This window comes from Oncorhynchus gorbuscha, linkage group LG17, assembly GCF_021184085.1.
Source record: "Oncorhynchus gorbuscha isolate QuinsamMale2020 ecotype Even-year linkage group LG17, OgorEven_v1.0, whole genome shotgun sequence".
Taxonomy (NCBI): Eukaryota; Metazoa; Chordata; class Actinopteri; order Salmoniformes; family Salmonidae; genus Oncorhynchus; species Oncorhynchus gorbuscha.
In genome coordinates, this window is record NC_060189.1 from 42,107,306 (window position 1) to 42,222,266 (window position 114,961).

The following is a 114,961-nucleotide window of genomic DNA, read 5'->3' on the forward strand; positions in this document are numbered from 1 at the left end:
CACGGATCGCTCCAAATCATTCATGTAAAAGGACAATTTTTCTTGCTTTAGTTTCACTTCCACACTCTGATTAAATGTTTTTGCCCTGACTGATGTGCAGACTATTGTAGACTAATTTTGTCCGGTACTTTCCTCCTGTTTAGTATTTATCTGGTAGCTAGTTTAAATGCAAAATTCTTTAAGCAAAACATTAGGAAATATATCTGGCTAAATTCTTTCTACGAGAAACATTGAGAAATATAATGGCCATGCATCTTTTAGTCATTGCACGCCCCAATCACTTCATTGACGCAAAATACCACTGTTGACTGAAAATACTGATTTCTGAAAGCTAATGCGACCCATGGTACTATGTAGATTCATAAACAATACAACTAGCAATCATATTTTGCTCACCCTCCAGCATATTAGAACTAAATTAATAGACAGCGAATATATTTTATGACTAAAACACACACGAAATCAATTGTATAATTGATCATGGTATTCTTAGTAACAGTGGCTGGAATATGAAGGTTTGTGTTTAGGTGCAATTGACGTTCTCCCCTTTCTCAAAGGAACAGTTGCCTGTACTGATCATTCATCACCAGAGGATGTCAGTATAATATAAATCTCTATCCACTTTATTCTGGAGAGTTCTCCATCCCAGGACAAATATGATATAATCTGAAACATCACTGTGTTTTCTCTATCCTGACTGTCCTGTAACGATGTCAATAACCAATCAAGGGAATTAGCGACTGCTTTAATAAGAGGTACAAAATCTGTAACTTGGTGAGTTAACACTAACACTGACTTTCATTTAGTTAAATAGTTGCCCAGACTTTTTGCATTGACCCTTTTTTTGACTCATCACATACGCTGCTGCTACTGTTTATCATCTATCCTGTTGCCTAGTCTTTTTATTCTCAGTTATATATACAGTACCAGTGAAAAGTTTGGAAACGCCTACTTATTCAAGGGTTTTTTATTCAAGGGTTTTATTATTTATATTTACTATGTTCTACATTGTAGAAAAGCCGTGAAGAAATCAAAACTATGAAATAACACATGGAATCATATAGTAACCAAAAAAAGTGTTAAACAAATCAAAATCTATTTTAGATGTTAGATTCTTCAAAGTAGTCAGGGTTTGCCATGATGACAGCTTTGCACATTCTTGGCATTCTCTCAACCAGCTTCATGAGGTAGTCACCTGGAAACCATTTCAATTAACAGGTGTGCCTTGTTAAAAGTTCATTTGTGGTATTTCTTTCCTTCTTAATTAATGTGTTTGAGCCAATCAGCTGTGTTGTGACAAGGTAGGGTTGGTATACAGAAGATAGCCCTATTTGGTAAAAGACCAAGTCCCTTTGGGTGCTGCCATAGAGTTACATTAGAACTGCCCATCCAAGAAGACTCAAGGCCATAGATAAAAGGACATCAAATCACATTATATCTACCGTAGCTTTGATTGGAGTGATCATCGTACTTTCAAAATCTTAGCTAGCAAGCTAGCAGTTATCATCAAGAATCAAGTCAGCAGGTAGCCGGGGCGTTAGAGCGTTGGACTTGTAATTGAAAGGTTGCAAGATCGAATCCCTGAGCTGACAAGGTAAAAATCTGTTGTTCTGCTCCTGAACAAGGCAGTTAACCCACTATTCCTAGGCCATCATTGAAAATAAGAATTTGTTCTTAACTGACCTGCCTAGTTAAATAAAGGTACATTTAAAAAGTCAACGATCTACTGGCAAATCATTGTCATATGAAGAGAAATGATGAAGAGAAATTATAGATAAAACATATCAGTGCTCATCAGCCATTGGACATAAACATTACACAACAAGTTGGAAATTGCAAATTCAACAATGAGTGGTTTGGAAGGAATCAGTGGCTAACAGCAAGTGTTGCAAAGCAATCTGCTATCTGTGGAGTGGGTGTGTGGTCCAAGTCTGGGTTTAAGGGTCTCTTTTCCAAGCTTAAAAGGATAAACATTCAGGCCTCCGGGGTGGCGCAGTGGTCTAAAGCACTGCATCGCAGTGCTAGCTGTGCCACCTCTGGGTTTGAGCCCAGGCTCTGTCGCAGCCGGCCGTAACCGGGAGGTCTATGGGGTGATGCACAATTGCCTGCTTATATGCCCCCTTTATTTATCCTACGGTTCTGACTTGGTATACAGGGAGAATACTGTAAGAATGGCCCATGTCCTAAATTCTGTTGCTGTACATTTCAAAAGTGTTGACCAAATAGTTATGTCCATCCTAGCTCGCTCATTAATGTCTTAATCGAAATGACAGAATTCCTCTTATCCACTCGACGTCACCTTATGCCATAGTTTGTTCATCTCAATTGTCAGTAGAAACCACATTTGTCAGCCATATCAGCTATGTTTTTTTTAAAGAAATAATATCATGTTGTGTTGCTACCATGCTTTGTTGTCATGTGTTGCTGCCTTGCTATGTTGTTGTCTTAGGTCTCTCTTTATTGTAGTGTTGTCTCTCGTCGTGATGTGTGTTTTCTCCTATATTTATTTATTATTATATATTTTTAAATCCCAGCCCATATCCCCGCAAGAGACCTTTTGGTAGGTTGTCATTGTAAATACGAATTTGTTCTTAAGTGACTTGCCTAGTTAATTAAAGATTGATTAAAAAAAAAAAAAAAAATGAGTCTGTTTCGCTGCTAGACAAGGCTCTACTGATAGCCAGGTGTAGCAGTGGTAAGGATTCACTATATGGTGCTGAAAAGAAAGCTCAGCTTTATGTAGGCCCTAACAGTTTGTGGGCACCACAAGACACCATTATAGTACAATTCATGTATTGTTTAGTGTTGTGTTGTGCAGTGGCTTTGCTGGCATGCATCTAAAAAAAAGTTGGCGTTTGCCCAACCAAGATGTATATGCTAAAATCGCCACTGCCATACAGTATGACCTGTGATAGCATGTAAATGGAGTCGGTAAAGTGATGGCTACCACAGACATCATGGTGAGAGTTAAAGCTGAGTATAATGTATTTCAAATCAATCCACACTCATGTCTCAGCTGTGAAACTGTAAATGACAAGTCAATTTTCTAACGTCATGTTAATAACTTCAATATTTAAAACGCAGCCATTATTTTTCACCTCTTAAAAGATATCTACAATCCACATAAAAAGTTGTGAATTCAACACTGCAAATTCAACCCAGACAAAAACTATTGTGCATAAAGGAAATATGAATTTCAGTGTACAAGTATTTACATTATTAGCGGAAACAAATGAATTAATCTACCCATCTTCTTTACCTAAAACCTAAAAGAACATTCACACTTAAAATTAAAAGGGAATAAAATTGTAAAACGCAAATGCACTGTACATGCATACTTACAGTGACTTCAGAAACTATTCATACCCCTTGACTTATTTCACATTTTGGTGTGTTACAGCCTGAAGTCAAAATGGATTAGATAGATTTTTTCACCCATCTACACACAATACCCTATAATGACAAAGTGAGAAAAAAAAACGTTTTTCTTCTTCTTTTTTTTCTAAATGTATTGAAAATTAAATACAGAAACATCTCATTTACATAACTATTCACACCCCTGAGTCAATACATGTTAGAATCGCATTTGGCAGCAACTACAGCTGTGAGTCTTTCTTGGTAAGTCTCTAATTCTTCAAGCTCTGTCACGTTGGTTGTTAATCATTGCAAGACAGCCATTTTAAATCTTACCATAGATTTTCAAAACAATTTAAATTAAAACTGTAAATAAGCCACACAGGAACATTCAATATTGTTTTTCTAAGCAACACCAGGTTATATTTCTCCTCGTGTTTTAGGTTATTATCCTGATGAAAGGGGAATTTATCTCCCAGTGTCTGTTAGAAAGGAGACTGAACCAGGTTTTCCTCTGGATCTTGCCTGTGCTTAGCTTAATTATATTTATTTTTATCCCCCAAAAACTCCCTAGCCAATAACAAGCATACCCATAACATGATGTAGCCACCACCATGCTTGAAAATATGAAGTGGTACTCAGTGATGTGTTGTGTTGGATTTGCCCCAAACATAACGTATTCAGGATATAAAGTACATTTCTTTGCCATATGTTTTGCAGTTTTACTTTATTTCCACATTGCAAACATGATGCATGTTTTGAAATATTTATATTCTATACAAGCTTCCTTCTTTTTACTCTGTCATTTAGGTTAGTATTGTGGAGTAAATACACTATTGTTGATCTATTCACAGTTTTCTCCTATCACACCCATTAAACTCTGTAACTGTTTTAAAGTCACCATTGGCGTCATGCTGAAATCCCTGTGCGGTTTCCTACCACTCCGGCAACTGAGTTAGGAAGGACACCTGTATCTTTGTAGTGACTGGGTGTATTGATACACCATCCAAAGTGTAATTAATAACTTCACCATGATCAAATGGATATTCAATGTCTGATTTTATTTTATTTTAACCCATATACCAATAGGTGCTCTTCTTTGTGAGGCATCGGAAAACGTCTCTGGTCTTTGTGGTTGAATCTGTGTTTGAAATTCACTGCTCGACTGAGGGACCGCACAGATAACTGTATGTGTGGGGTACAGAGATGAGGTAGTCATTCAAAAATCATGTTAAACACTATTATTGCTGACAGAGTCCATGCAACTTATTATGTGACTTGTTAAGCATATTTTTACTCCTGAACATACTTAGGCTTGCCATAACAAAGGGGTTGAATACTTATTGACTCAAGACTCATTTCAGCATTTCATTTTAAATGAATTTGTAAACATTTCTAAAAACATAATTCCTTTTTGACATTATGGGGTATTGAGTGTAGGCCAGTGACACAACATCTAAATGTAATACATTTAGGCTGTAACACAACAAAATGTGGAAAAAGTCAAGGGGTGTGAATACTTTCTGAAGGCACTGCAGGTAAGGATCACTTAAAATAAGTGGAATGTTTGAACTCACAATAGCTCACATGATTGTTTTTATTTCTCCTCACTCACCACCTCAGTCAGTTATCAAAGTTAGGAGGAAAGTGCTTATTTAAATTCATAAAGATTCAGTGGCCAGAATAACAAAAACAAGTTTTTGATTCAAAGCCATAAGTTATAAAGCAATGACACGACATCATAAGGATGTCATACGCTTCGGTCAGTGGGACACACTGTTGCATAAGTGGAGATAATATACAGCATATAAATAGTAGTCAAATATTTTCCATCGTCAATAAGAGAGTACTTTTCTAATATATAAAGACATCTCACAGTATACATAATATTCACTTCTCTATTTGTGCAATAGCATAAAGATAAAAACACAACATTGAGAATCTGCAACATAAAACATTTAAAATGGATACATTTACATTAAACGTAGCGGCACAAATCAGCAATTTCATTCCACAAAGTAAAAGATATGTTTTAGTGCAATATTCATTGATAATAAATAACACTGTGACGTCAGACAATTCTGATTAAAAGTTCCTTAAAAATGATATTCACTTTTCCCTTGCTTAATATGCTCGTTCAAAACATAGGTAGAAAGCAAAGCAAAGAAAAGGCATAGACAGACCTTTGCTGTTCAATCAAAAGCACCAAACTGGACAAGAAGCAAGTCTATGCTAAATTTGGTCAGACTCAATTTTCAAATACTTTCATATTTCAGATACTTCTGTTACTCCCTCTACAATGTTTTCAATAATCAAACCCTTAACTATCATCACTCGATATGAATACAATAACAGCCTATTTTCAAAGTAGTCAAATCAAATGTTATTGGTCACATACACATATTTAGCAGATGTTATTGCGGGTGTAGCGAAATGCTTGTCCACGTATACATGTCCACATATACATGTGTATGCACATACTGTATGTGTTAAGAGTGGGTTATGGAGTATAATCAACATCAATAATTATGTTTGTGTTCAAGTGTATGCAAGCTTAACTAATATATAAGCATTTACTTTAACACCATGTTTTGCACCTGTGTCCACCGCTTCAACTGACTTCTTGCTTGTCCTTCACTATGAGGATTCTGTTGACCTAAATGTTCAAAAACTCTTAATTCATAGAGCGCATGAAGTCTTGTGTTGTTCCTGTATTTCAAGGTTTGTTCTTCGCTCAGATATAGATATAGTCTCTGGGAGGGAGACAGGAGGGGAGGGGCGTGTTAGATGACTGGCCTTTACACTACTAGCATGCAGAAACCTGAACCGACTGAGAGGAGAGCCTCCAACACCCAACCAAAAGGGACTGGATGAAGTCATTTTGTATGTCTGACTGTATGTCTATCTAGAGGAATGAGATTGAGAGGGACTGTGGATGTATTCTGGTGCCAAATCTTCTTGTGCTGTCTTGCCAACTCCTATGTGACCATAGAAGTTGGTAAGACAGCATAAACAGATCTAGGACCAGGCAAGCTGGGGACTGGGCAATGGATGAGAGGCTCAGCTGCTCCTGGAGGAAGCTCCAAGGTACACTATATATACAAAAGTATGTGGACACCCCTTCAAATTAGTGGATTCGGCTATTTCAACCACACCCGTTGTTGACAGGTGTATATAATCGAGCAATCTCCATAGACAAACATTGGCAGTGGAATGGCCTTACTAAAGAGCTCAGTGACTTTCAAAATGGCATCGCCATAGGATGCCATCTTTCCAACAAGTCAGTTCATCACATTTCTGCCCTGCTAGAGCTGCCCCGGTCAACTGTAAGTGCTGTTATTGTGAAGTGGAAATGTCTAGGACCAACAACGGCTCAGCCTCGAAGTGGTAGGCCACACAAGCTCGCAGAACAGGACCGCCGAGTGCTGAAGTGCGTAAAAATCGTCTGACCTCGGTTGCAACACTCACTACCGAGTTCCAAACTGCCTCTGGAAGCAACTTCAGCACGAGAACTGTTCGTCGGGAGCTTCATGAAATGGGTTTCCATGGCCGAGCAGCTGTACACAAGCCTAAGATCACCATGCGCAATGCCAAGCGTCAGCTGAAGCAGTGGAAACACGTTCTCCATAGTGAAGAATCACCCTTTATCATCTTGCAATCCTGAAGGATAAATCTAGGGTTTGTGGATGCCAGGAGAACGCTACCTGTCCCAATGCATAGTGCCAACTGTATTGCATGGTTCAGGAAGGGTCCCTTAGTTCCAGTGAAGGGGAATCTTAACGCTACAGCATACAATGACATTCTAGACGATTCTGTGCTCCCAACATTGTAGAAACAGTTTGGGGAAGGCTCTTTACTGTTTCAGCATGACAATGCACAAAGCGAGGTCCATACAGAAGTGGTTTGTCGAGTTCGGTGTGGAAGAACTTGACTGGCCTGCACAGAGCCCTGACCTCAACCCTATTGAACACCTTTGGGATGAATTGGAACACAGACTGCGAGCCAGGCCTATTCACCCAAAATCAGTGCCCAACCTCACTAATGATCTTGTGGCTGAATGGAAGCAAGTCCAGTGGAGGCTGTTATAGCAGCAGTGGGGGGACCAACTCCATATTAATGCTCATGATTTTGGAATGAGATGTTAGACGAGCAGGTGTCCACATACTTTTGGTCATGTAGCATATGTCCCAAATGGTACCCTATTCCCTATAGAGTGCATTACTTTTGGCCAGAGCCCTATGCAACCCCAGTCTATAGATGCTCCTCGGAAGTGATCCTGAGGGAGGCGATGGCCTTGGTGCAGGTCTGAAGACCCTCTTCCTGCTTAGGGTCCCTGACCGTGAGGACAGAGACAGGATCTTTCTCCTCCTCAGAGTCCCAGGGTGTCTGGTGGGGGGACGGCCTCTCCCTTTCCCACTCCTTCTCCTGCTGCTGGGCTACTGAGTCCTCTGCACCGAGGCCCGCCACACAGACAGATCCCTCCTTATTGCTGTCCTGGTGGAGCTCAGTCTTCTGATGGGACAGGACTGACAGATGGGTCCGGTCAGAGCTGCAGGAGGGCAAAGAGCGCAGTACCTGGATCCCCCCCGATAGGGACCATGGGGAGTAGAGTTCGAGCCTGCTGCTGGGAGTGTAGGGGAAGGTGGCTGAGGACGTTATGATGGGTACAACTGGAGATGTAGGGACCAGGCAGTTTGGGGAGCGTGCTTCTCCTCTGATCCTAAAAACAACAAGTTATAGTGACTACCAGAAGAAAGTTTTCTACAGTTTAATACAGGGACTCCAGGGGTGGGAAAAAAAATAAAGGTTTTATATCAAGAATACTAACAACCCAGCTGACAAAGATGGTTGAAATGAAGTCAGTGCAACTAGTTTTGCATGGACAAGCATACTAGTCAATCTAAACATGTGTGTATAATTTAATGTATACAACTATATTACATACCAAATCTATTTCAATGGATCCTCCCTTGTGGACAAGTTCAGCCTTGGCTTGTCGCTTGGTTTTATCGCCAGACCCTCTGTGTTGCGAGCCCCCTCTACGTGGAGACACAGCCCTCAGCACCACCCTCTGTCTGCCCCGGGCCGATGGCTCCCTCCTCCCAGGCAGGTCCACTCCGCCTGGGGACAGGGGCCTCTCCATGCAGGCCGGGGAGAGGTGCTGGATGGGGGTGAGGTTGGGGGAGCTGGGCCTCAGCTGGGAGGTGTCCCATCGAGGTGAGAATCGACCCCGGGGGGAGAGGTCTCTACGGGGTGATGGGTAGCGGAGCTGGGAGGGGGACGGTTCCCTCAGAGGGGACTCCCAGCCAGTGGACAGCAGACCGGTGAACAGACAACCCTGGTCAGGAGACAGCATGGCCAGGCTACAGTCCTCCTCCACAAGCCTCTCTCTCTCACTCGGCTCCTTGTCCAGGCTGGAGGCCAAGACATGCCTCCGGTCTGGCCCTGTCCTCTTGCCTGAGATGGAGGTATGGGCATGGCACGGTGGAGGCACGATGGAGTTGGTGAGGCAGCTGGGGAGAGAACGGAAGGTACTGAGGGTACAGCCATGGAGATCCGACGACACAACCTGGGTGATGGTGGCAGCGGTGACCGACGGAGAGGCTATGTCACAGGGCTGAGGGCTGGTGCTCCGGGAGCGGATTTTTGGAGTGGAGCCACCGTCGTAATCATCATCGTCATCTTCGTCGATGTCATCTATCTCTTCATCCATGCCATCGGAGTCGTCTGCGTCCGAGAACTGGTGTTTGGCTGAGCTCACGACCCCGGTCTTCGAGTCTTGCTGGATGTCATCTGTATTGTTTGAAAGAACAGGAAAAAATTAAGACAAATATAATATCAAATTCCTTTCTGTCATTAACTCAGTGTTACATATCTGAATAATTCATATTAGGGAGTGAAGTATAGTAATGCTGGTCATTGGTCAATATTTTACCAGATTCCTGTGTCTCTGTATCATCCACTGTGACTGACACACCAAGCTCAAGACACTTCTTCATGTGAGCCTTTGACTTCATGTGCTTGGTCAGATTTCCTGTAGGACAACAAACATTTAAAGATTAATCTTGTTGAGCTTACTACATTCATTACCCTTCAATTGTACATTTTGGAAATAAATGTTCCTATTGTCATCAATCAATCAATCAAATCAATTAAATCATCAGTTGTCACAAAGTGCTTTTATACCGCTTGTTTCATTCATTTCAATGGAATAAAAGGACGGGATACACACCTTTCGTTTTGAAAGCGAAGTTGCAGACCCTGCAAACGTAGGGTCTGACGTCAGTGTGGGTGCGTATGTGTTTCTTTAGCATACTAGGTTTCTTACAGCGGATGCCACACTCCTCACAGATATACTTTCCTCGGCCTCGGCCCCTCACGTACACATAGTCCTCATTGGACTTGAACCTGAGGGAAGGGAAACAATCCTTAAAGTGATGTTCTATAAAAAAGCTAAGTTAAGTGAATACATATATTTAATCTAATTCCAGGTCGCCCTTGGGAAAGGGGTCTTCTGACCTCAATAGGACTACCGGGTTAAATAAATAAAGTTACAAATATTTTGTACCACCAGGCATTACCCCTATATAAAACATTACAAGCTAACATTATAATGAACATTCTATTGCTTATTGATTCATGTGATAGTATCATAACTGACCCTCCGTCAAAGATTTTGATCTGGGTTGGTGTTGGTGTTGGCGCTGCTGTATGTTTCGAGGAGACCTCCATGTCTTTCCAGTCCTCCTTCGCTGCTTTTACCCTGCAGCTGGCATCCTTCACTTTCCTTCCACAGGAGATCACATCCAGCTCTTTGAGCTCCGGTTTGCTCTGTAGCAAAATGAGCCAGATAAATAAACATAAATATGAAGGAAGAATAAAACATTTTTTAAATGTAACCCCATTTTCTCTCCATGAGCTTGTCTCATTGCTGCAATTCCCTCGGGAGAGGCGAAGGTCGAGTAATGCGTCCCCAGAAACCGCCAAACCGTTTGCTTAACCCGGAAGCTGCACCAATGTTTCGGAGGAAACACAGTTCAACTGACAAACAAAGTCAGAGTGATGAGCCAAGTAAAGCCCCTCCGGCCAAACCCTCCCCTAACCCGGACGACGCTGGGCCAAACCCTCCCCTAACCCGGACGACGCTGGGCCAAACCCTCCCCTAACCCTGACGACGCTGGGCCAAACCCTCCCCTAACCCGGACGACGCTGGGCCAAACCCTCCCCTAACCCGGACGACGCTGGGCCAAACCCTCCCCTAACCCGGACGACGCTGGGCCAAACCCTCCCCTAACCCTGACGACGCTGGGCCAAACCCTCCCCTAACCGGGACGACGCTGGGCCAAACCCTCCCCTAACCCGGGCGACGCTGGGCCAAACCCTCCTCTAACCCGGACGACGCTGGGCCAAACCCTCCCCTAACCCGGACGACGCTGGGCCAAACCCTCCCCTAACCCTGACGACTCTGGGCCAAACCCTCCCCTAACCCGGACGACGCTGGGCCAAACCTTCCCCTAACCCGGACGACGCTGGGCCAAACCCTCCCCTAACCCGGACGATGCTGGGCCAATTATGCGCTGCGCTATGGGACTCCCGGTCACGACCGATAATGACACAGGGATCGAACCACAGGCTGTAGTGACGCAGCAACCTTAGACCGCTGCGCCACTCGGGAGGTCAAGAATATACATTCTGTTAACATGCAGTTTAGATATGTTTAGGTAATGGAGTTAGGTAATACAGGATATTAACAATGTAATATGGTTACAATATTATACAATATTAGTTTATGATGTAACTTGAGTCAAGGATGGTAAACATACAATATGGAAATGTAAGGGTGATTTGGACTAAATCAAAAATGAACAATAAAGGTTCTCACCAGCTCAAGCCTCTGCCTCCATAAGAGTGAGGAGGAGACCAGTTTCCCAGTCCCAGGTTGGTACATGGCAGCCATTGTGTACACCCATGTGTTAGTCTTCTGTTTGGAGCAGAGCAGAGCCAGGGTTGCACTGGTGTTGAGGTTAGGAGGGTTGGGGTTATGGGAACTGACACACCACGTAGTGTACACAGAGGACATAGGAGAAGTGTTGTGAGTGCTGTTTGGCTTGGTGTAGTTCAGATAGCACCAACTCACAACTGTCGTTGTGCGAAGACTTGGAAACTGAGATATCAGTTTGGTGTTTTCACCGTCAGAGATGAGGATGCCCTGACCTTTGACTATCTGCACCATAATTTCCATCTGTGCCTTGCTGTCGATGCCAGACTCTTTGAAATCATTTAGGGAAATCAGAGAGGGTGGATATAGGCGTGTTTCGGTTGGGGAGTTGTCCATAGGGGAATCAGGACATTCTGACCCTTGTTGCTGAGGTGAGATGAAGCTTTCACTTGCTCGTTCGTCAAGAGAATGACGTGAGGATGACACAGACAAAGAGGATATAGAAGAAAGGCCTGACAGTGATGCTCCCTGGTTGGTGTCACTTTTAAACTCCGTCTTTAAACTGTATTTGCTCTCTTCGGTCACATTACAGTTCCCTAACTCCACAGCACCCAACTCCTCCACTATCTCACCGTACATTTTCTCCTCTTTGACACGTTTCTGCTGTTTTACGTCCGTGAACAGGTCCAAGCTGCTGGCCGGAGACAACATGCGCTTGTTGGATCCACCACTGGATCCACAGTTGGTGGTGGAGATAGTCCTGGAGGTCAGGGTTAGAGGGATGCCTGTCTTAAACTTAGCTGGTGACAGATCTAGAACTTGAATCTGGGCTGGGTTGTTGGTCAACAGTCCTCGGGGGTGTCCTAATAACACATCCAAATTTGTGGATAAATGTGCAAAGTGAGAAGTGAGAGAGTTTTCGTATGGATCCTCTACAACCTGTGACACAGTGGTGTATGTAATGCTACCGTAAGATGGCACGTGAGCCTGTATTCTAACAGGAACTAAGAGGCCGGCGTGTGGTGGCTGAGGGGCAAACATTGGCAGAGACTGCGAGAGCAGAGAAGTGGTTGAGAGCGACAGGGCATTGCTGAGGTACTGAGGAAGAATATTTAGCGGAAGGACTGGATGTGTAAATTCAGGGTCAACATTCAAGGACGCCTGTCTTACCAAGTTACCCCGTCTGGGTTCTGAGTAACTGGCGCCGAGTTCCGCATGTCTAACTTTGGCCATTGGAGAGAGACTGCCGTAGTCAAATGATACGCTTCGGACCTCTGGGAGCTCTCTGCGCTGAGAGTTGCATGGTGCCTGTTCTGAAGAGGAGCGTCTCATTTCATGTTGTTGACGCTGGCTCAGGACAGAGAGGGAGTGGGCGCTTCCTGGCACAGCTAAGAACTCCAACGCTTTTCCAAACTCATCCTGTCTAGCTGCCAGGGGAGCTGGCTTGGGGATAAACTCTCGCTCTCTCTCTTCTCGGTCAAACGAGAAGCTGGAGCAGTAGGATAGGTTGCTATCCTGACTAGGGCTTCGGGAGAGGCTCGTACAGGCTGACTCGAAGCTAGATTCACCAGAAGAGTGCTCCAAGTCAGCTAAGCGCAGTCTCTTCTTCTTTGGAGGGAGTTTTTCTGGGGGGAACTGAGACAGGGTTTCACTTCTTTGAGGCCACTGGAACTCCTCTACATATCTATCGGGCTCCTTCGCCTTCACCTGTTTCACCTCCGCTGCATTCTCTTTCTCTGGACTGTCAGGTTCTACAGTCACCCTGATCTCTGGGACCTGTATGTTGGACTGACGGACTAGCTTAGGTGTCATTTGATATGATTGATCTAACAATCTACTGTCACTCAATTGGTGTGTAATGACCTCAGTCCCTTTATCTCGGGTTTCGGTTTGCTCCACCACTTCCATTGAGGAAGGCTTTTCCCGTCTCTGGCGGTTGTAAGACTCATCCGAGTGAGACCTGCTCAAGGAGTTTGTGTGTTGAATCACAGAGATGACATTACCTAAAGCTCTCTTCTCTGTGGTGTCTTCCAGCATTTCCATGTCCAGTCTATCACACTGCGCTCTATGCTGTGTATTCACGCCTTGGGCATGCACTTTCACTGAAGGAGTCGTGGTTAGAGCACCTTGAGAGGCTGGCTTTGAATCACAGTCCCTTGTCTCTTCAGCGTGGTCGGAGTCTGTGTGATACTGGCTTGCTATATCCTCCTCCTCCCTGATACAGTTTTCCTTCCGTCGTTTCCTCGTCGCAAATTCCATCTCTACTCCAAGGTTGGAAATATCAGAGATGTTTCCGCAGTGGTCAGGAAGTTCTGTGTGTCCATCGTGTGCAGAGTGTTCAAAGGCAGCCTGTCGCCTGAGTCTCCTAATTCCTCCAGGGGACGCCCTCTCATCAAAGGAGTGGCTGCCTCGCAGGCCTTGTGGCATGTCCAGACACGCAGCTGAGGACGTGGGCATCGAGTTGCTCCGCACCAGCTGCCCAGAATCGGAGAGCTCTAGTTGAGCCTCTTTAATTTCTTCCCTTGTAAATGAATGTGTGTTTATTCTGATCGATTCTATCATTGATTCCTTTTCTTGTGTGAATACGCGGGAAACACCTCGCTCTGAACACTTACGATCACTTATTAAGTCTGTAGTGCAAGTCACAACAGTTATGGCCTGTTTCGGGTTCGGTTTGTAACACTTCCCAAACATAATCTCTTGATAGGACTTGGCGTTTGTGTTGGGAGGACCACCGGTTTGGTGTTCTGCGCTCTCAGAGCGCGAGAAGTAGCCTGAGTCTGTGCTGCCTTTGCTTCCCTGGCTAGGCAAGGAGAGAGATGTGTCAGTGTCACTGCTCCTTTTCTCTGAGAGCCGGAGTGCCAGCCTCTGCTTGATGGCGCTGGATTGAATTGCACGACTGACCTGAGAAACGGCTGGAGATTGAGCACCATTGATCTCTGGGAGCCTGGCTGAACGCTCCTCAGATAATGTTGATGTAACTCCCTGTTTCTGGGCAATGAGATTCAGTACTTTCACAGCAGTGGTGCTATCTGGTTCCTCGACTGAAACAGAGTCCAAGAACGATGAATAGTCATCATCCGTGTCAGAGCTCTGCTCAGCGTCAGAGTATAGCTCTCCTTCTCCTTCTAAAGATCCCCGGTCCTCTATGTTGGCATTGTAAGAACCCAGTTCTGAAATTGGCACTGTCCCAGCTTTGACAGAGTGAGCATGAGATTTTCTGTGTTTGTATAAATTGCTCTTGGTTTTGAAAGAGAAGCCGCAGGGAACGCAGGGGTAGGGTCGCTCCCCAGTATGCGAGCGAATATGCTTTTTAAGTACGCTGGGTTTGGCACATGCCCTCCCACAATAATCACAAACATACTTCCCAGGCCTCTGCTGCTGTTTCTGCTCCAGCTTACTACACACGTCCTTGGATAGCTCCTCTATCCCTGACTGGGAACAGTGTTGAAGAGACGCGGGTAAACTGGGGGCGCTCCTTTGAGGGGAGGGCCCTTCACAGTTGCCATGGGATAGCGGAAGTGCAGAAACCGAGCGATCTGCCGTTTTCTGCCTAGCAAAGGGAACTGCCTGTCTCCCCAGTGGTGGATATGATGTTAATACGTTGTAATGAGGATGACTGCAGGCTTGATCCTGTAATTGGTGTGGTAATTTCCCTAATTGTCTTAGTTTCCCTGAGTCAGGCTTGTCTGTTGAACCACATGTGGTTCTACTCTGGTCCTCCTCAGGTTGTGGGCATTGGTGCCACCCCTCCCCCTCAGAATCAGCCGAAGGGGGCATTTTAGTTTGGGCAGTTGTAGGCTCTGGCGCTGCCCACTCTTTCTGTGTAACTGTCTTTTTCGGACCCTCTTTAGAGCATTTCACCTCCACAGTAGCTTCTAGTGACTCCATGACGATTCCTCTTCAGGGTTGATATCCAACAGACAATAATGTCTGTGATGTAAATGTAGTAATATGTGGAGATAAAGGGTCATCTGAAAGACATCAGAAAGCTGAAATTATTATCAGTGAAATTGCATACCTCAAAACATTACCTCAAGGACACCCAAGCATTATCCCTAGCAAAGACAGAATACAAGATGAATCGGTAGATGCAAAGATGGCTTACTTACAAAAATAACATACTTTATGTTCCTTCCTCAAATAAACTTGGTACATAATGACCAGTGTTCACAGCAGGAAAGAAGAATCTGGCTCTTTACTAGACTTTTTCCAATCCTGTTACCTCATAGTATCTCATATTACACACACACATTGTGCACTACAATCACAATGTGTGTGTGTGTGTGTGTGTGTGTGTGTGTGTGTGTGTGTGTGTGTGTGTGTGTGTGTGTGTGTGTGTGTGTGTGTGTGTGTGTGTGTGTGTGTGTGTGTGTGTGTGTGTGTGTGTGTGTGTGTGTGTGTGTGTGTGTGTGTGTGTGTGTGTGTGCGTGCGTGCGCGTACTGTATTTGTGTGCACTTGGACTCTAAACTCAAAGACATTGGATGTGCGTACTGTATATTATCCTGTCCTATATCTCAGTTCCATACCATGGGGCTATCTGGATCTCGGAGCTATTACTGTGCCTTCATCACAAATGGCAGCCTATCCCTTACATAGTGCACTACTTTTGACCAGGGCCCGTAGAATGAGATGTAATCTTGTCCCATACCTCAGCAAAATGCAATGGGGTTGGATATGTAATCTTGTCCCATACCTCAGCTCTATACCATGGGGCTCCACAATATGCTGCGTCTCAGAGGGAACATCGTTTTCATCTTCTCGGTATCAAAGGCTGTGTGCTCTTTAACGAGGTTATGTAAGATTATCTGGTTCAAACCCACTGAGCTACTCTTAATTAGGACATTCTATGAGTGACGCCCTCTCTTTTTGTTTCTTCCTACTGCTCTCTTTCCTACAACCATCCTAGTATTCTCTCTCTCTCTCTCTCTCTCTCTCTCTCTCTCTCTCTCTCTCTCTCTCTCTCTCTCTCTCTCTCTCTCTCTCTCTCTCTCTCTCTCTCTCTCTCTCTCTCTCTCTCTCTCTCTCCCCCTCTCTCTCTCTCTCTCTCTCTCTCTCTCTCTCTCTCTCTCTCTCTCTCTCTCTCTCTCTCTCCCTCTCTCTCTCGGGGATGATACAAATCCAAGGTGACTCAAGATGCAGAGATAAAACACGCATTAAATCAAAGAGGCTGTGCTTATACTGCAAGTATGTCCAACTAATATTCAAATGGGAAGTGCTTTATCCTCCCACTTGACATATGGCTAAAGACTACAGTAATCAGATAGAGTTTTGCATTCCTCACTTCGACAGACAGACCAAAGAGGAGAATCCAGTATATTCTGTGTACTGTAAAAAGTGGATTTTTGGAACATTCTATGAGAGAAGGTTTCCAGAGGTATCAGGGCAGAGGTGACAACATTGTAAGAAGCATTGAGAGGGAGGGGACAGGGGATCTATCTCTCCTCAAGGTCGTTCTGACCTCATAGCTGGGTATTTTTCCATCCTTCCCAACTAAAGCAATGAGAGGAGGAACTACAAGTGCAGGGTGTCAGGGAGATAAGCCTGCCTCATTGAAACAATGCATACCTCGCTTCTGAATTACACCACAGAGAGAGAGGGAAGGGAACAGACCCTTTAGTATGTACACTTCCCAACCTCTTTTAAGTCTATCTATTCCTCATGTGGGTAAAGCTAACGGTTGTGTCGCACGTTACAGTAATATATCTCATTCATGGTATATCAAAACTGTTCACAGAAAGATGCTACTGTACCACTGCTGTGCATAGCCAAAGAGCTCTATTCTGATTTAATCTGACCACATTTTTTTTGTTACCTTTATTTAACTAGGCAAGTCAGTTAAGAACAAATTCTCATTTACAATGACGGCCTACAACGGCCAAACCCTAACGACACTGGGCCAATTGTGCGCCGCCCTATGGGACTCCCAATCATAGTCGGTTGTGATATAGCCTGGAATCAAACCAGGGTCTGTAGTGACGCCTCTAGCACTGAGATGCAGTGCTTTAGACTGCTCCGCCACTTGGGAGCCCCTGATGAATAGCATTGGCACTTGGATTGGAACCGGTGCTATGGATAGATGACATGAAGATAGAGCTCTTTGGCCACACACACACACACACACACACACACACACACACACACACACACACACACACACACACACACACACACACACACACACACACACACACACACACACACACACACACACACACACACACACACACACACACAAGTGGTGAGTTTGACATTGAAAAACGAAAGCAAATGCAGAAAAGTACTTTATACCTACAGTAAAATATGATGGTGGATCTTTGCTTTTATGGGGCTATTTTGCTTCAACTGGTCTTGGCGCCCTTGTTAAGGTCAACAGCATCATGAACTTTAACAAGTACCAGGACATTTTATTCAAAAACCTGGTGGTCTCTACCAGGAGGCTGACACTTAGCCGCAAGTGGATCCCAGCAAGACATTAACCCCACGTACTAATCAAAATCCACAAAGAAATTGTTCATTGACCACAAAATCAACATTTTGCAATGACCATCTCAGTCTCTGGACTTGAACCACATTGAAAATCTGTGGTTTGAGTTGAATTGGGCAATCCATGCAGACAAAGGATATCAAGGATCTGGAAAGATTCTGTATGGATGAATGGTCTAAGATCCCTTCCAATGTGCTCTCCAATCCCATAACACATTTAGAAAAAGGCTCAGTGTGGTTATCCTTGCAAGTGGTCAGTGCCAGAGTATCTTCTTTGAATTTATTACTCATTAAACAAAATCTCTTTCTCTGAGCAATTGTATTAACATAATATAATTTCCCCATTTTTTTACCATAGAATATAGCTCAGTATTTGTATTATCAGTTTTATACAGCCTTTTTTGCAAATCTTTATCAAGGATGCCAATATTTATGGATCTGACTGTACATGCTGATAAGACATGGATGGTACAGTAGCTGAAGCATGTTGAATGGAGACATTGGGAAGTATACTGTATGTAGGTTATTGAAAACGACTTTATAATACCACTGCATCATATCACGTTCAAGCTATACAGAACATATCCCATAACAGGGATGACAGCCATGTAGGCCAACACTAGCCCCTCATCTATACATTTTATAAGGAAAATACATAGCGCCAGGGACACTGAGGCAGAAAGCCCATGGCATGACAGCCCACAGCATGCAGATTGAACACCAATGCAAGATGAGGCTGTTTTCTACTCAGAATACATGCAGTTAAAGCACAAGATATGTGGTAAGAAAATAGTATCTCCTTAAGCAACAGACAGACAGACATGCAAATATAATCCTCATACAAACCTGACATTCGTATACTCCCTTCTTGTCCCATATCGCCAGTCACATGTGACATGCCTCATTTTGCAAATTCCAGCGGTCCATTCTCCATCCCTGGGTTATAGTAATAACAACAATGATCAGATTTAGCGAGGAGTGAAATCTCAAAAATCTTACGTTTTTGCCGCTGCTGCAGGCTGACTGAGTATTCGTTCAAATATATATTGATGTGAGCTAGTCAACAGAGAAAATACCCAAGCATGACGCGGACAGACCCAGGCACAAAAATAGCAAAGGGGCCCTGTGAGGGATTATACAACAGCCTACGTTTAAAGACATTTTCTCGAACACAGCATTTACACTTTTTTTTAGTGTGGGTCCAAAACAAAGCAGACAGATACACTTTCTCAGTGTGGGGGCAAAACAATGTTTAAACCCTTCATATACCAAAACGCTGCTTTTACCAGCGACCTGAACACAACAGCAACATTTTCTTATCTAGAGGTTCAAAACATAACAGACACTTACATTTCTCAGCGGGTCCAGGAGGGAATAGAATATTCAACTACACTTTCCCGGTGTGGGTCCTTTATACACCAAAAGGGATTCTACCAATGTCTAGGATCCTTGATTACACTAGTCTGATAACCTGGGATGACCCAAATACGCAGAAGACAGACCCAAGTAAAATCAGGGTTCATAGTGAAGTATAGTTAGGGATTTACCCTCCTCATTGGGCCAAAACACAGCAGACACTTACTTCCCCTCTGGGTGATGGGAAACAATTCACTGTGATCACTGACAACTACAAAGATATACAGTACCAGTCAAAAGTTTGAACACACCTACTCATTCAAGGGTTATCTTTATTTGGACTATTTTCTACATTGTAGAATAATAGTGAAGACATCAAAATTATGAAATAACACATATGGAATCATGTAGTCACCCAAAAAAGTGTTAAATCAAAATAGATTTTAGATTCTTCAAAGTAGCCACCTTTTGCCTTGATGACAGCTTTGCACACTCTTGAGATTCTCTCATCCAGCTTCACCTGGAATGCTTTTCCAACCGTCTTGAAGGAGTTCCCACATATGCTGAGCACTTGTTGGCTGCTTTTCCTTCACTCTGCAGTCCAACTCATCCCAAACCATCTCAATTGGGTTGAGGTTGGGTGATTGTGGAGGCCAGGTCATCTGATGCAGCACTCCATCCCTCTCCTTCTTGGTCAAATAGCCCTTACACAGCCTGGAGGTGTGTTGGGTCATTGTCCTGTTGAAAAACAAATGATAGTCCCACTAAGCGCAAACTAGATGGGATGGTGTATCACTGCAGAATGCTGTGGTAGGCATGCTGGACAAGTGTGCCTTGAATTATAAATAAATCACAGTGTCACCAGCAAAGCACCCCCACACCATCACACCTCGTCATCCATGCTTTACGGTGGGAACCACACATGCAGAGATCATCCATTCACCTACTCTGCGTCTCAAAAAGATACGGCGGTTGGAACCAAAAACACAAATTTGGACTCCTCAGACCAAAGGACAGATTTCCACCGGTCTAATGTGCATTGCTCATGTTTCTTGGCCCAAGCAATTCTCTTCTTATTATTGGTGTCCTTTACTAGTGGTTTCTTTGGAGCAATTTGACGATAAAGGCCTGATTCACGCAGTCTTCTCTGAACAGTTAATGTTGAGATGTGTCTCTTACTTGAACTCCGTGAAGCATTTATTTGGGCTGCAATCTGAAGTGCAGTTAACTCAAATGAACTTATCCTCTGTAGCAGAGATATCTCTGGATCTTCCTTTCCTGTGGCAGTCCTCATGAGAGCCAGTTTCATCACAGCGCCTGAGTTTTTGCGACAGCACTTGAAGAAATTTTCAAAGTTCTTGAAATGTTCCGGATTGACTGACCTTCATGTCTTAAAGTATTGATGGACTGTCATTTCTCTTTGCTTATTTGAGCTGTTCTTGCCATAATATGGACTTGGTATTGGACCAAATTTGACCAATCTTCTGTGTACCACCCCTACCTTGTCACAACAACTGATTGGCTCAAACGCATTAAGAAGGAAAGAAATTCCACAAATTCACTTTTAACAAGGCGCACTTGTTAATTGAAATGCTTTCCAGGTGACTACCTCATAAAGCTGGTTGAGATAATTCCAAGAGTGCGGAAAGGGTAGCTACTTTGAAGAATCTCAAATATAAAATATATTTTGAAGTGTTTAACACTTTTTTGGTTACTACATGATTCCATGTGTGTTATTTCATAGTTTTGATGTTTTCACTGTTATGTAGAAAATAGTAAAAATAAAGAAAAACCCTTGAATTAGTAGGTGTGTCCAAACATTTGACTGGTACTGTATATCCTCATCATATATAAGTATGCACTTGTACAGTATAAAGAAGGGGTTGCAATTTGAATGAGATTGAATCACTATAGCCTAACACTACTCTTCCACGGTCTGGTTAGCTCCTATGCCATGCTCTCTCTATCTTCCGAACCTGGTGGTTAAACTGTTTGAATTCAGAAGTGGACCAACGACGGTGAAAATGTCCCAAAGCATAATTTGTTGGCTAGAATTAGGACACCCACCGCAGGAGATCAAACTGTCTTATTATATAGAAGTGCAGCCTACAGCTTGTAAGGTGATGCCAAAGGAACTTTTCCATCCTTGGTTGGGCAATAAAACTCTGTTCTGTTCCCTTACCAATGCTTTGTTCAGTCTGAGCTGGCTGTATACTGTGCAGCCTTTATACTACTGCAGTCACATCTACACCCACAGTCATTTTTAAGCATTCATTGTTTACGAACGTAATTACAATTATTTTTTTAATCTTAAAAAAAAGTTCTAATTTAAACTGAATTTGATCTACACTACATGACCAAAAGTATGTGGACACCTTCTCATTGAACATCTTCGTCCAAAATCATGGACATTAATATGGAGTTGGTCCCCCCTTTGCTGCTATAACAGCCTCCACTCTTCCGGGAAGGCTTTCCACTAGATGTTGGAACATTGCTGTGGGGACTTGCTTCCATTCAGCCACAACAGCATTAGTGAAGTCGGGCACTGATATTGGGCAATTAGGCCTGGCTCGCAGTCGGCGCTCCAATTCATCCAAAAAAAGAGTTTGATGGGGTTGAGGTCAAGGCTCTGTGCAGGCCAGTCAAGTTCTTCCACACCAATCTCGACAAACCATTTCTGTATGGACCTAGCTTTGTGCACAGGGCATTGTCATGCTGAAACAGGAAGTGGCCTTTCCCAAACTGTTGCCTCAAAGTTGGAAGCACAGAATAATCTAGAATACTGTAGCATTAAGATTTCCCTTCACTGGAACTAAGGGGCTTAGCTCGGCCCATGATAAACAGCCACAGACCATTAATCCTCATCCACCAAACTTTACAGTTGGCACTATGCATTGGGGCAGATAGTGTTCTCCTGGAATCTGCCAATCTTCAATACGGCCACTCAACTGCCAATGTTTGTCTATGGAGATTGCATGGTTGTGCGATCGATTTTATACACTTGTCAGCAATAGTTGTGGCTGAAATAGCTGAATCCACTAATTTGAATGGGTGTCCACATACTTTTGTATATATAGTGTATTTGAACTACTGTGCACAAATCATTACATGTAACATAACTATGGATACAATATGTGCATCTCTGTCATTTGTGTGAATCTTGCCCTTTTAATACAATACAATTTACACAACTATGAATAACTGCCATGACTCCCAGGTGTGTAAGAAGACCAGACAAAACCAATGGAAAATAAAACATAGATCAATGATGGCTAGAAGACCGGTGACGTCGATCGCCGAGCACCGCCCGAACAAGGAGAGGCATCGACTTCGGCAGAAGTCGTGACAATCCCCCTCTTCAGTTTCAGTAGGTGTTATTGGGTGAGAACAACTGGATGCTGCTATGAAAAGGAGTCCTTGGTAGGGTTTGCACCATTTATGTACTGTAGTTAAAAACATTTTAGGAGAGGCTTATTGTTAACATAAAACCTACACAGCATAATAAAGGGCTGCTTACTAAACTTATGTAACAGTTATATGAAAATAATATAAATGCCCTTATCGTTATACATAAACTTCACAGTTCTGTCCAGATATTAGGCCTGCGGTGTTTGCATTAAATTCCTCTTTTAAAACATACCCAAAGTTCAACTTACATTTACTCTAAATTAAGTTAATCAAAATGCAACATATCAAGAAGAAAAAGCGCCGATATACAGTATATGGGACTGCTTTACTAAGTGTAGTACTAGTACACATAGGGATAATAATTTATGCTTGAAGCTAAACAAGAGTGCACTGCATTGCAGCTAAATCCATTATGCTACCTGTCTGTATTCAGTATCTGGAGGAGCGACACTAAAATGGCTGATACTGTGCAGTGAAGGTCAAGTTGCCAATCTATAAATATAATGCTCTGTCACAAATGGCACCCTATTCCCTATATGGGTCCTGGTCAAAAGTAGTGCACATTATAGGGAATAGGGTACCAGTTGGGACGCACCCATGGTCTGTCCCCTAGACCTCCCACACACACTGCTTGGCATTCCCAATATCTGTGCTCTGTGCACACACACACACACACGTTTGTTTTACTATCCTTGTTGATTGACATTCAATTGATTCCCATTCAAAATCCTATTTTCCCTAAACCTTAACACCAAATGCCTAACCCTAATTTTAACCCAAACCCTAAGACTAAAAGCCTTTTTCCTTGTGGAGACTGGTAAAATGTCCCAATTACAATCCTTGTGAGGATTTCTGGTTCCCACAAGGATAGTAAAACCAAACACACACACACACACACACACACACACACACACACACACACACACACACACACACACACACACACACACACACACACACACACACACACACACACACACACACACACACACACACACACACACACACCACCCTCTAGTAGTGAGCCAATAAGGATATAAGTCATACAGTGCATTTGTATTCAGACCCTTTGACTTTTTCCACATTTTGTTACGTTACGGCCTTATTCTAAAATTGATTCAATAGTTTCCCCCCCTCATCAATCAAAGCACAATACCCCATATCGACAAAGCAAAAACAGGTTTCTAGAAAATTGTACAAATGTATAAAACAAATAAAAAATATCACATTCACATAAGTATTCAGACCCTTTACTCAGACTCTGCTGAAGCACCTTTGGCAGTGATTACAGCCTCGAGGCTTCTTGGGTATGACGCTACAATCTTGGCACACGTGTATTTGGGGAGTTTCTCCTATTCTTTGCAGATCCTCTCAAGCTCTGTCAGGTTGGATGGGGAGAGTCTCTGCACAGCTATTTTCAGGACTCTCCAGACATGTTCCAAGCACTGGCGAGGCCACTCAAGGACATTCAGAGACTTGTCCCGAAGCCACTCCTGTGCTGTCTTGGCTGTGTGCTTAGGGTCGTTGTCCTGTTGAAAGGTGAACCTTCGACCCAGTCTGGTGTCCTGAGCATTCTGGAGCTGGTTTTCATTAAGGATCTCTCTGTACTTTGCTCCGTTAAACATTCCCTCGATTCTGACAAGTCTCCCAGTTCCTGCAGCTGAAAACCATCTCCACAGCATGATGCTGTCACCACCATGCTTCACCGTAGTGATGGTGCCAGGTTTCCTCCAGACGTGACACTTTGCATTCAGGGTAAAGAGTTCAATCTTGTTTTCATCAGACCAGAGAATCTTGTTTCTCATGGGCTCAGAGTCCTTTAGGTGCCTTTTGGCAAACTCCAAGTAGGCTGTCATGTGCCTTTTACTGAGGAGTGGCTTCTGTCTGGCTAATCTACCATAAAGACCTGATTGGTAGAGTGCTGCAGAGATGGTTGTCCTTCTCGAAGGTTCTCCCATCTTCACAGAGGAACTCTGGAGCTCTGTCAGAGTGACATTTACATTTACATTACATTTAAGTCATTTAGCAGACGCTCTTATCCAGAGCGACTTACAAATTGGTGCATTCACCTTATGACATCCAGTGGAACAGTCACTTTACAATAGTGCATCTAAATCTTAAAGAGGGGGGGGTGAGAAGGATTACTTATCCTATCCTAGGTATTCCTTAAAGAGGTGGGGTTTCAGTTGTCTCCGGAAGGTGGTGATTGACTCCGCTGTCCTGGCGTCGTGAGGGAGTTTGTTCCACCATTGTGGGGCCAGAGCAGCGAACAGTTTTGACTGGGCTGAGCGGGAACTGTACTTCCTCAGTGGTAGGGAGGCGAGCAGGCCAGAGGTGGATGAACGCAGTGCCCTTGTTTGGGTGTAGGGCCTGATCAGAGCCTGGAGGTACTGAGGTGCCGTTCCCCTCACAGCTCCGTAGGCAAGCACCATGGTCTTGTAGCGGATGCGAGCTTCAACTGGAAGCCAGTGGAGAGAGCGGAGGAGCGGGGTGACGTGAGAGAACTTGGGAAGGTTGAACACCAGACGGGCTGCGGCGTTCTGGATGAGTTGTAGGGGTTTAATGGCACAGGCAGGGAGCCCAGCCAACAGCGAGTTGCAGTAATTGAGACGGGAGATGACAAGTTCCTGGATTAGGACCTGCGCCGCTTCCTGTGTGAGGCAGGGTCGTACTCTGCGGATGTTGTAGAGCATGAACCTACAGGAACGGGCCACCGCCTTGATGTTAGTTGAGAACGACAGGGTGTTGTCCAGGATCACGCCAAGGTTCTTAGCGCTCTGGGAGGAGGACACAATGGAGTTGTCAACCGTGATGGCGAGATCATGGAACGGGCAGTCCTTCCCCGGGAGGAAGAGCAGCTCCGTCTTGCCGAGGTTCAGCTTGAGGTGGTGATCCGTCATCCACACTGATATGTCTGCCAGACATGCAGAGATGCGATTCGCCACCTGGTCATCAGAAGGGGGAAAGGAGAAGATTAATTGTGTGTCGTCTGCATAGCAATGATAGGAGAGACCATGTGAGGTTATGACAGAGCCAAGTGACTTGGTGTATAGCGAGAATAGGAGAGGGCCTAGAACAGAGCCCTGGGGGACACCAGTGGTGAGAGCGAGTGGTGAGGAGACAGATTCTCGCCACGCCACCTGGTAGGAGCGACCTGTTAGGTAGGACGCAATCCAAGCGTGGGCCGCGCCGGAGATGCCCAACTCGGAGAGGGTGGAGAGGAGGATCTGATGGTTCACAGTATCGAAGGCAGCCGATAGGTCTAGAAGGATGAGAGCAGAGGAGAGAGAGTTAGCTTTAGCAGTGCGGAGCGCCTCCGTGATACAGAGAAGAGCAGTCTCAGTTGAATGACTAGTCTTGAAACCTGACTGATTTGGATCAAGAAGGTCATTCAGAGAGAGATAGCGGGAGAGCTGGCCAAGGACGGCACGTTCAAGAGTTTTGGAGAGAAAAGAAAGAAGGGATACTGGTCTGTAGTTGTTGACATCGGAGGGATCGAGTGTAGGTTTTTTCAGAAGGGGTGCAACTCTCGCTCTCTTGAAGACGGAAGGGACGTAGCCAGCGGTCAGGGATGAGTTGATGAGCGAGGTGAGGTAAGGGAGAAGGTCTCCGGAAATGGTCTGGAGAAGAGAGGAGGGGATAGGGTCAAGCGGGCAGGTTGTTGGGCGGCCGGCCGTCACAAGACGCGAGATTTCATCTGGAGAGAGAGGGGAGAAAGAGGTCAGAGCACAGGGTAGGGCAGTGTGAGCAGAACCAGCGGTGTCGTTTGACTTAGCAAACGAGGATCGGATGTCGTCGGCCTTCTTTTCAAAATGGTTGATGAAGTCATCTGCAGAGAGGGAGGAGGGGGGAGGGGTAGGAGGATTCAGGAGGGAGGAGAAGGTGGCAAAGAGCTTCCTAGGGTTAGAGGCAGAAACTTGGAATTTAGAGTGGTAGAAAGTGGCTTTAGCAGCAGAGACAGAGGAGGAAAATGTAGAGAGGAGGGAGTGAAAGGATGCCAGGTCCGCAGGGAGGCGAGTTTTCCTCCATTTCCGCTCGGCTGCCCGGAGCCCTGTTCTGTGAGCTCGCAATGAGTCGTCGAGCCACGAAGCGGGAGGGGAGGACCGAGCCGGCCTGGAAGATAGGGGACATAGAGAGTCAAAGGATGCAGAAAGGGAGGAGAGGAGGGTTGAGGAGGCAAAATCAGGAGATAGGTTGGAGAAGGTTTGAGCAGAGGGAAGAGATGATAGGATGGAAGAGGAGAGAGTAGCGGGGGGAGAGAGCGAAGGTTGGGACGGTGCGATACCATCCGAGTAGGGGCAGTGTGGGAGGTGTTGGATGAGAGCGAGAGGGAAAAGGATACAAGGTAGTGGTCGGAGACTTGGAGGGGAGTTGCAATGAGGTTAGTGGAAGAACAGCATCTAAGATGAGGTCGAGCGTATTGCCTGCCTTGTGAGTAGAGGGGGAAGGTGAGAGGGTGAGGTCAAAAGAGGAGAGGAGTGGAAAGAAGGAGGCAGAGAGGAATGAGTCAAAGGTAGACGTGGGGAGGTTAAAGTCGCCCAGAACTGTGAGAGGTGAGCCGTCCTCAGGAAAGGAGCTTATCAAGGCATCAAGCTCATTGATGAACTCTCCGAGGGAACCTGGAGGGCGATAAATGATAAGGATGTTAAGCTTGAAAGGGCTGGAAACTGTGACAGCATGGAATTCAAAGGAGGCGATAGACAGATGGGTAAGGGGAGAAAGAGAGAATGACCACTTGGGAGAGATGAGGATCCCGGTGCCACCACCCCGCTGACCAGAAGCTCTCGGGGTGTGCGAGAACACGTGGGCGAACGAAGAGAGAGCAGTAGGAGTAGCAGTGTTGTCTGTGGTGATCCATGTTTCCGTCAGTGCCAAGAAGTCGAGGGACTGGAGGGAGGCATAGGCTGAGATGAACTCTGCCTTGTTGGCCGCAGATCGGCAGTTCCAGAGGCTACCGGAGACCTGGAACTCCACGTGGGTCGTGCGCGCTGGGACCACCAGATTAGGGTGGCCGCGGCCACGCGGTGTGGAGCGTTTGTATGGTCTGTGCAGAGAGGAGAGAACAGGGATAGACAGACACATAGTTGACAGGCTACAGAAGAGGCTACGCTAATGCAAAGGAGATTGGAATGACAAGTGGACTACACGTCTCGAATGTTCAGAAAGTTAAGCTTACGTAGCAAGAATCTTATTGACTAAAATGATTAAAATGATACAGTACTGCTGAAGTAGGCTAGCTGGCAGTGGCTGCGTTGTTGACTTTGTAGGCTAGCTGGCAGTGGCTGCGTTGTTGACTTTGTAGGCTAGCTGGCAGTGGCTGCGTTGTTGACACTACACTAATCAAGTCGTTCCGTTGAGTGTAATAGTTTCTACAGTGCTGCTATTCGGGGGCTAGCTGGCTAGCTAGCAGTGTTGATTACGTTATGTTGCGTTAAAAGAACGACAATAGCTGGCTAGCTAACCTAGAAAATCGCTCTAGACTACACAATTATCTTTGATACAAAGACGGCTATGTAGCTAGCTAGCAGAGTCTCCTACGTTAAGGACGACAAATAGCTGGCTAGCTAACCTCTGTAAATTAAGATAGTCACTCTAAGACTACACACTCTAAACTACACAATTATCTTGGATACGAAGACAGCAAAGACAGCTATGTAGCTAGCTAACACTACACTAATCAAGTCGTTCAGTTGAGTGTAATAGTTTCTACAGTGCTGCTAATCGGTGGACGTTTGCTAGCTGGCTAGCTGCTGGGCAGAGCAGTGAAGACTACGTTAGGACGACGAAATACGATAATTACGCAATTATCTTTGATACAAAGACGGCTATGTAGCTAGCTAAGAAGAAATTGCTAAGATTAGACAAATCAAACCGTTGTACTATAATGAAATGTAATGAAATGTTATACTACCTGCGGAGCGAAGTGCCGATGCGACCGCTCGCTCCAACCCGGACCTTTGCCTCCCGACCTGACCTTTGCCTCCCGAACCCCTTTGGGAGTTGCAGCAATGAGATGATCGAAACAGGAGGTAAAATAAGTTCTTGGTCACCTCCCTGACCAAGGCCCTTCTCCCCGATTGCTCAGTTTGGCTGGGCGGCCAGCTCTAGGAAGAGTCTTGGTGGTTCCAAACTTCTTCTATTTAAGAATCATGGAGGCCACTGTGTTCTTGGGGACCTTCCATGCTGTAAAAATGTTTTGATACCCTTCCCAGATCTGTGCCTCGACACAATTCTGTCTGTCTCTTCGCTCTCCAAACAATTCCTTCGACCTCATGGCTTGGTTTTTGCTCTGACATGCACTGTCAACTGTGGGACCATATCAAATAAAATTGTATTAGTCACATGGGCTGAATAGAACAGAACAGTGAAATGCTTACTTACAAGCCCCTAACCAACAATGCAGTTAAAAGAAATACGGATAAGAATAAGAGATAAAAGTAACAAGTAAAGAGCAGCAGTGAAATAACAATAGCGAGACTATATACAGGTGGGGTACCGATACAGAGTCAATGTGCAGGGGCACAGGTTATTTGAGGTAGTATGTACATGTAGGTAGAGTTATTAAAGTGACTATGCATAGATGACAACAGAGAGTAGCAGTGGTGTAAAGAGGGGTGTGAGGGGAGGGGCACTGCAAATAGTCTGGGTATCCATTTGACTAAATGTTCATGAGTCTTATGGCTTGGGGGTAGAAGCTGTTTTAGAACCCTCTTGGACCTAGACTTGGCACTCCGGTGCCGCTGGCCATGCGGTAGCAGAGAGAACAGTTTATGACTAGGGTGACTGGAGTATTTGACTATTTTTAGTGCCTTCCTGTGACACTGCCTGGTGTAGAGGTCCTAGATGGCAGGAAGCTTGGCCCCAGTGATGTACTGAGTCGTTCGCACTACCCTCTGTAGTGCCTTGTGGTTGCATGCCGAGCAGTTGCCATACCAGGCATTGATGCAACCAGTCAGGCTCTCGATGGTGCAGCTGTAGAAACTTTTGAGGATCTGAAAACCCGAGTACCCATGCCAAATCTTTGCGGTCTCCTGAGGGGGAATAGGTTTTGTCGTGCCCTCTTCACGACTGTCTTGATGTGCTTGGACCATGTTAGTTTGTTGGTGATGTGGACACCAAGGAACATGAAGCTCTCAACCTGCTCCACTGCAACCCCATCAATGCTTTGTCCTCTTTTTTCTGTAGTCCACAATCATCTGGAACCATGGTGTTTATACTGTTGTGTCATCAGCAAATTTAGTGATGGTGTTGGAGTCGTGCCTGGCCGTGCAGTCATGAGTGAACAAGGAGTTCAGGAGGGGACTGAGCACACACCCCTGAGGGGTCCCGTGGTTGAGGACCAGCGTGGCAGATGTGTTGTTACCTGCCCTTACCACCTAGGGTCGGGCCAGGATCCAGTTGCAGAGGGAGGTGTTTAGTCCCAGGGTCCTTAACTTATTGATGAGCTTTGATGGCACTATGGAGTTGACCGCTGAGCTGTAGTCAATGAATAGCATTCTCACATAGGTATTCCTTTTGTCCAGGTGTGAAAGGGTAGTGTGGAGTGCAATGGAGATTGCATCGTCTGTGGATATGTTGGGGCAGTGTGCAAATTGGAGTGGGTCTAGGGTTTCTGGGATGATGGTGTTGATGTGAGCCATGACCAGCCTTTCAAAGCACTTCATGGCTACAGACGTGAGTGCTACGGGTCGGTAGTCACTTAGGCAGGTTACCTTACTGTTCTTGGGCCCAGGGACTATAATGGTCTGCTTGAAACATGTTGGTATTACACTCAGACAGGGAGAGTTTGAAAATGTCATTGAAGACACTTGCCAGTTGGTCAGCTCATGCTCGCAGTACACGTCCTGGTAATCCATCTGGCCCTGTGGCCTTGTGAATGTTGACCTGTTTAAAAGGTCTTACTCACATCGGCTGCGGATAGCGTGATCAGTCTTTCGAAATTGCTGGTGCGCTCATGCATGTTTCAGTGTTATTTGCCTCGACGAACGTCAGAGCCGGTGTAGTACGATTCGATCTTAGTCCTGTATTGACGCTTTGCCTGTTTGATTGTTCTTTGGAGGGCATAGCAGGATTTCTTATAAGCTTCTGGGTTAGAGTCCCTTATATAGACAGGTGTGTACCTTACGAAATCATGTCCATCCATTGAATTTACCACAAGATGCACCTGAACTCAATTCCGAGTCTAATCGCAAAAGTGTCTGAATAGTTGTGAATAAGGTGTTTTTTTATTTTAATACATTTGCTAAAAAACATTCTAAACCTGTTTTCACTTTGTCATTATGGGGTATTGTGTGTAGATTGAGGAGGGATACTTATTTAATCCATACGCCTTCAATGGGAGAAAAATAATGAAAAGAAAAGAAAAGGAGAAAAGATGTTCCACTGGGATTCCCATGGCAACAAAATGCTCATCTCTGCTAAGGTTCCTCATCTTGTTAACAATTTCTCCTAGCCTGGGAGCCAAGGTGTTTGTGCTCTGTTGCTGGTGTCTGTAGGAGCAGGAAACAGAGCAGTGACAGCCAGGCTCTCAGGCTACTAAATATTCTCCAAGTAAAGGTTCAATGGGTTCTACATGTACAGTTGAAGTCGGAGGTTTACATACACCTTAGCCAAATACATTTAAACTCAGGTTTCTTAATTCCTGACATTTAATCCTCGTAAAAATCCTCGTTTTAGGTCGGTTAGGATCACCACTTATTTTAAGAATGTGAAATGTCAGAATAATAATAGAGAGAATTATTTATTTATTTATTTAAGCTTTTATTTATTTCATCACATTCCCAGTTGGTCAGAAGTTTACATACACCCAATTAGTATTTGGTAGCATTGCCTTTAAATTGTTTAACTTGGGTCAAACGTTTTGGGTAGCCTTCCATAAGCTTCCCACAATAAGTTGGGTGAATTTTGGCCTATTCCTCCTGACAGAGCTAGTGTAACTCAGTCAGGTTTGTAGGCCTCCTTACTTGCACACATTGTTTTCAGTTCTGCTCACAAATGTTCTTTGGGATTGAGGTCAGGGCTTTGTTATGGCCACTCCAATACCTTGACTTTGTTGTCCTTAAGCCATTTTACCACAACTTTGGAAGTATGCTTGAGGTCATTGTCCATTTAGAAAACCCATTTGCGACCAAGCATTAACTTCCTGACTGATGTCTTGAGATTTCGCATCAATATATCCACGTAACTTTCCAACCTCATGATGACATCTATTTTGTGAAGTGCACCAGTCCCTCCTGCAGCAAAGCACCCCCACAACATGATGCTGCCACCCCCGTGCTTCACAGTTGGGATGGTGTTCTTCGGCTTGCAAGCCTCCCTCTTCTTCCTCCAAACATAACGATGGTCATTATGGCCAAACAGTTCTACATTTGTTTCATCCGACCAGAGGACATGTTTCCAAAAAGTATGATCTTTGTCCCCATGTGCAGTGGAAAACCGTAGTCTGGTTTATTTATGGCGGTTTTGGAGCAGTGGCTTCTTCCTTGCTGAGCGGCCTTTCAGGTTATGTCGATATAGGACTCGTTTTACTGTTGATATAGATACTTCTGTTCAGGTTTCCTCCAGCATCTTCAAAAGGTCCTTGTGAACGCACCAAAGTACGTTCATCTCTAGGAGACAGAACACATCTCCTTCCTGAGCGGTATGACGGCTGCGTGGTTCCATGGTGTTTATACTTGCGAACTATTGTTTGTACAGATAAACGTGGTACCTTGAGGCGTTTGGAAATTGCTCCCAAGGATGACTCAGACTTGGAGGTCTACAATGTTTTTTTTTTAGGCCTTGGCTGATTTATTTGGATTTTCCCATGATGTCAAGCACTGAGGCACTGAGTTTGTAGGCCTTGAAATACAGCCACAGGTACACCTCCAATTGACTCAAAAGGAGGTCAATTAGCCTATCAGAAGCTTCTAAAGCCATGACCTCATTTTCTGGAATTTTCCAAGCTTTTTAAAGGAACAGTCAACTTACTGTATGTAAACTTCTGACCCACTGGAATTGTGATACAGTGAAATAATCTGTCTGTAAACAATTGTTGTAAAAATGACTTATGTTATGCACAAAGTAGATGTCCTAACCGACTTGCCAGAACTATAGTTTGTGAACAAGAAATTTGTAGAGTGGTTGAAAAATGAGTTTTAATGACTCCAACCTAAGTATGTAAACTTCTGACTTCAACTGTACCTTTTCATCTGAGAGGGTTCTTTGGAACCTTCTCTGAATTTAAAAAAAAAGTTTCTAAAAAGGATTCTACATAGATCCATAAGGGTTCTTCAACAGAAACAAGCCTTTAATTTTGTTTTAATATGAATGAATACATCTCTTCATGTCCACTTTCAAGATATGGCTTGATCAGAGAAAACCACATGAAATTGCACTGACATTCCAAGATGGCTTGCTTTCCTCCCTTGGCATCCTGGCTGGAATCAAATGTCATTCTCTCCATAAGAGAAAGAACAGATATGACCAGTAATATATAAATTAGCAGTGTGCTTTCTCTTGCGGAACTGTTGTCTCCTAAGGTCTAAGTATCCTATCCTGAGAAATAGACCGATGGAACATGAAAACCCCTTGCTCACCCCCTATTTCACGTCATGGAACTTTTTCGTAACAATTCCGGAAAACCTCCTCTCTCCACAAGGCACAGGCCAAGCGCGTGCATTACAGATAGGAGTAGACAGACAACATTGAGACACGTTGCAATGTTCACACAGATTGGACATATAGGTATCGTTCACACTTGAAGGCTTCGAATTAAGAAATGGTCCTTTTTACTTCTGGAAATTAATTTAAAAAGTAGGCTACAACGACTGACGTTTGAAATTAAGCGCATGTTGACCCCAACAAAAAGACCGCATAGCCTATACCGCAAATCGGAATACAGGACCTGTGTTGGAATCATGTGTGCTTGACTCGTTCTACACTAGTTCTAATCGTATCCTATTCGAAGTTGCGTTTACAGTCGGAGAGAAATGTAGTGGATATTTGCTTCAATTCTCTATAGCTGAACGCGCTGGTCTGTCGAATTGTGACATGCGTCGGTGCGTTAAGACATGTTACCACATGTTGCTTGATAGTGCTGACCGTAGGCAGTAGAGGGGGCTCGCGTACCGCTGTTCGGCCAAGCATTTGACAGACGATAAACGTTGTTCTCTCCCGAAACTTGAAGAGGCTATGCTATGTATCATGATACTGTTTCACAATAACCTGTGGCATTTATGGATACAATTCTGTTGGCCAAAATATTTTATAACAGTTAAAGGTTTATTCAACTCAATTTTATGCATGTAATTTGTAAAGCCGTACAACAATTAAAACGTATCAAATGCATTCAATTCCTAATAAAAAGTACATATGGATTGGCATTAGTTTAAGAAGTTGCTATGATGGTCAGTCACAATCCTGAAAACAATATACAAATTTGATAAAAGCCTTTGAAATTCACATGTTCAATTTCAGTGTATACAGTATCAATCCCTTATAGAAAAAGTGCAAAAATCATTATGAAACACCAATCACAAGAATTATTCAAGTAATTTAAAATCAATTTCATTAGTCTTCTTAATTAACTAAAATTTAAAAAACAGATGAAACAATTGTGTACATTCAGGTTCCATACTGGCCTCTTAAGTTTTAGAATTACCATCAGTTCTCCAAAGAAAGGTCCTCCCCACACACTTAAAAACAAAACTCTGGGGCCATTGTGAACTTTTGGTTACACCATGGTTTAAACAATCGGTCTAAAATGGCCAATTGGCTAGGTTGGGTTGGCCTATGATAAAAGCTAGCAGCTAGCCATTTTAGACCAATGGTTGATACCATGGTCTAAGCAAAGGTTCCCTTCTGTGAAGGAGTGGCACATGATCTGCAAGCTATTTTACTTCCTCACAATTATATAAACTGGGTGTGCTCATTCGAATTGACCGGTGCCCCAGGTGGGTGGAGGTTTCACTTCTGGACCATTGGAATGGTCTAAAATGTGCAAACTCACCAGGCAATGCAAAACAAACGCACCCATAGTTGAGAAGCGAGAAGAAACAGCTAGTCTGCTTAAAACCAGGTCATATTCAATAGGCACAAAACAGAAGAAAAAGGACAAACAAACTATCTGAACTTGTTCAATAAGAAGCACTTGTTTTTGTTTTCATTTTGTTTGCTAATAAACACGACCCTGCATTCTTTCCTATGCGGCACCGGTCAGGCGTAGGGTCCAGGCCCAGTGACATGGCATCTGACTGTAAGACAGTTGAGGCAGAAACACCTTCAGACCACGAGGCTTCACCGGCTCCCAGTACAGTGGCTTGTGACCAAGCAGCACCACCTGTGCAAATAACAGGTGATCAGAGTGGAAATGCAGATTTGGTAGCTTGCTTGTTCTACCAGTCTATCCTGTTTTCCCCAGATGTAAAAAAAAAAAAAAAAAACCTGGTGCATTGATCCCTTTCACCAACTGTCAACCAACACTACCTGGTTGTATATATTTAAATGGAAATTGTCAGTATATCATACATTTTCTTTTTGCAAATGATAATACAATATTTTCAATCTAATTACCCATTCTACATGTGAAAATGTATACAGAAAGTAGCTGTCTGATTCTGTAGCTTACCTGAGTCTTTCCTGTAGAAACAATAGGTTCATTCAGAACAACATATCCGCTTGGAGGCCAGTCCAGGAGAATTGCATAGATGGCCTTGTCCTGTGGTTTAGCAGTGTACCTATTGGAACACAGTCAAAAACAATAATGAGCCATTTATTAGTGAAACGCTGTGCCTTTTTTATAAGAAATGTTCACTGATTTAAACTAGAGGACAAACAAATTTTGGAACATATGGTTCCTTTTGTGGGCTTCATATCGAAAGCCTGTCATGAGAGCGTCTGGTAGGCTTACTGTGACCATAGAACATATAGGCCTATCCTTTCTGCCACACGAATCCGGGAACTAAATGACTAGCTAAGAACTGACCAGACGGCAGGGGTGATGCTGTCATTCTGGGCTCCTGCTGTGGTGTTAATAATGATAAATTATTAGCTTTAGGAATCACACTTTAAATCTTGTTTTTATTACAGATTTGAAATGCCATTCAAACTTTAAAAACAAGCAGACTGGTCAGGAATAGGTTGCTTATTTACAACTTTTTGGTATCATTTATACCAGGGGTGTCAAAGTCAAATGGACGGAGGGCCAAATAAAAAATTTAGCTACAAGCCGAGGGCCGGACTGTTCGAATGTTCATTGAAATTTTTTTAAATGACGCATATAGTCTAGTGAACCTAATTGAACCTACTGAAAACCTAACAAATATATTCCAATATGATCAGATAAATAAAGCAATATTTTCTTATGGCTCTGTCAGTAATCTTTAATTTTCAACAGACACAAAAGACAAATTTCCTTTATATAAAAATCCCCATAACATGAACATTAAATGAAAGAAACCGGTATTCAAGGCACCATCAGTAGCCTATATTTTCTATTTTAGCAAAAGTGGGCTAAATTTACTTCAAAGAAAAAAACAATAATAGCAATTTTCTATCATCCACTCAACTGAAATATTTTTAAAATATAATTGGATTGAAATACAATAAAATAAAGTGCAAAAATCTAATCAAAAACAACACTTTGTTTAAGGAGAAGTAACATGCAGTGAAAACAAATATTAAACTTTAACTTTTAAACTTGAACTGAGTAAAAACTCTAAATATGTGATTGCACAGTAATGTTCACTTGTTTGAGGTTGAGGGTGATACTTGGTGGTGTCCCATCTTTTCCACAAGTTCATCAATGTTCGGGGTAAGGCTCTGAGCTGAGGAAATCCTCAGAATTGAGTGGAGGTGTTCAGCAGTAAGTCGACTTCTGTGTGATGTTTTGTTCAAGTTCATCAAAGAAAACAGTTGTTCACACAGGTATGTGCTGCCAAACATAGACAACGTTTGAGCAGCCTGGATGCGCAGCTGGGGCATTGTGTCGGGGAGGAAACGGGCGAACTCCGCAGCACCCACTGCCGCATATTTTGCCCTCAGTGCATCATTGCATTGGAGGTCAATCAACTCCATTTGGAGGTTTGGTGGTGAGCTTTCCACGTCAACAGCAAATGGGTTACCGAGCAGTTCCAACCTGCTTTTTTGTGCTTCAAAGTCAGCAAATCGGCGTCGAAAGTCAGCGGCAAGCATACCTATTTTATCAGCCAACTGTGCGCTCGGGAACGCACTGGTAGAGAGCTTCTCTTTCATGGTCTGGCAGCTGGGAAAGTGGCTCAAATTTTCTTTCCGCATCTGCGTCTCCCACAGAGTCAGTTTGGTTTTAAATGCCTTCACTGTACTGTACATATCAGAGATGACACGATCCCGACCCTGCAGCTGCAAGTTCATTGCATTCAGATGACTCGTAATGTCACACAGAAAAGCCATTTCACACAGAAACATTTCGTCTCGGAGTTGTGTTGTGTCTTTCCCTTTGCTGTCCAAGAACAGACAAATCTCCTCACGAAGCTCGAAACATCTTTGAAGCACCTTTCCCTGGCTTAGCCATCGCACCTCTGTGTGATAAGGCAAATCACCATGCTCAGTTTCTAACTCCGTCAGAAATGCCTTGAACTGGCGGTGATTCAAACCTTTGGCTCTGATAAAGTTAACTGTGCGCGTGATGATGCTCATTACATGCTCCATTTTCAAGGCTTTACCGCACAACGCTTCCTGGTGTATGATACAATGATAAGCTGTCAGCTCACCTGTCGCGTTTTCCTCTTGCATCTTTTCCCGTATCTCCTCCACCAGTCCGCTCCTGTGTCCACACATCGCAGGTGCTCCGTCGGTTGTCAAACCCACGAGTTTTTCCCAAGGCAGCTCCATCTCATTTACACATCTTGACACCTCTTCATACAAATCATGCCCCGTAGTTGTGCCATGCATAGGACGTAAAGCCAAAAACTCCTCTGTCACGCTTAGGCTGGAGTCCACTCCGCGGATGAAAATTGACAACTGGGCAATGTCAGAAATGTCGGTGCTCTCATCCACAGCCAAGGAATATGCAATGAAATCTTTTCCCTTTTTCACAAGCTGCTCTTTTAGATTGATGGACAACTGGTCTACTCTCTCGGCAATGGTGTTTCTGCTCAGACTCACATTTAAAAAGAGTTGCCTTTTTTCTGGGCAAACTTCGTCACAAACTTTAATCATGCAGTTTTTGATGAAATCCCCCTCCGTAAATGGCCGGGCTGATTTAGCGATCTCTTCTGCCAAAATAAAACTGGCCTTGACAGCAGCCTGGCCTTGTGATTTGGCTTTTTTGAACAGAGCCTGTCGAGATTTGAGGCCTCGTTTTAATTCCTCTGCCTTTTGTAGCCTTTGTTCCATGTCCATATTCTTGTTTTTGTCCGCGTGTTTCGTTTCATAATGTCGTCTCAGATTATACTCTTTCAGTACCGCCACACTTTCTCCACACAGAAGACACACAGGTTTTCCAGCTACCTCCGTGAACAAATACTCCGACTCCCACCTTGTTTGAAACCCCCGGTTCTCAGTGTCCACCTTCCGTTTTGCCATTTTTGATGGGTATCTGAAAGTTAATTTTACTGTGATGCTGACAACTGCTGTGCCAATAAATATTGAAATGAAGCAGCCTACTGCTCGGTGCGTCACCGTTGCATTGTGGGAAATGTAGTATTGGTGCGTGTAAAAGATCTGCGGGCTGCCGGCTTGCTGCGGTCTGCGGGCCGGTTCTAATAACAAATCAAGATCATCCCAGGGGCCGTAAAAAACCTTCTCGCGGGCCGGATGTGGCCCGCGGGCCTTGACTCTGACATATGTGATTTATACCTTTTGCAGGAGTGAGTGATGGGATTTCTTCAACATTCTAAAGCTCCAATTGTTAAAAACTCCCCTTCTTAAGATGTGACTTCCAACATTCCATTCACTGTAAACTGACTTGACACAAATCAGCTACTTTGACCACTCCCCAAAAGCTAGAAAAATAACCATAAAATGTAAGGTAAAACTTGGTAGTTATATTCTCTGCTATTCAAACCTTAAAATTATAACAGAAATATATTATACCAATCAAACAATACAGCTGTTTTAGTAAAGGCGTCAACTACTTTCTCTCAACTTTAAAAGACAACTGAAAATGTGACAACTAAACAGTACGTTGTAAATTGTACGTAGTACGATTAGCACACAGTATGTAGTTTTAGTAAGTAGTAGGCATGACAGATTTCAGACAGTCTTTACTAGTCTGACAGTTTGTGAAGGAAGTCATTGCGGTCAAATTGCCACTCCATTTAGGGCAACAATGGCCATTTCCAATTTGTCAAACTTGATTAAAAAAAACTTGTCAGGATTTTAGAACCCACCAACAGTAACGGTCACTAATATTACACTCAATCTACATACAGTAGACTGAGAAACCAAGATGGCAGCATGTCAGGCTTTGTCTGTGGTAGTGTTTGTAGTCCAGTGTTCGTAAGTCAAATTGACCATTTTATCGTGACGTGACCTAACCCAAAATGTAATTTTTGGAATGTATTGCTGTGCAGCAACACTGAATAAGGCATTTGATGAACTACACAGTGCATTTACTATTGTCCAGGCTCAGTTCTGTCAGCTGAAGTCGCTTTTAAACTCTGATTTAAAAAAGAAAAGTGAATGGTTTTCAGGAAATTTAAGATGAAACCTCAGATTCTTCCATGTATGGTCACCAGGCAGGGCAAGCACATACTAACTTACCTGGGTTTCTTGTTACATGACTGTCACCTTTAGGTCGTGTGAAAAAGCTCAATCTCAAGTTGGGTTTTTATTTCCGAAATAAGTCGTGTCATTACGTATGCTGGACACTGTACCATGGGGCGCTGAGGCTTGTTACAAACGCCAAAGCTCTCACCCATCACGGCACCCTCTCTATTCGGGAGTGGGCTGGCCTTCCTTACCACTTCTGAGACGAAGTGATTGTCTGATAATCATCGCCTACGCTCACAGGACTGTATCTCTTTGACGACAGAGCTGGGTAAAAAAAAAAGCATTCCAGTACTCTAAAAACAATTACACTCTTCTATGATATATACATCGATCAAGTGTTTAAACTCCACCAACAAAACTAGATCATCACATTTTAAAATGTTCTGGAGAGAATTCCAGGACCACGGTGCAAAGTAACTAAAACTATTTCTACCATGACCTGTTCTAATTTTTGGTACTGTTAGAAGCAAATCAGAATGGGACCGTAATTGATATTTATTTACTGACCTGACTAAAAAGGAACAGAGATAAAATGGCATTTGACCCAATTTGGCCTTATAAAATCAGTGTATACCAGTGTTTAAGCCTACGCAAGGTCAATGACGACCAGCCAACAGCGCTGTAGAGATCACAATGTGTTAGACGTTTCTGATTTGTAAAGAACCTGAGGGCTGCATGATACACTGAATCAAGTGCTCTCAGGGTAGTGGCTGGGGCCTGCATATATATAACTTCACTAAAATCTAAAACCGACAGTAATGTACATCGTACCAGCTCCTTCCTGGCCTCAAAATAAAAACAAGCCTTATGCCGGTAATAAAATCCTATTTTCAGCTTCAGCTTCCTTATCAAGTTCTCTACATGCAGTGAAGCTCAGCTTATCATCATCAACCCACACACCCAAATATTTCTACACTTTAAAAACTTGCTCTATAGTATGTCCAGCCAATGTAGCAATGACGTGATTTATAACATGCCTGGCATTTGAAAATACCATGCATTTTGTTTACCCAAATTTAGAATCAGCTTTAAATCATACAGATTCTATTGTATGATGTTAAATGCTCTTTGAGCATTTTCAAAAGCTAAAGATAAACTACTACCACTTGAATAAAGAACAGTATCATCTGTATAAAAATGAACATCCAGTGTTTCAATAAGATCCCCAATCTTGTTGATATACAAAATGAACAACAGTGGGCCCAAAATAGAACCTTGCGGAACACCTGAGCACACCTCTATGGACTCAGATTTACATCCATACGCCATTACACATTGTGTATGATTTGGTAGGTAATTCATAAACCAATCTAGAGCATGACCAGTAATTCCACAACATTTTAACCTTTGCACTAACACAGCATGGTCCACGGAGTCAAAAGCCTTCGACAAATCAATAAAAACAAACACACAATGTAACTTCTTATCAAGTGCACAGTGGATGTCATTTAAAACCTTCAATGTTGCTGAAACAGTGCTGTGGCCAGACCTAAAACCCGATTGCATTCCATTTAAGATGTTGTTTTCTTGGAAGTAGGTCTTTAGCTGCCTACTAACTAAGGACTCCAGTAGCTTTGACAGTACAGACAGTTTTGATATGGGTTGATAGTTGTCAAGTAGCGAGGGATCTCCACCTTTCGGGAGAGGCAGTACAAAAGCAGATTTCAATAACTGGGGGATTTCCTTAACATCAAGCATAAGGTGATAATACATGTTAAGGGGGAGCAATGATGTCTGCGGCTAGGTGTAGGAGGCGGGGTTCTAGTTCATCAGGGCCAGGGGATTTTTATTAATTAATTTCTTTCAGGGCTTTACACACTTTTGAAACAGAGAAGGATGAAAATGATAACCTGGTGAAGGAGTACACAGGGGTGTCAGGTAAATCTATAGGGGGCTCAATTATACCTTTGAACTTTTCAAATAAAAAGCCTGCATCTAAAAAATGCTGGTTCAAGGCTTTCAGAATGGAGGTTCTCTCAGTTTCAATCTGTGTGTCGACCAACAATTGTTTAGGAAGCTGTGGATCTTCTCTGCACTCCAAACCTTTCACTACTTGCCAAAATTTGGATGGATTATTTACATTTTGTGAGGTAGATTTCAGGTAGTGGTCTGCTTTCAATTTACGGATCATAGCCACACCCATATTTCGAAGACGTTTAAAAGCCATCCAATCATCTGCCAAACCAGGTACTCTTGCTTTAGCCCACATAGCATTCCGTTCCCTTGTGATTTTTGTAAGTTCCTTAGTAAACCAAGGGTTCTCTCTGCCCTTAATCCTGAATTTTTTTTAAAGGGGCATGCCTATTGCGTACATCCTGGAATGCGTTGTGGAAGTAAGAAAAGGCTAGTTCAACATCAGGGATTAATTCCATTCTATTCCATTCGATGCTAAATATATCATGTAAAAAACCTTGAATATTAAACCGCTTCCAGTTTCTTTTCGTAATAACACGTGATATTACAGACATTAAAAAATTACTAAAATAGCCTCTAACAATTTAAACTTCTAAACTTCTTCCACAAACATAAAACTACTTCTGGACAGTTGAAGAAAGTCAAAACATTTTCTTCATGAAAAAAAAATTTAAAAAATTCTAGTTGCTATTATCATGAACTTACCAGATGCCAGGTATGATGCTGTCGTTCTGGGCCCTCCATGCGGTGGTGTTGTAGATGGCCTCTCCATTGACTCCCAGCCACTGACCCATCTGCCTTAGACGCTCTTCAAAGATGGGGGCGATGCGTCCGTCATGTGTAGGTCCGACGTTCAGCAGCAGATTCCCTCCACAGGACACGGTCTCCACCAATGTCTGAATCACGCAAGACACAAGTATGCAGTCATAAAGCCTTTATGACAGCTATATGAAATATTATAACATCTTCCATAGGCAGGAATGCAGCCGACCCTGCACTGCTCCCAGCAACATTTTGTTGCGTAGTTTAGTTGTGTGGGGCTGGAAAAGTCACCAAATTTCAGTCTCCCCTATAACAAAATACATTTCTACTAGTTTCATACATATATTAGTCTAGGAGAGAAGAATGAAGCTGTCGAGTTGAGCATTTAGGTTAACCAAAACAACAGTGGTGAAGTGTTATACAAGAAACATACAGGACCAGCAGCATTTCAAAAACAAGTCAAAAGACTTTAGACTGAGTGCACTTTACAGTTAAATTATGCTGTTTATGAGTCATACTTAATCATATGCAAACAGGATTATGACCAATTCAGCTACAAAAAGTTTATGGTAGTGGAAGACGTTTTATTGGGTAGTAAGAGAGCTTAAGGGTCTGAATCTCCAGTTTACCATAAAATAAAGTGCTTTTTCAGAACCATTTAAAACTGACCGCCACAAGCTGCTCGATAGTGAAGTAGTCTTTAAGCTGGGCATTTCTCCTGTAACCCCAGGAACCTTTGTCTATCGAAAAGCAGTTCTCCCATTTGTGTTTGAGCAGGTGTCCGGGCTGGTAGCGATCATCGCAGGTGTAGTAGCCTCCATGGGTACAGATGCTGCCGTAGCCCCAACGATCATTGGTCACCACGGTCTCTCGCACTGGGCTTTGGGTGGGGGGCACATTACATGAAATCATGACGCATGTGATGTTTATACAGTTGGCGCATACATCATACTCCATAGCATTAACTGACACATTAAATAGACCTATAAACTTCAAAAAGACATTGGTGTAGATTTTTATACATATACGGCCAGTTTCCCTGGACACTACTGTCATGATTTGTAGTTACACTGTAATAACATGTAACTGGTGTTAAATGCAGTCTGTAATTACAGGAGTGAGTAATTAAAGTTTCCGATCCCAATGCACCATATTTCAGCCTACGTAAAAAACGTGATAATTGTAAGCCAATTGAAAACCGACCACCACATTTACAACTCTGCAATTACGATCTGGAGTCTGATGCCCAGGCCCCAATCGCAAAAAACGGGTTCACAACAAACAAATAAAAATGTATATAATTTAGTGGTGCAATTGACAATGGGGTCAATTACTTTAACCATCAATTAACCATTTTTAGACACATTAATAAAGAGCTAAGGTTCAAATTGCGAGATAGTCATTCGTGCTTGCCAAATTGTAAGCCTGGCTGAATAATGGTTTATAAATGCATTTAAAAATGGTCATAAGACAAAGTTTTATTCCATCATGTAACCTTTCAATGGGATGCGTTGGTGCAATTTATTTAGGTCAAAAACACAGGAGAGAGAGAATTTCCCATGCAATTTGTTTTTCTTTTTTGGAAACATTGATTGTGCTAGACGATATAACATTGGTAGTTAGCTACCGAGGTAAAGACAGATTCAGTTTGGATATTCGCCTGTAGTTTTCCTTACGTCCACCAACAGCAGTTAGGGACCGTCAACATAGTGACAAATCAAATGTCAATAGCTCGAACCTTCACTCCTAAAAAAAAGAAAACATTTAAAAAAAAACTGGTTCTAGGAAACCTGATGGCATAAACATTGCACACTTTTTTGCTGTCGATATACATCTCACACTATTTTAAATTATTTATTGAAATGTTTACATTTCAATATCTCCTTGGTCATGTGACCTACTGACCTCAAACTACTTTCATAATGTCCACGGATTGGTGGAGACGGGCGCCACGAGGCATCCAGTGAGGTAACGCAACTGATCCCGGAGAAGCTGGCGGGAGCCCCGGGAGAGTTATTTTTTTTTCAGCCCGAGAGAGGGGCCCAAGCCATGGAAAGCGTTGCGGTTTCGGCGGCGTCGCCGGGGAGGTCTCCTCTACGCTCACTAGACTTAAGGCTGAGACTAAACCCATTGGCCCCGCAGTGACAGGGCATTGCATGGATCGGTCTCATGCCCTACGAAGTGGGGAGAGGCATCTCCAGCTTGTCTGGGGAGGGAGGCCTACATCTGATGTGGGTAGTACCATCCACACCCATTTATTTGCTGCGGAACCATAAAACAGACGGAAGAAGCCTAGGTTCCCACTGGGCACGGATCACTGAATGTCAACTTGATGAAATTTAACGGTGCGTACCCACCTGCCGCGGTCGCACTCAAATCACCCGTGACCCCCTCATGTCAAAGTGAGGAAAGGGGATGATTATTCTCTGTTGCTTCTTCCGGCACCCGGTCGATGGTGCCGCTAGATACTGCATTGGGTATTTGGTTCTCAAGCCTATAAGTACTGCACTGGCACTTGATATCGATTGGGTGTAAACACACAGTTAAAGTCTGCTGAAGGTTAGTAGCGGCAACTGATGTCCAGTTTGTAAGACAGAAAAGCCTCTGATAACAACGGGCGTGACTCAAATGGATGTCGATTTGATGATATCTGACCGTAGCATGCTACCCTTCGTGGTCGCACTCAAACCACCTTCGGCGTGGCTGTGACCCCTTCATGTCAAAGTGAGGAAATTCGATGAAGCTGGGGTAAACTGCGGGAGATAATTAAGAGTCTCGAGGCATCCAAATTCATTGTCATCTAATTAGTGACGAGCATGAATGGCTGAATGAGATTCCCACTGTCCCTACCTACCATCTGTCAGGTTGGGTCTGAGTGCTCCCCCCAAGGCGGGGGGCACTCAGTGTCCGAGCAGGGGCGGCCAGACTCAGGGGCTGGCGGCAGCATTCAGGCTGTGGAGGTTGGGGACTTTCTGAGTGGATAAAAGCAGACAGGTCACCAGGTGCACAGAGCTCGTTTCAGGTTACCAGGTGCACAAGGAGGCCTCCATCAAGGCGGCGGGCACTCCCGAGTCCGAGCAGGGGCGGCCAGACTCGGGGGCTGAGGGCAGCACCCATGCCATGGAGGTTGGAGTTGGGACTTAAGACTGTGAGCAGAAAAAAGGTAGGCGGGTCACCAGGAGCACAGAGCCTGTTTCAAAATACCATGTTTACAGAGCCTGTTTCGGGTTACCGGGTGCACGTGGATCCTGACAGCGGGACTATAGACACTTTAGTAATTCCAGGGAGTAAGGTATACTCTAAGGCCAATGGAGACGGGTGTTGACCGGGTAGGGAGACTAGGTGTGGAGGCCTGGAATTCCAGGGAGTAAGCTATACAAGCTCAGGCCCAGGGAGAGGGCAAGGGAGCGGGCAGGGAGTGTAGCTAGCCATCTAGGCTACTCACCATACTATAGGCTACAGGTTTGAGTCACCATTAGAAGTTATTTTTATGTTATTGAGTAGGTACACACTCACCTTTGTTTGATCTAATTATTAATCAAACAATAAAATTCCTTATTATTTTGTAAGAAGTGTCAATTATTTTTACATGTTGCAATTAAGTTGACTAAAGTTGAAGCTCATCTTTTGTTTCTGGGTATTGTAATGAAACGGCAGGGAGCAGTTCTCGAACTCTCGACCTTCTAGCCCGAGGTCCGGTGCGCTATCGACTGTCCCGCAAAAGCATGCTCATGCAGCAGAGTCGATTTCCGCGCTTATAGACCTAGGGTCGTTCTTTTAATTTGGTAATGAGTAATTATATAGAAATTGCCCATAGATAACTATAAAAAGTTAAACTTCACTTTAAATAGCTAAATTCTGGTAAGAACTAACGAAAACCTTGTACTTATGCAGTACTTGTGTTTATTTTTTGGCGCTTCCAGAAGCCTTCAAATAAGGACCAGGTTGTCAGGATGGGTAATGTACTATATAAGTACACATTAATGACAAGTAAGTATCCCTCAATATACACTTCCTTTTAAGAAGCTAAATCCTGTGTAACACCTAGTAATTACATTGTACTTATGCAGATATTACATGTACTCTGTGGTGTACTTGTGGATCACTTGGATGGCAAGGAGGTACACGTTGTTATAATGGGTAACGTACACATTTTTTATTATTAGAATCTGGGATGACACCCATATGGTAGGCCCCAGTTAGTAAAGTTGACCTATTTCTGATCTGTTACTGTAAACTCAACCACATTAAACCAGATGGTACACTTTTGGGGGGCAACTCCTAGCAACAACATCTTGAAGAGTGCCCATTCACAGGTAGCTAATTAGAGCCCATTGAGCCTTCAACCTTTGTAATCTCAGACACACAGTACATCCGTCCACAAGAGATTACAACCTTGTGACAGTTATTACTGAATCTGATGCAACAATGAAGAAATTAAACACTAAATTGAAGAATTTAGTGGAAACTTGTCCATTTGTAACAAGCATTACAGACTGCAAATACATGTTAATACAGTGTAACTGTGAGTTATTACAATTAACTACAATACTTGTTACAGTGTAATTACACTAATAAGGACCCCTTAAAATTAAGAGTTACCGAAATTTGCCTCAACTGGAAGTGTGCAGATTTTTTCTGCTTTCTCCAGTTTTGCAATTAGCCTCTAGCACCTTCACTAATATGTTTTGGGAGTGTGGTAGATTCTGTCTATCATCTCTATGACTGTACCTCTCGTTGTATAGCCAAGCCAGGAATCCGGTGCTGTTCCAGTATTTATCAGGAGCATCCCCATCTCCATCGGACCACAGCAGCTCCGGCTTGTACTTGTTGATGATCTCATAGAGCTCGGGCAGCGTCTTAGTTGTGGGGAAGAGGTTGGTAGTGTACAGGTTGGCAGCGTCCTGCTCGTAAAGCGGGTTAAACCACTCAAACAGAGAGTGGTACAGTCCCAGACGCAGGTCGCTGTTGGCTCGGAGTGCTCCAGCCATTTCTCCGACAAGATCACGTTTTGGACCCACGTCCACTGCGTTCCAGTTCCAGGAGTTCTCCGAACCCCACAGAGTGAAGCCTGCAGATAGAACAATAACAATAAACCACAAATACATTTTTATAGGCCTAATCTAGTGGAATCATATGTATTACTTTATTAAAATTGCTACAGCCACACACACACACACACACACACACACACACACACACACACACACACACACACACACACACACACACACACACACACCTTCATGGTGTTTCGTGGTGAGGACAATATATTTTGCCCCGGATGAGGCAAAGATGTCAGTCCATTCTTTGGGATCAAAGAACTCAGCTGTAAACTGTGGTGCAAAGTCTTGATACTTGAAGTCTGGAGGATAGTTCTTCTGCATGAAGTCAACATAGGACTTTATCTTCTGCTTCTGCCAAAACCACCTGGAATAAACATCCATACAAATGATAAAACTTTTTTTTTAAATATGGGCTTGGGGAGTGAGGTACAGTTGATCAAATCATTTTCTTCCGTAGCTTATCTAATTTATTGAATTGACCACAGCAGGAAATGTAGATTGTGCATTTAAAGTAGGACTAGTGAGGAAGAAACAGCTTATTACTTTCTGTATTGTACAAACGTATAGGCTAACCAGCTTACCAGAACCACTCGCTACCAAAGCTTGGTACAGAAAACACTCCCCAGTGAATGAATATTCCGAACTTGGCCTGGTCATACCACTCTGGCAAAGGTCGGGAGTCGATGGATTCCCAGGTAGGCTCATATTTACAACTGCATACAGTAATCATCAGGAGAAGTGCGACAGAAACGAGGGCTAACTTTGAAGAAGACATAACTCCTACGAATTCAGGTAACCGAAAGCTGCGTTCAGTTGAGTTTTGCATCTAAAATAGCTTACCGATATCACATGATGCTTCCGCAAATTAATCACATGAGAAAAACAGGAACACCTTTGCTAAAAAACTATAGACTCCGCTCATTGGACGCTGATTGGATAATGTAAACGGTGACGAACCAGGAAGTGGAATCCACAATATTTCGCTAACGTGACAATTTGGGGAGAGTTTTGCAGAGCATGTTTCTATGAAAAGTATAGGCTATTTAGTCTAAATTTCTCCAACTTTAAATAAATTAAGTTATCCATGAAGGGCTTTATTGACTGCCACTGTCACATCTCTGCAAGAGATTTCGACAATGTAGGACTTTTACGTAACGCATATTTTATTGAAGCTTTACCAATTGTTGGTTCTGTATTAACGTTAGATGTGACAGTATGTCTATTTGTCTAATGCTTTAATCAATTTATTGTATTTTATTTCAGGACATAGAAGATGTGATTGAGAATTCTAAAAAGGTAACTGTAGCTTGTTCAGTTGTTGTTGTTAATGTCGTAGTCCCGGGGAGGTCCCCTAGTCATTGGCGTGTCCTAATAGTATACATTTTACCACTACCCGGCCTCTGCCAAGTACCCTGCCCTGAACTTTAGTACTTTTACTAGCTGGCTACCACCCGGTCCTCGACTCTGCACCTTAGAGACTGCTGCACTATGTACATAGTCATTGAACACTGGTCACTTTAATAATGTTTACGTCACTGTTTTACCCACTTCATATGTATATACAGTATTCTAGTCAAGGCTAATTCTATATAACTACTGCTGTACACATCTTTTCTATTCATATACTGTCCATAATGTCAATACACACTATGAACATTTTTTTTAATGTGTGTATTGTTAGGTGTTACTGCACTGTTGGAGCTAGGAACATAAGCATTTCGCTACACCTGCAAAATATGTTTACGTGACCAATAAAATTTAATTCTGTTTCAGGCTGGGCTTTTAGCCCTACTAGCAGTAGCAGAAAATGTTGGAGAGTTTGAAAAGATTATACAGCTGTCACAGAGGTTCCCAGGCTTTATTTTCCCTTGTTTAGGTGTCCATCCTATACAGGGGACAGCTCCTGAGCCACAGAGAGGAGCCGTACTCCAGGTATGTGCCCCAAACAAAGATCATAATCTTCATCGCCACCATCATCCTCATAATGCATGTCTACTACGGCACTGTTTGTTAAATGGTCATATTTTCTCTATGCAGGATTTAGATGCTGCTTTGCCCCTGATAGAGAAATATAAAGACCATCTTGTTGCTATTGGGGAGGTAAGTAGTCTTTGTATTGATTTTGTGTGCAAATTGATACAGATCCACACTAGTCTCGTCCAGCAGGCAAAACTCTACATACACTGCCTTTCAAAAGTATTCTTACCCTTTTGATTTCTTCACATTTTATCATGTTACAAAGTGGGATTAAAATACTTTTAATTGTCATTTTTTTTGTCAACAATCTACTAAAAATACTCTAATGTCACAGTGGAAGAAAATGTATATTTGTTTAAAATTAGAGCATGGCGCTTGTAACGCCAGGGTAGTGGGTTCGATTCCCGGGACCACCCATACGTAGAATGTATGCACACATGACTGTAAGTCGCTTTGGATAAAAGCGTCTGCTAAATGGCATATATTATTATATTATTATATTATTAAAAGATGAATCAAATTTACATAACTAAACTGCTTGACATCGGCTAAGACTGGAGAGTTTTTCAGGGTGAAAAGAAACAGGATGGAGCTAGACAGGCAAAATCCTAGAAGAGAACATACTTCAGTCTGCTTTACACCAGACACTGGAACAGTAATTCGCCATTCAGCAGGACAATAACCTACAACACAAGGCTAAATCTACACTGGAGTGACTCACAGCTGTAATCGCTGTATTGAAGAAATCCAAGGGGTATGAATACCTTTGCAATGCACTGTATGTGGGAATAAGCCTGGGCTGGGGTTAGACTAACTAAGTGGTTGGTTGATGATCTTACATCACTGCCTTCAGTCATCATTGCCTTCACTTACAGGTAGGCTTGGATTTCACCCCCAGATTTGTCAGTGGTGACGCAGACAAAGACAGTCAAAGACAGGTGCTTATTCGGCAGGCAGAGATTGCAAAACAACTGGACCTTCCGCTGTGAGTCCTACACTAATATAAACCAAATCAAAATTATTGATCATGCGTTGTTGTTTGCATTGATACATTTTCCTCGCAGTCCATTTGTTTTAATCAATATATCTTGTCAGATGTTTTTTGTAACATGGTGTATCCATTGTTTAGAAATGTCCATTCAAGATCTGCAGGCAGACCTACTATACACCTGCTAAAGGAACAAGGTAATTTCATATATTTCTATGTACACTACATGACCAGAAGTATGTGGACACCTGCTCGTCGAACATCTCATTCCAAAATCATGGGCATTAATATGGAGTTGTTCCCCCCTTTGCTGCTATAACAGCCTCCACTCTTCTGGGAAGGCTTTCCACTGTTGGAACATTGCTGCAGGGACTTGCTTCCATTCAGACACAAGAGCATTAGTGAGGTTGTCAATTAGGCCTGGCTTGCAGTCAGTGTTCCAATTCATCCCAAAGGTGTTCGATGGGGTTGAGGTCATTGGCTCTGTGCCGGCCAGTCAAGTTCTTCCACACCGTTCTCAACAAACCAATTCTGTATGGACTTCGCTTTGTGCACAGGGGAATTGGAAACACATGGGAACCCATTTCATGAAGCTCCAGATGAACAGTTATTGTGCTGACGTTGCTTCCAGAGGCAGTTTGGAAGTCTGTAGTGAGTGTTGCACTTGGGGACAGATGATTTTTACACGCTTCAGCACATGGCGGTCCCGTTCTGTGAGCTTGTGTGGCCTAACACTTCACAGATGAGCTGTTGTTGCTCCTCGACGTTACCACTTCACAATAACAGCTGTCGTGGAAATTCTAACCAGAAGAAGAGAGACTAGTTTCTTCAAACAACAACTTTATTATAAGATTTGCAAAAATGGAGCAGTTAACAATCACTCAAAGGTGCAGAATTAAGAGCCCAACGAACAAAGTTGGCTCTTAGCTTTTATGATAAAGTCCAACCTCTTTGTCTATGTGGCAGTTAGCAGATATGTGCAAACGGGTGGGGAACATAGTGTGTAAAAGGCATTTTGCTTGTCTGTGCAAATTGATAGCTGACGTTGCCACCATTGTCTGTTCCTGCCTGCAAGTTTCCACGCAGATGAGTTCCTACAGATCGTAAAAATGGGATGTCACATACTGTGGTCGCACCCGGTTCTTATCTGTACACCCAGACTTATGACTAATTCACACAAGACAAGCCTGCGTCAGCAAATAAAACACTAACATGTAACAATGCACAATTCTCTTAAGATAAAACAGCATATGATGTCAAAGTAATTTTCCACCACAGTCCCCCTTTTGAGACTGTCACAACCTAATAGAAAATTACTTACAAGCATTTTCATCAAACAATCATTAACATGAGGGGAAAGAGGAAAAATTGAAGACTTTCTTAGACTTAGTACATTACAATCGTAAATGACCTCCTTTGTCATTGAGTTTCAAACCTTCACATAGTGCAATTCATTCTCAGAAGGGGAAAAATAACATAAGAATTAAACATCGGTACACGCTTCATCACCACATGCAAGGCAATTGCTTCGTTTGGTGTTTGTTTGCGAGATCACTGATGAGCTCTTTCAGATGTTCCACTACAATAGTCAAGTTACCCTCACCCTGGGGCATGAATGTACAGCAATGGTCACTTATCCTTCGGCACACTCTGCAGAAGTTGTGATGCTACTACTACAGCGAACTTCCCTTCTGGTAAGATGGCTTCCTGTATACAGGTATCTTTGGCTATTTCAAGCATTGTATATTCTTTGGCAAACCCCTCACTGAAAGTTGACAATAATGTCTGAAATGAAAACACTATCTCTGCTAGAATCTACAACTAACACCCTTGTGCAGCAAACGTTCTGTCTCAAACACATGCCCTGTATGTGCTTAACCTCTGGCTACAAATGCATTTGCACATAAATCATTCCATCTAACCCATAACATGTTAGTCACTACTGCTAGTCCACTTACATAGTTAAAAACATACTAAAACATGCTCATATCAATGGTACTATATCATCCAGAAAGCCATATGTATTGATGCGCTTTAACATTAGAATCCTGATAACATGGTAAAACAAAACCCCTACTATCATTGGTTATAAAACTCATCATGGTTATACAACCCAAATTTAGAATGACAGACTCAACGTGAAACACTAAGGACTATCACTAAAATTCAAGACCCTCGATTTAGCACACACCGCCACAGTTAGAATGTACATTTACAAACAGGGGACCATATATATACAGTTTATACTACTTATATTACCAGTATGAACTTTTCTCATTACAGCCCCCATTTGTATCTGTTTAACTGTCTCGAGTGGCATGTTAATGACAGATCGGTATCTCAATGCATTTGAATTTAAATTACAATAAGCTTCCCAGTGTGTAGACCTCCAAAATCAACATGATACTCCAAATAAACAGTTTAGGGCAACTCTAAATCAATTTACAGGCATAGTTGACCACTTACTGGAACACTTCTCCTGGTGTTTCTTCGCTTTCTGAAAGTCACTAAGCTCTTCAGTAAAGCCATTCTAATGCCAATGTTTGTCTATGGAGATTGCATGGCGGTGTGCTCGATTGTATACACCTGTTAGCAACGGGTGTGATTGAAATAGCCGAATCCACTCATTTGAAGGAGTGTCCACATACTTTTGTATACAGTGCATTCGGAAAGTATTCAGACCACTTGACTTTTTCCACATTTTGTTACGTTTATTACATTTCACACTACGTAGTACTAACACTACAACACTTGTTTGCTCGTTGTGTAAAAAAACTGAACGATTTGTCACTTAATGTGCAAATTTTAACTTATCTTATGCCTCTTCCTTAAAAAAAAACGTTTTCCCACAAGAAATGTTGTTACGTTACAGCCTTATTCTAAAATGTATTACATAGTTTTTTCCCCTCATCAATCTACACACAATAACAAAGCGAGAACCGTTTTTTTGTCATTTTTTGCAAATTTATTAAAAATAAGAAATTGAAATACCTTATTTACATATTTACACATGACTTATTTGCTATGAGACTTGAAGTTGAGCTCTGGTGCATCTGGTTTCCATTGATCATCCTTGAGATGTTTCTACAACTAGATTGTAGTCCACCTGTAGTAAATTCAATTGATTGGACATGATTTGGAAAGGCACAAACCTGTCTATATAATTTTTATTTTACCTTTTCTAGGCAAGTCAGTTAAGAACAAATTCTTATTTTCAATGACGGCCTAGGAACAGTGGGTTAACTGCCTATTCAGGGGCAGAACGACAGATTTGTACCTTGTCAGCTCAGGGATTTGAACTTGCAGCCTTCCGGTTACTAGTCCAACGCTCTAACCACTAGGCTAACCTGCCGCGCCATAAGGTCCCACAGTTGACGGCGCATGTCAGAGCAATTGTCCGTAGAGCTTCGAGACAGCATTATGTTGAGGCACGGATCTGGGGAAGGGTACCAAAACATTTTTGCAGTGGCCTATATTCTTAAATGGAATAAGTTTGGAACCACCAAGACTGAGCAATCGGGGGAGAAGGGCCTGGGTCAGGTAGGTGACCAAGACCCCAGTGGTCACTCTGACAGAGCTCTAGAGTTCCTAAGTGGAGATGGGAGAACCTTCCAGAAGAACAATCATCTCTGCATCACTCCACCAATCAGACCTTTATGGTAGAGTAGCCAGACGGTAGCCACTCCTCAGTAAAAGGCCCACTTGGTGATGGCAACATCATGTTGTGGGGATGTTTTTATGCTGCAGGGACTGGGAGACTAATCGGGACCAAGGGAAAGATGAACAGAGCAAAGTACAGAGATATTCTTGATGAAAACCTACTCCAGCGTGCTCGGGACCTCAGACTGGGGCAAAGGTTCAACTTCCAACAGAACAACGACCCTAAGCACACAGCCAAGACACTGCAGGAGTGGCTTTGGGACAAGTCTCTGAATGTCCTTAAGTGGCCCAGACAGTGCCCAGACTTGAACCCAATTGAACATCTCTGGAGATACCTGAAAATAGCTGTGCAGCGATGCTCCACGTCCAAACTGACAGAGCTTGAGAGGATCTGCTGAGACGAATGGGAGAAAGTCCCTAAGTACAGGTGTGCCAAGCTTGTCACGTCATAGACTTGAGGCTTTTTAAAATAAGGCTATAATGAAACAAAATGTGGAAAAAGTCAAGGAGTCTGAATACTTTCTGAAAATACTGTAGACATAGGACAAACACTTCAAAATTCACCATTCACCAATGGTGACTTTAAAACAGTTAGAGTTTAATAGCGGTGATAGAAAACTGAGGATGGATCAACAACATTGTAGTTACTCCACAAAACTAACTTAAATGACAGAGTGAAAAGAAGGAAGCCTGTACAGAGTAAAAATATTCCACAACATACATCCTGTTTGCAACAAGGCATTTAAGTAATACTGCAAAAAATGACCTTCATGTCCTGAATACAAAGTGTTATGTTTGGGGCAAATACAACCCAACGCATCACAGAGTAGGGCTCATCATAATTTCAAGCATGACAGTGGCTGAATAATGTTATGGGTATGCTTGTCATTGGCAAGGACTAGGGAGTTTTTTGGGATGAAACAAAATGGAATAGAACTAAGCACATGCAAAATCCAAGGGAAAAAAACGGTTCAGTCTGCTTTCCAACAGACCCAGGGAGTTGCTTACCAAGCAAGACGACATTGAATATTCCTGAGTGGCCTAGCTACAGTTTTGACTTAAATTGGCTTGAAAATCTATGGCAAGACTTGAAAATGGCCGATTAGCAATGATCAACAACCAACTTCAGAGTTTGAATAATTTTAAAAAATTATGATTTGCAAATATTGTACAATCCAGGTGTGCTAAGCTTTTAGACTTACCCAGAAAGACTCACAGCTGTAATCACTGCCAAAGGTGTCTCTAACATGTATTGACTCAGGGGTTGAATCCATATGTAATATATTAGTGTTTAATTTATTTTTACAAAGGCTCAAATTGTTCTACCACTTTGACAGAGTATTTTGCGTAGATCGTTGACAAAAAATGACAAATCCATTTTAATCCCACCTTGTAACACAACAGAATGTGTAAAAAGTCAATGGGTGTGAATACTTTCTGAAGGCACAGAATCTGCCAAGTTAATTCATATAGTAAACAATGCATGTCTCAGGACTACCTGGCCTGATGACTCCTAGCTGTCCCCACTCCACCTGGCCGTGCTGCTGCTCCAGTTTCAAATGTTCTGCCTGCGCCTACGGAACCCTGACCTGTTCACCGGATGTGCTTCCTGTCCCAGACCTGCTGTTTTCAACTATCTAGAGACAGCAGGAGCGGTAGAGATACTCTGAATGATCGGTTATGAAAAGCCAACTGACATTTACTCCTGAGGTGCTGTCCTGTGATTATTATTATTTGACCCTGCTGGTCATCTATGAACATTTGAACATCTTGGCTATGTTCTGTTATAATCTCCACCCACCTCATATCCTGGTTGCTCTCTAGATTTCTTCCTAGGTTCTGGCCTTTCTAGGGAGTTTTTCCTAGTCATCGTGCTTCTACACCTGCATTGCTTGCTGTTTGGGGTTTTAGGTTTGGTTTCTGTACAGCACTTTGACATCAGTCGATGTAAGAAGGGCTTTATAAATAAATGTGATTGATTTTGACTTTCCACTAGGTGTTGAGAAAGCTCTTCTTCATGCTTTTGATGGGAAACCCTCAGTTGCCATGGAGGGAGTAAAGGCTGGGTATTTCTTCTCCATTCCTCCATCTATAGTGAGAAGTGAACAGGTAAAGAGTTTTATAATTATAACTTTATTTTTCTGTCAGTGTATTAAGGCTTTTGTTAAATTCACTTGAAATTAATTGGGATTTGATTTGTATTCTCACACTAAGTAGTACTAACACTACAGCACTTGTTTGCTCGTTGTTTAAAACAAATAAATGTTGATGCATTTTATCTGAACCGATGTGAGTCTTGTACAGTCTGAACTATGTGCTAATTTGAATTTATGTCTCTTTACTTAAAAAAATATATGTTTTCTCACAAGAAGCAGAAGCTAGTGAAACAGCTGCCGTTGGAGAGCATGTGTCTAGAAACCGATTCACCTGCCTTGGGTCCAGAGAAACAGGTAGGATTGCTAACTTATTTATTTACACTCAAAACCTAAACGCAATAGACACTACCGTTCAAAAGTTTGGGGTCACTTAGAAATGTCCTTGTTTTGAAAGAAAAGCACATTTTTGTCCATTAAATAACATCAAATTGATCAGAAATACAGTGTAGACATTGTTAATTAATATTGTAAATGACTATTTTAGCTTGAAATGGCAGATTAAAAAAAAAACATTTTTTAAAGGAATATCTACATAGGCGTACAGAGGTCTATTATCAGCAACCATCTCTCCTGTGTTACAATGGCACGTTGTGTTAGCTAATCCAAGTTCATCAGAAAGATCATCTAATGATCTCAGGCAGAAATCATTAGAAAACCCCTTTTCGATTATGTTAGCACAGCTGAAAACTGTTGTCCTGATATAAAAAAAACAATAAAACTGGCATTCTTTAGACAAGTTGAGTATCTGGAGCATCAGCATTTGTGGGCTCGATTACAGGCTCCAAATGGCCAGCAACAAAGATCTGAAACTTGTCAGGCTATTCTTGTTCTGAGAAATGAAGGCTATTCCATGCGAGAAATTGCCAAGCAACTGAAGATCTTGTACAACTCTTTGTACTCCTCCCTTCACAGAACAAAGCAAACTGTCTCTAACCAGAATAGAAAGAGGAGTGGGAGGCCCCGGTCCTCTTGCTCAGATGTGGACAAGTACATTAGTGTCTAGTTTGAGAAACGGACGCTTCACAAATCCTCAACTGGCAGCTTCATTAGTAGTAGTAAATAGACTCTGGGATGCTATTTTAATGGACAAAAATGTAGCTTTTCTTTCAAAAACAAGGACATTTCTAAGTGACCCCAAACTTTTGAACGTTAGTGTATATAAAACATAACACAGTATATATACTGAACAAAAATATAAACGCAACATGTAAAACAAGGCCATTTCTAAGTGACCCCATATTTCACGAGCTGAACTAAAAAGATCCAACCACACTAAAATTATATTTCTCTCAATTGTTGTGCACAAATGTTTTTACATCCCTGTTAGTGAGCATTTCTCCTTTGCCAAGATAATCCATCCACAGGACAGGTGTGGCAGATCAAGAAGCGGATTAAACAGTATGATCATTGCACAGTTGCACCTTGTGCTGGGTACAATAAAAGGCATCTCTAAAATGTGCAGTTTTGTCACACAAAACAATGAACACAATGCCACGGATGTCTCAAGTTTTGAGGGAGCGTGCAATTGACATACTGACTGCAGAGCTGTTGCCAGATCATTCAATGTTAATTTCTCTACCATTTGGCAGTAGGTTCAACTGGCATCACTTCCACAGACCACGTGTAATTGCGTTGTGTGGGCAAGAGGTTTGCTGATGTCAAAATTGTGAACAGAGTGCCCCGTGGTGGCGGTGGGGTTATGGTATGGGCAGGCATACAGTGCATTCGGAAAGTATTCAGACCCCTTGACTTTTTCTGCATTTTGTTACGATAGTCTTATTCTAAAATATAGGTATTTTATATCCCCTTTAATTTGCACACAATATCCCATAATGACAAAGTGAAATCGGGTAAATGTATATTAAAATGCAGGTGTGCTAAGCTTGTAGCATCATACCCAAGAAGACTTGTGGCTATAAATGCTGCCAAAGGTGCTTCAACAAAGTCCTGAGTAAAGGGTCTGAATACTTATGTAAATGTGATATTTCAGGGTTTTATATTTTATACATTTGCAAACATTTATAAAACCTGTTTTTACTTTTGTCATTATGGGGTATTGTGTGTAGATTGATGAGAAGAAAAAAAACAATTTAATCGATTTTAGATTAAGGCCGTAATGTAACAAAATGTGGAAAAATTCAAGGGGTCATTTTGTCAAAGGCTATTTGAAAGCACAGATATACCGTGACGAGATCCTGAGGCCCAGTGTCGTGCCATTCATCCGCTGCCATCACCTCATGTTTCAGCATGATAATGCAGAGCCCCATGTCGCAAGGATCTGTACACAATTCCTGAAAGCTGAAATTGTCCCAGTTCTTCCATGGCTTGCATGCTCACCAGACATGTCACCCATTGAGCATGTTTGGGATGGTCCGGATTGACGTGTACGACAGCGTGTTCCAGTTCCCGCCAATATCCAGCAACTTCGCACAACCATTGAAGAGGAGTGAGACAACATTCCACAGGCTACAGTCAACCGCCTGATCAACTCTATGAAAATGAGATGTCACGCTGCTTAAGGCAAAAGGAGGTCACACCAGACACTGACTGATTTTCTGATCCACGCCCCTACCGTCTTTTTAAAGGTATCTGTGACCAACAGATGCATATCTGTATTCACAGTCACGTAGATTATGGCCTAATGAATTTATTTCAATTGACTGATTTACTTATATGAACTATAACTCAGTAAAATATTTGAAATTGTTGCCTGTTGCGTTTATTTTTGTTCAGTGTAGATTGAAATCCATATGCCATTGACTTTATCCTAGTGGTTGTACATCAAGTAATGTTTGAAAGTGATTGATGCATCTAAGAATATATTTTAGGGATGGTATTACTAACACTAGTCATGCTTTTGCATCTTAAACATAGGTGAGAAATGAGCCAAAGAATATCTCTGTCTGTGCTGAGTACATCAGTAAGATCAAAGGGGTTCCCTTGGAAACGGTGATGGAGGTGACGACACAGAATGCCCTGCGCCTGTTCCCTAGGCTCAAGACATTACTCAGAACCTGAACAACCAAGTCTGGGTTTCAATCCAAGGCATGTTACATAGTAGTGCATGGCTCTTGACCATTTACGCTTAAGGGAAAGGGGGATATTTAGTCAGTTGTACAACTGAATGCATTCAACTGAAATGTGTCTTCCACATTTAACCCAACCCCTCTGAATCAGGGGGGGGGCTGCCATAATCGGCATCCACGTCTTCGGGGAGCTGAGATGCACAGTGTTTACCGTGAATGTGATCTCCGCGAACGTCGGGGAAATTTCCTTTCAATGGTCAGCTGTCCAGTGCTCTGCTCTATAAGAGGCCTTGGATTGAATCTCACCCTCTTGGGTGAAGTTCCTGAAAGTCACCACTGTGTCACCTTGGTATTATATCAGCAAGGATGTAGAGGGAAATAAGGCAACTGAAAAGGCCTACAAACTGAACAGCATTTATATAGACTTTCAAGTTAGAGCTGCTTTTGGACTCTGTATGCCTAGGAGTTGAGGTGTAGAGTTTAAAAAACAAACTTTGAGATTGAAATGTTTCAGTATTTATGTTCATATCCAACATCTGTTATGTAACCAGGTAAATAAATATGACAAATGTATTTCTTTAAATAAATATGATCAGATTTCTTGTGCTACATTCCTTGTGCTACATGTAAATTATGTGTTACAATGACACCAGACAATATATTTAGTTTTGGTAGACCTTGTCTGTTATCTTAATAGGAAAAACGGCATTGAAAAAAACAGGAGCTTTCCCACAGAAGTGCTACACCAGGAACACTACCTTATAGCATAACCTGGAGAAAACCATAGAAACACAGCAATGGCTTTTAAATGAAATTACAGTAGCACTACATTCTTTACGAACAAATGTGACTCGTTTCAGGAAACTAGGCGTATGTCGCGCGTCACTACTTCACAGGAGAGTCATTTGAACATAATTTTATTTTTTAATCAAAATGCATTTTTTGGGGCAGAAATGCCTTCTGGAACATGTGAACTTTCATGTGCCTTAATAACAAACTTGTATTCCATCCAGAAATTGTTAAATTACAAGCCTAGTTAGTTTAGTGACGGAAAGACCGGAACCTTCCCGCTAGCCAAGATTGGCTGAGATAATGGATGGTCTGGACATGCCCGGGAGATGAGTTTGGATTGGTCTACCATGTAGCATGCTTCTGTTTATGACGTGAGCTGCTCTGTATGTGTTGATAGTACTTTCTACCACACAGTTTTTGAAATCTATAACGTTAGCCAACAAAGGTTTTGCTACTTTTCTCAACAACATTGATGCCCTGAATTTAGCAGGCGCTATCGACAGATAAGTTGGAAAAAAGTGATTTGCTACTTTCTGCATACGCCACGGTCAGTGTGATCTGGAGTAACTTGACACAACGCTGGCAAAACAAGATGTAGCTGCAAGAGTTAAATCTTTCCAGTCTGTCATGAAGCATCAGAAAGTTGTTTTCATGGCAAGTTAGTGTACTGTTAGCTAGCTAGCGAACGTTAGCTTGCTGGCTCGCAAGTGAACATTATGTGTATGATCTGTGTAGTAATATTATTCGAATCAGAAACCGTTTGCATTCTTAGTTATAGCCTTATGTTAGCTAGCTAACATTGAACCTGGTTGGTTAGCTTTAGCTACCTGCAGATTCATACTACAGCTATGACAATGTCAGCTATGACAATGTTTGTATTGGTTGGTAGTAGTATGAGTTGGGATTATGCTGGTTCATTGTTTAGCGAGCTACGTCTGAACAAAATATAAGACTATGTCTAAACAAAACACTTTTCCATATGATTACATGACCCATCAAGTTAGCTTAGTGTGTCTGAGGGTGATTCATATTTGGTTGTTTACTAAACTAAACTAATCAGTCTGTTTAGCAAATGGCCTCACATGTGAATCCTTAAAGAGAAGGGTGGGACTAACACTTAAGAGGGTATGAACGATGCTGAATGGGTGTAAATAAAGAAGAGCGCTCTAGTAGGTGTACCGAAACATTCAAGGGCCATTTTCTCAAGTGGGATTCGAAGTTTATCAACTTTCAAAGCAGAATTACTTTCCTTTTGTTCTTCAACTGCAGTGTATGATATACAATTTTCTAGCACTGAGTCTCAACTTTTATCCAATGTAAAAAAAATTAAAACATTTCAAATTTTGCTACATAAAACCAAATTATGGTGGTCGCTCAGAAATGTTCCTGCTTTTAAATAGCAATTTTACAGAGATTGAATTATATATTTTACAATCAGGAGTATAGTGACAAGTATTAGAGAATAACTTGTCACTCACTGTTAACATAAATGTTATTCAAGCAGCTAGCAAACATGATAGATTTTGTTCTGGGTTCGTGTTGAGTACAGCAGTAAGATCTCCCTATGACAGAACCCATAATGCGTTAAGTCATTCCCCCATAGTGGTCCCTTTAGTTCGGTCTCAACCCTCATAGTGATAGTGGTGTCAGTCCATGGGTTCCTGGTACTACATGCAGTAAACTAGCAATTCTCAACGGGTGGGTCGCGACCCTAATTTGGGTCGCAGGAAGTTTTTAATGGGTTGCGGGTGTTATGAAAAAAATACTACAGTCTAATTTTAACCCAGTTAGAAAGTGTTGTTGTAATGAGAGCCCACGTGTGGACAGAGTACCACATTCCAGGCCAAGATTTACAGTTCTGTAATTGACGCAACCCCCTTTCAACAAGACCAGCTCTCCCTTTATCTCTTTACGACTCTGAATGGCCCTGAGTACGTCAGAAAACATAAACCAGACCCTTCTGCAAGTCAGCAGACCACCTGGTGATCTGCATGTGTATCCCAAGAGGACAGTCAGGAATTGTTACTCTTTGTAATGAAGATAAAATGGCATCAAGAGTACAAAAGGACATTTAAAAATGTTTTCTTCACTGTATTAAAACTGAAGGACTCATGACATGTTGATGTAACCTGAAACAATGTGATATCTTTCTTCTGATTTTCCTATGTCATAAAATAAGTATAATTGGTATTTTAGTGTAACATAAAATATATGTCCAAGTCTGGGCTCTGGCTGGGCCACTCAAGGACATTGAGACTTGACCCGAAGCCACTCCTGCGTTGTCTTGGCTGTGTGCTTAGGGTTGTTGTCCTGTTGGAAGGTGAACCTTCGCCCCAGTCTGAGGTCCTGAGCGCTCTGGTGCAGATCTTCATCAAGTATCTTGCTGTACTTTGCTCAGTTCATCTTTCCCTCTATCCTGACAAGTCTCCCAGTCCCTGCGACTGAAAAACATCCCCACAGCATGATGCTGCCAACACCATGCTTCACCGTAGGGATGGTGCCAGGTTTCCTCCAGATGTGACGCTTGGAATTCAGTTCAAAGGGTTCAATCTTGGTTTCATCAGGACAGAGACCATGTTTCTCATGGTCTGAGAGTCCTTTAGGTGCCTTTTGGCAAACTCCAAGGAGGCTGTCATGTGCCTTTTACTGAGGAGTGGCTTCTATCTGGCCACTCTACCATAAATGCCTGATTGGTGTTGTGCTGCAGAGATGGCTGTCCTTCTCATTCCCCCTCAGGAGACTGAAAAGATTTGGCATGGGTCCTCAGATCCTCAAAAGGTTCTACAGCTGCACCATGGTTTGCATCACTGCCTGGTATGGCAACTGCTTGGCCTCCGACCACAAGGCACTACAGAGGGTGGTGCATACGGCCCAGTACATCACTGGGGCCAAGCTTCCTGCCAACAAGGACCTATATCAGGTGGTGTCAGAGGAAGGCCCTAAAAATTGTCAGACTCCAGCCACCCTAGTCATAGACTGTTCTCTCTGCTACCGCACCGCAAGCGGTACCGGAGCACCAAGTCGAGGTCCAAAAGGCCTCTTCAAAACAGCTTCTACCCCCAAGCCATAAGACTCCTGAACATCTAATCAAAGGGCTTCCCAGACCCCTCTTTTACATTGCTGCTTCTCTCTGTTTATAATATATGCATAGTCACTCTACCTACGTGTACATATTACCTCAATTAACCGGTTGCCCCGCACATTGACTCTGTACTTGTACCCCCTATATATAGCCTCGCTTGATATTTTACTGCTAATGTTCAATTATGTTACTTTTATTTTCAATTTTTTACTTAACATCTTAAAGCATTGTTGGTTAAGGGCTTGTATAAGTAACCATTTCACCTGTTGTATTCGGCGCGTGTGACAATTTGTTTTGATGATTCGATTCTGGAAGGTTATCCCATCCCCAGAGGTACTCTGGAGCTCTGTCAGAGTGACCATCGGGTTCTTGGTCACCTCCCTGACCAAGGCCCTTCTCCTCCGATTGCTCATTTTGACTGGAATACTTTCAGAATGCACTATATGTCCATTGCGCTGCACACAATTTAAACTTAGTCTTGAATGATGCATGACAAGATATACCAGAGATAAGAGACTGTTGATATTGCATCTTCACAACTCTTACGGCAGTTCACCAGTTTGAAAGAAATCGCAAACATCTTTTTATGTTCAAGTCCTCAAGAACTGTTTTCTGCTAAAGATAACCGGTTTGCATCTGCCAATTTATGGGCTGTCCAGTATCCAGACAATCTGTCGCCAGAACTTCCTATACAGTTACTCTTTCCGTAACGTGTCGAGGCCGGCAATTAAGGAGAATGAGTGCCTCAATTAAAGATGTTACAGAACAACTCCCTTCTGACCAGTTTCCCTGTTGTTGCTATAGCAATCAAGCTGTTTTTACCACACCTGAAACTGTCACATCTGCGGAGAGATCGTTTTCTAAAGTAAAACTCATAAAGAACTACCTAAGAAGCATAAGCTGTGTTTTTGAACACCGGAGTAAGCTCCACTCATTGCACTGGCCCTGTCGTAGTGTTGGCCACGTTTGTTCACTGACATGCACTCATACTGTACTTTCAATTAGTTTATTTTTTAGTCCCATTCTTGAAGCCCAAGAAACAAACACTTATCTTTCTAGTACATATAGAAATTAAAAAGGTTTATGAATTACTTGAGGGTTACTGTCAAAACGGTTTATTAAATAAAAATAGACATCGTGACAGGCGCATGGGCCCCCAGAGCTTGTGGGCTCCCCTCATTGCGGGGGGTTCGGTACGCCAGTGCTACATACCCCAGTAATGTAATTGAGTGTGTAGTATCATCCTCAATAAGATGGTGTTTCTCAAATCCATCAGAACATTTAATTATCCTGCTAAAACAGCTACTGAAAGTTTAGAAACAAACAAACAGGCTAAAAAGTGCCTGCTTAAACTAAAAGGAAACACCACTGTCCTTATGGCATTGCTGCCTCTACGTTTACAACACAAATCTCCAAATGAACTCTGCCAGTCTCTTAACGTTGGTCTGATTCATGCCTGCGTCTGTTAAAAACCTGCCACCTGTTCATCAGGTGTGGTTTTCTACAAGGATCTTTACATACGTACATATACTGTAGAAGTATTTTATTTTCGTGAAAAATAAGTTTGTAGAATTTCTGTGAGAAATAAATGAGCAGACAATCCTTTACATAACCCCCAATTTATTCAATATACATTTATATAAATATTTTACAGTATTAACAGTATATAAAGTAGAAAGTAGGATCAAAACAAAATGGAAACATTTTTATTAGAGAATGATAGTAACACATTAATTCAAAAATAAAGCCTTTGACGAATCCTGCATATTAGGTTGGGGAAATTAAAGAGTTACGGATTAAATGTATCAACAGCATTTGACACAAAGCCACCACAGTTAAATCCTCAGTGAGAGAAATTAAAGTCAATGGACAAATAATCACAGCAATGTTTTAACTGCGTTATATATCTTTTTTCCCCAGTTTTCACTGAATGTAATACTGCTGAACTACAAAAGAAACCCACTTTAAAAATCTGAGAATTGCTGGTATGTGAGACAATGGCTTTCAACAAATGGCATTATTTGGTGTCCAAGTGTTTAAAAAGTTGAGCAGGTGTGCTCAGGAAGTGCTCAATATAATGTACACTATACTGCACAGAAACAGAATTTGACACTGAATCCAGGTCACACAAGAGGACAGACATCATCAGAAGAAATGGGAAGTCATATGGGTCAGGAAGACATGTTTAAATTACAAGAACTCCGATATTATTCCATGTAGAGAGAGGGAGGTATAAGAGAGGCATATGAGAAAATGAAAAAAGTGAGCACATGTATGGAATCATAAGCTTTGGAAAATTGAAAATAAAGCTTGACAGTACAAAAATATTGCCAAAAAACAAACATATAAACACATTTAAACTTTTGGCGTCGCTTCACATTGGTTCATAGGTTAAAGCTGCAGCTATTGGCTCCCACACAAGGGGTAGTGGCAGTCCACAGCAGACCCTTATTATAACTGGATCATTATGCTTAGAAGGGTCGTTCCTTTTGCATTCCTTTAATATTTAAAGTAGAAATTGTGCACCAATATTTAAAAGAAATAAGTGCCATTTAATGTAGACCACAACTTTCAATACAGCTGATTATTCATATTAATAAAGACTTTCTGAAGTGCAAAGATTCAGCATTTTGGCATGTCCCTTTGTGCACCCTCTGTGACTTCTAAGAAGATTTTAACCCATTTAACCGGGAAAATGTGTTTTTTTATTAAGTTGAACATGTGCTCTTTATGACAGAATTATGTGAAAGTTTTTACCAAGTTACCCTACCCAAAATTGACACATTTTGTTGAACGACCCACAAAGCGTTTAAAGTGCACATTCGTTTACAACTTCAGACTCAGGCTGCACTTTCCCTTCCCTTTCTTCACAAGCTTCCGATTCCCTATATAGTGCACTACTTTGGACCAGAGACCTATGGGCCCTTGTCAAAAGTGGTGCACTACATAGCTCTGGTCAAAAGTAGTGTGTTACACATAGGGACTATGGTGTCATTTGGGAGGCACATCAGTTTCTTTTCAAACACCTTCCCTACACTCTCCATTGAGCATGCATAGAAGCCATTACTCTGCACATATTGTTCTGTACTATTAAAAAATGCTATATTTTTCAATCTACAAAGAAAGATCGCCTCAGCATTAAGGTAAACTTGGCATTTGGCACAATCATAAGAATGTACGATTCTTGTAAACATAGACCCCAATTTATAATTCAAATGAGCCACATACAGACCCTTATATTGAGACATAAAAAATATATATATCCAAATATAAGGCTTTGGCCACATATAGTACGGTGGGTCGACTGCGTGATTTAAGCACCAGCCACGGATTAAAAAACGAACCACAGAAACTGATCACAGTAATGTCACATTTCCTGGTTTTCCAGAAATCCTGGATGGAGGATTCCAGATTTCCTGCTTATTCCCTCCTTATTTCGGGAAAACCTGTGAATTTTGGGAAAGTTACAACCCTAGTTGGGAGTAACCAGAGTGGGCAGACCAGCCTAGTCCCATATCAGTTTGTGCTGTCTTGCCAAGTCCTAATGACCATACGAGTTGGCAAGACAGCACAAACAGATCTGGGACCAAGCTATGGGAAGACGTCTCACTGACAGGTTCTTACTGGTCCGCTGTGGTGAGTATAGGGTCAGAGTGGTTTGGCTGCAGATTGGTCGTGATCAAAATCGGTCTTCTCATTAGAAGCAGCATGAGGCTGGATCACAATGGGTTCTTGCTCCCCTGCAGGGAGAACAGAGATGTACTGTTAATTCACTCAGCTCTTCGAGTCCAAGCCAGGACACAAGCAGGCAGAAATGACCTATTAGAAAAATTAATTTTTGTTAATCCATAATGAAATTAAAATTTGTATTCTGCTTTTTTGAACCAACCCTTCCTATTAGTAATGATGATAAACATTTTCAAAACATGTTTTGTAAATGTAGCCGATGCGAAATGGCTAGCTAGTGAGCGGTGGTGCGCGCTGGTAGCGTTTCAATCGGTGACGTCACTCGCTCTGAGACCTTGAAGTAGTGGTTCTCCTTGCTCTGCAAGGGCCGCGGCTTTTATGGAGCGATGGGTAACGATGCTTCGAGGGTGACTGTTGACGTGTCCAGAGCATCCCTGGTTCGCGCCCAGGTCGGGGCGAGGGGACGGACGTAAAGTCTATACTGTTACATAAACATAGGCTACATTCTTTTTCCACTAATTGGTCTTTTGACCAATCGGATCAGCTTTTTTTGCCAATAATTTTGGCTGCCTGTGTAAACAGCAATTGATTAGCAGAACAACATTAAAGCATGGCCTTAATCATGTCAACATCACAAAGAACACATGCTTGGCAATAGGGGAAAGTATTGGAATTGGAATTAGTTCAGCTAGTGGTGTGAAGGAACACGACAAGCTTTTTAGATAGAGCTGTAGCATGAACGACTAAAGAAAGGTACCAACAACAAAAGTAATCACAGTGATAAGCACACTGGCATAGTTAGAGTTAGTGAGCACATTCAGAGCTCAATTTCCAATTGCCAAAAGCATATGGGTTAATAAGCTGCTAGCCCACAATAGCACTAATCAATGGGCGTAAGCTGTAAGCACGATATACAGTATACAAAGAGTGTTACAGTTTGGAGTTTCAACTGAGTTGCCAGAGGTTGCCCTAGGGCCTGGCTGAGCCATTATTATTAAAGTCTCGCCAACGGCTGTGAAATTTAAAAAAAAAACATTTTCAGACTCCTACTTCAGTGTGCGCTGGACCATCTTAAAAGTGATGTCCTGGTTGCTCTAAACAAAGAGGCTGATTCTAAAACTAGCTTCTAAAGATGTATTGTTTGACCCACACAGACATCATACTTATGGAGTGGCTGCAGATCTGACTTTTCTGAACCCCTCTTCCCAATTTGTATTTATTTATTTTACTTAACTAGGCAAGTCAGTTAGAACAAATTCTTATTTACAATGATGGCCTAGTGGGTTAACTGCCTTGTTCAGGAAGAGAATGCCAGATTTTTACCTTGGCAGCTCGGGGATTCGATCCACCAACCTTTTGGTTACTGGCCCAATGCTCTAACCACTAGGCTACCTCCTGCCCCAAAATGGCTAAAGGCCCCAAAGGTTTTGCAGGATTTTCTACTTTACGGACTACTTGTAGACAACAGGCTACTGGTGGCAAATGGTGCTTGTTTAATACAGTTGCAAAAAATACATGTCTGCAAAATCACATTGATAGTATTCTACATAACAGAACCAAATATAATAAGTGTCATGACATTGGCCTCTATGAGTACAGCGAGCACCATCCCCCACTCTCTGCTTCTACAACCAGACTACTGTGGTCAGAGGTCGTAAATTCCTCAGAAGACCCTGCCTCAAGGCCACACAGTATTAGAGAGAGGGTAAACTTTCAGAGGACAAAGGAAATCCTTTCACCTCACAGAACTTGAGGTACGAACAAATTTCATGTTCCAGAGAAAGTATAAAAGATTGGTGAAGAATCCAGCTACGAACTGGTGCATTTGTCACAACTTGGGAAGCTCAAGAGAGACGGTGTGGCCACATTACCATAACACTGTTTATATAATAGCCTCAGATATGAGGTTTACATCTAATTGTTGTATAAGATGAATGAGTGAGTATGATACTGTTTGTATAATGGTGTAATATTAATGTGGACTGTTTAATGAAGAAAAATACAATTCCCAATTGGATTTGAACTAAATCAGAGGACCGCCCCTGAGCCCAGTTAGGGTCAGACATCCTGGGACAGCCCTTTTCTGCCATTCCGAATAAAACCCAACTTTGAGAAATTATCAGCAGACCATGTTTTTCTCCATTAGGAGGGGGACAAAGGTTGTAGACCAAGCTTAACTCAATTACGAGATGGCTAAAGGTTGTAGAATCTTTTAACCATACCACGTGGTTAAACTCTTAAGACTATCGTTACCGACAGAATAAGAACAAGTCTTTGATACTAATTACGAGTCTGCAGCTAGGAATTCGGTATCATTGAACGTGAAGAACGACAACCGTCGAAACATCCATTCTATAACAAATGTCACTTTGAACTATCCCCTGTAACCAAGACAGAGAGAGAGGGAGAGAGACGGACAATTCTACAAAAGAAAGACTTTTCACCAGCGATCAAGACGACACACTGAGCGTAAATATATATATATTGATTGCAATTGTTCCCGAATTATTGAGCGTTCATGTGTAAGGGATTAGCATTTTAATTGTTATAATTAACTCTGTAGGGACTTCTTAGTCGACCCCCCATTGCCCCTTTGTCTAACAAGCCACCATGCCGGTTCAGCCCACTAGGGCACATTCTATCATTTCATGTAACCACATTTACTGTTTGTTTATGCATTTCTGTGAATTACTTAGTTAGTAATAAATAAATGATTTAAGACAATTGATGTATGGATGACTCATAGTGAAGACTGGATTCGTGCAGATAACCAACAATTTACAACGTTTGGAATGAGACTAACGTGAGGTAAAATAAATAAATAATTAATCAGAAGACTATTGATCAGATATGAAAATATCTGAAAGGTTATATTGCGAAATTATAACTTTGTAATCTGAATACTTTCCTTGGTGTCCCAACTTTACATTACATTTACATTTAAGTCCTAGTTAATTACAGTTACATGATTATTCAGTTTAAACCCGCCATCGATAAAAGACAGTACTGTGCAGCCATCTTCATCGACCTTGCCAAGGCTTTCGACTCTGTCAATCACCATATTCTTATCGGCAGACTCGGTTTTTCTGATGACTACCTTGCCTGGTTCACCAACTACTTTGCAGACAGAGTTCAGTGTGTCAAATCGGAGGGCATGCTGTCCGGTCCTCTGGCAGTCTCTATGGGGGTGCCACAGGGTTCAATTCTCGGGCCGACTCTTTTCTATGTATATATCAATGATGTCGCTCTTGCTGCGGGCGATTCCCTGATCCACCTCTACGCAGACTACACCATTCTGTATACTTCCGGCCCGTCCTTGGACACTGTGCTATCTAACCTCCAAACGAGCTTCAATGCCATACAACATTCCTTCCGTGACCTCCAACTGCTCTTAAACGCTAGTAAAACAAACAAAAAAACACCACCTAATTTCTTATGAGATTTTAGGATGGTTGTGCGATTGGTCGCATTTTTCTCATGTGGCCAAAACTCAACAGCATGCCCCAGTAGCAAATATGTGCGTTAATCACAGGTAGGTTATGCTCCAGTTTGCTCACTCACTCTACATCATTCAAAACAACACTGTATAACTCAAGATCTAAATGCATATCCCCTAAAACTGACTAAGATCAAATGGTTGATATGTAGATTCTGCATGGATGTTTCACCGGTAGAACTTTATAATTATAATTCACGATTGACAGTGAGAAATGTGAAGGGAGGGTAACCAAAAAACTTTTTTGTGTAAAGTAGAGGTAATGAAACACTTATGCGCAGAACATGAATCGGATCTTCAGTTCTGGGAAAATGGATCCAAAGGGCGGGGCGGTTACATATATGAATCCGCAGCCTCTGCCTAATACTTAAAGGACTATCTAGTTCCCCCCAGACCTCACCTCCCCCCAGACCTTACTCACACTCACCCCTGTCCTGCTCAGCTCTGATCTGAGCCTCCAGGTCGTCTGGGTCTACGTATCCGTGCTCCTCCTTCAGTGGCTTGCACCTGCCACAGCAGAAAAAGCAGCAGCAACAGCAGCAGCAGAGGGTGAAGATCCCACAGCACACCATCAGGGTCTGGGAAATAAAGAAGGGATTTGTTTCACACAGGGCATAATTGACATAAGTTGTCATGCATACACTTGTAAGTGTTAGAAAACTATAATGACCTTAATGATTAACATGCAGTACAATTTAGCAACGCCAAGGTCGTGAGTTAATTTCTAACGGGATCACATACGCTTAGTAAAAATGTACAGTATGCACTCACTGTACAATAAGTAACGTTTGGGTAGAAGCGTCTGCAAAGTGTATACATATGAAAATGTGTAAGCCCTAAATGACTTCTCACCTTAAACCAGCACTTGTGAATGAGGAAGTAATATTTAACGCTCTCGTCTCCAAACTGCTCGGCCACATAGAGGCCCATGGAGCCGTACTCATCGTAGACCTTCCTCTTGGTCTCGTCGTTGAGGATGGAGTTGGCATTGTTGATCTCTTTAAACTTCTCAGCTGCCTCTGGATTGTCTGGATTCTTGTCAGGATGATTCCTCAGTGCTAGTTTCCTGAGAGGAAGAGGACTTTAATTTATATATTGTCACAGGGAAACTTAAAGTCGTGCTCTGCTTTTATTCACATGAGTAAGTCATGGGAAAGTTTGAGTTTAGAAATATAATAGGAGATGTGCAAAAACCACAGAGCAGGTAATCAGGTTACCAGTATGCAAATATGTCTTTTGTTTTATATCTACTAGAAATCTTCCAAAAAGAGTAAGGACAGCCTATGCTATAGTTTCACTTAATGGTGCTTTCATTAAGAAAACAGACGTGTTTTTAACTGTTCTGTAGTCTTTCTCAAAGCATTTGTCTGTGTTTGAGAGTTTTATAACCAGGGGTGAAAGTAAGGCGGTATGGTCCGGCAAATTAAATAGAGGGTGTATGCTGTACCAGTAAAACATCACAATAATGAAATAGAAATGTCAAGGAAACTGTTGTCTATTACACCACTATTTATTATTACCGTATGTCAGAGGCATGACAAATGAGCTAATGACAACAGGTGGTATAGCCTACACTCTATAATGTGACAAGAACACTGACATTTTGCCAAGGCAGAGATGATGGGCGAGACAGAGACGCGCGTGCAGACAGCAGTGGACAAATACATTTTGGACTAATGACAATCGCCTCTTTCCATTCACCACTGTTTGGAGGCTGGAAATATGTTGCGAGTGGATGAACATGCGCAGGTTAGCCTAGTAAAGGAGGCCTTTGAAGTGATCGTTTGACAATCAGATAAAAAGCATCATGACTGGTTGTGTTAATGACAGAATAAAAGGTAATACATTTTAAAAGTTAAGTGACAAATCTTTACGACTAGGCCCACAGAGATCCTATTGAATTAACAGGGATTCTATATGTAGTTCCAAGATTAGGCCCATAAAATGTTTTGCTGCACATATATAGGAGGTCCCGTACCAGGAAGAAATGTGATCTACTTTCACCTGTTTATACCTGTATGCCTTCTTTATTTCTGCTGCGGATGCTCCCTTCTCCAGTTCAAGTATATTGTACAGACTGTCACCTGTGGTGGACATCTTACGTTGAGGCCCTTGGTTTGGTTCCGCCATGTTTTAGATCTGCAACAATGATAAATACAACAGCTATGGCTGGTATGCCAAGAGGATATAGTGAAAGATCATAGGCTTTGCTTGTGTTTTAGCTCATGACACAAGGATGCAAAAAAATGTGCCACATTATGTTTCTGTCTGCCACCAGCCTGCATTCGACCCCATCAATTACTCATTAACCCCACCAGTGTGTGTTAGAGATGTTGACGATAAAAGCATGGCCTGACTCTTCTCTCTTAACTTCCTTCATACTGGACACAGAGACATAAAAAAAGGTCTCCACTAGTTAATCTGACTCTGCGGAAGTAGATAAAGGACTCGTTTCCAAAATCCCGAAGTATTCCTTTAAATAAACACCATCACAAAGAGTATTATTTATTACTTTGTTAAGGGCAGGTCTTTGGGATTTAATTTATGAATTTAAGAAAATGCATTTCAAAGGAACAGAATGGCATATTTTGAGTAAGTAATTCAGCCCCCCCAAAATATATATATTGAAATAGACCTCAAGGGTTCATTTTTAAGAGTTGTTTGGCAAGGATAGGCTATGTCATGGAAATAACAGGTGTTCTTAATGTTTTGTAATCTCAGTGTACATGTGAAATTAGTTTCAATATAGTTTTGGTTGTAGTCAGGGGCACGCCACGAGGGATTTTGGGCCCCATGAAAAGATATCACATTGGGCCCCACCACCAAAGGCCACACCAACCTTGCGCAATTGCTGTAACCACACACCTCCAGAACCCAATTGACCCATTCAAAGCTTTAAATATCTCTACCTTTGCAGGCTTGCAACTCTCTTGTAGTCCAATATTCATTGTACGGTATTTACTGACAGTGACCTGTGAAAATATAACACTGTGCAGACAAGCATGCAACAGTCTGCATAAAGTGGAATTCACTATTTGATGCAAGACTGATACCCTCTATAAGAAATGTGCTAAAGGCCATTTTTTACAGTCTAAATTGGAAAATTATTGAATGGAAAATTCTCTTAAAATGAATTAATAACTTAAAAATAATTATAACTTAAATATACATGAACCTCTTCAATTAAAATAAATTAACATCATAATCTATAGAATGACATAACAAACAAAATAATAAAATCAGCAGTAGATTTTGGAACTAAGTATTACATACCAACTAGAAAATAAGCAGCTGTAAAAGTGGAAATGGAAAACAAAATGGAAGTGAAAAGGCCTGATGGTGGTGCTAGAGGAAAGGGCAAGTGGTCACCAAATCAATAGGTTTCTTCCACTTGGGGTCTTGATTGTGCATAACTAATTTTATGGCAATCTAGCCATTACTTTGAGATACATCTTGTTCTCAGTCTTGTTCTCAGCCTGTGGGCATCATGTGTGTAGTGATCCAATATCCATAGCCATGCCATTTAACAGTTAACCACTGGCCTTTGCTCAGCGTTAACCCAGCGCCCCAAAAAAAGCCTTCTTGCTAGCAAAGTCACTGATTCAGTCGTTGAAGTCCAGCTTTCTAGCTAACTGACTTTCAATGGACATCATGGCAAGACTGCAAAGCCTGTCCTGGGACCTCAAATAGTTCATCAGTTTTAGCTTACTGAAAGCTCTATCCGCAACAGTCACAGGCAGTGTGCAAAATATACGTAAAGCAATGCACACTTCTCCAAAAATGATTTACAGCTGCATCTTACAAATTGCATTCAGGTGACATGTTAGGGGGAAAAGTGGCAGCATATTCAGTGTCCAGGTGGCTTACTTCATTTTGAAACTGTGGTGTAGTAAGATCTCTGGAATACTCCATGATCAGTGGTTGGTACACAGAATGGACTTTATCCTCACTAATCTCCCCAATTTTCAGAACAGCAGAAAATTATTCTACATGTTTTGCAGTGGTGTGGAACCTTGTGTCCAAGTAACTTATGATGTTGTCCATAGCAGTAAAAAAAAACTGTAGCAGTAAAAAAAAAAGTAAAAACCTGTTCTAAACAATGGCGAACCAGTTCATAACACCTGCGCCGAACGTTGTGCAACAGGTCATTCATATGTTTACCGAAGTAGTTAGAAGGGTCAGAGCCAGTGACACAATAAATCATTGATTGGGTTAAGGTGAACCTTCACTCCAAAACTAGCGGACCAATGGAAACTCATTGTCTATACCTCCCTCTAAACCCCGTACTTCACGGAAAAATAATGCCAAAACTCGCAAATCGAAAACACTGGCAGTAAAAGCAAAGACACGAGTAGCGTAATCAAAAAGTAGTACATGCGGGCAAAAGCGTAGGCAAAATGTATTCAATAGGATTGGTTGCGGGGATAGTTTAACCGAAAACGATTTTTGCATTCGTTTTTAAATATATATATTTTTAAACATGACATTTAAAATTATTTGCTTACAAATGTTGGGGTTTTGCTTTTGAGGTCTTACTTTTGTTCACAATTCTATACATTTTGCTTTCCGTTGTTTGGTTTTTTATTTCAACATCCATTATTTCACCCATCCACAAAAATGTTTACATTCTCAACTTTGTTTTTCAAGTTAACGATGTATTTTATTTTGAATTCAATACATTTTTTGGGGGGGGGGTGACATGACATCTTAAACTGCTTATAACATAAATTGTTTGTGATATTAAGATTCTAACAAAGATAGTGTGTTAGACATATTTAGGAAAAGTCAAGGACAGGGAGGACATAACTTTAACAGAGTATTTAAAGTCGATTTCGTTTTGAGTCAATATGATGCTCTCAGCTCTCCTAGTGTTATATGGTTACATTTGTGGCTGCCTCGCCAACTATCTCCTGGTTGAGCCTGTAAAATATTGCCAAGCCTATTGTGATTATTACTGTTACATCAGGGTATTATGTTCTATTCTCATTAAATATAGGCCTATGGCGTATTATGTGTAGGTCTGTGATTCGCATGTTTTGTAAGAGTAGTGGATTTACGTAGGCCTACAAGACTATTGGTCTGTAATACGAAATCACATTTTAGATGGTTTGTTTTAGGTGCGATCGATTACGGTAGAGTATAGCGTGGCCTAACCTTATATGATAATTTGAGTGTCCACATTTCGGCACACCTATATTTTTGCTGGCCCTGACATTAACGAATTGCTGCCTACACCACCACTGCTTTTGACATTATAATGCTTGTAGAGCAGTCTGATGGGAGTTTGAATAGGATCTTCCTGGGCGTTAGCGAACAAACACTTGATACTCATCGTCGACATCTCTAACGCACCCAGTATTGACCTACAGCATAACCATTCACACATGCTCGTTGAATTAACCTCTGTAGTTTATTAATTTGAGAAAATAAAACAATTGATCTGCCATTAAAGACTGATCCTGAAACAGACTGTCAGAAAGTTACGCTTTCAGTTGGTTAGATAAACTATGCATGAGGAAGTCAAGTGCATAACCCACAAATAATCACACACCGCCACATTCTACCCACTTTGTTTCGACGGGGGTCGATAGTCTCCTGGTGTCCGTGGCACAATTATTATTATTATATTAAAAATAACAAGTGTAGACTCACAGAAACAAAATCTCCCAAAACAAAACTTGCCGGTGACTTCAGGAAGTAGAACATTTCATTATAGCCTGCCAATTCCGGTTTGTAGTCACCGTGTTCGCTTGTGGCGGGTTTGCGCATAAAAATCACACACGCGCTCTAGTTGTACTGGAATGTAATTGCGGCCATATGCACAGAATTTTGTCTTGTGTTTTTATCCGCGACACATGGAAAATGGAACACAAATAGTAAAACACGTAACAGCATTACATTATTACAAACAATGTCCATTGTTCTTGTTGAAAAAAATACTGTTTATTCTTGATGCCTTATGAAAACACAGATGCGCCAAACTATTTGTATTATACCAATAACAACCTATTTCTGTTAACAGCCTACTAAGTAAAGAAAAAAAAATAATTTGATAGAACACTAAATAGAATGTGATACAAATATCTACATAATAAGAATCACATAACATTCAGGTCATGTGCATTATCAACCAAGTTGATCAACCAAATGTTATGTTTGGTGTGAAACAATGTTCAGTTTGGTAGTAGATGGAGAGATGTCACTGGAGGTCCCATCATTGTGGGTTCATGACATTGATGACAATCTTTCCCTGGTTTCTATTGGCTTCTATGTGTCTGTGTTCATCAGCTATCTTCTCCAGGGTAAACATGCTGCCGATCACTGGCCTCAGCAGGCAGGGGGAGGTGATAGGGTCTGAGAAGTGAGGTAGTGCCCTTTCTGAGAAGGCTCTCACCAGATCTGCACAGGACAAAACACATGGACACACACTTTACATTCAGGAAGTATTAACAAATACAGTGCTGTAGGGGAAAGGCATAATTATTTCATTGCATGATGTGCGAGTTAGAGGTTTGAGAGCAGCAGGTTGCTTAGCAGTTAAGAACATTGGACCAGTAACCGAAAGGTTGCTAGTTCGAATCCCCGAGCTGACTAAGTGAAACATATATTGGCGTGCCCTTGAGCAAGCCACATGGGTCGCTGTCAATAATGGCTAATCAGGGGGAGTAGGATATGCAAAAAACTGTACTGTACTCATTACTTAGAGAGACTTGGTCATTTCTTCAAACAATCATCTTTATTTAATATTGATTAATTATTGCAATAATAAAACCGTCAACCCTGTTAGGCTGAGAGCCTACCCTTTACAGACAATGCACAGTTTATATAGCTGATACCCAGAATGCTTGGTTCCACCACTCCCATATAGATTGGGGGGGGGGCATCATAAGCCACATTGGGTTCATCATCTGGTCATCTGCCTCTGGTGCTGTCTCCCAGATGCCAGGATAATTAGGAATACTGAGGCCTTTGTTCTGTTCCTCCAGGCTTGCTCTATCTTGGTGACTCCCACCATATCTTATCGATGGAATGCCAGCTGTAGGTTTTTAATCACCAAGCCATCACTTAATCAGTTGCCAGCCCAAGCTCCATAAAGACTCCTCTCAGTTAACTCAGAAAGGAGAGAGTCTTAAGAACCTTACTCTATTAAATAAAACAACAATTTGGTGCATAAATATCACACAACCTTGTAATCCTGCTACCACGTCCTCTCCCAGTTGGACCCACCAATGCACTCTAGAATGACATCTGCTAAAAAATATATATATATATATTTTAAGACTACTTTGATTAAATGTTTTCTCTGCATATATGTATCTCTCTGTATGTGTAAGATTTGTACACACCCACTGAGTTGTTTGCATATAATAGACATATTATCAAAAACTCATTCAATGTTGCAAGCACAAACCTTTGATTCATAATTAAACTGCATGGAATGGCAAATGCTCTACATCAGATCGCAAGGCGCTACAGAGGGAAAGTGAGTACAGCTCAGTACATCACTGGGGCCAAACTCATCCAGGACCTCTATACCAGGCGGTGTCAAGGCACTAAAAATGCTCAAAGACTCCAGCCACCCATAGACTGTCCTCTCTGCTGCTGCACGGCAAGCAGTACTGCTGAACAGTTAATCAAATGACTATCCGGACTATTTACATTGACCCCTTTATTATTGTTGTTTATTGAATTTATGCATTGACTGTCTTACGCTGGCTCCTATGCGCACTCACTAAACTCTGCCCACACACTCACACATACTACACTGACACTCCAACACACACACACACACAACATACACTCACACACAAAAAAACGCACACACATGCATATTGGCGTCACACACAAACACGCTTTTCCACATAGGCTGTTGCTACTCTATTATCTATCCTAAATAGCTAGTCACTTTTACCCCAACATATACTGAACAAAAATATAAATGCATCACGCAACAATTTCATTGATTTTACTGAGTTACAGTTCATATGAGGAAATCAGTCAATTGGCCCTAATCTATGGATTCCACGACTGGGAATGCAGATATGCATCTGTTACAGAATAAAATGGGCCTCACAATGGGCCTCAGGATCTCATCACTGTATTTTTGTGCATTCCAATTGCCATGGATAAAATGCAATTGTGTTCATTGTCTGTAGTTTATGCCTGCCCATACCATAACCCCACTGCCACCATGGGGCACTCTGTTCACAACGTTGACATCAGCAAACCACTCGCCCACACGATTCCATACACATGGTCTGTGGTTGTGAGGCCAGTTGGACGTTCTGCCAAATTCTCTAAAACGACATTGGAGGTGGCTTATGGTAAAGAAATGAACATTTAGTTCCCTGGCAAAGCTCTGGTGGAAATTCTTGCAGTCTGCATGCCAATTGGACACTCCCTCAAATCTTCAGACATCTGTGACATTGTGTTGTGTGACAAAACTGCACATTTTAGAGTGGCCTTTTATCGTCCCCAGCACAAGGTGCACCTGTGTAATGATCCTGCTGTTTAATCCGCTTCTTGATTTGCCACACCTGTCAGGTGGATGGATTCTCTTGGCAAAGGAAACATGCTAAACAGGGATGTAAACACATTTGTGCACTACATTTGGGAGAAATATGTTTTTGTTTTGTATATGGAACATTTCGGGGATCATTTATTTCAGCTCATGAAACCAACACTTTACAACACTAACACTTTCCCTACGGTGAAGCATGTTGGTGGCAACATCATGCTGTGGGGATGTTTTTCAGCGGCAGGGACTGGGAGACTAGTCAGGATTGAAGCAAAGATGAATGGAGCAAAGTACATTAAGTTTCTTGATGAAAAGCTGCTCCAGAGTGCTGAGGATCTCAGACAACGACCCTAAGCACACAGCCAAGACAACACAGGAGTGAGTGGCTTTGGGACAAGTCTCTGAATGTCCTTGAGTGGCCCAGCCAGAGCCTGGACTTGAACCCAATCAAACATCTCTGGAGAAACCCATCCAACCTGACAGAGATTGAGAGGATCTGCAGAGAAGAATGGGTGAAACTTCCCAAATACAGGTGTGCCAAGCTTGTAGCATCATACCCAAGAAGACATGAGGCTGTAATCGCTGCCAAAGCTGCTTCAACAAAGTACTGAGTAAAGGGACTAAATACTTATGTAAATGTAATTTTCCCATTTAATACTAAATTTGCAAACATTTCAAAACCTGGTTTTGCTTTGCCATTATGGGGTAGTGTGTGTTTTTTGATTGATGAGGGGAAAAGGCTGTAAAATAGCAAAATGTGGAAAGTCAAGGGGCACATACAGTTGAAGTCAGAAGTTTACATACACCTTAGCCAAATACATTTAAACGTAGTTTTTCACAATTCCAAACATTTAATCCTATTCAAAAAAATCTGTTTTAGGTCAGTTCGGATCACCACTTATTTTAAGAATGTGAAATGTCAGAATAGTAGAGATCATTATTTATTTCAGCTTTTATTTCTTACATTCCCAGTGGGTCAGAAGTTTACATACACTCAATTAGTATTTGGTAGCATTGCCTTTAAATTGTTTAACTTAGGTCACACGTTTCAGGTAGCCTTCCACAAGCTTCCCACAATAAGTTGGGTGAATTTTGGCCCATTTCTCCTGACAGTGCTGGTGTAACCGAGTCAGGAGTGTAGGTGTTATGCAGGTGAATGAGGACCCAAAAGCGACTTAACGAAAACAGAGTCTTTATTCCAGTCTTAGACAAAAGCGATAATCCTGGATATTATCTAGGTGAAAGCAAAAACAGGAAAACTGAAATCCACTCGTCAGTAGAAAGGAATGACTGGAGACGCGACCACAGACTGCAGGTCGCTTCGGGAAGGCACCGGCCGTAGCTGACATTGACACCTGCTCACACGCAGCATCTGAGGAAGGTAAAACACGACAGGGCGGAACAAGGACACAGAACAGCGAACATCATACAAGGATCCGACAAGGACAGAAGCGGAAAACAGAGGGAGAAATAGGGACTCTAATCAGAGGGCAAAATAGGGGACAGGTGTGAAAAGAGTAAATGAGGTATTTTTTTTTTTTTTTTTTTTTTAACCAGGCAAGTCAGTTAAGAACATATTCTTATTTTCAATGACGGCCTGGGAACAGTGGGTTAACTGCCTGTTCAGGGGCAGAACGACAGATTTGTACCTTGTCAGCTCGGGGGGTTTGAACTCACAACCTTCCGGTTACTAGTCCAACGCTCTAACCACTAGGAAAATGAGGAACAGCTGGGAGCAGGAACGGAACGATAGAGAGAGAGCGAGAGAGCGAGAGAGGGAGGGGGAGAGAGAGGGATAGAAAGAGGGAAAGAACCTAATAAGACCAGCAGAGGGAAACGAATAGAAGGGAAGCACAGAGACAAGACATGATAATCAATGACAAAACATGACAGTAGGCCTCCTTGCTCGCGCACGCTTTTCCAGTTCTGTTCCACAAATTTTGTGTAGGATTGAGGTCAGGGCTTTGTGATGGCCATTCCAATACATTGACTTTGTTGTCCTTAAGCCATTTTGCCACAACTTTGGAAGTATGCTTGGGGTCATTGTCCATTTGGAAGACCCATTTGCCACCAAGCTTTAACTTCCTGACAGATTTTTCTCACCTTTATTTAACAAGGTAGGCACGTTGAGAACAAGTGTTTCCAGTTTCAGAGATTACTGATGTCTTGAGATGTTGCTTCAATATATGAACATAATTTTCCATCCTCATGAAGCCATCTATTTTGTGAAGTGCACCAGTCCCTCCTGTTACGGTTTTCTTCTGGTGAAAGAGAGGAGGACCAAAATGCAGCGTGGTTATCTTTAATGACATCTTTAATGAAAGATGAAAAATACAAACAATTTACAAAAACAATAAACGTAACGTGAAAACTGACAACAGTCCTAACTGGTGCAAAAAACAGAGACAGGAACAATCACCCACCAAATACTCAAAGAATATGGCTGACTAAATATGGTTCCCAATCAGAGACAACGATAAACACCTGTCTCTGATTGAGAACCACTCTAGGCAACCATAGACTTACCTAGAATACTATACTAAACACAACCCCACGACCAGGGCATGACACCTCCTGCAGCAAAGCACCTCCACATGATGCTGCCACCCCCGTGCTTCATGGTTGGGATGGTGTTCTTCAGCTTGCAAGCATCCCCCTTTTTCCTCCAAACATAACGACAGTCATTATGGCCAATCAGTTCTATTTTTGTTTCACCAGACCGGAGGAAATTTCTCCAAAAAGTACAATGTTTGTCCCCATGTGCAGTTGCAAACCATAGTCTGGCTTTTTTATGGCGGTTTTGGAGCAGTGGCTTCTTCCTTGCTGAGCGGCCTTTCAGGCTATGTCGATATAGGACTCGTTTTACTATGGATATAGATACTTTTGTACCTGTTTCCTCCAGCATCTTCAAAATGTCCTTTGCTGTTGTTCTCGGATTGATTTGCACTTTTAGCACCAAAGTACGTTCATCTCTAGGAGACAGAATGCGTCTCCTTCCTAAGCGGTATGACGGCTGCGTGGTCCCATGGTGTTTATACTTGCGTACTATTGTTTGTACAGATGAACGTGCTACCTTCAGGCGTTTGGAAATTGCTCCCAAGGATGAACCAGACTTGTGGAGGTCTACAATTATTTTTCTGAGGTCTTGGCTTATTTCTTTTGATTTTATAATGTCAAGCAAAGAGGCACTGAGTTTGAAGGTAGGCCTTGAAATACATCCACAGGTACACCTCCAATTGACTCGAATTATGTCAGTTAGCCTATGAGAGCTTCTAAAGCCATGACATCACTTTCTGTAATTTTCCAACCTGTTTAAAGGCACAGTCAACTTAGTGTATGTAAACTTCTGACCCACTGGAATTGTGATACAGTGAATTTTAAGTGAAATAATTTGTCTGTAAACAATTGTTGGAAAAATTACTTGTGTCATGCACAAAGTAGATGTCCTAATCAACTTGCTAAAACTATAATTTGATAACAAGAAATTTTGTGGAGTGGTTGAAAAATGAGTTTTAATGACTCCAACCTAAGTGTATGTAAACTTCCGACTTCAACTGTATATATTAGTGTAGTTTTAGTTATAAAAATTGCCTAACGGTCGCAATTAGCGCTAACTAGCTAATGTTAAATATCTCTGCCCTCGTGAACTAGTTAGTCGTGGACTGTCACTGTCCATGGACTCTGGAGAAAAGCCTTACTACACAAACTATGAGCTAACGTAACTAGGTAGCTAAACGTTAGATAAATACTCCCGCCCTGCTGGGATAACTTTAGCTAGCATGTCACCACGTGGAAAAGTGACTACACGAACGGTGAGTTAACCATAACTAGCTAGCTAGCTAGCGTTCAAAGGACTTATGGGCTCAATGTTTTCCCATACAAAACATGAACATGACTAATCAAATGACCTGTGAAGTCAGTTACACATGTCAGCAGGGATGGAAATTAAGTAGACAATATGTCAAACTGGCCTGACACAGCAAACATTGCATGGCACCGATTTAGGACCTGAATGTAGAAATTGTGGTCTGCTGGCCAGTGCCTAAAACCCTTATGTTTACATCCTTGCACATCAGTGCCTTTCAGACGATCCCCCTATCACTGTTAGCCTTGAGGTCACTGAGGAGGACCAAGGGTTTTACCTTTCCTCTTGAGAATTTGAGTCAGAAGTACAGTCACATAACTCATCGCAATACTTCACCTCTTCTGACAAATAGTACCCTAGACTGTCCTGATTATCTAGTTGAGCATTCCAGATAATTCCTCCATCCCAGCAGAAATGTCCCATCCACATAGTAGGACTTTAGATGTGCAGATAGACCAAAGCCCAGTCTATTTTACTGTTACTGTAGTCAAGTTGTTGGGTATGGTATTTACATATAGATATACCATTTTAGTAATCAACATAGCTAGCTAGTAAAAGTAACTATTTTTGGTGGTCTTTCAGACGGGCGGACCTGAAACCCAGTGACAATGCTCGGGTCTGCAGTTGCCATTTTACATTGAGAAAGATAAATGGCCCTGTATTTACCAGGAAAAGAAGCTCCACACAACAAAAGGGTTAAGAAATAATTTAAACATCACATATACACATTTCTGCGATAAAATGCCACGTGAATTGTTTTACTGAATGAAACTGAGGAGATGCACTCAGACTAGCCTTTGTGATTTAACTTATGAACAGGCAGGAATGACTGGGGCTTTCAGCAAGTAAGACACGGGGTAAGAAATAGTTTGAACATCACAGATATAAATTACCAATGTGCCCATCATAAAGTTAACTACATTACTTTAGTTGGCTGCTTTGAGCAAAACGTATGTTATATAACCTAATGTGTGTATGAACTATGTGTAATCATTTTTGGGACCATAGGCTTCCCTGAAAACAGGTACTGACAGGAGGCGTGACTAGAACACTGATCCAGTGTACCCTCAAATAAAGGTAAAAACAGAAACTGACTTGTTCAAAAATTATTTACAGGATATTTACAGATGTTCACTGTTGCAGTTCCTATTTTGGGAGCATGTGGTCCTTGAGAAACTCTAATCCAGCAAGAGGTTGTCATTCTGGATGTGGATGAAGCAAGTGTTCCTTCTAGAGATATGAACCTGCCCTTGGACCTGGTGCCAGTAAGGATGGTCTTCACTGAGCCTGTCAGACCCTCCCTCCTCCTGAATATAAAAATCATTCAACTTCACTGCCTCTTCAATGGTAAGGTCCCTTGCACCCTATGGACACAACCTCCACCACTGCTGTGGTACCCAGCAGACCATCTGGTGAGGCACCCAGGATCCCAGACCATATGACCCAAAGCCCTGACTCCTGCACATCCATCTCTGTAGCCATGTTGAATGCCTTGATTTCTCCAAAAAAGTACAATCTTTGTCCCCATGTGCAGTTGCAAACTGTAGTCTGGATTTTTTTTTATGGTGGTTTTGGAGCAGTGGTTTCTTCCTTGCTCGTTTTCCTGTGGATATAGATACTTTTGTACCGGTTTCCTCTTCGTTATCTGTGCCCCACTTTGCAGACAACACCCCATCTAATGACTAAACACCTTGAAATCAAATCACATTTTATTGGTCACATACACATGGTTAGCAGATGTTATTGCAAGTGTAGCAAAATGCATCTGTTGTAAGAACTGTGCTATATAAATAGTTTGATTTTATTGATGACATTAGTTTTAGAATATTGTAATGAAACAGCAGGGAGCAGATCTCGAACCCTCGACCTTCTAGCCCGAGGTCCGGCGTGCTATCGACTGTGCCGCAAAAGTATGCTCGTGCGGCAGAGTCGATTTCCGCGCTTATAAACCCAGGGCCGTTACAATATTAATAAACTGTCATTTTCACGAGGACAAATACAGTTTTTCCATAAACTTTTAATTGACACCTTGGGATTTTATCACTTGACATCAATCATATAGTGGGATGGATTCAATAAATCAAAGACTGTGTGAATGCATTTACCACTCTGAATAAATAAATGCTGTGCCCTTTTGAAGATTTGTCTGGACATGAAACTACAATACAGGCTGGATGTCTAAAAGTCAATTTGAATGTCAATAGATTTTTAGATTCCTTTTCAATGACATTCTAGAACTGAATTATCACTCGTCGAAGTCTGGTATCTGAGTAATCTATAATTGATTAAGTGGCTCTTTTAGAATGTTGACAGATGTGTAGGAAACAATGTATTGTTAAGATGCTCAAACTTAATTTAATAGCTACACTCACTGACACAGGATAAGCTTTACCCTTATGCTGGCCCTGACCAAACTGGTTAATTGCCCTTCACTATAGCTGCACTTCTCAAAATGGCCAGACTTCCAGTGGTCTTCTCCCCTTTTAATGCTCATCCTTGAAAAATGCCACGTACTGTACAAAGACTTATCTAGTCTAAAACAACATTATTTTTTTGATCTACTATTCTGCTAACTAGCTAGCTAAAGTGTAGTCAGTGGCTAGCTAAGACATACAAAGGGGACGCACATTCATGGATTGGGCACAAACGTGATCACGCTGGTGAATGGTAGCTGACAGTGTGATTCGAGATGAGGTGCAGGAGCTCCCTGCAGGAATTCGTAGTCTTGCTGAAGTCTTCTCTGTTGCTAATTAGCATTTTCGAGGAGAATATATTGAGAACACTCAACTTGTCCTAGATAATTACATGGCTATCAAAACGTAAGCCTACACGAAACACAGACCTATGAAGTAGTTCTAAAATTGAAAAATGATTGGAACCATTACCGGGTTTTCCCGCTAGGTTTTATGGGTATTATATAGTGTCCACTGTGCTGTCGATGACCCAGCCCACTTTCTAGGCATGAGTAATTGCAAGAGAAAAGCGCTATAATCATCATGGACAACAAATGTTTACAAATGATTGCTTTCAATGAAGAACTAAAACATTCTTATGATCAATGAGGTACATTTAAATGATAAAAGTGAAGAATAATGGTGTATCTTTAGATGCTAATGTATCATATTCTAGGTGTTTGTTAACAAACCAAAACGTGCCATTCTTGAACAACGGAGACATGGATGAGTCATCCCCATGTGTCGTTTTGCAGATAACCATCTCTAGATAACTTCAGAACATTTTTGAATTTCTGAAGCTTTTTGAGAGGCTTTTGATTTTCGCTTATTACCTATGGGACAATTGTCATCAGATTTGGAGATGATGTCTGGTCCAAAGTAAACCACGTTTTCAACGCATGCAACCTTGTCGCGATGCATGATGACAGGACATAGATTTACAAAAGTGCTGGATTGGAAGTTGACTGTCGGCACCACATCTTATACAGGTAAGATGTAGTCAATGGTACATGGCCGTATATACATACGTATGAGGACACTGGTATTTTGTACACAAATAAAATACATGTCAACATATAAATATTGTTCCGAGTATTGATTAAACAAACCTCAGAACACTTATATTCTTGATCTGACCGACTTCTATGTGTAGGCCGTCAAATTAAAGTTACAAATAAAGTTGTTTTTGACGAAAAATGTATGTGTCACTTTCACAAGGTTGGAGTAATAACATAGCTTTACTTTACTCATTGACTTCTCAAACCCCTGGTCTGTTTCGCAAGCGTTCCCTGAAGGTTTAGAACCTCTTTGCTCACGTGCTTTCAAAAGGATAACTCCGTACTCTCGAAGAAGGGTGCAATTGCGGCTTGTAATTCGGGGCGTTCCTGCATGTGGGTATTCCTGCATCTTCAGGAACCTCTCTTTATCCCTGTATTGGTAATTTAAAAAAAAGAAGATATATCAGGCGGGGGGAGTGTGTCTTGGGAAATGGCGACTGTGCTTGAATCTGAAAGTGCGGCAAGTGAAGAGTGTGATAATGAATGAAAAATAGTGAAATCAAAGAATGGAACAAAATGAGCTAAAGTTGTAGAAGAAAAGTACTGTTCCAATAATACATTTCTTATTGGACTGTGTTTTCTGGACAAGGGGGTTCATTTGGGAAATACACTTGTAATATTGAGGACTGTGAAGAAAGCAGTGGGAAAGGTGGATTCAATAAAGGTGACTAGAAGCGGCCTTGTTTTGGTGAATTGTGTCGATGAAGAACAGAAGAAGCGTGCAATGGATCTGGCAAAATTGCACACGTCAGAAGTACCTGTATTCCTCTTCGGAGCAGGACGCCTGCCAAAGGAGTTATAGCTGGAGTATCGTTGGATTTTTTTAACCTTTATTTAAAAAGGCAAGTCAGTTAAGAACAAATTCTTATTTATAATGACAGCCTACCCCAGCCAAACCTGGAAGGCACTGGGCCAATTGTGCACTGGCCTATGGGACACCCGATCACAGCTGGTTGTGATACAGACCAGGATCAAACCAGGGTCTGTAGTGACGATTCTAGCACTGAGATGCAGTGCCTTAGACCACTGTGACACTCGGGAGCCACCAATGAGGAGTACCTTAGTCAGAAAATCCCAAGAGTGGTCGGTGCACTTCGCATGACCCGTATGGTAAATAGAACAAAGGAGAAAAGCCTATCAATATTATTGTGGTTTGAGGAGACTACCTGAACATGTGAAACTTGGATGCGTGTGTGGTGAGAGCATTTGTCCAACCATTACAGTGTGGGAATTGTAAAGGATATGGTCACGTATCAAATGTTTGCAGATGGGAAAAGTAGTGTATTGAAGAATCAGTGAATGGAACATGTGGTGGGGTTCATACTCCAGACTGAAGGAGGTCAAGGTGTCAAGGATCAGGACTGTGCACCGGATCTCCTATGTGGAGGCGGTGAAGAGAGTTGAAGAGGAAAGTGTTGAAGATATGGCGGTGGATGCATTGCAACCAGTTGCTAGTGTTTTAAGTCAATTGATTTATCTGGATACACTCATTGTGAAGAAAGATGCTTTTGTGGCATTTTTAGCCACAGTGACTAATTGTACAGCACAAGTGTCCAAGAAGTTCAACATCATTATATCTGTAGCCTAGAAGTTTTTGTGGCTCCAAGAGTTCATGGCAAGAACTATTGTAGCTAGGATATGTCCCACCCCACAGGACTCTTCCGAGACTGTGTAGGGACCTGATTTAGATTTTTTTTATTTACAGAAAAGCAGGTTGATTATGTTTAGTTAATTTATTTTTTGATAGTTGGTATGATATTTTATTATTTTTTTACCCACATTATTTCATTTTTTGGGGATCCTTATTATCCACCCACACAGTGGGTGGCAGAATCCAGAACCAATTGTTGCGAACGCCATTACACCATAGAAGAAGAACGGTGACAGGCGGGGTCGCTCCGGTACAGTAGGTAGGTGACGTTATGCACAATAACGTTGGATGGCTGCAGAAGAAGGGCGGGGGCGATAGCCGTACACAGTGGCCTTCGTCACCGCATTTCTGTTAACGACAACGAGGGCAGGTGGGAGTAAAAGGCACTGTGTGCTAGCTAAGCCAGCTCGTCCGGTACAATGCAGGTTGGGGCGACACTGTGTGCTAACTAACTAGCAAATTGTTAGCTAACACGCGGTGTCGCCCCAGCCTCCCGTCTATTGTGCTAGCGGGAAACAGGAGCGACATTCGCACCCGTCTGTGACACGGGTTTTCTCCGGTACACAGTCGGCGGGAGCGACACCGTGTGCTAGCTAACCAGTTAGCTAGTGTGCTGTCTCCCCAGCCTCCCATCTGCTCTGGTGGCGACACCCATCTGCTCTCTGACACCGGTAGACCGTGTCAGAGACGTGAAACGAACTACCCCATCTCTCAGTCGGTGAAGTAGGCAACAAGAGACGCTGCTGAAAGTGTGTTTTGCTAGATGCTGGACGAGGCACGTTTAAAACCGCCCCGCGACAGCGGCCGTGTCAACATATATCCAAAAACAAATCATATCAGATTCTCTGAGAATGAGTACACAACTGGTAATTAGTCGCTTATATACAGGATACGCAAGGGTGAAAGTACTCTGGTACGGCACCACAGTCAAATAAATAGTTGGGGTACGCCGTAAAAATAATACACGAGCCAAAACAGAATGTAAAGGAAAATGTAGGCTATTACACTATTATGTATCATTACCGTATGAAAATTAGCGATTGGACTTAGCCTACGCTATAGCCTACGCTCCCAAATGCGATGTGGTTCGACGAGGACACTTGACATTTTTCCAAGGCAGAGATTAGGTGCCGCCACCGAGACGCGTGCGTACAGAGCAGTAGATTTTTGGTGTTTTGTGTAACATGTCTATTTCCATTTACCACTGTTTGGAGGCTTGAAATATGTTGCGAGTGAATGAACGTGCGCAGATAGTCTAGTAAAGAAGTGGCACAGTGATTCCCTGAGGAATTGGTGTCGGGGCACCATGTGTGGTTCCCTGAGGAACCGGATAAACAAATAACTTTAAAAAATGTTTCAAAATGAACATCTCCACATGGCCCATCTTCCTTATAGGCCTACATTAAAATGCAATCGATTCCTGTGACCACCCATGTGTAAAATGTATGCAGGCATGACTGTAAGTCACTTTTATAGGATAAAATGCAATCGATTCCTGTAAATGGCATATATGTATAGGCATGACTGTAAGTCACTTTGGATAAAAGCGTCTGCTAAATGGCATATATATATATATATATATACATATACACACACACACACACTGCTCAAAAAATAAAGGTAACACTAAAAATAACACATCCTAGATCTGAATGAATGAAATATTCTTATTTAATACTTTTTTCTTTACATAGTTGACTGTGCTGACAACAAAATCACACAAAAATTATCAATGGAAATCAAATTTATCAACCCATGGAGGTCTGGATTTGGAGTGACACTCAAAATTAAAGTGGAAAACCACACTACAGGCTGATCCAACTTTGATGTAATGTCCTTAAAACAAGTCAAAATGAGGCTCAGTAGTGTGTGTGGCCTCCACGTGCCTGTATGACCTCCCTACAACGCCTGGGCATGCTCCTGATGAGGTGTCGGATGGTCTCCTGAGGGATCCCCTCCCAGACCTGGACGAAAGCATCCGCCAACTCCTGGACAGTCTGTGGTGGATGGAGCGAGACATGATGTCCCAGATGTGCTCAATTGGATTCAGGTCTGGGGAAGGTGCGGGCCAGTCCATAGGATCAATGCCTTCCTCTTGCAGGAACTGCTGACACTCCAGCCACATGAGGTCTAGCATTGTCTTGCATTTGGAGGAACCCAGGGCCAACCGCACCAGCATGTGGTCTCACAAGGGGTCTGAGGATCTAATCTCGGTACCTAATGGCAGTCAGGCTACCTCTGGCGAGCACACGGAGGGCTGTGCGGCCCCCCAAAGAAATGCCACCCCACACCATGACTGATCCACCGCCAATCCGGTCATGCTGGAGGATGTTGCAGGCAGCAGAACGTTCTCCACGACGTCTCCAGACTCTGTCACGTCTGTCACGTGCTCAGTGTGAACCTGCTTTCATCTGTGAAGAGCACAGGGCGCCAGTGGTGAATTTGCCAATCTTGGTATTCTCTGGCAAATGCCAAACGTCCTGCACGGTGTTGGGCTGTAAAGCGCAACCCCCACCTGTGGACGTCAGGGCCCTCATACCACCCCCATGGAGTCTGTTTCTGACCGTTTGAGCAGACACATGCACATTTGTGGCCTGCTGGAGGTCATTTTGCAGGGCTCTGGCAGTGCTCCTCCTTGCACAAAGGCAGAGGTAGCGGTCCTGCTGCTGGGTTGTTGCCCTCCTACGGCTTCCTCCACGCCTCCTGATGTACTGGCCTGTCTCCTGGTAGCGCCTCCATTCTCTGGACACTACGCTGACAGTCACAGCAAACCTTCTTGCCACAGCTCGCATTGATGTGTCATCCTGGATGAGCTGCACTACCTGAGCCACTTGTGTGGGTTGTTAGACTCCTTCTCATGCTACCACTAGAGTGAAAGCACCGCCAGCATTCAAAAGTGACCAAAACATCAGCCAGGAAGCATAGGAACTGAGAAGTGGTCTGTGGTTACCACCTGCAGAACCACTCCTTTATTGGGGGTGTCTTGCTAATTGCCTATAATTTACACCTGTTGCCTATTCTATTTGCACAACAGCATGTGAAATTTATTGTCAATCAGTGTTGCTTCCTAAGTGGACAGTTTGATTTCACAGAAGTGTGATTGACTTTGAGTTACATTGTGTTGTTTAAGTGTTCCCTTTATTTTTTTGAGCAGTGTATATTAACATGAAAATCTCCACGTCTCATGTTTTTATAGGCCTACATTAAAATGCAAACATTACAGCTCTAAAAATGTCCTACGTATTTGTTTCCGCGCTAATGCTACATGTCAGTGTGAATAATTTCTCATATTTTCAGGGCTATAACATTACAGTTGTATACCTAATAGGCTATGTGTTTGTAGTTCAACTAAGGTGTATTAACTAATGGCCGTCAAGGTGATAATGGCTGGGATCATTTTTTGCTTGTTTTTTCCGTTCTCCAAATAGCGTTTTAAACGTTTTTTTTATTTGTTTAAAAATGCAGTTAAGCTGACAACTGCAATGCAATGGCAGTAATGGAAAATCTCTTCTGACTTGCCCTTCGTAAAGATGGTGATCTGAAAGCTTGTGGAGGCAATTTATCCTGCTCGTCAAATTGTCTTTTCCAGAAGGATGTTTTGGACTGAAGGAGAGGTATGTGAAAGCTTCTTGAAATGACGATGTGCTTTAAATAGATTTATTGTGGCAAACAATAACTTTGACCTAATTCATCATACTCAAACCAAGTTTGGGTTTCTTGAGGGAGTAGTTAGGTAGGTAGTTACCAATAAAGGCAGCATTCCGAGTTAATCAAAATGTTTCCCCCCATATTTTATTACAGTGTATCTGGAATCTGTGCAAGGCTGTTGGGCAAAAACTCTCCCCTTACGCCGCGGAGACGTCCCCTCCACATCCATCTCCATCCCATTTAGCCACAGTAGCCATATCCTGATCACTGGCTCCAAGATGGATCCTTTGGAAAGAATGCACTTCACCACTATCGACTATGTCATATTTGCCCTCTTGCTGGTGGCATCCATGGGCATAGGGCTGTATTACGCCCTGTCAGGGGGTCGGCAGCGCACCACTCAAGAGTTCCTGCTAGCGGACCGGAGCATGAGCTGCCTTCCTGTATCCCTGTCACTTATCGCTACATTTCAGTCAGCGGTGGCTATAGTGGGCGTGCCGGCAGAGATCTATACCCATGGCACTCAGTACTGGTTCATAGGCTGTGCTTACATCTTGGGCCTATTAATTCCAGCACATGTTTTCATTCCTGTGTTCTACAGGCTGCATCTTACCAGCGCTTACCAGGTACGTACTTATAGGTTCTTTGCAAACTTAACCCCTGATGGAGAGAAGTCTTTGGAATTAAAATATGTAGGCTAATACCAGTTGAAATGTATAGACCTAGCTTTTAAAGCCTGCTAAGGAGTTTACATAGTATTGGTTTCTGGTAGGGAAATAAATAATGAATAAATACATTCTGAATATACTGATGTGTATATGTCACTTAGTGATAGTATTGTTTCTTTTCAGTATCTGGAACTGCGCTTTAGCAAACCAGTGCGTATCTGTGGAACACTTACCTTCATCTTTCAGACAGTAAGATCCATACATACCAGATGCAATAATAAAGACATAAACAAGTAAAATAAAGAACTTGTAAATGTTGTTGATGATCAGTTTTTCCACTGATATGACTGCTGCTATCTCTTGCAGGTCATCTATATGGGTGTTTGTGTGTACACTCCGGCCGTAGCACTCAATGCAGGTCAGTAATTTAGGCTTTGCTTTTAGGATTTACAGACCGTGATAAGTTTAACACTTTAATGGCGGGTTATGGCTGTCTCCAAGACATAGATCAAGCGTCGTCCAGGACTCAAATGCATCCAGGGACATTCTCAGTTGAAAGAGTTTTTTTTTTAGTCCAGGACTAGGCTTAATCTGTGTCTGGGAAACTGGAAATGTTACTGTGTTTTGTGCCATGAGTAGGTTATCTAGAATTATGCTAAATGCACATTATGAATGAGTAAAGGTTGCTTAATTTGGTTCCATGCTTCCCTATAGTTACTGGCTTTGATCTATGGGGAGCAGTACTGGCCACTGGACTGGTGTGTACACTGTATACTACTCTGGTAAGTGGTTCTTTGTTATTTTCAGAGTTTGTAAATAAGCTGTTATTACACAATGGTAAATAAACTGGAAATACGACAATCTAAAGTACAAATCAAATGTACTCATGAAGAAAAAAAAGTTTACCGTTGACATTATGAAATGTCATTGCGAAGTGTCCTTTTTTTCTCTATATCTTTAGATGTAACATCAGCCATTATAAGCTTGAAGCCTATATGATAATAGGCTCTATGCCTCTGTGTTGTACCTGGTCCTGACAGGGAGGCCTGAAGGCAGTGATCTGGACAGATGTCTTCCAGACCATAGTGATGTTTGCTGGCCAGCTGACGGTCATTGTGGTGGGGGTCCAGCAGACTGGAGGGTTAGCAGAGGTCTGGAGGAAGGTCTGGGAGGGGAACCGTATCTCTGGCATAGAGTGAGTAGACAGACTGGTTACTATCTTCATGTATTGAAGCGATGACTGGCGATCCTGTTAAATAAGGACATCTTAAATTCCACCCACTGGCTCCAGGTCATCTACAAGTCTCTGCTAGGTAAAGCCCCGTCTTATCTCAGCTCAATGGTCACCATAGCAGCACCTAGCAGCGCGTAGCACGCGCTCCAGCAGGTATATCTCACTGGTCACCCCCAAAGCCAATTCTTCCTTTGGCCGCCTCTCCTTCCAGTTCTCTGCTGCCAATGACTGGAACGAACTGCAAAAATCACTAAAGCTGGAGACTCTTATCTCCCTCACTAGCTTTAAGCACCAGCTGTCACAGCAGCTCACAGATCACTGCACCTGTAAATAGCCCATCCAACTATCTCATCCTCATTCCCATACTGCATTTATTTATTTATTTATCTTGCTCCTTTGCACCCCAGTATGTCTACTTGCACATTAATCTTCTGCACATTCTACCATTCCAGTGTTTAATTGCTATATTGTAATTACCCTCGCCACCATGGCCTATTTATCGCCTTTACCTCCCTTATCCTATCTCATTTGCACATGCTGTATATATATACCTTTTCTACTGTATTATTGATTGCATGTTTGTGTAACTCTGTGTTGTTGTATGTGTCAAACTGCTTTGCTTTATCTTGGCCAGGTCGCAGTTGCAAATGAGAACTTGTTCTCAACTAGTCGACCTGGTTAAATAAAGGTGAAATAAAAAATAAATAAATGTTCCAGTTCTAATATTCCAATTCTATGTTCTCTCTCTTGTCATGTCTGTTCTACAGCCTGAATCCTGACCCTACGGAGAGGTACACATTCTGGACCCTGGGGGTGGGAGGGATCTTCCTGATGCTGTCTCTGTACGGGGTCAACCAGGCCCAGGTCCAGAGATACCTCAGCTCCAAGACCGAGCGGGAAGCCATCATGTAAGACTGCATGTACCACACTCCATACACAACACCACATTACAGTACATACACATGGAATCATGTAGCTCAGTTGGTAGAGCATGGCGCTTGTAACGCCAGGGTAGTGGGTTCGATCCCCGGGACCACCCATACGTAGAATGTATGCACACATGACTGTAAGTCGCTTTGGATAAAAGCGTCTGCTAAATGGCATATATTATTATTATTATATATTATGGTAATACCATTGTAATGGTATGGATACTGACCTATTTTAATACGTTGTGATTCTGCAGGTCTTGCTACATGGTGTTTCCCTTTCTACAGGTAGCTCTAGCTCTGAGCTGTGCCATGGGGCTGGTCATGTTTGCGCGTTACTGTGGGGAGGACCAATTTCACAAAATAGGCAACTTATCAAAAAATGAGGTCAGTAGAAGTGTGTGAGTGTTATTATTTTGGTTTTTCAGACATCATTAATCATTAGAGTATTGTAGCTTGTGGTTTAAGTCATCTGCAATTTAGCAGTCAGCAGATGTTTTTATTCAAATTTACCTACAGTACAGTGAGTGCATACATTTTTTGTGTCTGTGATCTCCAGTGAGAATTGAACCCACAAACCTGGTGTAGCTAGTGCCACACTCTTACCTACAGTACACCAACCATTATGTGTTCTCTATCCACAGATGGTGTTATACTTTGTTATGGACATGCTGCAGGATCTACCTGGTCTGTCTGGACTGTTTATAGCTTGCGTATTTAGTGCAGCTCTCAGGTATGTCAATCAATCAATATTTTTAACACCCTTCGTCACAAAGGGCTTTACATTAACCCAGCCTAGACATCCAGAACAAGCAGAAGCATAGGATCAGAGGGGTGCTTTGGTGTTGACACTTAGTTTCATGTTTGTCTCCACAGCACCATCTCGTCAGCCTTTAACTCTCTGGCCACAGTGACCTTGGAGGATCTGATCAAACCACACTGCTCATCCATGACAGAGGCCAGGGCCACCCTGCTCTCCAAGGGACTGGGTACGTTGAGATCTCCTGGGCCCTGTCCAGAAACAACCCCTAGACCTTATCCCCTAGGACCCAGCCACTTCATGTACAGTAGATCAGATCAAGTGCCTATGGGGTAGGGACTAGGGGTTATTTCTGAACGGGGCCCTGCTCACTGTTGACAGTGTCTCTTAACTTATTTGTAAATTCTACATCATGCTTTCCTCACTTTACCTGTGAGATGTTTTCTAAGACGGCACTCATATAATATCAACATTAAAGAGTGACATTTACTTTTTCTGTTTCTGAACTAGCATGTTCATATGGACTGATGTGCCTGGCTATGGCCTATTTAACCCACTTGATGAGTGATTCCGTTTTGCAAGTAAGGACAACATTTGATATATTGGAATAACTTACTGTATTTAGTTAAAACTCAAATATTATGTTTGATTCTGACATTTTTGTATTTATTTAAATTCAAGGCTGCTTTCAAAATCTTTGGAATGGTTGGTGGTCCTCTTCTTGGCATCTTCTGTCTCGGGATGTTCATTCCTTGGGCTAACTCTACTGTAAGTACTCAATGTATATAGTGAGGGCATACATTTTTAGTATGTGAATGTGATCCCTGTGGGAATCAAACTTAGCGCCATGCCGGGTTACTCTAAATGCTGATGTAAAAAGGTCAAGACTCAATCAATACATTTGATTGATTGAGGTACTGTGTTTCTCCAGGGTGCCCTGGCGGGTTTGGGGTCAGGCCTGGTGATGGCCTTCTGGGTGGGCATCGGGAGCATCGTAACCCGTACCTCTGGTGGTCCTGCTGCTGTGTCTCATTTCAACTGCACTGCTGTACAACTCTCAGAAAACATCACCACAGCCATAGGGACTGCACTCAATAGTACTGCTGTGCCTACTAGTACATCCAGGTAAGAGTCTTAGTGTATCATGAAAAGCTCAATAAAAATCAAATGTACGTGTCATAAGAGGCAAAGAACAACTAATAATCAGATCATCTGAAAGTATTCTATTTAGTTTGCTTATAGATTTAAATGTACAGCGGGGAGAACAAGTATTTGATACACTGCCGATTTTGCAGGTTTTCCAACTTACAAAGCATGTAGAGGTCTGTAATGTTTATCATAGGTACACTTCAACTGTGAGAGACGGAATCTAAAACAAAAATCCAGAAAATCACATTGTATGCTTTTTAAGTAATTCATTTGCATTTTATTACATGACATAAGTATTTGATACATCAGAAAAGCAGAACTTAGTATTTGGTACAGAAACCTTTGTTTGCAATTACAGAGATCATACGTTTCCTGTAGTTCTTGACCAGGTTTGCACACACTGCAGCAGGGATTTTTGCCCACTCCTCCATACAGTCCTTCTCCAGATCCTTCAGATTTCGGGGCTGTCGCTGGGCAATATGGACTTTCAGCTCCCTCCAAAGATTTTCTATTGGGTTAAGGTCTGGAGACTGGCTAGGCCACTCCAGGACCTTGAGATGCTTCTTATGGAGCCACTCCTTAGTTCCCCTGGCTGTGTGTTTCGGGTCGTTGTCATGCTGGAAGACCCAGCCACGACCCATCTTCAATGCTCTTACTGAGGGAAGGAGGTTGTTCGCCAAGATCTGGCGATACATGGTCCCATCCATCCTCCCCTCAATACGGTGCCGTCGTCCTGTCCCCTTTGCAGAAAAGCATCCCCAAAGAATGATGTTTCCACCTCCATGCTTCACGGTTGGGATGGTGTTCTTGGGGTTGTACTCATCCTTCTTCCTCCAAACACGGTGAGTGGAGTTTAGACCAAAAAGCTCTATTTCTGTCTCATCAGACCACATGACTTTCTCCCATTCCTCCTCTGGATAATCCAGATGGTCATTGGCAAACTTCAGACGGGCCTGGACATGCGCTGGCTTGAGTAGGGGGACATTGCGTGCGCTGCAGGATTTTAATCCATGACGGCGTAGTGTGTTACTAATGGTTTTCTTTGAAACTGTGGTCCCAGCTCTCTTCAGGTCATTGACCAGGTCCTACCGTGTAGTTCTGGGCTGATCCCTCACCTTCCTCATGATCATTGATGCCCCACGAGGTGAGATCTTGCATGGAGCCCCAGACCAAGGGTGATTGATCGTCATCTTGAACTTCTTCCATTTTCAAATAATTGCGCTAACAGTTGTTGCCTTCTCACCAAGCTGCTTGCATATTGTCATGTAGCCCATCCCAGCCTTGTGCAGGTCTACAATTTTAGCCCTGATGTCCATACACAGCTCTCTGGTCTTGGCCATTGTGGAGAGGTTGTAGTCTGTTTGATTGAGTGTGTGGACAGGTGTCTTTTATACAGGTAACGAGTTCAAACAGTTGCAGTTAATACAGGTAATGAGTGGAGAACAGGAGGGCTTCTTAAAGAAAAACAAACATGTCTGTGAGATCCGGAATTCTTACTGGTTAGTAGGTGATCAAATACTTATGTCATGCAATAAAATGCAAATTAATTACTTAAAAATCATACAATGTGATTTTCTGGATTTTTGTTTTAGATTCCGTCTCTCACAGTTGAAGTGTACCTATGAATCAAATTACAGACGTCTACATGCTTTGTAAGTAGGAAAACATGCAAAATCGGCAGTTTATCAAATACTTGTTCTCCCCACTGTATATATTTTTTTGTCAGTGGTCTACACAATACCCCATAATGTCGAAATGGAATTATGTTTTTAGACATTTTTAAAATTAATTAAAACCTAAAATGTTTGGAGTCGAGTATTCAACCCCTTTGTTATGGAAAGTCTAAATACGTTCAGGAGTAGAAATGTGCTCTTAACAAGTCACATAATAAGTGCAATAAGTGTTTAAAACCGCTGCAGGATCAGTGGGTCTCCCGCGTGCCAGTTGAGCGAACGTAGGCTAATGCAATTAGCATGAGGTTGTAAGTAACCAGAAAATTTCCTAGGGCATAAACATGTCTGATATTGGCAGACAGCTTACATTCTTGTTAATCTAACTGCACTGTCAAATTTACATTAGCTATTACAGTGAAAGAATACCATGCTATTGTTTGAAGGAGAGTGCAGTTATGAACTAGAAAGTTATTAATAAACCAATTAGGCAAATTTGGGCAGTCTTGATAAAACATTTTGAACAGAAATACAATGGTTCATTGGATCAGTCTAAAACTTTGCACATACACAGCTGCCATCTAGTGGCCAAAATCTAAATTGTGCCTAGATTCCTATGTCGTATATTGATTGGCCTTTCTCGTGCATTTCAACAATGATGGTACAAAAATAATACTAAAAAACACATGGTTTTTCTTTGTATTATCTAATGTATTATATTCTCCTATATTATTTTAACAATTCCACAACCTGCCAAGTTTTTCCTTTCAAATGGTATCAAGAATATGCATATCCTTCCTTCAGGTCCTGAGCCTGGTTAGATTTGGGTATGTCATTTTCGTCAAAATTTTAAAAAGAGTCTGATCCTTAATTAACATGATTTTTTAATAAATGTAAGGCCCCTAAGTCAAGCAGTGAATTTCAAACACAGATTCAACCACAAAGACCAGGGAGCTTTTCCAATGCTTTGCAAAGAATGGTACCTATTGGTAGAGGAGTAAAAATACAAAAAAAGCAGACATTGAATATTCCTTTGAACATGGTGAATTTATTAATTACAATTTTGGATGGTGTGTCAATACACCCAGTCACTACAAAGATACAGGTGTACTTCCTAACTCAGTTGCCGGAGTAAAAAAAAAACATGCTCAGGGATTTCACCATGAGGCCAATGGTGACTTTAAAACAGTAACAGAGTTTAACGGCTGTGATGTTAGGGGAAAACAACTGAGGATGGATCAACAACATTGTAGTTACTCCACAATACTAACCTAATTGACAGGAGTGAAAAGGACGCATGTACAGAATAAAACAGGCATCCTGTTTGCAACAAGGCACTAATGTAATACTGCAAAAAATGTGTCAAAGCAATTTACTTTTTGTCCTGAAAACAAAATGTTTAGATCTTATCCAATAGAACACATTACTGAGTACCACTCTCCATATTTTCAAGCATAGAAACAAAACAAAATGTGGAATAAGTTAAGGGTTATGAATACTTTCTGAAGGCACTGTAGATGCAATTTTGTAATAAATCTTGTGATTTTATTTTAACTATGTCTTTCAACTGTTCTATAGCCAACCAATGGGTCTGCAGAGATTCTACTCCTTATCCTTCATGTGGTACAGTGCTCTCAGCTCTTTCACTGTGGTGATCACAGGGTTGATTGTTAGCTTTCTCACAGGTAGGGGAGAGCTCTTGATCATTACCATAGAAGATGCAATTAGGGCTGGTTTTCCAGACACATATTAAACCTACTCCTGGACTAAAAAGCATGCTCAATGGAGATTGATATTCTTCATTGAGCATGCCTTTTAATCAGGGACTACACTTAATCTCTGTCTGGTAAATTATACCAATAATTTTCACAACAGATTCTGAATTAAATTAATCTAATTGGTTGGATTTTATCTTTAATTTAAGGACCAATGAAAGAGGAGGATGTGACCCCAGGCACTCTGTATCCTCTGTTGGGCAACATGCTGTTCTTTGTACCAGATAACCTCAAACAAAATCTGTGCTGCGCCACCCCACTGGAGCACAGGGTAAGTCAACAGAGCACATGGGCTCATCACACTCACAGTTCAGGATTGTGTTCATTAGTGGAAACCACATCAAAAAGCAACAAAACGTTTTGCAACAAGAACAATTATTAATTATTGGACAAGGTCTGGTCCTCAGGGCTGCAGTAAACACAGGGCTGCATTCAGCAGGCACAACATAATGGAACGTTCAGATAGAATGTTATGTTTGTCTGGCGTGTAGAATAAGGAATCACGTCAGTTCCATTCATGACGTTTCTATCTGCAGCATTCCACAATGTTTGCTTCCTGAAGGTTCCCCTGATGCATTTATAGCAGAGGGGGCTATGCATTCAAGATAGGCTGGAATTCAATCATTGCAGATAAGAAGATTTCCACACTGTACTTTCAGCAAGTGTGTACAGCAGACAAACGTTTAAAAGTCCATTGTGGAAAACCCACCTTCGTCAATGATTGACCTCTGGCTTCAGTTAAAATATGTTCTATTGTTTTGGGTCTGTGTGAGACATTTCAACAACGCTACAGTGCCTTCAGAAAGTATTTCCACCCCTTTACTTTTTACACATTTTATTGTTACAGTATCGACTCGGATGTGAATACATATGTAAATTGAATATTTCAGTATTTCATTTTAATAAATTAGCAAACATTTCTAAAAACATGTTTTCACTTTGTCATTATGGGGTATTGTGTGTAGATGGGTGAGAGAAAAAAAACATATTTAATTCATTTTGAATTCAGGGGGTATGAATACTTTCTGAAGGCACTATGTGCTATTGTATCAAGGGTACTTAACATTACCCATTATCTTATCTCAACGTGAATTAACTCTTGGTGAGTTGTTTATAGTGTATGTTTTTGTACGAGTAGCCAATCATCCAGGAATGTCCACCTGCACAACACAAGGAAAATAATGTTCAGGCCGTCTACACAGAAGAAGAAGAGGAGGAGAGGCTGAACTTTCTTCCCACTTCTCCCACACCTGTTACGGAACACGAGACAACTGTGTGATGCACAGAGACACTTCCATAACCTCATGTTATGCCGTGGCACACGGGGCAGTGAAATGGTCCACACCATTTTATGTCACTGTTTTTCACAGTGGACCTGTTCTTTTGAGGAGATGTGATGTCGGGAGTGACTCTTATTTTAAAACTTTGCTTCAGGTTTGTAATTCAAGTGACTGGATAAAAAATGCACTGGGACTGTACATGTATGTATATTGTACATGACGCATGGCAATACCAAATGTACGTAGAGTATTACGTATTCTGGAAATCAAAAGATAAACCCGATGCCATATTATCTAGTTCTGAGGAATTCAGATTTGAATGGACCGGATGTATAAATGCAAAATATCTGGTTTATGTTTCCTCTCATTACCACATATTACCACAGATAAGAGGAAACCCAGAGGCCGGCAGTGGGAGCAGAATGGTTTTGGCAGACATTCTGCCAATATTCTCAACGACCAAACATTTTATGTCCAAACAGTTTTCTGTTTCTAAAACTACAATCTGTAACCAACTGAGAGGACTGCATTTTGTAGACTTTACCCTTTGCCAAAGTTTGAAAAAAGTTAAGGAGTGCAAGGGTGAATTGAGTTATTGCACACCCACACTTTAGAATAGGCAACAGAAATATGCAAATAAATGCTAGAACGTGCCAATGGGATCTCACTAGCTTGTGAATGTCCTGCCCACTCTGATTAATTTGCTCCCATTGGAAACTACAGGCTCTGTTCAATTTTGGGTTAGTTATATCTTTGATATCACTATGCTACTGTCAATGAGAAATATCTTTAATTTGTGGAACTGAGTAGTTCTTTCAGTAATGTGATCCGGTGAACAACTTTGTCATGTTGGCCTGTTGTCGAAGCAGAAAATATTTTTGTAAAATTATACTGAGACTGTTTTGTTAGAAAATAAAATCTTAAACATTTCAATGTATTTCAGGTTTCACAGTCCTTTACTGCTGCTGATCATTTTTCTTTATTACGAACAGTATAATTATCTATTTGTTTTTTAGTGTAAAGTTAGTATTGAGTTGGCAGGGAAAGGCAGTGTTCCTGAATATCCAGTGAGTAGGAGACTCGGATGTGATGAAGTTGGTAGAGATGAATGAGGAGGAGAGGAAGCCTGCCCTCTTGGAGGTATGGTACATCATCACATGTCTGGCCAAACAAAGACAACATGGGAAGAAATTATTGATATCACCAGAAAAATTGTTACGTTTGTAATAAACATTGGAAATCTTTCTCACCAGAGCTCTCACAATAAAAACTGCAATTCAGTCGAGACAAATATGCAGACAATGCTACATCAACCCTATACAGTACAGCATTGGTATAATAACAACCCTCATTGTGGAGCCAAAACACAATGTTGAAGGGATGGTTAGCCCAAATGATTTAAATTAGATGGTTTCCTACCCTTATAATAGTAGTAAACCATTTTAACTAATGTTGTAATTTGGATGCACTAACCATGTAATTGCTAACAACTGATTCTAGATTGGAGTTACTATCGGAAAGATACATGAACTAAATAAGTAAAAACAATATAGAAATTGCAGTGCCTTTGGAATGTATTCAGATCCCTTGTTCTAAGGTTACAGCCTTATTCTAAAATTGATTAAATTGTTTTTTCCCCCTCATCATTCCACACGCACTACCCCATAATGACATAGCAAAAACAGGATTTTAGAAATGTTAGCTAATTTATTATTAATAACACTGAAATATTACATTTACATAAGTATTCAGACCCTTTACTCAGTATTTTGTTCAAGCACCTTTGGCAGCGATTACAGCCTTGAGTCTTCTTACATTTACATTTACATTTAAGTCATTTAGCAGACGCTCTTATCCAGAGCGACTTACAAATTCTTGATGCTACAAGCTTGGCACAATTTCTCCCATTCTTTTCTGCAGATGCTCTCAAGCTCTGTCAGGTTGGATGGGGAGCGTTGCTGTGCAGATACTTTCAGGTCTCTCCAGAGATGTTTGATCGGGTTCAAGTCCGGGCTCTGGCTGGGCCACTCAAAGACATTCAGAGACTTGTCCTGAAGCAACTCCTGTGTTGTCTTGGCTGTGTGCTTAGGGTCGTTGTCCTGTTGGAAGGTGAACCTTCGCCCCAGTCTGAGTTCCTGAATGTTCTGGAGCAGGTTTTAATTAATGATCTCTCTGTACTTTGCTCCGTTCATCTTTCCCTCAATCCTGACAAGTCTCCCAGTCCCACTACCATAGAGGAACTCTAGAGCTCTGTCAGAGTGACCATCGAGTTCTTGGTCACCTCCCTCACCCGATTGCTCAGTTTGGCCGGGCGGCCAGCTCTAGGAAGAGTCTTGGTGGTTCAAAACTTAATCCATTTCAGAATGATGGAGGCCACTGTGTTCTTGGGGACCAATGCTGCAGACATTTGTGGTACCCTTCCCCAGATCTGTGCCTCAACACAATCCTAATTCCTTCAACCTCATTACTTGGTTTTTGCTGACATGCACTGTCAACTGTGGGACCATATATAGACAGGTGTGTGCCTTTCCATTGACTATCACATGTGGACTCCAATCAAGTTGTAGAAACCTCTCAAGTATGATCAATGGAAACAGGATGCACCTGAGCTCAATTTCGAGTCTCATAATAATGTGTCTGAATAATTATCCTCCTCCTCCTGCTCCAGTTTCAACTGTTCTGCCTTACTATTATTCAACCATGCTGGTCATTTATGAACATTTGAACATCTTGGCCACGTTCTGTTATAATCTCCACCTGGCACAGCCAGAAGAGGACTGGCCACCCCACATATGCTCTCTCTAATTCTCTCTTTCTCTCTCTCGGAGGACCTGAGCCCTAGGACCGTGCCCCAGGACTACCTGACATGATGGCTCCTTGCTGTCCCCAGTCCATCTGACTGTGCTGCTGCTCCAGTTTCAACTGTTCTGCCTTATTATTATTTGACCATGCTGGTCATTTATGAACATTTGAACATCTTGGTCATGTTCTGTTATAATCTCTACCCGGCACAGCCAGAAGAGGACTGGCCACCCCACATAGCCCGGTTCCTCTCTAGGTTTCTTCCTAGGTTTTGGCCTTTCTAGGGTGTTTTTCCTAGCCACCGTGCTTTTACACCTGCATTGTTTGCTGTTTGGGGTTTTAGGCTGGGTTTCTGTACAGCACTTTGAGATATCAGCTGATGTACGAAGGGCTATATAAATAAATTTGATTTGATTTTGATTTGATTATGTAAACAAGGTATTAAAAGTCTTATTTTTATACATTTGCAAAAAAATCTAAAAAGCTGTTTTCGCTTTGGTATTGTGTGTAGGGTGCCGTTTTTTTATTTAATCAATTTTACAATAAGGCTGTAACATAACAAAATGTGGAAATATTAAAGGTGTCTGAATACTTTCCGAAGCCACTGTGTTCATACTTGAAATTGTATTTCAATATCGAACTCAAGTTTGTAAGGGTGATACAATTGTAAACCAAAGACAAATGTCTATTTTCTAAAGCTTGACAATGGAAAGTTTTTAACTTGAAATTTAACTTGAAAGTAATGTCTTTCTTTTATGGCTGCAAGTTGAGGTATCTTTATTGTGGCTGTTGCACATTTGTTCTAAATATTTACTTTTACGTTCGCTAACTGGACAGGCAAACGCTGCCAAGTACTAGACGGTAAACCAATCAACTCGTCTGCTAATCACTTTCTCTGTACTTAAGGTACATAATCACAGCTGGTGACAGTTTAGTTATATAAATGTGATACCATCAATGCAATCTGTAAAATAACTCCCAACTTTACTTAGAACGCAGCAACCCTCGCAGCTAGCTACAACAAGTAGAACTGTTGCTAGCTAGCAGTAGCATATAGCTTTACCACTACTAGCATGTCGTTCCAGTACATGGAACGTTGGCTATCATTATTCAAAGTAATAACAATGTCTCTATCCTTAACCTAGTTGTTGTCATTATTTAAACGGTAAGGATGGTAATTTTCTAACCTCATAAACTACAATCCTTTGATTCATTCTTGTCCCCCACCTTTATCTCCCATGAGCAATTCAGCTCTCCTCTCATGTGACCTACTCCCAAAGATCAAACAAGTGCTATTCACCAAGCATGGTCTTCGCTGATTCAGTCGCCTGTGAGGAGGACTATCCTACTGCAGTTTTAACTAGCACTGCAATCACTATTAGACATTGTGGCCCCATATGCATTTGCCGGTTGTCTATCCTTTGGGTTTAGTCGTGTACGGTCTACACAGTCTAGTGCATTTATTGTTATTATTTTTTATTGAACCTTTATTTAACTAGGCAAGTCAGTTAAGAACAAATTCTTATTTTCAATGACGGCTTAGGAACAGTGGGTTAACTGCCTTGTTCAGGGGCAGAACGACAGATTTTTACCTTGTCAGCTCGGGGATTCAATCTTGCTACCTTTCGGTTACTAGTCCGACGCTCTAACCACACCTGCCGCCCCAGTAACACCTATGTGAGAATGCTATTTATTGACTACAGCTCAGTGTTCAACACCATAGTGCCCTCAAAGCTCATCAATAAGCTAAGGACCCTGGGACTAAACACCTCCCTCTGCAACTGGATCCTGGACTTCCTGACGGGCTGATGTTAGGGGTACGTGCTTAGTCCCCTCCTGTACTCCCTGTTCACTCATGACTGCATGGACAGGCACGACTCCAACACCATCATTAAGTTTGCCGATGACACAACAGTACTACCACTGTAGGCCTGATAAACGACAACGGTAGGTCAGAGACCTGGCCGTGTAGTGCCAGGACAGCAACCTCTCTCTCAACGTGATCAAGACAAAGGAGATGAGTGTTTACTACAGGAAAAAGAGGACCGGGCACACCCCCCATTCTCATCAACGGGATTGCAGTGGAACAGGTTGAGATCTTCAAGTTCCTTGGTGTCCACATCACCAACAAACTAAAATGGTCCAAGCACACCAAGACAGTCATGACGAGGGCACAACAAAACCTATTCCCCCTCAGGAGACTGAAAAGATTTGGCATGGGTCCTCAGATCCTCAAAAGGTTCAACAGCTGCACCATCGTGAGCATCCTGACTGGTTGCATCACTGCCTGGTATGGCAATTGCTCAGCCTCCGACTGCAAGGCACTACAGGGGGTAGTGCGAACGGCCTAGTACATCACTGGGGCCAAGCTTCCTGCCATCCAGGACCTCTATACCAGGCGGTGTCAGATGAAGGACCTAGAAATTGTCAAAGACTCCAGCCACCCTAGTCAAAGACGATTCTCTCTGTTACTGGTACCGCGGGCCAAGTCTTGGTCCAAGAGGCTTCTGAACATCTAATCAAATGACTACACAGACTATTTCCATTGCCACTCCCACCCCCCTATTTTACACCGCTGCTACTCTCTGTTGTTATCATCTATGCATAGTCACTTTAATAACTCTACCTACATGTACATATTACCTCAACTAACCAGTGCCCCCGCACATTGACTCTGTACCGGTACCCCCCTGTATATAGTCTCGCTATTGTTATTTTACTGCTGCTGATCTTTAATTACTTGTTACTTTTATTTGTTATTCTTAGCTGTATTTTTTTAAACTGCATTGTTGGTTAGGTGCTCGTTAGTAAGCATTTCACTGTAAGGTTGTACGTCTGTTGTATTCGGCGCATGTGACTAATAAAATTGTATTTATTATACATTCATGGGGAATGGAAATAAATATTACTTATTAAAGTACTTATGTTATTAACCCCTAATATTCCCTGTATATGCCCTCTATGCATTCAGGATACCTATGATAAGTGAGGAATACACTCTCTGAACAGTCTACCTAAGACTGACCTGCAACAGAGCCTCAAGAACAGGAAGCATACATAGTACAGTACAGAAACACCTCTGAATTAAAAGGGCAACTACACTCTCCAATTCGTTCCCCCACCAATTTTTCTGCAGACCTCATAAATGGTAGGTTGATGTAGTTTAAGCATTGATGTGGACAAAAAGTTTGGATATTGAGAGTGAAAACCTGAAAATATAGGAAAACAACATTTTTACCACATGGCGCCTTTCCTTTGGGCAGGCAATTTGAGAAATGTTGGTAAAATTAGATTATACCCACTTAATTTCTTTGAGATTCTCTAACAATCATGTGTATATGTAGTTGGGTCTTCTTCAACTCTAAAAATCCAGGCTGTATCACAACCAGCCATGATTGGGAATCCCATAGTGCGGCGCACAATTGGCCCAGAGTCGTCCAGGTTTGGCCGGTGCAGGCCGTCATTAAAAATAAGAATCTGTTCTTAACTGACTTGCCTAGTTACATTTGTGTTCCTTTTGTCCAGGTGGGAAAGGGCTGTGTGGAGTGCAATAGAGATTGCATCATCTGTGGATCTATTGGGGCGGTATTCAAATTGGAGTGGGTCTAGGGTTTCTGGGAAAATGGTGTTGATGTGAACCATGACCAGCCTTTCAAGGCACTTCATGGCTACAGACGTGAGTGCTACGGTTCGGTAGTCATTTAGGCAGATTACCTTAGTGTTCTTGGGCACAAGCACTATGGTTTTCTGCTTGAAACATTTTGGTATTACAGACTCAGTAAGAGATAGGTTGAAAATGTCAGTGAAGACACTTGCCTGTTGGTCAGCGTATGCTCACAGTACACCTCCTGGTAATCCATCTGGCCCTGCAACCTTGTGAATGTCGATCTGTTTAAAGGTCTTACGCCCATATACAATATTCAAATGAATATGAAGATGCCCATTAATATTAAAAGACAATAATAATAAAGGTTTTTGAATAGTTTCAACAATACAGGTTAAATATGTACATGTTAACCAATGTTTATATTTTTCCTTTCAAATCAAATCAAATCAAATTTTATTTGTCACATACACATGGTTAGCAGATGTTAATGCGAGTGTAGCGAAATGCTTGTGCTTCTAGTTCCGACAATGCAGTGATAACCAACAAGTAATCTAACTAACAATTCCAAAACTACTGTCTTATACACAGTGTAAGGGGATAAGGAACATGTACATAAGGATATATGAATGAGTGATGGTACAGAGCAGCATACAGTAGATGGTATCGAGTACAGTATATACATATGAGATGAGTGTGTAGACAAAGTAAACAAAGTGGCATAGTTAAAGTGGCTAGTGATACATGTGTTACATAAGGATGCAGTCGATGATGTAGAGTACAGTATATACATATGCATATGAGATGAATAATGTAGGGTAAGTAACATTATATAAGGTAGCATTGTTTAAAGTGGCTAGTGATATATTTACATCATTTCCCATCAATTCCCATTATTAAAATGGCTGGAGTTGGGTCAGTGTCAATGACAGTGTGTTGGCAGCAGCCACTCAGTGTTAGTGGTGGCTGTTTAACAGTCTGATGGCCTTGAGATAGAAGCTGTTTTTCAGTCTCTCGGTCCCAGCTTTGATGCACCTGTACTGACCTCGCCTTCTGGATGATAGCGGGGTGAACAGGCAGTGGTTCGGGTGGTTGATGTCCTTGATGATCTTTATGGCCTTCCTGTAACAACGGGTGGTGTAGGTGTCCTGGAGGGCAGGTAGTTTGCCCCCGGTGATGCGTTGTGCAGTCCTCACTACCCTCTGGAGAGCCTTACGGTTGAGGGCGGAGCAGTTGCCGTACCAGGCGGTGATACAGCCCGCCAGGATGCTCTCGATTGTGCATCTGTAGAAGTTTGTGAGTGCTTTTGGTGACAAGCCGAATTTCTTCAGCCTCCTGAGGTTGAATAGGCGCTGCTGCGCCTTCTTCACGACGCTGTCAGTGTGAGTGGACCAATTCAGTTTGTCTGTGATGTGTATGCCGAGGAACTTAAAACTAGCTACCCTCTCCACTACTGTTCCATCGATGTGGATAGGGGTGTTCCCTCTGCTGTTTCCTGAAGTCCACAATCATCTCCTTAGTTTTGTTGACGTTGAGTGTGAGGTTATTTTCCTGACACCACACTCCGAGGGCCCTCACCTCCTCCCTGTAGGCCGTCTCGTCGTTGTTGGTAATCAAGCCTACCACTGTTGTGTCGTCCGCAAACTTGATGATTGAGTTGGAGGCGTGCGTGGCCACGCAGTCGTGGGTGAACAGGGAGTACAGGAGAGGGCTCAGAACGCACCCTTGTGGGGCCCCGTGTTGAGGATCAGCGGGGAGGAGATGTTGTTGCCTACCCTCACCACCTGGGGGCGGCCCGTCAGGAAGTCCAGTACCCAGTTGCACAGGGCGGGGTCGAGACCCAGGGTCTCGAGCTTGATGACGAGTTTGGAGGGTACTATGGTGTTGAATGCCGAGCTGTAGTCGATGAACAGCATTCTCACATAGGTATTCCTCTTGTCCAGGTGGGTTAGGGCAGTGTGCAGTGTGGTTGAGATTGCATCGTCTGTGGACCTATTTGGGCGGTAAGCATATTGGAGTGGGTCTAGGGTGTCAGGTAGGGTGGAGGTGATATGGTCCTTGACTAGTCTCTCAAAGCACTTCATGATGACGGAAGGTTGATATTGATGTTGTCTGCCCAGGCTCTGAAGAAATACACTTTGTTCCAGGTCCAGGATCCACAAACCCAAAACCTTATACGAGCAGTACTACTTTATTTTTATCCGTTATTTTACCAGGTAAGTTGACTGAGAACACGTTCTCATTTGCAGCAACAGTTACAGGGGAGAGGGATGAATGAGCCAATTGTAAACTGGGGGTTATTAGGTGACAGTTTGCGGGCCAGATTGGGAATTTAGCCAGGACACCGGGGTTAACACCTCTACTCTTACGATAAGTGCCATGGGATCTTTAATGACCTCAGAGAGTCAGTGTAACCGTTTAACATCCCATCTGAAAGACAGCACCCTACACAGGGCAGTGTCCCCAATCACTGCCATGGGGCATTGGGACATTTTTTATTTTTTTAGACCAGAGGAAAGACTGCCTTCTACTGGCCCTCCAACACCACTTCCAGCAGCATCTGGTCTCCCATCCAGGAACTGACCAGGACTAACACTGCTTAGCTTCAGAAGCAAGCCAGCAGTGGTATGCAGGGTGGTATGCTGAGGCAACAACAAAAGACAGAGGTATTACTTCTTATCCAAGTTTCATCAATTGCAGTTTATTTAGAGCATAATAGCTATGGAGAGGGTTTACTTCTATACCATCCAGTCTGGGGGGACTAACATGGTGAACAAGGTGGTGTAGACCTACCTTCCAGTCTGAGGGGACTAACAGGGTGGTGTAGACCTACCTTCTAGTCTGAGGGGACTATCATGGTGAGTAGGCAGTGTTGGGAGTAGTTCAACAACTAATTTAATTACATTTTGCAGTAGTAGGTACAGTAGTTGAACTAAATTAAAATCTTGGAAGTGTTTTCGGTAATTCATTATTTATTTTGCCATGTAGCAGTGTAGCTAACTACTGGAACTACACACAACTTTTTCTTTTTACAGAAATCAAATATTGGTGAAGTAGGTAATAATTTCCTTTCTTCTTCAGCATCAGACCTGTATAATTTTCACTTGAAATGTTTGTTTGTTTTGTTTAATAGGACAAATTGCAGTGAACTATATTTTTCATAGTTCAGTGAACAATATTTTTCTTAAGGGTCGCTTTAGTGTAGCTTCAAATCTTCCAGTGTGAAGTAATAAGTCGGTAAACTATATTTTCAGAGTAGCTACCCCAACACTGAAAAGGATAAGTGAACATGTAATGAAATCAAAGTTTATTTGTCACGTGCGCCGAATACAACAGGTGTTTCACTTTACAGTGAAATGCTTACTTACAGGCTCTAACCAATAGTGCAAAAAAGGTATTAGGTGAACAATAGGTAGGTAAAGAAATAAAACAACAGTAAAAAGACAGGCTATATACAGTAGCGAGGCTACATACAGACACGTTAGTCAGGCTGATTGAGGTAGTATGTACATATAGATATGGTTAAAGTGACTATGCATATATGATGAACAGAGAGTACCAGTAGCGTGAAAGAGGGGTTGGCGGGTGGTGCGTGGCGGGACACAATTCATATAGCCCGGTTAGCCAATGTGCAGGAGCACTGGTTGGCCCGGGACAAATGAGGTAGTATGTACATGAATGTATAGTTAAAGTGACTATACATATATGATAAACAGAGAGTAGCAGCAGCGTAAAAGAGGGGTCAGGGGGGCACACACTACAAATAGTCTGTGTAGCCATTTGATTACATAATATAATAATAATATAATAATAATAATATCTATGTTGTTGTGTTTCTGCTGGAGGGGGACCCAGACCCACCTGGCCAGCAGGCTGCTGTCTGATAGTTGAGCTGCAGGTTGACTATAGTATGGAGTAGACCTGGGTTCAAATACTATTTGAACTCTTTAAGTAATTTTTGCTTTTGCGTACCTGGAGTGCCAGATGGGTAGAGTTTGCACTCTTGAGATTATTCTTTTGGTTTCATTCTTCCAGAGGAGCTCAATTAAGCCCAGATATTAGTATTTCAAATAGTTTTTGAATCTGGTTATGGGACCCACCTTGCCAGCAGGCTGTTGTCATAGAACCTGGGCTGCAGGCTGACTATGGTGTGTAGCAGCTGCTGGGTCTGGTTCTGCAGTATCACTATTTCTGCCCTGCTTTTGATGCCAATAACTTCCGCCATGTCCTTGTCCTGCATGTTCTCTATGTAGGCTCTACACTAGGACCAGCTAGCATTGAAGATTATATAATGTAATGGTCTCAATGTAGACACAAAGAATAACAGACAAATACAGTTTTGCTTGAGGTTATTTTAAAGTATTGTCTGTAATATTTCATAATGTGACATACAGTGCCAGTCAAAGGTTTGGACACGCCTGCTCATGCAAAGGCTTTTCTTTATTTTTTTTCTATTTAAATTCTATTCTAAATTGTAGAATAATAATGAAGACATCAAAACTATGAAATAACACATATGGAATCATGTAGGAACCAAAGAAGTTTGAAACAAATCAAAATATATTTGACATTTTAGATTCTTCAAAGTAGTCACCTTGATGACAGCTTTGCACACTATTGGCCTTCTCTCTACCAGCTTCACCTGGAATGCTTTTCCAACCGTCTTGAAGGAGTTCCCACATATGCTGAGCACTTGATGGCTGCTTTTCCTTTACTGTACGGTCCAACTCATCCCAAACCATCTCAATTGGGTTGAGGTTGGGTGATTGTGGAGGCCAGGTCCATTAATCTCCTTCTTGGTCAAATAGCCCTTACATAGCCTGGAGGTGTGTTGGGTCATTGTCCTGTTGAATAACACATGATAGTCCCACTAAGTGCAAACCAGATGGGATTTGTATCACTGCAGAATGCTGTGGTAGCCATGCTGGTTAATTGTGCCTTGAATTCAAAATAAATCATGCACAGTGTCACCAGCAAGGCAACCCACACCATCACACCTCCTCCTCCATGCTTCACGGTGGGAACCACACATGCGGAGATCATCCGTTCACCTAATCTGGACCATTTTCTGTATACCACCCCTACCCTGTCAACACAACTGATTGGCTCAAATGCATTAAGAAGGAAATAAATTCCACAAATTAACTTTTAACAAGGCACACCTGTCAATTGAAATGCATTTCAGGTGACTACCTCATAAGAGAACGGCAATAGTGTGCAAAGCTGTCATCAAGGCCAAAGGGTGGTTACTTTGAATAATCTCAAATATAAAATGTATTTAGATTTGTTTAACACTTTTTTGGGGGTTACTACATGATTCCATATGACATCACAATTATCCTATTGGTTGTTGTATCAGTGTGTTAAAGAAGCAGAGGCTAAAGAGCAGAGTCTTCCAGGCTGGGCTGCATTTTATCTTACAGAAGCTCCTCTGTCACCTCTCCACTGGGACTCATGGTGTGAAGGAGGCTCCACCGCTATCTACAGGACAGGAAGTGAAGTTGCTGTATTATTAACCGAGGCTCTCCAGCTATTGTCAGGAACAGAATCATTAGCAATGGATTTGTAATAACAAAAGATATTGTTGTGTTCTGTGTAGAATCCCAAGAAGAGACAAAGCCCCTCAGATGATGGCAATTTGACTGGTTCACTCATGGGTACACCATACAAATAAAATCCCTAACTATACTGTGTGCACAAAGTGCGGCGCACCAATAAGTTCTGTTGTCCAATCAGAGCTTGACCACGGTTTGCAGTCTAGGCACAAAGCAAGCAGCCAGGTGGCAGGTCTGCGGGAAGAGCCAGCGGCCCTTGAGGACCTGGGCCTTGTAGATGAGCTACTCTGCCCTTAGGACCCAGAGACACCATGTCCAGGTGCAGCTGCTGCCCCTCGGCTCCTGGGCCAGACACACCAGGTGGGAGGCTGGGTCCGTGCCTAGACGAGGAAAATAAGGACACTACACCACATTCTCGATGAATTGCAAAGGTGTAAAATAACCTTTAAGTGTCCCTGTGCCCATCCCAAGTCCTACTAGTGGGAGAGAGGGTAAGAAAAACAGCCTTACTCCAAGGTTAGTGCACACAATTAATCCAATATTAGACATTGACAGTGACAGTGTGACTGCCTCAAATTAATAGTTGGAAACTGTTGAACCCCCCCCCCAACTGTTTATGAAGGTAAAAGGCATGCTTAGGTGAAGAATTAAGCATGTTTATGTTCACTTGCCTTATTTCTGAAATGTCACTCTATTCCAGAGCACCTTAAGCTGGAACTGCTTTCTCTAAAACTTTATTTAAATCAGCTGTGGAATTCTACAATTTTACAACACAAAATAAGAACAAATTGTTTACATAAACAAAATGTTACCCACAGTCAACAAAGAGCACATTTATCAAAGTGTGTGTGTGCAGGCGAATGTGTTTGTACAGATGTAGGATCGTAATTTGACCACTCCGGAAATGTAAACTTGTAGCGCATTTGAGTTTTAAAAAGGCTTCTAAAGTTTGTAGTTTACACCGAAATTTCAGACTTAATTTGCCTTAATGAGAAATGTATCAACCCCGACAAAAATGTCCATTAATTATAATCCACATAGTAATTCACATTTCCTGTTGCCGCAGGATTGTTTCTTGCATCATCATCATCTTTCTTCCATCTCTTCTTCCACATCAATCAAGCTTGGAGCCCCCTGAACGACACATCTTGGTAAAGGAGTCAATGTACCCAGTAAAGGTGCTAGGGACTAGGTAGTAGAGCCTCCTCATCTCCTGCAGGTACTGAGCAGCCATCTGTGGTGAATATCCACACACACTCTGGCTACCTTGTTCTGAAGGACCTGGGAGCTTATAGAGAATTTCAGAAATTGGGTTATCAGCAGGTGATCCAGATTCTGGGCGTAATCTTCATATCTAGTTTGAGTTTATTTCATGTACACTTTTGCAGCTAGAAGTTGAATTACTGAATTGATTTAACCTTTATTTAACCAGATAAGTCCATTGAGAACCAATTCTCATTTACAATAATGACCTGGCCAAGAGGCATAACTTTGCAGCAGTTGGCAACTGAAAACTGGAATGAATGACGGCCAAAGGAAGTGCAGGCTTTGGAATGACCAGTGTGATATCTACCAGAGTGCAGGTTGCTGAGGAGTGAGCTGAGGTAGAGGGGGGACTTGCCTACTTGTAAATAAATTGGTCCCAGTGGGTCTGGCGTCAGGGTGACAGTTGACCCAGGGTTCAAAGGACACAGAGATGAGTGTTGAAGGGGGCACTGGTAACAAAGCAGATGGCAGTGTGGTAAATTACGTGTAGTTTATTAAGAGAGGTCCAGAATTGGCAGGATGCTCATTTTTTACAAAGGTGTGCTTGGCAGATTGGGTGCATGTTTTGTTGCGGTAGAGGAAAACAATTCTGGATTTAACTTTAGACTGAAGGTGGGTGATGTGGGTATGCAATGAGAGTGATCATTCCAGCCATATACCAAGGTGTGTTGACATACTCTAGCTCTGACCCATTCAGGGTGAGAATGTTAGGAGGGCAGGCAGGTTGAGATAGGTTTCGGTTGAAGAGCATACATTTAGTTTTTTGGTATTGTGGAGAAGGCATGCTGGATGTTGTTAAAGCTGTGTTGTAGGGTGGTCAACACAGTGTTCAGGGAGGGGCCAGTTGTGTACAGGATAGTGTCCGCATAAAGGTGGATGAGGGAGTCTGTGCAACATTGTTAATATACACAGAGAATAGGTCCGGCCCAAGAATCAATTCTTGTGGAACTGCCATGTATACAGCCAGTGGTTGGGACAGCAGGCCCTCGGATTTGACACGTTGTACACAGCCAGAGAAATAGTTTTCAAACCAGGCTAGACAATCCTCTGAGAACCCTAGGTTGATTCGTCTATTGAGCAGAATGCAGTGCTTAACAGAATCAAAAGGCTTTAGAGATCAATAAAAAGGCTTGTTGTCAAAAACAGATGTGATGTCATTAGAACCGTCAGTGTTGCAGAGGGACTCTGGCCTTCA

At 42.2% G+C, this 114,961-nt stretch overlaps 5 protein-coding genes across 12 annotated transcripts; 2 read left to right on the top strand and 3 right to left on the bottom strand.

Moving 5' to 3' along the window:
• Positions 1-7,466: 7,466 nt before the first annotated feature.
• Positions 7,467-18,850, bottom strand: LOC124001951 (transcription factor HIVEP2-like). The gene is given in 8 exon segments (XM_046309124.1): positions 7,467-7,902; positions 7,904-8,074; positions 8,300-9,147; positions 9,290-9,388; positions 9,587-9,762; positions 10,016-10,185; positions 11,237-15,267; positions 18,627-18,850. Coding segments are annotated over 7 exon segments (5,709 nt in total). The 5' UTR covers positions 15,185-15,267; positions 18,627-18,850; the 3' UTR covers positions 7,467-7,605.
• A 14,935-nt stretch (positions 18,851-33,785) lies between these two features.
• On the bottom strand, positions 33,786-47,908 carry fuca2 (alpha-L-fucosidase 2). Its single transcript, XM_046307932.1, has 7 exons — positions 47,599-47,908; positions 47,194-47,381; positions 46,683-47,022; positions 42,621-42,831; positions 41,895-42,085; positions 35,152-35,260; positions 33,786-34,863 (listed from the first exon to the last, which is right to left on the bottom strand). Exons 1-7 carry the CDS (start codon positions 47,841-47,843, stop codon positions 34,726-34,728), a joined length of 1,422 nt encoding a protein of 473 aa, XP_046163888.1. The 5' UTR covers positions 47,844-47,908; the 3' UTR covers positions 33,786-34,725.
• A 54-nt stretch (positions 47,909-47,962) lies between these two features.
• Positions 47,963-59,433, top strand: LOC124001275 (putative deoxyribonuclease TATDN3). 2 transcript variants are annotated; one of them, XM_046307933.1, is made up of 9 exons: positions 47,963-48,155; positions 48,281-48,313; positions 48,791-48,949; positions 49,055-49,117; positions 49,870-49,979; positions 50,124-50,179; positions 55,639-55,751; positions 56,012-56,092; positions 58,673-59,433. In XM_046307933.1, exons 1-9 carry the CDS (start codon positions 48,102-48,104, stop codon positions 58,814-58,816), a joined length of 813 nt encoding a protein of 270 aa, XP_046163889.1. In that variant the 5' UTR covers positions 47,963-48,101; the 3' UTR covers positions 58,817-59,433. The 2 variants fall into 2 exon arrangements, with proteins under 2 accessions (XP_046163889.1, XP_046163890.1); XM_046307934.1 differs by having other exon boundaries at positions 47,964-48,155; positions 56,015-56,092.
• A 4,868-nt stretch (positions 59,434-64,301) lies between these two features.
• Positions 64,302-75,679, bottom strand: LOC124001947 (dnaJ homolog subfamily C member 5B-like). 2 transcript variants are annotated; one of them, XM_046309115.1, is made up of 5 exons: positions 75,534-75,679; positions 71,896-72,020; positions 70,734-70,947; positions 70,309-70,459; positions 64,302-66,438 (listed from the first exon to the last, which is right to left on the bottom strand). In XM_046309115.1, the coding sequence occupies exons 2-5, from the start codon at positions 72,009-72,011 to the stop codon at positions 66,347-66,349; spliced, it is 573 nt and encodes a 190-aa protein (XP_046165071.1). In that variant the 5' UTR covers positions 72,012-72,020; positions 75,534-75,679; the 3' UTR covers positions 64,302-66,346. The 2 variants fall into 2 exon arrangements, with proteins under 2 accessions (XP_046165071.1, XP_046165072.1); XM_046309116.1 differs by having other exon boundaries at positions 75,450-75,634.
• Positions 75,680-85,234: 9,555 nt separating this feature from the next.
• On the top strand, positions 85,235-101,476 carry LOC124001948 (sodium-dependent multivitamin transporter-like). 6 transcript variants are annotated; one of them, XM_046309120.1, is made up of 18 exons: positions 85,235-85,706; positions 90,892-91,040; positions 91,228-91,700; positions 91,926-91,991; positions 92,109-92,160; positions 92,457-92,524; positions 92,783-92,937; positions 93,744-93,884; positions 94,163-94,292; positions 94,550-94,638; positions 94,782-94,894; positions 95,176-95,246; positions 95,347-95,433; positions 95,597-95,790; positions 97,407-97,466; positions 99,063-99,169; positions 99,409-99,530; positions 100,398-101,476. In XM_046309120.1, the coding sequence occupies exons 3-18, from the start codon at positions 91,353-91,355 to the stop codon at positions 100,536-100,538; spliced, it is 1,944 nt and encodes a 647-aa protein (XP_046165076.1). In that variant the 5' UTR covers positions 85,235-85,706; positions 90,892-91,040; positions 91,228-91,352; the 3' UTR covers positions 100,539-101,476. The 6 variants fall into 6 exon arrangements, with proteins under 6 accessions (XP_046165076.1, XP_046165073.1, XP_046165078.1 ...); XM_046309117.1 differs by having other exon boundaries at positions 90,957-91,040; XM_046309119.1 differs by lacking the exon at positions 85,235-85,706 and adding an exon at positions 87,628-87,685 and having other exon boundaries at positions 90,957-91,040.
• Positions 101,477-114,961: the final 13,485 nt, after the last annotated feature.

Coding starts and splice junctions, on each gene's coding strand:
- fuca2 (XM_046307932.1), bottom strand. CDS start 47,843: ATGCAAAACTCAACTGAACGCAGCTTTCGGTTACCTGAATTCGTAGGA. Junction 42,832..46,682: donor GCTTGGCTATACAACGAGAG/GTACAGTCATAG, acceptor CCCCACCCAAAG/CCCAGTGCGAGAGACCGTGG. Junction 35,261..41,894: donor AGCATCATACCTGGCATCTG/GTAAGTTCATGA, acceptor GTGTTCCAATAG/GTACACTGCTAAACCACAGG.
- LOC124001275 (XM_046307933.1), top strand. CDS start 48,102: ATGAAGGGCTTTATTGACTGCCACTGTCACATCTCTGCAAGAGATTTC. Junction 48,314..48,790: donor TGATTGAGAATTCTAAAAAG/GTAACTGTAGCT, acceptor ATTCTGTTTCAG/GCTGGGCTTTTAGCCCTACT. Junction 56,093..58,672: donor CCTTGGGTCCAGAGAAACAG/GTAGGATTGCTA, acceptor TCTTAAACATAG/GTGAGAAATGAGCCAAAGAA.
- LOC124001947 (XM_046309115.1), bottom strand. CDS start 72,011: ATGGCGGAACCAAACCAAGGGCCTCAACGTAAGATGTCCACCACAGGT. Junction 70,948..71,895: donor GAAATAAAGAAGGCATACAG/GTATAAACAGGT, acceptor TCTTCCTCTCAG/GAAACTAGCACTGAGGAATC. Junction 66,439..70,308: donor CAGAGCTGAGCAGGACAGGG/GTGAGTGTGAGT, acceptor TTCTCCCTGCAG/GGGAGCAAGAACCCATTGTG.
- LOC124001948 (XM_046309120.1), top strand. CDS start 91,353: ATGGATCCTTTGGAAAGAATGCACTTCACCACTATCGACTATGTCATA. Junction 92,525..92,782: donor GTACACTGTATACTACTCTG/GTAAGTGGTTCT, acceptor TGGTCCTGACAG/GGAGGCCTGAAGGCAGTGAT. Junction 97,467..99,062: donor TACAGACGTCTACATGCTTT/GTAAGTAGGAAA, acceptor ACTGTTCTATAG/CCAACCAATGGGTCTGCAGA.